Source organism: Crocodylus siamensis, chromosome 4, assembly GCF_052110815.1.
Source record: "Crocodylus siamensis isolate JL-2025a chromosome 4, ASM5211081v1, whole genome shotgun sequence".
NCBI classification, from domain to species: domain Eukaryota; kingdom Metazoa; phylum Chordata; order Crocodylia; family Crocodylidae; genus Crocodylus; species Crocodylus siamensis.
The window spans coordinates 164,963,522-165,084,203 of NC_143398.1; the positions used below are offsets into that span (position 1 = coordinate 164,963,522).

At 44.7% G+C, this 120,682-nt stretch overlaps 1 protein-coding gene across 2 annotated transcripts; it reads left to right on the forward strand.

Annotated features, from left to right (window-relative positions):
- Positions 1 to 2,845: 2,845 nt before the first annotated feature.
- FAM117B (family with sequence similarity 117 member B) lies at positions 2,846 to 84,307 on the forward strand. Of its 2 annotated transcripts, XM_090044769.1 has the most exons (8): positions 2,846 to 3,560; positions 34,318 to 34,469; positions 49,912 to 50,004; positions 50,517 to 50,630; positions 56,851 to 56,991; positions 59,449 to 59,674; positions 63,451 to 63,571; positions 76,986 to 84,307. In XM_090044769.1, the coding sequence occupies exons 1-8, from the start codon at positions 2,987 to 2,989 to the stop codon at positions 77,302 to 77,304; spliced, it is 1,740 nt and encodes a 579-aa protein (XP_089900895.1). In that variant the 5' UTR covers positions 2,846 to 2,986; the 3' UTR covers positions 77,305 to 84,307. The 2 variants fall into 2 exon arrangements, with proteins under 2 accessions (XP_089900895.1, XP_089900896.1); XM_090044770.1 differs by lacking the exon at positions 49,912 to 50,004.
- Positions 84,308 to 120,682: the final 36,375 nt, after the last annotated feature.

Genomic DNA, 120,682 nt, shown 5'->3' on the forward strand with positions numbered 1-120,682 from the left:
GCCCAAGGAATTCAAGGAAATATTTGAGTTTAGATTAGAACTCTAAGGTTTCCTAGACTCCATCCTCCTCTCAAGAGTAAAACATACTGTCCGGAATGTAAAGTGGTCAAGGTAGCTTTACTGCAAGAATCTTGACTAATAAATTTCCTGACTTGTGTGTGTGCTATTTCTTAACCTTATATTTTGCATTAACATGACTCACCTTTAACATCAAGCACTAGAGGAAGGTAGTAAATAGCAGAGAAAATTGTTAGTTTGTTTTAATGCAGCCATCCCCCTTTGTTGATGATCTTTGTTTCCATCTCATAAGGCTTAAGGACATCCACTGAGTAATCCTGGCAGTCTGTGCCAAAGAATATCATCTATGGAATACACTGAAGATCAGATAGTGTACTCCAGTTAAAATGATGTGTATGTAAATTGTGCTTGTTATCAGACTTCCCCACATTACTTTGTATGCAGAAATTCTGCATAAATGATTAAATCCTAAGCATTTTCTGACTTTATTCATGCTCATCTGTCTGGATACCTGGCATAAGCACAAATTGACTTAAATGTGTGGGGTGTTTTTTCACCTGTTTCTAAAAAAATGTCTGTGTATAATCTTGTAATTAGATGTTAAAAAAATATACAAGGAAAATAATTCTTACTAACTAAATGTTCCCAACTTGACACTAATACAGTAGAAGACTGGGCCTTACATGGTAATAGCAAATGCATCATTAATCACTGTATGAAATAAAGCATTAATTTTACAGTTGTATATTATTCAATAAATAGGTCATCACAATGATGATACCAAATTGCAACATCCAATTTACAAGCCATTACTTAAGAGTGTTGTGGGTATTGAAAGTCATCTTCAGTAGTGAAGGAAGAGTAAATTGCCAGTTGTGGTGAAGGAAGGTAGTAAGAAGGACTTTTAAATTTCTTTATGTCTTGAAGCTGTTAAGGGCCTTTTCCTTGTATCACAAATATATGATTTATGGTCTACTAGATGGCTTCATTTCCTCTACTGTAAAAACAGAGGTTTACAGTTTGAGCCAACTAAAGATTCTACTTACACATTTCAGTGAGGGGATATGACTAGCAATGTAGAAGATAACAATAAACCTGCATCAATAGGGAGAAAGGTTTTAAGTGTAGCTAGGACCTCCCCCGTCTCTGTTGCCAAACAAGGAGAGTAACTATGTACATAGCTGGTGACACTTCCCTTTATTTATTGAATTTGGTTAAAAAATAATTGGATGGTTCTGCGGATGGTGATGGGCTTCTTGTGAAAGGTGCTTTGGCAGTTTGGCATCAGTTCAAAGAGCTGGCTTCAGTTCTTTTAGTTTCTTTTTTCCAGTTTCCTGTATGACTGAAAGCCCAGATTATTCGGGGCATATAGGTGTCCAAAACCTTGTTGGGAGTTAAATGTTAAATACTTTTTGAGGATCTGGGCTGTCAGGGGTAGATTGGGGGGTAACACCAGTGCACTTGCACCCCTGCTTTGATTCTGGATCCACCCAAAATTTAAAACCAACTGCCTCACAGCGACAGCAGCGTTTGAAGTCAAGGAGTTCTGAGGGAGTCTGTTGACTTTAAGGCTCATCATAATTTACCAGATCCCTTCCAAACTCTTCATTCCAAAGATGTTAACAACCCTCTCTCTTTTTTTTAATGGTCTTAGTATTCCACCAATCAGGCTATCCTTTGTTCTGCAGTTCTGCCGTCTGTTAGCTGCTCCTGGTAATGAAGCTCCTATTTCACAGCCTGCAAATTGGTTTTAACTCATTCCAGTAAAACTCTTTGTTTGTTTGTGCTTCAATCTTATACTGAATGATACAGCCCGAGGCCCCTATTGCAGGGGTTCTCAACCTTTTTTGTTCCAGGACCCATATGCAAATATCAATGGCCAGTCCTGACACAGTGCCCCTCACTCCTGACCCGCTGCCCCCCACTCCCAGTGTGTGGGGCAGGACCCCCCCAGCAGCCCCTCACAGGTTGGACCTCTGCAAGGTGAAAGCCATGGTTTCCCACATTTTTCTCCTTGAAAGGAGAATCCATTTTTTAAATGTATTTGCAGCCCTTTTATGTGTTTGTGCAACCCACTTTTAGGTGGTGACCCACGGGTTGACAAATGCTGCCCTAGCGTACTGGTACAGCTTCCAGTCTCTTTCTAACTGGAGACAATTGTGTGTTGTGTGGGACCCCTCGCTGCACCTCCCCCTGAACCCGCTTTCCAAAGCCCTTGATGTGCCCACGTGGGCCCAGGTGGGCCTCCGGGTGTCTCAGTGCGGGCCCTCCTGTCTGCCTCTGCTCCAGTTTCTCCTCCGGGCACGAGGGCCGGGCCCCCGACCTACGGGAGGAAGTTGGAAGGAACAAAACACAGGGCAAACGCTGCGTGAGTCGTGGGCTGCAAAAACACAACTGCGGCTTCTCCTACGGAACCAAAGCTGTGAGGGAGCAAGCGTGTGCGGGGGAGATCGTAGGGGAAAGCCTGGGTGCGAGTCCGCGCGCGCCGCTGACACGCGTGTCCAGGGCGGGGGCAGCCCCGCAGCGCTCGATGCCGGGGGTATGAGCCCCAGTGGGGAGCCTGGCGGCCCCCGCCCTGAGCGGAACCAGCCCCTCCGCGTGTGTCCACCTGTCGGACTGAGCCCCGCGGGGGCGGGACTGCCAGGGCCGCTGAAAGGGGGTGACAGGGCCCCACCTCCCCTCCCCTCCCCCTGACGCGCGCGGGGCCGCTTTAAGAACCCCCTCCTCCCCACGCGGCTGCTCAGGAGTGCGCGCCGCAGCCAATCGGGGCGCGGCGGTGGCGGGAGCGGGGCTGAGGCGTGTCCAATGGGAGGCGGCGGGGGGCGGGGCGGACGGCCGGGGCACTATTGTTGATGAGGCGCACGGAGCAGTCGGCTCGGCCGCGGGTAGCGCGAGGGGTGTCTGGCGCCTGACTCGGCGGGGAACAGCGCCGCGCGCCGGGCTCCTTTTCCCCGCGCCGGTGCGAGCCATGTCCCACCCGCGCGTGAGGCGCAACGGCTCCCCCACCCCGCCCGCCGGCCTGGGGGGAGGGGGCGCCGCCGGGGCCGCCGCTCCTACCCCCGCCGCGGCCGCTGGCGGCCCGGGGGGAGCCAGCAGCCGCCTGCAGCCCATGAGGGCCACAGTGCCCTTTCAGCTCAAGCCGCAGCAGCACGGCAGCCCCACGCGGAGCGGTGGCGGCGGGGCAGGGAGTCTCCCACGCGCGGCGCCCGCCTCGCGCAGCGCCAGCCCCACGCGCGCGGCGCCCGCCAACGGCACCAGCGCGCGCGCCGGCCCGGCCGTGGCCACGCAGACGCCGGGGGGAGGTGGCGGCGGCTCCGCCCCCGCCCCGTCCTCGCGCGGCAGCCCTACACGCGCGGGGTCCAGGGGCAGCCCCCCGCGTCCGCCCGCCCCGCCGCTGACTTCGTCGCCCTGCGCCTCGCCCGGGCCGCCGCCTGAGGGGAGCGGCGCCGCCGGCCGCGTCCGCCAGCGCCAGAGGCGGCGCTCGCCGGAGCCAGCGCGGAGCTCCCCGGAAAGGAAGAGTCCCAGCTCCCCAGGGGCCCGAGGTGAGCGCTGGGGGGGTCTGTGAGCCTCGGTCTAGGCTGGGGGGAAGGGTCTAGAGGAGCTAAGGGGAGGCCACGTGCAGGCTCCCTTCCCCTGCCCCCAACGGTCACCTGTCTGTGGGCAAAGGGGTTTTGTGTAGAAGGGCAGTGTGACCTGGGCATGGCTACTCACCTACCTGCGGGCAAAGGGGTTTTGAGTGGGGGCCCATTTCCTCTCCTAGGTTTGCTCCCTCTTACGAGAACCACAGGGTGAGGCGGACGTGGCAGCTGCTCCCGAAAGAGTTCTTTACGCTTTTCTCCTTGTAGTATTTCCAGCCTAGAAAGCAAAAGGCATAGGCAGAGGACCCAGGTGATGGTCAGCCTCTGCATGGAACGTGATCTTGGGAGCTGCAGGACCTGCGAGCAGCCTGGATGCCACAGCTTCCCTTGAGGCCCTGCTACGTGTGGTGTATTACGCAATTCACTGGTGAAGCACGCAATAAAAGTAGACCGGTCACACGTGTGATTTATTGTGCACTGAACTGGTGAATCGCGCAATAAACTTAGGTTGGTCACACATGAAGTAAGGCCAGCCACTGTGCAAAGTAATTGCCATGCATTGTGCTGAATTAACAAGCTATGGAAGCAGTAAATATAGATCAGCCACACGTATGAAGTAATTATTTTGTAATGAGCTGGTGAACTGCGCAGTAAGTTTAGACCGGCTGCACACGCAAAGTAATTATCACCTGATAAAAATGATTATGCAGCTATAAAAAGAGGCGAGCAGCTATAAAGTTAATGCTTGAAAATGTGTAACAGCTCTGCAGCTGGTTTCTATCTAGCTTTAATTTGAACATGTAGCAGGGCCCTTACGTGGCCCCAAAGTTCCTTGGTTGTCCTGTAGCAGTATCCGTGTCTGGTCCAGGAGGAGGTGGCTTGCACTTCTGGGTATTGTCATTTTTTTTCCCCCCAGATATGTCTCATGCCCTCCCATTAACTATGGCCAGAATTATGTGCACCTGAAGGAGTATAATAAAGTTCATAGTGTAATGAAGACAGGAAGTATAGTGGGAATGATGTGCACTGTGCTGTTATTGGTATACTGTGTTTGCAAAATTAAAATGTATTTACCAAATGACATTAAAACTTGAGGGGTAAGTGGTAACCAAAAGAAGAAATTACAAGCTTGCATGTGCAGCTTATTTTGTCTTGAAGTAAAAGCTTGCTTGAAATTGTATGAGCAACACTTTCCTGCAACGTTGTAAAGTGTGTGACTTCAAGGCAGCAAATTTGGCTGCTAAAATTACTTTCTCATAATATTAGCTGCACTGATACACATCAAATTGTGTAACATGTTTTGTTTAATTCTAAAACCAGAGCTGTTTTGATTAGTCTTTCTACTCTGGCTTCTCTTTCTCCTGATACTGGCTTTCTTGTCACTTTCTGCTATAAATATACAGTTTCTAGGGTCGGAAGGGACCTGAGCAGATCATCTAGTCTGACCCCCTGCAATGGCAGGAAAGAATACTGGGGTCAAATGACCCCAGCAAGATGTTCATCTAACCTCCTCTTAAACACCCCCAGGGTAGGAGCCTGCACCACTTCTCTTGGAAGTTGGTTCCAGACCCTAGCCGCCCTGACTGTGAAGTAGCGCCTCCTGATATCTAACCTAAACCTACCCTCTGCCAGCTTGTGACCGTTGTTCCTGGTCACTCCTGGCGGTGCTCGGGGGAACAGTGACTTCCCCAATGCCTGCTGATCCCTCCTGACTAATTTATAACAGGCCACAAGATCCCCCCTCAGCCTTCTCTTTTGGAGGCTGAACTGGTTCAGGTCCTGCAGCCTCTCCTCATAGGACCTGCCCTGTTGTCCCCTGATCATACGAGTGGCCCTCCTCTGGACCCTCTCCATGCTGTCAACATCCCTCTTGAAGTGTGGCGCCCAGAACTGAACGCAGTACTCCAACTGCGGCCTGACCAGTGCCGCATAGAAGGGGAGGATCACCTCTTTGGACCTGCTCGAGATGCATCTGTGGATGCATGCCAAGGTGCGGTTGGCCTTCCTAACTGCCTCCCCACACTGGTGGCCTATGTTCATCTTGGAGTCAGTGATGACCCCCGGTTCCTTTTCTGCCTCCGTGCTGATAAGAGGGGAGTTCCCTAACCTGTAGGTATGGTGCCGGTTGTTCCTCCCGAGGTGCATCACCTTGCGCTTGTCTGTGTTGAAACCCATGGTATTCTTGTCTGCCCACCCTTGTAACCTGTCGAGGTCTGATTGTAGCCTGTTGCATCCTTCCAGTGTGCCCACGTCCCCCCACATCTTAGTGTCATCAACAAATTTGAACAGGGTGCTTTTTACCCCCTCATCCAAATCACTGATGAAGATGTTGAACAGTGCGGGCCTGAGGACCGAGCCCTGCAGAACCCCACTGCCCACATCCTTCCAGGTTGAGAAAGACCCATCCACTACCACCCTCTGGGTGCGGCCCTCCAGCCAGTTGGCAACCAATTTGACTATGTGGGTGTCTATACCACAGCCCCCCAGTTTCTTAATGAGAACGGGGTGAGAGACAGTGTCAAAAGCCTTCCGGAAGTCCAGGAAGACTATATCCACTGCTACCCCTGCATCTAATGATCTGGTGATCTGATCGTAAAAGGCCACCAGGTTGGTCTAACAGGACCTGCCACTGATGAACCCATGTTGGTTGCCCCTAAGCATGCAGTCTCCTGCTGGCCCCTCCTGGATGTGTGTCAGCATAATTTTCTCGAACAGCTTGCCTAGGATCGAGGTGAGACTAACCGGCCTATAGTTTCCCAGGTCCTCCTTCCTGCCTTTTTTGAAGATGGGGACCACGTTGGCCCTCTTCCAGTCCTCCGGTACCTCACCAGAGTACCACGAGTGCTCGTAAAGCCATGCCAGGGGACTTGCAATGACCTCAGCCTGTTCCTTTAGAACTCTAAGGTGGGGATCATCCGGGCCGGCTGACTTGAATATGTCCAACCCCTCCAGAAGCTCCCTAACTAAATCCTTGCTAACCCGTGGCCCAGGTGTGCCTCCCCCAGGGCCCGAGGGGGGCCCAGCAGGGAGGTAGCTGTTCTGGTCCCTACTTAGGAAGACGGAGGCAAAGAAATCGTTAAACATGTTAGCTTTGCTGTCTGGTGTGATGACCAAGTTTCCCAACGCATCCTGCAAGGGCCCCACATTACCCGGGACCTTCTTTTTCCCCCCCTACGTATTTAAAAAAGGACTTCTTATTGTCCTTAATCTGGGAAGCTAGTCCCAGTTCCATCTCTGCCTTGGCCTTCCTAACTACCCCCCTACATCCCCGAGTGACTACAGAATAGTCCTCCCTGGTGATGACCCCTTCTTTCCTCTTTTTATCAAGAAGACATTCCCGGATGCTTTTGGCGAGCCACGGAGGCTTGTGTGCTCTCCTGCTCCCTTTGATCCTCGTTGGGATTACCTTCCTTTGGGCTTGGAGGATCGTCTCCTTAAGAAGCGACCACTCTCCTTGGACACCTGGCTCCCCTCCCCTCCGGGACCTCAGCGCTTCTCCAACTGTCCTCCTTAGCTCGTTGAAGTTTGCCCTCCTAAAATCTAGGGCCGCTGCCTTACTGTAGGCCTTTGCCACCTTGTGCTGGATGGTGAATTCCAGCAGGCAATGATCGCTGTCGCCCAGGTGGTTGAGCACCCACAGTCTCCTCACCAGGTCATCACCCGTGGCCAGCACTAGGTCCAACAAGGCGTCTCCCCTGGTGGGGCTGTGTACCTCCTGGGTTAGATGGAGGTCCTGCACTCTGGCCAAGAACCTACGGGAGTGTTCAGACCTGGCTGACTCTTCTTCCCAGCAGATGTTTGGGAAGTTCAGGTCCCCCATGACTTCCACATCCTTAGCCTTCGCTACCTCTGTGAGCTGACCCAAGAATTCCTGGTCAAGCTCTTCTCCCTGGTTGGGAGGTCTGTAGTAGACTCCCACTGTTAAGTTTCTTTCCCCTCGACTGCCTTGTACTCTAACCCAAAGCACTTCAGAGTGCCCCTCCCCTGACTCCTTGCTAATTGAGGAGGATGTGTATTCCTCCTTAATATAGAGTGCCACGCCCCCAACTCTCTTTCCTATCCTGTCCCTCCTGTACAGCCTATAGCCCTTGACATTCACCGCCCAATCATGCGTTGTGTCCCACCACGTTCCCGTAATCCCCACTATGTCCGGGCTGGTGTCAGCCAGCAGGAGGTGAGTTCCTCCTGCTTGTTACCCATACTACGAGCGTTTGTGTAGAGGCATTTGAGGCCTCCTGTGGATGTGTGTACTGACCCCCTAGTCTGAGCGTTACCCTGGCCCCTATCTCTTACCTGTTTATTCGCTTCACTCGTTGGGCTGGGCTGGGCTTATCTTATAGTTAGAGTTCAGTTCTTGCTTTTCTTTGTATGTGAAGGCAGAGGTCCCAAGTTGGTCCTTAGCCAAAATCAACTGCCATGGTTCTTGGGATACCTTGTGTACGGCTTCTTGACAGTGGAAATCAAGCTATAATCTCCAATTAAATTTGTCAGCTTAATTGAAGTATAAAAGAACAGTGCCAAAAATGTAACCATATGACTCCTTTGTTACCTGTTCCTTCCTCTGTTTTGATCTCAGGCCTTCCAGAAGTTGGTAGCAAGCTTTGTTCGAGTTCCTAGGTCTGTTGTATTGAGAGAGACATTTGTCTTTTTTCAGACAATGTTGAAGGTTAGTTATGAGTGATGCAGAACTTCTAAAAATAATTATTTAGAGGAACAGCCTCTTCCCTGCCAGAAGCATTACAGGCCATATATATCTATGGGTAGACTGATGAAATCATTTGTGAGAGATAAGCAGTGCAAGAGAACACTGTTGAGAGATCTTTTAGGTCAAAGCAAACTTCCCTTTCTTTTCCTTTCTGTAGGACTTGCTCTGCTAGTGCTGAAACTACATCAGTATTTTGAAATTTGGATATCCAAAATTAATCACTTTAAAGCCATATTTAGATGCCTAACACTTTGTAGATCAACCTGAGTGCTGACTACTCAATCCCTGTAAAATGTGGGTCACTTCTTTAGTTAGATAATTGACCCATGGATTTTTTGAGGTGGCTTTAAGAGAAGATACTAGTCTTATTTCTTCTTATTCCCCATCCTTTACATGGCACCTGGAAGCCTTCAGGTAAATTTGCTCTACACAGATTTATCAAGGAAATATAATGTACTCAGTTTAAGTGGGACTGGAAAACTGCTATGCATTTAATGAAGGTAATGCTTATTGAGTACACAGGTTCTCTGACATCTGGGAAGAGAAACAGCAGTAACATCTGTAGCAAGGCAGGATAAAAAGGATTAATTTATTTATACTGTAGATATGTAAAATCTTAAAGTAGAGGTGTCAAAGATATGGTGCATGGGCTGGATGCTGCATACTTCCTAGGTGGCTGATCTGAGGTGCATGCTGCACGTGGTGCCCTGCCACAACAGCTCTGGGGCTGCTGGTTCAGATTGGACCCACCTGCTGGAGCCAGCATGAAGGGCCAGTCTGACATGGGCAACTCATGCAGCATGTACTGTGTGCTGGTTTCACGTAAGTTTCTGACTGGTGCCAGTGTATAGTGCGTGCAGAGGTGGTCCAGGGTGTGCACTGTATGAGCTGCTGGCTTTGGTGCTTATGTCTGTAGATCTGATCTGGCTTGCAGGCTGGCCCCACACCCCTTTACTAGCCCATAGCCTACAAGGCCAAATGAGTTGACACCCCTGTCTTAAGGGATTCTTCTTCACAGAGGTTTGCATTTATCTCATGTAAATCACTAATATACTACTTTTTAGTAGACCTTAAAGCTGATATAAAAATGTTTTAATTCTAGAAACTGTTAAAAGCAATGATTTAATTTCTTTTACCTCCCTTACACTGAATTTCAGTTTTTAGTTCTAATGCCTAATCTGGCCAGGAGAGTGAGATACAAGATTGTTTTTGGACTTGGTGTCTTGAGTGGAAGTTTGTGGAGGTCTGTCTTGGGATATTAGATCAGAACAAACTAATTTCTGATCTATCTTCAAATCATCCTTTAGAAAACCAACAGCCTGTTCGACTGTCTTGTCAATCTAGCTTCTTAGTTTATGTAAGAATTGAGGTCTAGAAAGAAACAGATATGTTGGTCGCTAAGGCTGTAACTAGACATCTTATTTGACACGGGACTGATTGTCCAGGGTTTGATCCAGACGGAAACAGGCAGGCATACATCAGTCACCCTTCCAAGCTGCATTGCTGCTTTTCCACTAGAGAGGAGCATATGGCCCATGTAGCTTCTCCGAAGAAAAAGTGCAATAATTTTGCAGGTGAACATACAGCCATGTCTGGGGGTGGTGCGTAATACTAGCACACTTTTATTACACATATTTCAAAGGGACTTGAAGTAGGACTGTGTACTTCTATGTCTGTAGGATCCTGGAATAAATGCTGTATCTGTTTACAGGCTAGGGGCTCAATTCTGTTCCATCTATTAATTGCACAACTAGACTGGCATCTAAGTCAGGTGGAAAGTAGAGTAGTTTTCCAGGAACTTGAGCCGGATAGATGAGAAGCACATTTGGGGAAATCAGACAGAAGGTAAGGTAGGATAGCACCTTAGAGACTGACTGGTTTAGAGGGGCACAAGCTTTCATCAGCAACAGCCTACTTTGTCGTGTACATCTGACAAAGTAGGTTGTTGCCTACAAAAGCTCGTACCTCTCTGAACCTGTCAGTCTCTAATGTGCCACCCTGTCTTACCTTCAGCCTGACTTAAGTGTGCTTCTCATCTGTCCTGCTTGAGTTCCTGGAAAACTGATGGCTGGGTCCTTTTTGCTGCCTTTTTGCTGATTCAGTCTTAAGGGTACTATGTTGGCATGTTACAAAAGTAGGTGCATTAATGGGTTTTCTGGACTTGAACATAGTGGAATAGAATAAGACTTAAATGCCTAAGCCCATTGAGATGTCTAATAAGTGGAATAAAATCTGTCTCTAACTGTCTGTAAACATACGCCTATAGAGAGAAGCTATGTTTTCTATTATGTATGTGGAAATACTTTGTAAAATAACATGCATTTAAATAAGCCTAGGAATCAAAGTATTCTAGACCTTGTTCGTTTTGTCCTGGAAATCTTAGTTTGTTTATATTATTTTTACTGTTGATGCTGAATAGTGTCTTTGTTAGATATGTGTTCAGTTGTTAAAATTGGTTGAATTACCTTTTTTCTCTTGTAATTTTGGATGAAATTTGGAGTAGTAGCAACCATGAATACATGGAAGAGTGGTTTAGCTAATGAAATTAGACCAACGAATACATGTAGACCATTACACAAAGATGTTCAAAACTTGTTGCTCAGTATTAATTTCAGCTTTCCTGGTTTTGGATCAGTTAAGGGAGGCTTTAACAAATAAAACTACAACCGCAAGTTGGGAGATTAAAATAAGCCTTGAGGTTAGACCAAATAACTTCTAAATTTAGATGCTGATACCATAACTTTGTAGAATTTAGGCTTAGTTTTATGTTAAAGGTTTTATCTCTCTAGCAAATAGCTGAAGAGAAATTTCAAATGGGGAGTTGGCAGGAAGTGGGAGTTGGCTTGACTCGGATTTAAATTACCAGGCTGGTTGAAAAACTAAGATGTGGCTAAAGATCTTTCAACTTCAGCATGGGGATTTTGAACCGAGTTAGAACTTAAATGACCGGTTAGTAACAGTCCCTTAATCTTCACTCTTTTTGCTTCTTGGTGTTAATTTTTTTTTCCTTTGTTCCAATTTGACTGTAGCCTAAGTGCTGGCATTTTACTTTGGGGTGGGGGAGAGCCCCTCACATATTTGTCACTTGCCTTTGACTAACTATTCCTTCTTTGTCTGTTCAGGAAGTTTTGTTTGGCAGTGCAAGGAAAAACATAATGGAAGCATTTAACAGTTGAAAGCTGAGGCGTAACTGCACGTCTGGGGCAGCCACGTGGTGCTTGGGGCAGTGCTGGCTCCTGCCATGCCAATTGTGGCAGCATGATCAACCACCACTGCAGCAGAGGCTGCTTTTGTGTCCCTTCCTCCCCTCCAAAAAGGCAGGCACTCAGAGTTGCTGCCCCAGTTGCCGCATCCTCAGTTATACTGCTAGTTGGAAGGGAGGGAGATTCAGCAAGGAGGTGCCAAGTGGCCAGTTTGAGGCTTTTGTTGTTGTATGTTACTTTAGGAAAGTACAAGTAAAGGTTAAGAAATGATTCTGCATTGAGGGTTGGAAAATGTTTTTGTACGTAACGGAGTGAATGGTACCACAGGCACTTATTTCTGATGTACAGAAAGAAATAGGAGGCAAACCTATTGAAACTTTCTAAATTAAGGTAAAACTGTAGACGTCTATTTTAGGTTTTTGGAAGGCATTATATGTATACACTTTGCTATGTGACGTGTAAGCAATTCATCATACAGTTAATGTGGAACATCTTTGTGTGTGGTTTGTATTGCGCTTTTAATTTGTGCATGTGGGGAGCCACTCCGTGGTGCTGAGTTGCCCCTGAGGCCTTTGCATTGCTATCAAGGAGCCTGATATTTGGGGAGCTGCCCTTTGACTTCAGGCTCCCTGCATATACAGCCAGCTGCAGAGGCACCCTTTGAACTTTCAAGGACATGGAGAGCCATTCTCCAATCTCAGGCTCCCCACTTAATGACAAGATGAAAAGGTGCCATGGAAAGTGTGGCTTTGGGGACTGGTTCCCAATGTTGTGCTTCCTGCAGTGTCTCTTAAAAGTGCCATTGTGTGGGGAGCCCATGATTCAGGTCTTGGATTCTGCACGTTGGTAAACATACAATGGGATCTGACAGATTCTGTCCTGGATCCCCAAAATCGCACATTTTGCCATAAGCATCTGGTATGGCAGGACTCGTCATTCTGGAGATCTGGGACAAAATTAATGTCTGTAAGGGGCCATAGACAACTAAGCCAGGAAAAAAAGACTTACTGAAGAAGAAAGAAGAGGGAAAAGAAAAAGACTCAGTGCAAACAATTAATTGAAGTATCTAAATCGCACAGTTTGATATTTTCTAACTTACCCTCCAAGCAGATATCACAGTAATTAAAGTAAGATATAGTCTAGTATGTTTTTGCATTGTGTTGGAAATGCAGCTTCTTTTAGATAGTGGAGAAGAATCTATTCTTGATTTGCTGCATATTAACAGGGGGGAATTGATTGAGAATCTGGATGTGGAAAGCCACTGAGGTGGCAGCAATTTACAAAGTGAATGAATTCATGATTTTAAGAGAAGGAATGAGAACAGCAGAACAGAAACACTGGACTGCAGAAAAGCAGACTAATTAACTCAAGGAACTGGTAGGCAGGATCCCAAGGGGGAAGTCAAAGGGGAGAAAGTAGTCCAGGCAAGTTGGTTGTATCTTAAGCAATTAGGAATTGTTTAGAAATAGCACATTCTTCATCTCTTTTGGGGTTTGGACTTCAAATATCATTTAAGGGTGCCTTCTACCTGTAGGATTCCATGACCGTAAGGCCACAAGAGCATGCTATTCCAATGGGTAGGAGGGGCAGCAGGAGAGCTTGGTTTAACAGTGAAGAGGCAAGAATGTACTTCATTGGAAAGCTTTTCTAAGTCGGTTTCAACCATGCAGTTGGTTCAACAAAAAGTATCACCCACAAAAATCTTTGCCTCTTGCATATTTCTTAAACCATTGTGGCTACAATATTACTTCTATGCTGTGTAACAGTAAGTTCCCTCAGTGACTTTAAACTTAGAAAAGAATCTCACAAAAAGAAACTTAGCTGTGTTTTATTAAGAATGAGTATAAGAGTATAGTATGGGCATGAAATAACAAAATTGTGAGGTCCAAGGCACAAATTGAGATTACAGCTAGTAAAAGGCATAAAAGTCAACAGAAAGCAGTCTGTAAGTATGCTAGAAATAAAAGACAACCAAGAATGGTTTTATTACACTTGACTAAATGGTGGGGGAAAGCTAGTAATTGATGATGTGATTCATATTCTAGTGTTTAGTGCTTTTTATTTCAGCCTTCACACACACAAGGCTAACTGTAACATGACAAGCACAACTAGCAGCAGGGGGGGAAGCTTAGAGTAGGGGAAAACAGATTCAAGTTCCTTTAGATCAGGGGCGTCCAAATTTACCCTGAGCTCCAGTTTGGATCCAGACCACAGGAGCTCCTCCCAGAGCAGATCTGTAGGGCCAGCAGGAACTGACTAGTGGGTCTGCATTAGGGCAGCAGCATAGGCCCAGAACCAGATTGCAGCTGGGGCTCCATTTGGGTGGTGGTGGACGACTGGGGACCTACTGATTAATGACTATATCTACCAGGATCCATGGAACCTGACTTCTCTGGCAGGCCACATTTTCCCCTCTCCCCAACTTCTGGTAGCCGGCTGGACTACTGGTGGGCTGGATGGAAATATTCCGTAGGCTGTATATTTGCCACCCCTGATTGGAAAACATCCAGATTATCTCAATCAGCAGGGCCAGATGAGCAACATGCTAGAGTACTTGGGTATCGGCTAAGGTAGTTTGAGTCGGTAGTAATTGTCTTTTGGAGCATATGGTCGTGTAAGAGCCTAGAACACTGGAAGAGGGCAAATAAAAACGCCCTGCTTTATTTAAAAAACTAAACTAAACAACCAAACCCCCCCCCCCCAAAAAAAAACAAACAAACCCAACAACAACCAAGGGGTAGAGGACAAGAATACCCAAGGAATTAGACTTGTGGGTGTGAACTGCAGTACCATATTTCACAGTGTATAGGTTGCTCAGTATATAAGCCGACCCTATTTTTCTGATCCAAAAAGGTAGGAATTTCATAGATCTTGTGTATAAGTCCACCTAACTTTTTTAAAATCAGAAATATGGGGTTGGCTTATACTGGCCCCTGTGTGCCCTCACTGCGTGCTGGGTACTCAAGTGCCACTCGTAGGGAGTGGGGATAGGGTCAGCTGGTGCAGTCCCATCCCCTGCAAACAGCACTGCCTGGACTGCACCAGTCAAGTGCTGAGCCTGGCACCACTTGCAGGGGATGGGACTGCGCCAGCCAAGAACCAATCCTGGCCCCGTCTGCTGCAAACAGCATTACCAAGCCCTGTCCTGTCCCCTGCGAAGAATGCTGGACTCCGCCCTCAGTTGGTGTTGCCCAGGCAGCACTGCTCACAGGGGATGGGGACAGGGCCGGGCTCAGCACTTGGCTGGTGTGGGTGGTCAGGTGGTGCAGCCTGGGCAGCATTGCTTGCAGGGAATGAGGCTGTGCCAGCTGAGTGCCCAGCCTGGTGCCACTTGCAGGGGATGGGGATGGGGATGGGCTCAGTTGACGCACACCATTCCCTGCAGGTGGTGCTGCCTGAGTCACACCAGCTAAGCGCTGGGACCAGTGCTGTTTGTAGGGGATGGTGATATAGTGTATAAGTACATTGAATTTGAAGAGTTAAAAATTGGGTTTCAAAGCTCAACTTATACACCGTGAAATATGGTACCTGGGTAGATACTGGAGCATATCACCAAGGAATTTTATTTTTAGCCATCTAGAGAATAACAAGATAAGAACAGTCGATGTGGATTTGTTAAGAGCAAGTCATGACTATGGATCCTGGTTTTCTGTGATCAAAAATTGCAAATGCTTTGATTTTTAAAAACCCCAAAATCTATGATTTAAAATTAAAGGCCCCCCAGCCCTGGTCATGCCCCTTGCCCCACAGCCCCTGCCCCTCTGAAGGGGGCCCACAGCTGCCAGGGCCATTGACCAGGGATCCATGTCCACAGCTCCCTGCCTCCAACAGAAGGCAGCCGCAGCAGGAACATGGAGCCGCCTCCCCCACTGCTGCCTGCCTGCTGCTGACTCGGGTAGGGGCGAGGCTGGCTCCTGGAGGCCGCACATACTCCTGGGGGACAAGAGTGACCCACACCCCAAGATCTGTGTGGGGGGCTGGCTGCAGGCTCAAGCTCCTGCCCTGATTCCTGCCCTCCCCTGGAGCCACTGTAGCCCTGCAGGCAAGAGTCGGCACTACTGGGAACAGTAGGGCTGCGCTGGCATTTTTGGCCCCGTCCCCCACCTGCACTGAGCCTCCTGCTGCTCTGACTGATGGAGCCCCATGCCACTTCCCTCAGTGCAGCCCCACATGCAGGAGGCGCATCGCTGGGGCAGCACTGAGTAAGCAGCTGCTAGGAGACCCATGCCTAGTTCCTCTGTCTCCAGCCACACCAGGTCACAGGGAGGGGAGCAGGGCAGCAGGGATCTACTGCTCTGTTTCCCTGCCCTGTGACCCTATGCAGCTGGGGATACAGGAGCCACGTGGGGATCTCCTAGCAGCTGCTAGCTCTGTGCTGCCCCGGCGATGCGCCTCCTGCATGTGGGGGGCAGCACTGAGGGAAGCAGCGCAGGGCTCTGCCACTCAGTGCAGTAGGGGGACAAGGAGATCCCGGTGCAGCCCCATTGTTCCAGCTGTGCCAGATCTTGCTTGTGGGACTACAGCAGCCCTGCGGGAGGGAATCAGAGTGGGTGCTCAAATCCACAGTCTGCCTCCCACTCAGATCTGGGGGTGCAGGTCCCCCCGCCCCCTGAGACTGAACAACATGAGTGCCCCGCTGGTTCCACATCTCCCTGCTCCTGGCTGGCACTTCCATGTCCAGCTTCCCTTGAGGGCTGCTACAGCCACTTCAGTTTTGCATCTCCGGCTGCAAACGGAGAGATATGGAGCCAGCCAGGCACTCCGTGTATTTCCCTAACACCTCGCCACTTGTGGCCAGAGTACTTGACTGGGAGCACGTGGAACTGGAGCGGCTCTAGCAGCCCTTAAGGGAAGCTGCACACGGAGGCGCTGGCCGGGCACTTGTGTATTTTCCCCTAACACTTCCCTGCTGCCTCAGCCCTCGGGTAGCTTCCACCCCAGCCCTGACCTGCAACCCCCCAGCCCTCTGCAAACCCCACTTGCCAGTTCACAGGCTTTAGGAGGAAAGAGTGGCAAGGCCTAGGTCAGGCTCAGAGTAAAAGCCACTGCCCTTCCCCCCTCCCCTTCCCCTGGGCAGGGTTAGGGTATTCCCAGCCTTTTTGCAAACAGCTCTTGCAGGCTGGAACTCTATCTGCCTACAGAGCTTTTTGCAAAAACAGGAAATCCACATTTTTTTTGTCTGATAAAACCAGGAAATCTGTTTTCCTTGGGAAATGGAAAACCCAGATCCCTGGTCATGACTAACCAACCTGTAATATAACCTTAATATAATTTGCATTTAGCAAATCTACAATCCTCTGACTGTTACACACAGCTCCAACAACTGTGCCAGAGAAATTCAGAGTAACTTACAAATCATCTTTTTCTTCTGAAGTAGGTTAGATGAGTATCAACTCAAGAAGGAAATTGCCACATGCTACAAGAACTTAAAAGGGAAAAATCTAGTCATCTTCCCAAACATTATACAATATATACAAAGAGACTACTAAAGATTTTCTACAACATCCATCCAACATAAAAAGAAGGTTTGGAACCAGTTACTCCAGGAACAACTTTCCCAACCACAAAACAACCATCAGAGAAACAACACCAACACTGTACAGTATTCCAACATCAAACTTGGTGAAACTGCAAGAAGCAACCAATCCTCCAATACCATCAATCGCTCCATGTACACACTTACCAAAACCGGAAAAACTGTCTTCTCTGAAGGTCAAAACTTCTGTTTGGAAAAATACCCTAATAAAATATTTCAGTGTGGCAAACTAGAAGAATTCATTTGACACCTCAACCTCAAGGAATATTTCCACAACCAAAGTGAATCCACTTCCAACAACACTTTTTATCCTTTGACAACATTGAGGAAAAGATCAACTCCCAAAACATTTAAAAAAAATCAGATTGGACACCCTCAGAGTGGACAAAATTCTAACCATGACTGCTATATTGACTGCTTCAGGGAAAGAATGAACCATGAAATAACACCACACACCACCATAACAACCTCTCCCTCTCGGAGAGAGAAGGGCCATAGAATCTCTAAGATTTAACCACCAAATAGTAATAAAACCAGCAGAAAAAGGAGGAGATATAGTTATCCTTAACCATGAAGACTACATAAAAGAAGCTAACAGACAACTCTCTGTCACCACTTGGTACAAAAAACTAGGGGACGATCCTACTCCCCTTTTTACTTTAAAACTCACAACTACCATCAAATCACTTCCATTTGAGCTACAAGAAAAACAAATAAACTTGATCCTTGCACTACCTAACCCAGGGACTTTTTACATGCTACCTAAAATCTACAAACAAGGGAACCCTGGCAAACATGTCATATCCAACCATATCTGGGGAACCCTAACTTAGGAAATATCAGGCTTCATCAAATCCATCCTAAAACCTCTTGTTACCCACACAGTGAGTTTTGTCTAAGATGCAACAGGTGTTCTACAAAAACTTAGGTAGCCTTCCCAGCAACACCTTCCTAGTTGTCATGCGCGTTAACAGCTTGTATACCAACATACCACACCAGGATAGCATTCAGGCCTGCCTTACATACCTACAAGAGCAAGATAACAACTCAGAGTACAGATCTAAAGATATTACTGAACTTATACACGTCATCTTCACACACAATAACTTCACTTTCAATAACCAACACTTCCTCCAGGTCATGGGCACAGCTGTGGGTACCAAAATGGCCCCACAATATGCCAACCTTTTTATGAGCCACGTGGAAGAAGAATTCCTCAAGAACTGTACCATCAAACCTTTGCTATACTTAAGATATATTGATGACCTCTCCGGCGTTTAGACTGAAAACCTGCAATCTTTGATAGATTTTGATCTGAAATTCAACAGTAATCACTCCCTCCATCAGACTGTCTCTTCAATACTCCAGCATCCATTTCCTTTTTAGACGCTATGATTACTACCCAGAATGATAAAATACAGACCACCATATACAAGAAACCCATGAACCAATATGCATATCTGCACAGTGCAGATATGCAATATACAGCCAAGCCCTCTGGTACCACTGAATTTGCACTGAGGAGAACACCCATGATCATCACCTCACCGATCTCAAAAGGGCTTTCACTCAACCAGGACACTCCTCCAGAGAGATGGATTACACTTTTGAAAGACTCACCCAGATACCACATGAAGAATTGCTGCAGTTTAGAAAGAAAACCCTCATGAATCATTGCACACCACTAGTTATGACATAATATCCCTCTCTGGAGCCTATGCAGAAAATCCTCAAATAATTGCAACCCATACTAGAAGAAGACCAACCCAATTAGAGATCTTCCCAGAACAACCTATTTTGGCTTTTTTAAACAAGCAGCAAACCTTGCCAACCTCAACACCAGAAGCAAACTTCCTAGGGCCCAAAACACACCGAATGGATCCAGACCATGCCATGACAAGAAATGTAAAACCTGCTGACATATCTCTACCATCCCTACAATAACTATATCCCCACAACAGAACCATCAGCATTCCTGGATCTTAGACCTGCACCTCCAGAAATGCACTAAATGCCCTGATGGAATATACGTAGGAGAAACCAGCAACTGTATACCAGAATGAACTTAGTCTTTATTTACTGGACACTGTAAATTCAGGAAAACATCTGTCTCTGCCAGCCATAAAGATTATCCACTGAGGCCACCCACTGCGTTTGGGAAACAGTTGGGCTATCGTTTCTGCAGGGCAGTGTATCCTCTGGATTGTTGGGTGAGATTATTGTACTGAATGTTTTTCTCTCTCTGAATATAGAAACTGCTAAGATAATTGTCCCAGGGAGAAACAGGGGGAGGCCTTGGAACACCCTCCCACCCTGCAGTGGGACCTGAGGTGGGGCTGATCCCCCTAAAGGAGAAAGAGAAAAGTCATGAAGGCAGGGCATACTTAACTTTTGTAGGAAAAACAGAGCCAGATGAGCTATGACGAGACAAACCGCCTGCGCGCACTTCATCAGCCACTTTTTATTGCTGGCTGGTAACAGCACCAGCTGATGACATCATTAAGAATCACTGCCCAGTTGATTTAAAAGCTGGTGGTGGGGAAATGGAGGGGAGGGCAGTATCACCATCAGGGACAGACAGGTGGTGTCGGTAGCCCAAGAAGTATACTGGCAGGGACTTGATGGAGGAGTCCAGGATTTATTGAATGAAGTACTATGCTGGCCCAGTGGGGTAGGCTGGGGTAGAGAACAGTGTCAAGGCACCTTGGAGTCAAAGACACTGGACCCATAAGTGGGGCGGGCAGAAGCCCCCATACCCCAACTGTTTCTTTTCTTTCTTCTTAAATTTTGAGTTTCACAGGGCCCTGAAGCAGGGAGAAGGGGCCAAGGACAATCTCCACAGACCAGGAGTAGCCAGGTTGACACAGCAGATGGCAGTATAGCAAGGGAAGACCTGGCATTTTGACCAGGATGGTCTAATGCCCTGTGGGCGGCTCATACTGGAAAAAGCTGAGTGATGAGCGAGGAGAAGAGGAAGCAGGCAAAGACATCAGAAGGGCAGGCTGGCAGTCCAACAGCTGACTGTCCTGAGGGTTGGCACATGGCTGGGGTATAGGGGAGGTGGAGCCCCAGGAACACCTGCTAAGTGCAGTGCCCGGGCTGCAAGGAGTGACGAGAAAGTGCCCCAACACTGAAGGAAAAGACCAAGTCATGGCAGGAAAGTGTTGGGGCCTCCTTCAGGGTGAACAGGACCCAATGTCAATGCTGCCAGAACGCACCCTGTGGCCGGTGCTGGGTGCATGCTCCAAGGGGGCAAGAGAGCACCTCCACGAGGCCAGACGGGAGCAATAAGATTTGTTGTACTGATAAAGTTAGACTTTGATTTTAGGACAATGACCCGTCTGTGTTCACATTTCACGTTCCATTTGAGGGTTTATTATGCTTTAATGAACCCTCTGCACTATCTGATAGACAGTGGTGCTAATGTTAGTGTCTAATGTTAGGATCACCATCCATCAGATAATACTACCGGTTCATTAAAGCATAGTTAACCCTTAAATGGAGCATGAAATAAGAACCCAGCTCAGTGTCCTAAAATCAAAGTCTCACTTTATCAGTGCAACAAATATTATTTTAGCAGTTTCTATATTCAGAGAGAGAAAAACATTCAGAAATAATCTCACCTAACAACCCAGAGGATACACTGCCCTGCAGAAATAATGCCCCATCATTTCCCAAACTTAGTGGGTGGCATCAGCGGATAATCTTTATGGCTGGTACAGATGGATGTTTTCCTGAATTTGATGAGACACACTTAACCTTTCTTGCTATCCCCTTTTTATGCTTTTCTTCAACTTCACTCCTCTGACTCTTTGCTTTCGGATTGGTCACTCTGCGATCAGCAGGCTGTCCATATTGTTTCCTGTCAGTATATTCCTTTGTTCACCATCATGAGCACACCTCTTAATTTGGTCTTTTTCTGGTGTCTTAACTTTGGGTATTGTCCATTGGTCTCCCTTACTACCTTTTCATTAACATGTCCAACCATTTCATCCCTCTGATTCAGCTGGTTAGTACCAAGGTCAGTTCATCTGAGCTAGGAACAAGGCCATTTCTGTGTTATGTTAGAAGAACTTCTCACGGTGATAGAAAAGAAAAGATGCAATAATAAATATGAGCACTATGAGCTCTGCAAAAACAACTCAAGGCCAGCTGATTAAGCAAAATAAAGTTCAGGTAATGAGGCTATACAGAACTTAAGCAAAGATTAAATAAGATTGAATATAGAAGAAAAGTTTAAACAAAACTGTAACTCACCACTCTGTAACCAGGTGTCCTTTAAAGCATAAAAGCAGCTACCCTAACGGTAAGATATTTCCTAGTTCTAACAACTTATTCCTTGGTTGGCAGCAATTTGGGTGAAAGTGGAAGCCAAATGCAACTACTGTATTTCCTCAATTTCAAGATGAGGTTTCCCCTTCCTCCCCCCCCATTCAACAAAGGGAAAACAAAGCCTTGTCTTGAAGTGAAAATGCAGTAGTTGCAGTCAATAGAGGCAGCAAGAATCCGCTGGGTGAGGCACAGGGCAGTGCGGGACCTGGCAGTGGGGTAGGGGCAAGGTGCAGGGTGGAGGGCTGGAGAGAAGAGCTGTGGCTTCTCATGATGCCAAATGTCTGGCCCTGTGGGCCTGATGACATAGCTCTGTGCTCCAGATATGGCTACAGGACTCCCCACAGGGCAAGAAGTGTGGTGGGATGAGCTGCTGCCACTTGTCCCACCACAAAATTTTCCAGCCCTCGGGGGAACCCTGCAGGCTGGATGGCACAGCTCCACAGGCCATACTTGGCCCCTGGGCCAGATCTTTGAAATCCCCTGTTCTGGAGCATTTGGCACTTTAACTGGAAACTTGTATGATACCACCAACCAGCTGTATGCTTTTTCTTCAGATCTTGATCATGTAGTCCAATGATTCTCAACCTTTTTTCCTGGAGGGCCAGATGGGCAGTGTCTGTCCAACCATGGGCCAGATGGTGGTTCTGATTCAGTGCCTGGGGCCAGCACAGTGGGCACCATCTGGCTATGCATGTGGGGCGGGGGGCAACATGGCCTGAGCCCAGTCGCACCTGAGTGAAAGGGGGCATCGCCTGACTCTGTGGAGAAAGGAGGGTATGACCTGGCCCTAACTCATCCCTGTGGGGGAAATGGGGGAGGGGAAGAGGGCACAAACTTAACTCTGAATGGGTACGTAGGGTTTGGAAACTTGGCAGGGGGGGAAGGGAGTGACACGTTACTAGCCACTGCTCGCCCACCAACCAATTTCCTGACCTGTCGGGAGCCCTGTGGGCCAGACATAGTAGCTCTACAGGCTGCGTTTTGCCCATGGGTCAGAGGTTAAGCACCTCATTGAAGAAGAGGCGCTCTGGAGGCAGCAACCACAGGTACTTTTTCACAATATGTGCCCACTAGAGTGCACTTTCCTACAAAGTCTAGAATGGAGCTCAAAATGCAGTATGTTATCAGTCCCCAGCTTCAGTATATATCTGTAAAACCCATTGGGAGAGTGTCCCACTCTCTCTAGTGCTGCTCCACAGAGGATTAAATATATTATTCCAATCACTTATTCATTAGGTGATGTGAGAGATCTTCACTGCTGATGAACCATGTGGGTGTAGTATATGATAGAACTTCCACATCATCAGGAAAGTACATGGTAAAAATTGCATTAAAAGCACAAGTGTATGTGCTCAGCAATTAAGCGAAGCCAGAATTAAGATAGCCTGTACAATTTAACTTTCTCCCTTTGTGCATATGCCACTGGTTCTCCACCAGGGTGTTGTGGCACCTTAGGATGCCTTGAGATCCTTTCAAGGGTGCTGTGGGATGTCAAGCAATTTTAGCACTGTTAGGTGTATAAACATAATTCACAAGATAAACCTAGAGACTTAAAATTGTTTTTGACGTAAGGGATTCCTTTCTGACCTGTTGTGGTCTTTCTGAGTTCTTTTGCAACAAGAGAATGCGCTGTTATTTTTGTTTACTAAAAAAGTGTGAAAAGTAAGGTGGTTCCAATCCTTATTTACTGGACACTATTAAAACTTTGCTCTAAAGAGAGAGTAAGTTCTTAAAACAGGTGTGCTATGCTGCTCATTACTACAGTATTTGAGCACTTCTCAAATATGAATTTAGTTTTCACAAAACCCTGGAAAATGAAATTGGATTTGTGAACAACAGGTTGCACAAGCAGTATGTTCAAAAGTATACGTTAATTTTGGGTGCCCAACTTAGTACAGTTAAGACCATGTATTACCTAAAGCATATAGCATTATAAAGCACTTCCTGTGTTCAAAAGATGGGCTTGAGTACTACATGGGGAATAAGTGCAGAATATAGATAATATTTTTGTAGTAGCTGTATGGGGGAATTTCCTTACAGAGATAAGCATTAGGATTGTTGATGCCTCAGTGATTAATGGTCATTGAAATTGAGTGAGTCCATGTTTGCATCTCTAGTTACTAGTTTATTGGTTTTATTCCCTTTCTTTGCACTGTTTTTTAGTGCATGCTACTTGACAGTGATACTTAGATTGTTGAATTGGGTTTAAAAAGAAAAAAATGCAAATAAAGGAAGTAAATTTTAACTTTACTAAATGAGGTATGTGATTTCCTGTTTTCCAAGAGTTGGACTGCTTTAATTGAAATGAACTGCATTGGAGAGGTTTGATTTCAATGTAACTGATTTAAAAACTTGCATGATGAGGTTTGGTTTTTTTTGCATATTTTTATTGACTATGATGTGGTTTAAAGTTAGTTGGTATCTACTTCCAGAGACTTGTTAAGATGGAATTAACTTTTCTGTGTTGTAAAAAGATAAAAACAAGATGATGAATCTTAGAATACTTTAAACTTTGTGTAGTATTCATTTAAAGGAAAACAAGTGGTTTCATGTTTTGGTTTCAGAACTTTAAAGTTTCAGTAGCACTGCTTGTACTGATATGCAGGGTACATGGATTTTAAGAACCTAATTAATATGTTTCTTGTTCCATTACTCATTTTGCCTTTAAGTATTGTGGGGTTTTTTAGCTCTCAATACTTTTGTGAAAAATTCTTTGCAATTAGTTGGCTGGGAGATGGCCCTCTGTAAGAACCTCTTTATAGGGAGGGGAAAATGTTGAAGACATTGTAAAATGAAACTTCCTCCTAATGAAAGCAGGATGTTATGCTTTCTGAATAAATTATATAGGTGAATAATTTGTGCCTCCATACAAATTCATATCTCTTAGTCATAGTTGAAGGAATCAATATACATCTTTTTCTCTGTCACCGTTATTATCATGCAGAAAATAAAATGGAAAAGACTTGTGGTTATGTTGTTGTCTTGTCTCACCTCCCCATATAACACCAAGCTGTCAGGCTTCTCTGGATTAACTGTGTTTTAATGTGTTGTTCCAACATCCAATATTGATTTTAAAATTTACATTGATGGAGAAACTCTCATAATTAGGGACCTACTGAAATTGTGATTTCACAGAAAATATTAAATCTGGCATTGCCCACAAGTGGGCAATGTCTGCAAATCCACCGGTGGGGGGAATTACTGAATAAAATGCTGGTTCCCCAGAGGGAACCAGCAGTCCTCATGGTGCTGTGGCCCAGATGCATAGCCTGCCCGGGCTATGCATAGTGCTGGCACATGGGAGCCCAAGATGGCTGCTAGCTCTCCCTCCAGGTCCAGGGCTGCATGACAGACAGCCCTCTTAGCCAATCAGTGATGAGGGACAGGGCCTCTGCCACAATTAGTCTGTGAAAATGGCCAACCCTGTAATCTTCCCATGAAATCGGCCAGTCACTGCCTCCTTTTGGGTAGACATCTACTCATAATCCCGGGTAAATTGTTCAAGTGCTTAATTGCATTGTTTTAACAACAAAAAACCTCTTTTATTTTCTGAATTTGCCTAGCTTCAGCTTCTGACAAATTCCTCCTCCCTTCCCTCCTTCAAGTTTTTTTCCCCAAAATTGCTTCCCAGGTTAGTTTTTTTTCCTCTCAAATAAACATGGCATACGTTATTTGTTCCTAGACAAGTTGTCTTACATTTAGTTGAACTGAAACGCGCATATTTTTTTTACCCACTTCATCCAGGCAGTCCAGCTGGCTCTGTGTCAGTGACATGCTTTATTTATAATTTACAACTCATCTAGGCTCTACCAAACTCTCACTATTTTTGTTTTTTAGACGATGATGTTAATGCTAAATGGGGTAGAATAAAAAACAGTTCCTTCAAGACCTCACTTGAAAAGCACAGGTGTTTGACAGTGATCCTACATTTGTAATGATATTTTTGTCAGTTGTCCTTTTAACTGGCTTTCAATACATTTAATGTACGTCTTGTCGGTTTTGTATCATTGTAGTTTATTAGCTGTGGGATTGTACGGAATCAAGTCAAATGCATTACACAAGTATTTTCCATCAAGAGTGTTGCTTTATATGGGTATATTACATCAAGATTGACCGATACCAAGCAAACATGTAATCTGATCAGAAAAGTATAGCAACATTAGTATGACAAAGCTTTTTTTTTAAACTCATTATTTTACCTGAGTTTGATGATAGCACAAATTACCAATATGAGTTGTTTTACTCTGGCTTAGCCACAGTTCTGTGGGCATTCATGAACTGCTGGTAGGTTGGGGTTCATGGTAACCCACTCCTGGGCAACATCCTAATGCACTCTTCATTCAGAGTGCATCATAGGTGGCACCACCCAGATGATGAAGATCTAACAGTGCTAAAATTGTGGAGCCATGATTTATGATAAATTGAGGAAAGTCTGTTAATAGTCTTAGCAGATCCCCATTTTCCCCATTATGCAGTGGAGATGTGCACTGCTTTAGACATAACTTCTTGTTGTGGGAAAGCCAGAAGCTGAGAAATTTAAAAAAAAAAAAAACCTTTCAAAGGTACAACCTATTAATATACTAATTTTTCTGGTTGTGTGGATATTCTTAATGTGTCCATGCTTGACTAAGATGACTACAGAGCTTCATGTTATTTTCTTCTTCACTGTCTTTTATCTATTCCTGCTGTGAAAGAACTCTTCTCATGGAAGATTCTTGAGCTATTTAAGTACTACCTGGGTTGAAGCAAAGTAGTCCAGGACTGAACCATGCAGATCCAAGCCTGGAGGGCTGGATTGCTTATTAGTGCTGTGCAAAGCTTCGGTCGCTGATTCGATTGGGCCTGATTTGGCAGCCAGATCTCCAAATCTGAATTGAATCAGGAGACCCTTTAATCTCTCCAAATTGAATTGGAATCCTCTGAATTGATTTGGAGAGATTCAATGATTCGAACATAGACACTGCTTCAAATGTTTTTTTTCTACATACCCCTAGGTACCAGGCAGCTCGTGAATGCTGAGATGGTGGGGTGGATGGAGCATCCCACAGGAGCATGGGGGGCAGGGGTCCCAGGCGCGCTCAGCAGGGGACCCAGAAGTACTTCCGAGTCTGCTGCAGAGCGTGCGGGGCACCTACCGCCCGACTTAGTGACTAGTGCCTCCTGTATCTGGGAAAAAATCTGGGGGGGCACCTGGGGTCCCCCCGTGGCTGATTGTCCAGCCAGGGGAGCATGGGGGTGTGGTCCCCTGCGTGCTCAGCAGTGGATCAGAAATACTTTCGGTCCGCTGCTGAGCACACAGGGTCCCCCCCATGCTCCTGTAGGACACTCCATCTGCCCCACCATCTTAGCATTTACAAGCTGCGCCTGGTACCTTGAAGTATGTAGAAAAAACATTTAAAACTGTGTCTGTGGCTGAATAGGTGATTCTCTGTATTGGCATCAAATCTTCAGATTCAGCCGAGTTGAATCGGGGTAATGATCTGAATCAACAAATCAAATCACTGTGCCCTGCATCGGGCCAAATCCAAATCTAATGCAGCCCACTTTGCACACCCCTATTGCTTATGCAGTATGAAGAGCTGTCCAGGGACTTGGGGTAACCAAAGTATAAGTGAACTCAGTATAATCCCATATGATCTCAGGGCTCTACTCCCATACTTGAAGTTACCTCATGGGCTGACACTGTAGCCATTTCACATTAACCAGAGGGGACTAAGGTCAACAATCCTTCAAAGAGAAAAATAATGCTGTAACTAGCTAGTTTATTCAAAAGGAAAGCTCTACTCAGACTTACCTTTTCTATGGAATGAAGACACTTGCTCGCCCTGCTGTGGCTCTGTTCAACTTCTATCTGAATAGCAAAGCTTCACATTCTACAGGCTAGAAATTAGTTGCTGTCCGGTTCTATCTTTGGTAAGCAGATGCATGTTATATGCCCCCAAAACCTCTTAGGAATGGGTTACTTTTGTTTTGTATTTGTGCCTAACTGTATAGTTCTCCTTCCTTCTCCCCCTCCAAATGAACACTATGACTGTAAGTGGACATCTAATTTGAGGTGGTCTTGATTGTCCCAGGTTGTAACCAAGATCAAAACACTAGCAGCATGGCTGTTTGCATGCAACATTGCTGCCACTCTGCCAGTAAGTACCCAGAGGAGGTACACTTGCAGTTAATTGCAGGTCATTCAAGTTAATTTACAGACTATATGGTATTGTCCCTAGGGAAAAAATCTTAGTACCTCTTTTTAAAATCTCCCATACTTCACAGGTACTTGAAGCAGGACAGTGGACTCTTATGTCTGTAGGATCCCAGGACATAAAGTTTACTGATTCAGTTTCCATGTATGAATGTGATATTTCGTTTAGAATTGACTTTCTTATTTATTTTACTAAACCATAGTAAATTTTGGCCTTAAACACCTTAATTTCAGAGTTGTTTCTAAAATAAAAATCCCAAATGAATAACAGTGCATTTATGTTTAAAATGCACTTGTATTTTTAATATTTTTTTTAAATTCCTTCCTTCCTCTAATTTTGAAATCCAAAATGGAAAATTACTGATTAACTTTTACTCACAGTCCCTTTTTCTTTCTTAAGAAGTTACCCTAATTTTAGGACGGGGCCTTGAAATGAGTAATTGTACTGTGATTGGGTAGTACTGAAGGCGGTTGCATTCCTTGAGAGATTTATAGGTTGCCTGTTTGTATGTTCTTAAAATTCTCGGTGGGGCTGCTCTGCCTATTGTCTTTTTTTGAAAAGGTACTGTTTCACTTATTCCCAGTATCAAGACAGTGGGACCCATACACCAGTTTGTAATGTAGCCTGTTTTCACAGCTGGTTTAATATATGAAGAATTTAAGCTAAGGTGTTGCTATAAAACATGGACATGTTTCTTATTATCTACATGCATCAATCTACATGCTGCTTTCAAATTTAAAAATAATCCATTTGGGTATATATTAAAATGTAGCTCAAATTTTTTTGCAAGAAATCCAGATTATAACAAAATCCTATAGCAGAAACTGGTTTTTCCACTATTAAACCCAGTTACAGAGAACACCCTCTTTGAATTAACTTTTCTCTCTGCCCTGTGCAGGTCTGTTATAATGAGGTTGTATTGCATTTGTGGAAGCCTTATTAGAAAAATGGAGCTCCCTCACTCTCTTAAATTACCTTTAAGACTGTAAATCATTAAAAAAATTAGAGAGTGACAGAGTAATGGGTGCAGAACAGTAAACATGATTTCTTAACTACATGACTGCATTAGCTCTCATATATGACTGTAAGACTGTAAAAAATGGCAATTCCTGAATCCTTGTGTTGGTCGCTGAAACTGTGGTTCATTAATTGAACTTTCTATATTCTTGGTTTCATGAACCGTCTATGATGTATGCAAACCAATATGCAGTAATAGAAAATAATCGTGCAGAATCTAAAGCTGTAGAAAGGAATTGTACTGGCACTGTGATATACTTCATGCTAACAAAGCACAGACAGAGAGAAAGACACTTGAATACTTGTGTAACCTCCTTTATGCAGCTTTGTTGGGCTTTGTTTCATTTTTTAATAATTTAAGTCTAAGATGGGAGAAATTCCATGAAAAGTTAATTTATATTTATAATCTCACTTTTATGGCTTCTTGCTGCAAATGTGGCAGAGAAGTCACTTTGGTTTAATGCTTCAACAAAAATTTATTTTTCGTCAGTTTTGTAAAACTATTTTGGAAAGCATAAACATCAGGTATGTTACTACCAGTGGACAGTTTTGGGTTGCTAGGAATCTAAGAACCAAATGGTCTTTTCTTGAAAGCTGCTTCTATACTAGATAACAACTGGTATATATATATCTCCATCCAAAATTAGGGGCCATATCTTTTTCTGTTGTTTAAGATGGGGAGCTCTTAAATTCAGGTTTATTTAATGGAAACTACTGATTTGAAATGTATTTAGAAGGGATTTGAGAGTCTGGATATTGATTTTCCCCGCCCCCCCCCCCCAACGGGTTTGTTCTCAATAATTCATACATATTGTGCTTAAATATCCTTTCTTCTAGCCACAGTTTTAAATTTTTAGGGCAATTGAAGCAAGCCTGTAAAGCCAAAGTATCTTGTTTTAGGTCTTCTCTCTTGTTTCCCTTGTTTTGTTTCCTAAGCTGTAGTTAGAATTGGACACCTCATGGATGCCTTTGTCTTACTTGACTTGATGAAATGTGATGTGTGTTTCCCTGAGGAAATATTTCATGAGTTCTTCTGGTTGCAGCAGTGGGTCTAATTATAGATTTGTAAAATTTTCATTTAAAAACATGTAGGAATCTATATTTGTTCCTTTTAGACTTGTCTCATTAAGCATTTTAACTGTCTCAAAAATGTATACATGGAGAGAGACGGAACCTATTTCTGGAATGTTCTGCTCAAAAAAGAAATACTCATACATAATTGGAGACTAGTTTCTGAAAGACCATGACTGTAATGTTAAATCTATCTTCAAGGGGTTGAAGGGTTGATAGTTGTCAGAAGTATTAGTTTAAATAAGATAATTAGGCCAATTAAAAGAGACATAATGTTTAAGAGGCTTCTGTTTGCTGAAACAGCTCCATTGTTTTTCATCAGCACAGCTGTTGTAACTGTTATCTCCATGAAAGCAGATCTCTTGTTATGTAGGTCACATCAAGGGAAGCCAGCAGCTGAGCCCTTAGTTCAAGAACTGTGTAGGAAAACACTATAAAAACATTATAGATAATGTTTCTAATATGACACGTTGCAATAACCTGAGGAGTTAAATAGTACAATCTGCAATATCTACCAAGTTAGGAGTCAAAAATCTGATGGTGAAGTGTCTACTAAGAGCAGGTGTGAGTGACCGTTAAAAATATATTTGAATATTGTCTCCATTTTAAGTAACAGTTTAATAAACCTCAATCCTGAATGACTTCCCATTATTTTGGGAAAAATCTAGGTAAATGTGCAAAATATATTTTTTTAAACTCTGGTATGCCTCTCATATAAACACTTAGACTGTTTCCTATAGATTTAAAATAGTAAAAAAAATCTTGCCACTTTTAATGCATTCTGTGATAATCTAACTGTTCTGTGTGTATTTTATTGAGGGTTGAGTGATCGTAGTGGTCACAACTGCTTTTATTTTGAGGCAGGTACTTTACTAGTCAAGTAACATAGGGGTTACTACACAGGGTTGTTGATCTTTCTTTCTTTTTCCCTTCTGTATGCAAAAGGAATTTAAAAAAATACTTTGATTTTTACATAGACACAAGTATGGTAGCCATATATTAGTCATGCCCTTCAGGTCTCTGTGTGTGAAGGCTCTTGAGGATTGCTGACTAAAAAGGAAGGAACCAAACTGACTATCTGCCCCTCCTCTTCTCTCTACCCAGCATGTGTTGTGTGCTTGGTACCTCTGCTGGCCTCATTATTTTCAGCCTGGCGTGGTTTATCAATTGCAGGTATAGCAGTATTACCCCTGGAAGCTGGGAATGAACACCTAATGCAGGGGTGGGCAAAATGCGGCTTGCTGAGCCATTGTGTCCGGCCCACGGGGCCCCTAAAAATTTAGAAAATAAATATTAATCTACCCTGGGCTACCTGTCATGAAGCCCTCGATGGCTTGCCAAAACTCAGTAAGTGGCCCTCCATCCAAAATAATTGCCCACCCCTGACCTAATGTTTCCTCTCCCTGTGTTCCTTTCTTGTCTGAGCAGCACTGGAAGGTGCTTCCTTCCTGTCCTGCTAGAGGCAGTCATGACCTACCTGGGTGTGCTTTGCATCCTCTTCCAGCTCATTTGCCAGTTGGCAGACAATAGCATGGCAACACATGGCACCATGAAAAATGCCCTGGAATGGTGCTTCCTTGAGATGTGCTTCTGGCATTGCATGGCTCAAATCAGCATGCTGGAGGATGGTGCCATATAAGACGATAGGAATGGTGTTCTCTGAGGCCAACTATAAACTGTGTTCCTGTGCTTCTGGGTGAGGGAAATGAGCAGCCACTAACGGGAGTTCATAATCCTGGGGACATGAGATGATGAAGAGTTATAGCAGAACTTTAGGATAACATGTCAGCTTCTTGAAGGTCTGCATCAATCTGTCCCTGTCACTCAAGCAGCAAGCTCTCCACATGAGACGGTCCTCACTGTGGAGAAGCATATGGCCATTACTGTCTGCAAGCTAGTGGTCCGAACAGCTGCTAGTCCGTGGTCATCCACTTTGGCATGTGTAGTCCACTGTAGGACCAGTCACATGGGAAGTGTACCATGCCATCCGGAGAGTGCTGGCACCATGGTTTCTCCATCTTGCCAACTTTCAGGAGGTCATAGCCAGATTTTCCAGTGTAGCTGAACTGTATCTAAGTTATTGATGGCACCACACCATCATCCTATACCCTGCCACCACAGCTCAATAGAAACTCATATAGATGAAAGCAGAAGCACAGCTCAGAGCATGCAAACTGCAAAGGCTGCTTCTCCATTGTGCTGCAGGGCATTTTGAAGCAGTAGAGAGATGGATTGTCTGTATGACTATTGGGTGGCTGGGCAAGGTCAATAGGAACACCAGGGCATTCAGGAACTCTAGTCTGGGATCTTGATGATATGGGGGATTTTGCCTGGAGAGCTAGCAGCATCAAGATAGAGGGAGTAACTGTTCTATCGCTGATGCTTGGGGACCCAATGTACTCGCTTTTCCTTTGGCTCATGAAGTCTTACCCAGGGCATTTGGATGAAAGGAAGTAACTGCTTCACCACTGACTGGCTTACTATCAATGGCACATTGTGGAAGGGGTTGGGCAGGACAAGCCTGACCCTGGTGCAGCAGGCTGAGGGGGATAATCTTTGCCATGTTGGCATAGTATTAAGCCCTGAACTCCGGTAAAGGCCCAGCTATCATATTGGTTATATTACTCGTGGCTAGTGCCATCTATATGTATATCTACATGAAATCCACTTGGTAATCCAGTGCAGAGTGGTATTTTTACTTATTGCACTAGAAGCGGGACAGGTGCTTGGTAATTTGTGTTGATTTGCCTTCAGTGCTTTAGAGTAATATCCTGTTTGGCTTGTTTATAGCAGTGGTTCCCAACCTTTTTAGACTGAGGACTGGCAGCCAACCCTTTTTTATACTTGGTATAAAAAAGTGTTGGCTACCAGTCTTCAGTATGCTGGTCGCTTCTGGACTTTTGGTCCAGCAGCCAACTAGTCATGGCCCGGTACCAGATTGTGGCCCGGGGGTTGGGAACCTGTGATTTATAGCACTGAAACATCTGTCAGCTTCTCTCCTCTTTAAAGCTGATCTCTCCTTTTTCATCTAGTGCTTGAGTACTTCTCATTGCTGGATACCATCCATATTAGATATTCCATCCAGGTCTGTACTAAACCACTTCATTCACATCCTCTTTCTTCCTCTTTTTTTAAGGAGCCTGTCTCATAAGTGTGAATTTTAAGGAAGTAAATTATTTAAAAAATCATTATTTATTTCTTAACTTCCAACAAAAGGAATAGTTCAAGACCTGTCCTGGACCACAGACCTCAATGGGTTAATGAGGATATTTAAACTCAGAATTCCCACTCCAGGGGACAGCATTCCTCTTGTTCTCCAGGGAAATTACTGGGGCTTGTAACTAAAATGACACTTCTTCCTGAGGTTGTTTGTGGGGTGTCAGGATATTATCTCTTTTTCAGTTTGTCCAGAATCCTACAAGTGGTTGAGTTCCTCATGACCCCAAGGTAGAGTATTTTCACTGTCTCTGATTCTAGGATTCTTAAGCTAACTCAAGAGGATCCTTGCTGATCAATGCATATGTAGGCTCTTTTAGTCATTGGAATTATCAGTAGAGAGCAATAATTTGTTGCTTGTGTGCTTCTTGAGCAAGTGTACTGTGTCTGTATTTGTTAAAAATACCCTTACCAATCATAATTTCATCTATTAGGGATCACTGTGACACTCCTGAGGGGGTCTTGTGGCAAACTGGTTGAGAAATGTCTTGATTAGAAGGAACAGAAATATTTGGGTGTATGTCCCCTTACAAAAGGCAGAGTGCTGACCTAACTTGTGCATCAAAATACTCATTGTTCTTGCTTGATAGATACCGTTTTTTCAACACTACTACTCAGTTTGATGCCAAATCCAGCAAGTGTGAACGCACAGAAAATGGCAACTTTTTTTTTAAAAAACCACCCTGACTCCTCAATGTGGGAGGGTATTCCCTAATTGTAGAACCATGTTTAAGCGGGTTATGTTTTGAGCCTAATTTACCCTTTTTGATAGAGAACAATCTAAATATTGTATGCATTGAAATAACAATATGATATAGTAGTTGACATTTTGTCTTTTATATCTTTGAAATACCTTATTCTGCACTCTGATATACACGTATAAAAACCTACCAAAACCACACATGAAACATTATATCAAACTCAGTTGTAGTTGTCCATCAGAATGGTAGGTTTCTGCTTAGAAGTGTTGGAACTTCAGTTTGAGTATGGAAACAAATTATGTAATATCTGGCACATGGATTAAAAGCATGTATGTTAATAAATCCCACATTAAGTTGAAAAAATGTGAGCAAAGATTTGTATCACTACTCCAATCAAAAATGACACTTGGATAATTTAAGCATAATACAACTATATGCTATTCTAGAAAATGCCTATTGTGTCTTTTCAAATGCAGTATCCATCTAACATTATAGCTGTTTCTCAGCCTTTTTGGAGAACCATGAAAATTTAACTAGTAGCAGTTTATGCTCTTAAAGAAAAAAAAAAAGCTAAAATCTGAAATGGCTACAAGGGAAACCTCAAATCCCTATGTTAACAAACGTCTTGTGTTCTGCAACCAGTGCAGAACATTTTTAGTTTCTTAATAGTGTACTGAAGATAACAAATATATTTCATTTGTCCCTGATGCTCAGGTTTTCTTTCCATCTTTTTTTAAATTTAGTTGACAAATCACGACCACCCTCATCAAGCCCTTCTAGTATCATTCGTCGTACATCATCACTGGATACGCTTGCAGCACCCTACCTAGCTGGGCAGTGGCCTCGTGATAATCATGGACAAACTGTTCCATGTATGAGGGACAAAGCCACACAGGTAAGAGCTTCTTAAATATTGCATATTTATTTTCCAAACTTACTCGATCATAATTTCTCTTTATTTGCTAAGCCCTCCCCTACCCCCCGGTTCTATTTTCGTCCTTCCTTTCTTGGGGAAAGGGGCAGGAAGAGAACCTCTGTTTTTCTCTCTGTCCTTCAGCAGATAAATATTGATTATATTTTGTACCAATTTTTTTTATGCCTTGGGCATCATAGACAAGGTTCTGAGGCTCACATAAATATTGCATGACATTTTTATTGTGTAACTTCTGAATTTATAGCAGGAGTAGTTACTGACGCCTATACTTAGGTTACCACGAAACTTTCTATTATGAAGGATTCTTGGTAGGGGTGCACTGATAAAGATACTTTTGGCTGATACCGATGGCGAATTATTAACCAGCCTATTGGCTGATAGCTGGTATGCAGCCTGGCAGCTTGGAGAGCAGCATGCAGCCAGTAAGTGTGGAGGGAAGGAGTGTGTTGGGGGGGGCAGGAGGGGTACAGGTCAAGGACCCCATGGTGAGGGAGGGAGTGGGGCAAAGGCAGGTGCTGCCCAATCGGGGCACGGTGTGAGACAGGGCTGTAGGCAGCTCATCTGGGGAGGACCACCACCGCTGCACACACACCTAGGGGGAGGCATGGGGGGAAATGTGCCCCCCAGATTTTTGGGCAGGGTGAGGGCAGGAGAGGGGGGTGGCAGCACTGGGAGGGGAGGCTACAGGGTGGGCTACAGCCCCCTAAAATTCACTGTAGCCCCCTGGCCCAGCCCCCCGGCTGGGAAGAGGCTGGTGCAGCCCCTGGCCCTGAGCCTGCAGTGGGCAGCCTAGCCTCACCCCACGTGCAAATCTGGTGGGCAGGTGCTCCCCATGCCTCCCGTGGGGGTGTGTGCAGCAGCGGGGACTAACCCTCATACCCCCTGCACCCTTGAATGAGTTGCCAGTGGCTCTGTCTTGTGCCCTACCCCAGCCCCTGCCCCATTCCCTCCCTCTCACTGTGGGAGCCTCTATCTGCTCTCCTGCCCCCCACGCCCCTTCCCTTCCACAGACTTACTGGCCAGACATTGCTCTCCAAGCTGCTGTGCTGCATTCCTAGCTGCATGGATGTTGCCTCTGCATGCATGCACGCAGCATTTATTGGTGACATGATCAGCCATGTTGGCCAAAATAAGATAATTGCCAATAATGTCAATTTTACTTTTATTGGCGCTGATACAATACGGGCTGATATATTGGTGCACCTCTAATTCTTGCAACCTTTATTTTGAGAAGCATTGCTCCCTCTACTGGGTTTTTTTGTCTTTGTTTGTTTTGGCAACGGTTCTTTGACATTTAGTTAAGCAAACTCTTAGGCTATAAAAGTAAGTTTTAGTTATGCTAGAAATTCATGTTCTGATTTTAACTGAATTGTTGATCATGCAAATTACTCCTGTACTTTCTTACTCAGTCAAGTTTAGCAACTTCCCAAAAACAGTAAACTTTCTAAAAGAGCCAAGGGGTACTCTTCGTATAAAATCAGCACTTTGATGCTAGCATCTCATCCTCTTTTTTCTGAGAGCCAAACCTCCATGCAATGCCCTTGAGCTCCTAGGCTGGAGGAGAGAGGCAAGCAAGACTCCAACTGTAAATCCCTGCCCTGAAATATGATACCAGAAACAAGCCCTCTTGCCATTCCAAGGGTATGTGTAGATAATCAAGAAGTGATTGTAGCATTTGTAGGCATACCTGAGTTAATCTGTCTAACTCGAGTAACAATGTAGGTGAAGGTGTGGCAGCACCGGCTTCAGTGCACCCAGATTTGACTATGGATAGAATTTGTCTCTCATTAGTAAGATGTAGCAGAAAGTGTGTAATTGTAAAAGACTAATTTCCCAGATGTGCATTGGGGAACAGGGGGTTGCAAAAGAATAGTACAACCTGCAAACAAAAGAAGAGATGGGGAAGAACCTAAGGTTCACACCAGTTCCCAAAAGAGGAATTGTGACTGGTGCTTCTTAGCAAGAAGAATCAACAGGCCGGTCACCAGAGTTGATTTAGCGATGTTTTATCATTTGTAGGGGAAATCATGATTTCACAATTTGCATGCAAACGACGAGTTTGGGCAGGTTCTGTGAAAAAGGGTGGGCTCCACACTTTTAGCTAGTTCCCTGAAGGAAAAAAAAAAAAAAACTTTCCAAAAGTAACATTTTTGTCCTTGTTAAATTAAACATGGTTTAAGAACAAAGATTGGGTTTAAATTAAATGAAAAGGTTAAGACAGTTCAGCCAATAACATTTCAGTATGCAGATATAATAGGCAGCTGTGCTGGATGACTGGAGAGACTGCCCATGATGTCACAGTTTTGCATTCCAACAAAGAGGTGTTGTAAGGCAGCAGCAAGAGATTTGTGTCCTTGTGGTCACTGTGGTCCAGCCACACAGCCTGCTGGTTGAGGGGAGCTGCTGGCATGGCAAGATGGCTGCCACTCCTTGCCTATGATTGGCTGCAAGGGATGTCTGTCATATGGACAGTCAGCAGTGATGGGCAGAACCTTTGACGGGCAACCCTTGCAGCTAGTCAGTGGTGAGGGGCAGGGCCTGCCATGCTTTGCCCATGAAAATGGCTACCAGCCCCATGGTCTGTCTGCAGAATCAGCCAGCAGCTGCCTTGTGTTCAGTAGACCCCTAGTCATTTGCCAAGAGCAGGGATGCGAGATGTATACATGAGGCTAAATAAGATTTATCATAGAAGCATGGAAAAATCCACTGTGTGTATCAAGAGAAATGGCACTGTTTCTTACTGAAACAGATCAAGGAAAACTGACCCAGACTGGAAAGATACTAGAAGTGGAGACTGGTGACTTTTCTCTGGTAGAAGACTTTTAGTCCCTAGAGAGAGAGGATAAAAGCAAGACATGAAGATGAAAATGAATAGATAGCTTAAAGACTAGTGGTCTGAGGAAGCTTTCAGAATGTTTGCCATCTAGGAAGCATTCTTGATAAAGGAAATTGACCTGAGTTTTGGACTTAACTAATTTTCTTAGCTAAGGCTGACACAATTAAGAACTTTGAACTTTTAAAAGGGGGTTGGAGGAGAACCACATACTGTCAACATCTGTTTTTTGATACACAGGTGAAGGAAAACAGGGTGAACAGGGCTGAAGTAAAAGTTAAATGAACTACAAGGACAAAGTACTAATCTTAATGAGAAGTTAAGTCAGGCAATACAGGTACTGAAACGTCTAAACCTAATCTGCCTAGGAATTTTGATGAGGACAGAGAAACAGCTGAGAAGTTGGTATGTTAATGCAAGGATCCTGTGCAACAGGAAGATGGATGAACTAGAATTGCTGCTCCACATAATGAAACTGAATAATATAGGGTAACAGAAACATGGTAGAATAGCATAGTGGATATTGATATTGAAGGGTATGTCTTGCTTTTTAAGAAAAATAGAAAAAGGGGGAGCTGGTGAGCTTTGTATGCTCATAATAGAATAGGTTCTGAACAGTAAAATAATAGATGGAATCTTACCATGTTATGGTCTGATTTTTTTTTCCTGGGGAAGGATAGTTAGAGGTTGCCAGTGCTAAGGAACTGGTATAGAGGCTTCAGATTAGATTTTGATATGGGCAAAGTACTTGCAGTACAAAAGAGAAAGCGAAGGGTTCTGTGATGAAAGAATACTAATTTCCTGGAAATAGATTGGTGAACAAATAACAGAAAAAGCCCAGTCCATTCCTGTGTGTGATTTTTTTCTTCACTAAATAGCAATGGAATCAAGACCATAAATCATACCATAAATAGTAACTCTGCCCCATGTTAAAGCCCCCCATCTTCCTCCTCCTTCCCCCTCGCCTCCCCACCAGTGGAAGCAGCAGCTGGGAAGCAAGGGAACTCCTCACTCCCCAGCTGCCACTTCCTTTGGGACCGGGTCCTAGCTGCACACTGGCCTTTTAAAGGTTCAGAGTGCTGTGAGCCCTGCATCAGGGAGAGCTCCCAAGTGCTGAGCTCACAGATCCCTAGTTCTTTAAAAAGCAGGCATGTACCTATGACCCCAGGTGTAAATACTTAGATGCCTGTAAAAGTGCCCATGGAAGGTGCTTCTCATTCTGCAGCTGCACAAATGGCTTTAAACTGTCTTGCCCTGCAGCTTGCATGTAGGTTGCAAGGCAAGGCAGGAAATCTGATTATGTTGAGGGAGCTCTGCAGGTTCCCAAGGTGGGGCTCCCCAGTGCTGCCTATAGGATTTATTTAGAAGCCCAGCTCATTATATAGTAAGGGTTAAAATGAGGTAATTGTTTTGGGTGCTTTCAGAGTTCTTCCAGAATAATAATTTTCTTTCCATTTCTCATGCCGTAGAAAACATCTGTGATAGACAGTTATAATAAAAGAACTCATGCTCTTATTTTATTTTAAATTCTAGCTGATGCAGGCAGGATGATGCTGCATACTGAAAAAAGTAAAAAAACTAATAGTAGCAATTCATTAAAAATAGTGCAAGTATTGGGAGGGTGTGAGGGTCAAAATACTTTTAAAAGGAAAATCTGTTCCTGCATCTCAGTTTTTTGCTCAAAGTATTGTAGTGTAAATTGCTTTTTGTAAATACAGGAATAAAATTTAAATGAAGGATTCTGGCTTATGCAATTTTTCCTCTTGCTCATGGCAAGAAACTGGTTTTGGCTAACTTATATACATTTTCAGCATTTAAATGTGAGCGTCAAAACAAGTTTTAATCCAGTTAAAATAAATTAGACATGGTTTAAGTACAAAGATTAGGTTTAAATTAAATGAAAAGATTAAGACAGTTCAGCCAATAAAATTTCAGTATGCAGCTATAATAGCCAGCTGTGCTGGATGACTGGAGAGACTGCCCATGATGTCACAGTTTTGCATTCCAACAAAGAGGTGTTGTAAGGCAGCAGCAAGAGATTTAAAAAAAAAAGCCGGAGGGGAGGATTGGAGTATGCAAATGAAATAAATCGTGTGTAGTAGACTTTAGGGCAGCCTATCAAAAGCCTGCTATTGAGTGTTCTTTTCTGTTGCACAGCAACAAAGGAATAACAGTAAATTTGCAAGTGCATACATATGAGAACAATAAAAGATGAGCAACAATTATAGCTGGTCATCAGTATACAGTCTAGTTTTTAAATTGATACAGCATATCTAATGTTTATTACGCTAGAGGGAGAGGCCAGTGAATAATTGATTGCACAGCTAAGATATTTACGTTTATGTAAATGATGTATATTATATAAAGAATGACAGTATTAATACAAATGTATATACTGGATATCATAGGGGGAAGATAGATACGGGATATTATTAACAATAACATTCTGGAAGCTCTAGCCAAGATGAAACCTTTTTGTGCAAAGCATTTTAGAGGCTTAGAAAAGGTGACTTATGCCCCAGAAGTTTCCTATCTAGAAATCAGGTAAGTAGATATAAACAACAAGTTAAGCAATTTGTCAGGAATCAGAAATAAAGCATTGACAGATTTAGTTTCCCTGCTTCTCTCCTTTTTATTTAGCAGCTCTCTGTGTTGCAACAGGATTCCTGTACCATCATTGTTCATTCATTATCATCTGTTTTTTTTGCCCTGGGCCCAGTATTGCATAGATTTCATAGACATTCGGGCTGGAAGGGACCCCAGAGGATCATCAAGTCGAGCCTGCTGCCCGGGGCAGGAAGTCAGCAGGGGTCATAGGATCCCAGCAAGATAAACTTCCAAATGTCTCTTGAAGGCGTTCAAAGTGGGTGCTTGAACCACCTCCGGTGGCAATCTGTTCCAAGCCTTGGGGGCTCGGACAGTAAAGTTCTTCCTTATGTCCAGCCTAGATTGGTTGCGGTGGAGTTTGTGACCATTCAATCTTGTCATCTCTTGAGGCGCTCTGGTGAACAGACATTCCCCCAGGTTCTGGTGAACACCCCTAATAAACTTATAGGTGGCTATAGTTTCATAGTAGGTAGGGTGGGAAGGAACCTGAGCAGATCATCAAGTCCGACCCCTGCTATGGGCAGGAAAGAATGCTGGGTAATTATCAAGCCTCCTTTTGAAGACACCTAGGGTAGGAGCGAGCACCACTTCCCTTGGAAGTTGGTTCCAGCTTCTAGCCACCCTGACTGTGAAGTAGTGCCTCCTGATATCTAGCTTGAATCTACTGTCAGTCAACTTATGGCCATTATTCCTTGTTACTCCCGGTAGTGCTTGGGGGAACAGGGACTCTCCCATAGCCTGCTGGTCCCCCTTGGCCAGTTTGTAGATGGCCACCAGATCCCCTCTCAGCCTTCTCTTGTGGAGGCTGAACAGGTTCAGGTCCCATAGCCTGTGCTCATAGGGCCTGCCTTGCTGCCCCCGATCATGTGAATGGCCTTCCTCTGGACCCTCTTGATGCTATCCACATCCCTCTTGAAGTGTGGCACCCAGACCTGGACACAGTACTCCAGCTGTGGCCTGACCACTGTTGCATAGAGGGGGGGATCACCTCCTTGAACCTGCTTGTGATGCATCTGTGGATGCATGACAAGGTGCGATTAGCCTTCCTGACTGTGTCCCCACATTGGCGGCCCATGTTCATTTTGGAATCAATAATGACACCAAGATCCTTTTCTGCCTCTGTGCTGACTAGAAGGGAGTTCCCCAGCCTGTAGGTATGCTGCTGGTTCTTCCTCCCTAGGTGCAATACCTTGCACTTGTCGGTATTGAATCCCATCTTGTTCTCATCTGTTTACCCCTGTAACCTGTCTAGATCTAGTTGCAGCCTGTCCCTCTCCTCCAGCGTGCCCACTTCTCCCTATATTTTAGTGTCATCTGCAAATTTGAACAAGGTGCTTTTCACCTCCTCATTCAAGTTGCTGATGAAGATGCTGAACAGTGTGGGCCCAAGGGCCGAGCCCTAGGGGACCCCACTGCCCACATTCCTTCAGGTCAGATAAGACCCATCCACCACCACTCTCTGGATGTGGCCCTCCAGCCAATTTGCAACCCATCTGACTGTGTAGGCATCAACACCACAGTCACCTAATTTCTTAATGAGAATGGGGTGAGAGACAGTGTCAAAGGCCTTCCTAAAGTCCAGAAAGACTACATCCACTGCAACACCTGCGTCCAAGGATTTTGTGACCTGGTCACAGAAGGCCACTAGATTGGTTTGACAGGACCTGCCTCAAATGAGCCCATATTGGTTGCCCCTAAGCATGATCTCCCCTGCTGGTCCCTCACAGATGTGCTCCTGGATAATTTTCTCAAAGAGATTCTCCAGGACCAAGGTAAGACTAATGGGCCTGTAGTTTCCTGGGTCCTCATTGCTCCGTTTTTTGAAAATGGGGACCACATTGGCCCTTTTCCTGTCCCCCAGCATCTCGCCAGAGCACCACAAGTGCTCCTAAAGCTGTGCTGGGGTCCCGCAATGACCTCTGCTAATTCCGTCAACACTCTGGGGTGGAGATTGTCAGGACCTGCTGACTTGAACAAGTCTGTACCCACCAGAAGTTCTCTGACTAGGTCCTCACTGACCCTGGGCCTGGCAGTGCTTCCCCTGGGTTTGTTGGGGATCCCAATGTGGAGAGTGCTCCAGTCCCTGCTCAAAAAGATGGAGGCAAAGAAATTGTTAAAGAGGTTAGCTTTGTTGTCTGGTGTGACCATCAGATTTCCAAGCATATCCTGCAGAGGCCCTATGTTACCTTCTTTCTGCCCCCTATGTATTTAAAAAAGGACTTCTTGTTGTCCTTGATCTGGGTCGCTCGTCCCAGTTCCATCTCTGCCTTAGCCTTCCTAATCGCCCCCCTACAATCTCAGGCAGTGGAGGTATAATCCTCCTTTAGTGATGGCTCCTCCTTTCCATTGGGTGTATGCCTCCTTTTTAGCTTTGAGACATTTGTGGATGCTTTTGGTGAGCCATGGGGGCTTTTGAGCACTCCTGCCCCCTTTGATCCATGTGGGGATTGTCACTCTTTGGGCTTGGAGGATCGTCTCCTTAAGAAACGACCACTTTTCTTGGACTCCCAACTCCCTTCCCCTCCAGGACCTCAGTCTTCTTACCTCATTGAAATTTGCCCTTCTGAAATCTAGGGCTGTTGCCTTGCTGCAGGCCTTTGACACACTGCGCTGGATGGTGAATTCCAGTTGGCAATGATCGCTATCACTCAGGTGGTCTAGAACCCGCAGTCCGCTTACCAGGTCGCTGCTCATGGCCAGGATCAGGTCCAACAAGGCATTTCCCCTTGTGGGACCATGCACCTCCTGTGTTACATGAAGGTCCTGTAACTTGACTAGGAACCTACGTGAGTGGTCAGACCTGACTTGGCCACCAGATTGCCCCTGAGCCTGTGCTTTTCCAGGCTGAAGAGTCCCATGGCTCTCAGCCTCTTGTCATAAGGTCTGTTTTCCTGACCTCTGATCATGTTTTCCTGACCTCTGATTAGTAGGAAACATTTAGCCTAAAAAATGGGAAGGTCAAAATTCTCTTGAGTTTTATATGGGCTGTGCCATGGGGAGAGTATGAGAGAGAGTCCCTGTCCCTAGATAATTAGTCCCAGATAAGAAGGCCAGATCTTTAGATTCAGTCTAGGCCAGCCTCCCAACTGTGTAAACAAGTTGGTGACTCTGGTGCACATTCTACTTATCTCAGGAAGACAAATAATCAAGTTTCTGTGCTTTGGAAATGTGATGGAGGTGTGGCCTTTTATTTAGTGTCAAGGAGGGAGTTTGAAAGGAAAGAAAAGAACAGATTGGACAAGAAAGCTGGGGCTGGCATGAGAATCCTGAAGAATGGAGACTGGAACAAGGATCCAGGGACTGAGATGAGAGAAAGGAAAGGAATAGGCGGAGAACAGGTTGGAGATGTTAGGGCAGAAGTCCCTGAGGTAAGGGGGTGACCTGGAGGAAGCACAAGCAGGAAGGGAGCACCAAGGGATGCATTCTCATTTTTCCTTAAAGTAGAGCATTTAGCTAGTTACCTTGGTGGTTGTACACGAAACCACAGAGCCTGGGAAACGAGCAGGAAGAATTGGAATTCCTTGTACATTCATGGAACCATGACATGATTGGAATAACAGACGTGGGATAACTGACATGACTGGAGAACTGTCATGGATGAGTATAAATTGTTCAGGAAGGATGGGCAAGGATGAAGACAAGTTGCACTTTATGCGAAAGAGCTCTATGATTGCTCAGAGCTCCTGGATGAAACTGGAGATAGGCTGTTGACAGTCTCTGGGTTAGTGTCAGAGGAGAGGGCAACAAGGGTGATGTGGGTGTTTGCTATAGACCACCAGACCAGGAGGATGTGGTGGATGAGGCTTTCTTCAAATGGCTAGCACAAATTACCCAATCACAGACCCTGGTTCTCATGAAGAGCAATACTGGCAATCCAGGAAGTTTTTGGAGAGTGTTAGGGACAACTTCGGATGCAAAGGCTGGAGCAGCCAAATAGATTTCATAGATATTAGGCCTGGAAGGGACCTCGGAAGATAGAGTCCAGGCCCCTGCCCGAGGGGCAGGAAGTCAGCTGGGGTCATAGGATCCCAGCAAGATAAGCATCCAAATTTCTCTTGAAGGCATTCAATGTGGGTGCTTGAACCACCTCTGGTGGCAAGCTATTTCAGACCTGGGGGACTCGGACATAAAGAAATTCTTCTTATGTCCAGCCTGAAACTGTCTTGCAGGAGTTTATAACTGTTTGACCTTATCATCCCTTGGGGCGCTGTGGTGGATAATCCTTCCCCCAGATCCTGGTGAACACCCCTGATAAGCTTACAGGTGGCCATCAAGTCACCCCTGAGCCTGCGCTTTTCCAGGCTAAAGTGTCCCATAGCTCTCAGCCTCTCATCATAAGGTCTGTTATCCTGACCTCTGATCATGCACGTGGCTCTCCTCTGCACTCTCTCAAGCTTCTCCGCACCCTTTTTGAATTGCGGAGCCTGAAACTGGATGTAGTACTCCAGCTGCAGTCTCACCAAGGCTGAGTATGACAAGAGAATGACGTCCCGGGATTTACTTGAGAAGCATCTATGGATGCAAGCCAGCGTTTTGCTTACTTTAGCTGCAGCATCACATTGAAGGCTCATGTTCATCTTGTGGTCAATGATGAACCCCAAGTCCCTTTTATCCATAGTGCTAGCCAGCATAGCACTGCCGAGCCTATAAGGATGCTGCAGGTTTTTCCTCCCAAGGTGGAGAACCTTGTATTTTTTGGGGTTAAACACCATCAGGTTCTCATATGCTCATTTGCTGAGCCTGTCTAGGTCAGCCTGGATCACCCACCTGTCCTCAGGTATGGATGCTTTACCCCAGAGTTTGGTATTGCCTGCCAACTTGGCCAGCCCACTTCTGACTCCAGTGTTGACATCATTAATGTAGATGTTGAAGAATATAGGTCCAAGGACAGAGCCTTGAGGACCCCATTGGTCACAGGGCACCATGACGATTGACTTCTGTCAGCCACCACCCTCTGGGTCCGACCACGGAGCCAATTCCCCAGCCAGCAGATCGTGGTGGACCTGAGACCGTAGTTGGCCAGTTTTGCCAAGAAGTGATCGTGGGATACCAGATCGAAGGCTTTTTTGAAGTCAAGATATATGACATCACTTTCCTCTTCCTTGTTCAGGTGATAGGTCACCTGGTCGTAAAAGGAAATGAGATTGGTCAAACAAGAGCTACCCACAACACACCCATCCTGGGTATCCCTCAGGATATTGCCGTCAGCTAGTCTGTTAAGGATGGCCTCTTTGTTAATCTTTTCCAAGACCTTCCTGGGGATAGAGGTCAGTCTGATGGGCCTCTAGTTTGCCCGATCCACTCTCCTCCCTTTCTTGAAGATGGGTACAACATTGGCCTCCTTCCAGTCTTCAGGCACTGCACCAGAGCGCCAGTAGTTCTTGAAGATCTGTGCCAGGGGCTGGGCTATGATGCTAGCCAGCTCCTTGAATACCCTGGGGTGTAGATTGTCAGGGCCGGCTGACTTGAAGGTGTCCAGCCTCTCAAAGTGTTCCTTCACGAGGTCAGCATTAATGGAAGGCAGGGAATCTCCCTCACCTAGGCCCCCCTGTCCCATAATGGGCATGGGTGTCTCATGGGACTAATGAAAGACCGACGCAAAGTACCCATTTAATAGGTTGGCTTTTTCCTGGGTGTCAGTTGTCCCATCTGGTTTAGCAGGGGTCTAATATTTCCCTTGCTTTTCCACCCGCTCCCCACATATCTGAAAAAGGACTTTTTATTGTCCTTGATACTTGGAGCTAGTTGGAGTTTAGTTGCAGCCTTGGCTTTCCTGGTTCGCTCCCTGCAGGACCAGACCATTGTGGAATATTCCTCCTTGGAGGTGGATACCATCCTCCATCCTTTGTAGGCCTTTCTTTTTAGCTGCAGGAGGTCCACTAGTTCCCTAGAGAGCCACGGAGGCTGCTGTGTCCTTTTGCTGCCTTTCCTCCGAGACAATAGCCTGAGCTTGTGCATCGAGGATTGCTCCCTTGAGGAGCAACCACTCTTCCTGAATTCCCCTCCCCTTGGGGTCATCATCCCTTAGGGGCTCACTGCCAAGCCTCCTGAGCTTGTCAGAGTCAGCTTTCCTAAAGTCAAGGACTTCTTTATTGCTGACTAACTTGCCAGCTTTACAGCAGATGGTGAAGGTGATCAGCTCGTGGTCGCTGTCGCCCAGCTTCCCATCGATCATTAGGTCGCTGATTAGGTCTTCCCTGGTTGCCTGTACCAGGTTGAGCAGCACTTTACCTCTTGTTAGTCTGTAGACCTCTTGAGTAAGATAGAGGTTATCCACACACTAGAGGAAGTTTGCGACCACTCAGATTTAGCCGAGCACTCTTCCCAAGAGATGTCTCGGTAGCTGAAGTCTCCTGTGACAACCATGGTCCTGGAGCATGCGGCCTCAGCCATTCCTAGGTGAACTCCTGGTCAAGGTCTTGACTTTGGGTGGGAGGTCTGTAGTAGACTCCCACCGTTGTGTCCCCTGTGCCATGTTTCCCACAGATTTTAACCCACAGGGTCTCCAGTTGTCCACCCAGGTCACCAGTATCAGTTTGCAGGGACATGTAGCTCTCCTTGACAGAGGACACCCCCGTCACTTTTGTCTACTCGCTCTCTCCTGTACAGGGTATAGCTGTGTATACCTGTGGTCCAGTCATGGGTAGAGTCCCACCAGGTCTCTGTTATTTGTGAACTTGTCCTCCTGCTTATTCCCTAAGCTCCTGGCATTTGTGTACAGGCAGGCAAGTGTCCCCTTGGGGGGCCCTTGCCTTGCCTACAGATTGTTCCAGGGCTGGGGCAGGAGTGGGCTCCCTTAAGTGCCTAGGCCTGCTAGGTTTGCAAGGGTTGCTTAGCAGGCCAGCAGTGGGTCCCCCCCATCCCTAGCAGGCTTAGTTTAAAGCCCAGTGGAGTAGGTCAGCCAGTCTAGCTGAGAAGAGCCTCCTCCCCAGTGGAGAGAAGTTGAGGCCGTCCCTTCCCAGGAGCTCACTGCCTCTCTCGCCAAAGAGTGGACTGTGGTCATGGAAGCCAAAACCTTCCCAATGACACCAGCATCACAGTCTTTGGTTAACTACCTGGATCCTCCTCTCACTCCTCTCCACTGTCCTGGGGACAGTGCTTTTGACCTGCTGCTCACAGAAAGGAAAGAATTGGTGGGGAATGTAGTAGTGGATGGCAACTTGGGCAGCAGCGACCCTGAGATGATGGAGTTGAGAAATTTAGGTTGGATATTAGGAAAACCTTTCTCACTAGGAGTGTAGTAAAACATTGCAACCTGTTATCCAGCGAGGTTGTGGAATCTCATCCTTGGTGGTTTTTAAGACCTGGGTAGACAGAGTCTTAGCTGGGATGATATAGTTTATGAGGCTGGTCCTGCTTTGTCCAGGGCTGAATCAATTCAGTCTTTGGAGGCTAGTCTAAGCTAACAGTAAGTTTAGCAGGGCAGGAGTTTAGTTGGAACATGTAGGTTGTAGACTGTGGCTCTGCCCTGGCTCCAGACCATACTGTCACTGCTGTAAGGAGCTAGGGCAGAGCCATGACCCACTGCCTGCATGCTCCCACTTGGAACGTGCAGGCTGCAAATCATGTTTCTGCCCTGGCTCCGGGCCACACTGTCACTGCTGCAAGTCCTAGTCCAGCCCTGGAGCAGCTCCTTGCCCTGCTGTGCACCCTGCCAGTGCTGCTGGGGCCGGTCTCCAGGGAAACCCCAGCCCCACCCTGTCACAGTGGGACTTCTGCTGGGGTCTCCATGGAAACTGGCCCCAGCCATGCAGGCAGGGGCTGCTGGGAAATGGAGTCCACTGCCAGCCAGATCCAGCCAGTGGGCCAGACTTTGCCCCTGGTTTGTTCTCTCCAAAGCTCTGAAAGGCCAGTGGAAGGGGAGGAGTGGAGAACAACAATTGAGCAAAAACATTTCACTTGGGATACTTCATACTGTCTTTCCTCTTAGCAAACCTTGTTTGTGAGGAGAGGGATGCTACAACAAAACCATTTATTTTTATTTTTGTCACACTGCAGAACAAAACAAAATAACTTGCCCTGTTGGCTGTCTAGGGATAGATTCCTGATACAAAACACACAGAAACTGAACTCCCACATGCAAAGATAGAAAACTTCTCTTGTACATTTTCTTTGCAACAAAATCTTTCTCTTTCTCACACCATACCATTCTGGAAAAAAAGAGGACAGCGCAGGCCAGTTCATAAAGGCACTATGATGAATGCTCCCAGAAATGCACCTGAAGCATGCAATTATGCAAGTATTCAGTGTTGCAACAGGTAGCAAAGTTTGTACACAGAAGGGTACCTGGTTCACATGAACTGGGTGGGAGCCTACTGCTCTTTTCTCTCTTCCCTCCCGAGCAGTTCATGCTACTCATTACATGGCTGCATGGTAAGTGAATGAAGCGTCCCAAGCTGTTGTGTGGGCTTGGCAGCACCATATTGAAGATGCTCCATTTCCTCTCCTTACACCTTTGATCACAGGCTTAGACTTTGGAATCTGCAGTCTGGGGTGAAAGGACTATGGGAAAACAAGGGGGAAAATCCCTTAGTATGTATGTACTTCATATGTATGAACGCCCCCCTTTCATAGTGTTGGGGAAGGGATTTCTCCAGGTGATTACTAGCTAAGTTATGTCGGTGTGCAACCATCACTCAGCACAGAAAGGGCAACTGTAGAAACCGTTGTCTTTATATTAGATGGACACATGAGGGGCCACTGATCCCCATAGTGGATACAGTTCACTGAGAGAGCTTGAGACAGCAAAGCATGGTTGATGCTATTGGGAAGCAGCAAATGATGTTACATCTCCGTTTAACTTGCCTACCTTACTCTGACTCGCTATTTGCTTACCTCTTACAATTGGGAATATACAGAGCCCCTCAAAATGACAGGTTAATTGCTAGCAATCATTATTCTGTGATTTGTCTTTGTGCATGTTACTAATAGGCCACCTTCCTCTTTGCTTCAGAATTCTGTTCTGTATCCTTAGTCCTCTTTCTGAAAAGGAACTAAGGTAGTAAAGGGGTTTGTTTGCACCCTGATACAGGGTATTTTAGTTGATAATGCCTTGATGCAGGAATTCTCACCCTCCCAGGAGATTCAACTTTTCAACAGTATTCTGCAATCTGACACCAAACATACCGTATTAAATAATTATGCACAGTTACCTGTTTAAGAATAATTATTGGTAAATAACCTCTGTATATTCAGAATAAGTGTTGAATAGTGTTCAGCAAAATACTAAGGGCTGTGTACAGAACAATGAGGATAAAACAAGGCATTGAATAGCAGCTTCTTCAGTAAGTAATTACTATTCTGTCTTCTAAAGGAATAAGGGATTTGGTATAACAGTATTATGATACTTACTATATTACTGTATCATAATGTAATGCCCTGCAAGCATCCTGAATTAATTTTGCACTGACCTCTTTAATTAGGGCACTTCAAAATTTCCTAACTTTTGAAAGGCCACGATAGTTGTTTAATATTGTCCCATTAAATGTGTATTGTTGCCTATAGACAAGAATATTTGCTTATTCACTTAGCTCAACAGTACTGAAATTCTCTGTCCATCAGCACAGGTTCAAATTTAATACCTGGTGTATTAATCACTAAACTGAATGGACACTATACCATATGAACATAATAAATCAAATTATTTTCTTGTTTTAAATTAAAAACTATATGTATGTTAGAGTAATATTTAAGATGATAAGATTTTCCTACATATGAAATGGGAGGGAGGTCTGCTATGTAGACTAAAAGTTTCAAAATCTGTATTCAGTTGTTCAGACCTATATCCTCATTCTTGTTGGAATATCAGAGCTGGCACATAAGGTTTTTATTCAGTTATTTATGTTTTCTAGGAGTGTTTTGAATCTGGAAGATCATAATTTATTTCAGTCCTGTAATTTGTCTGTGACTCTCTAGGAAGAATAAGCAAGACCCTCTTTAATCAGTTTTGTAATCTCTCTGCAGACAGAGAGTGCCTGGGCTGAAGAATATTTAGAAAAGAAGAGAGGTTCTCACAAGCGTTCAGCATCATGGGGCAGCACAGACCAACTCAAGGAGGTCAGGAAAGCTATTGTTTGAAATATGTTGGGTCAAGCCTGTTTTCTGTATACATCATTGCCATTAGCTTTGAATAAGCACGGATGTTGAAGTGTCCTGATGTGCTGTGTAAAGTTTGGTGAGAGAGAAAATAGAAATACAGAATTACTAATCTTGTATTTTAAAATATACCTTGGGCCAGCTGTTATTTTTAATTTATAAGATCATGCTACAAACCACTAGTTATTAATGCCTGCAAGGGAAAGCAGCAAGAAAGTGCTAGAAGTTCCTGCAGATCTTGATTTTTAAAATGAGAACTAATATTTTAGTGTTGTGGTTCTATAGTTGTAGGTAACTGATTCAGCTTTACGCTAGCACACATTAGAAGATTCCCAATGTTACAGATGTATTCAAAGGAATTACCTTTCTTTTTTTTTTTTTAAATCGTCCATAAAGTGAACTTGATGCAGTTGTTTGTGCACCTTATGATGCAAAATATGCTAACTGAAGTCTAATACACTTTGCTTTGCCAGATTGCAAAATTGCGTCAACAACTGCAGAGAAGTAAGCACAGCAGCAGGCATCATAGGGATAAAGAAAGACAGTCTCCATTCCATGGTAACCATGCAGCCATTAATCAGTGCCAGGTAAGGCTATTCCTTTTTTGCTATTATGCAGCTTAATAATATTTTAAATCTGTGTGTTTTAGATCATGATTTTTAAAGAAACTTTGGATTGCTGTTGAATGAATTTATAAATGTTGAATGCACAGATCATTTTTCTTGTGAAAATGATGAACTGGGTGCTGAGTGCTTGCCCACCTGGAAAAAAGGAAGGGTTTTGAAATTAACACTGGCCTGAAAGGCATTCTGTTCACTTTGTGGTGAAAGAATGATGGTTTGTAAGGTAAGCAAGAAGAATAGTGAATTCACAGATGCAAATTACAGAGAAACCACATTTTTGTCTAAAATAATAGAGTAGGGTAAGGCAATACATTTACTTAATTGTTTTATTTTGTATCCCTAAACTTATCCTCTATTTTATGATTATGGAACAGTCTAGATCTTCCTCCTGGGCTCTTCTTTTTGTATGTCTCATTATCGTACTCTTGAGTTCCTATAGCAGGGGCAGGCAAAATGCAGCCTGTGGGCTGAATCCAACCCGCCAGGCACTTTGATCCGGCCCACGGCGTCCACCAGTGAATTGTACCCCGCCCAGCCTTTCTGCCTATGAGGGTGGGTGCGAGGTGCCCATGTATACATACGCCCCCCCAACATATACTATTGTGCCTCACTCCCACCCTCGGACAGAAGGGCCCAGCCAGGTCAGCACACAGCTTCCAGGTGGGGCTGCTGCTGTTGCAACTGCCAGGGACCTGCTTGGCTTCCTCAGCGATCTGCTCAGTCTGAGCAACAGATACAAAAGCAGTGGGGATGAGGGCAGAGCTGCAGCTGGGCAGGAGCACAGAGTGTGTGGTTGGGGCTGGCTGCAGCGTGGAGCCCATGCCCAGGTTGGTGGCTGCAGCACAGAGCTCAGGTGGGCAGGATATGGGTGTGGGGATCCACCCATACTTCTTCCCCCCCCCATGGTGTGCAGCCCCAGGAGGTGGTGGTAGCAGCAGCAGGTGATGGCGCTTATGCCCAGTTCAGGTGCCTGTGCCCAGCACGCAGCTCCAGCTAGTACGGCACATTGTAGCAAGGGGTGCAGCCCAGTCAGGCCATTTATCGCCAGTGCTCCCAACCATGCATGCACAGCTCCTGCACTTGTGCAGTACTGGGGGGGAAGCCCCATGGGCTGGAGCCAGCTGCCTTTCCTGCTCCCAGACCTGTGTGGTAGGAAGCAGAGAAGGCAGCCAGCTCCAGTATGTGGGGCTTCCTTCCCGTGGTGCATGAGTGCAGGAGCTGTGCATGCGTGGTAGGGAGGGCTGGCAAAAGAGACGGTCCAGTGGGGCTGAGCCCCTTGCTGCAATGTGTCATGCTGGCCAGAACCAGGTACCAGTGCCCTGATTGCCCCCGCCTGGTGTTGCATTGTGGGGACAGTGTGGAGGGTCCACCCTCACCACCTTCCCTCACCCCATAAATATCATACACCCCTACCCTGCCACCACATACCCCAACATACTGTATGCCCCCTAACACACAGCCACACCCCCTCAAACTCCCACCCTACGCACATGCACACTACATGATTAAGAATTTATTATTGAGTTCTTATGCAATCCTCCCTATATACAATATGCAAACACAAATCATGATGAAAGTATTTTTTGTAATAACGTCAAAATATATTACAGTAGGTGTTTTGACTTTTAGTGTATGATTTTTTTTTCTGGTTCTAAGATGGCAGCCCCCTCTCCCAAAAGGAGTATTTCCAGGGGACAAAGAGAGGGACTTCAGGTGACAAAGGTCAGGGTTAGGGGTGGGACTTCGTTCCCAAGCTGCCGACCAGGGGACAAGACTATCCAGGCAGACCTCGACAGCTCACCAAACCTCATTAAGCAGCCCTCTAGCCAAACTAATTACCTGCCCCTGTCCTATATTGAATTATCAAGAAAGCTTCACATATAATTTCTTCTTTGCTTCAGCTAAATAGATTTTTGTCATGACTATAAGGGCCCCTATTACTAAGTATCTCCCTGTATTTTCAATAATTTGCAATTTTATATTGTAATGATAAAATAGTAATATGTTTTGTTGAAAGGTCAAGCTACCAGTAGTGAATCTCCTATAAGATTTCATTCACACTGATTACTTTTGAATGTACATTTGCTGTCACTTGGTCAACCTACAACCTCTACAACTTACAAATGCCAGGTAAAAGTATAATAGGATCTGACGCACAATAAACACAATCACATGTATAGCATAGCCATCATACACATTCAAATTAAAGCAGGATAGAAATGGACTATAAAGTTATTAAACATTTTCCAGCTCTAATTTTATAGCAGATTGGACCTTTTTAAGGCATAATAGTTAATTTGCATGTGTAGCCAGTCTATATTAATTCTGCAATTAACTGGGCAATTGCATAATACATGTAACATGTAGAGGGGGCCTAAGTTGTAGCTAGTAATCTCTTTACAGTTTTAAGTGTTAGGTATTGTGCCTGAGAACATGAATTATACACACAAAAGTTTAAGACCACTTTAATTTATTCCTAATAGTTTCCTTTCTTTGGCAAACTAGAGTCTGGACCCAGTACATCAGTCAATAGGAGTAAGTCTCTAGCCCTTTCTATTGGAAGTCTACTGGTCTTGTTCTTTCCCCAGACTTCTTGTATGTGTGTTGTTTTTCAAAAAAAGAATAATATCCACTAAAATGATCAAAGGTGTCTAGGTCCCTTTATCTTCCCTAATAACATCTTAAGATGTTACTTGTTTCTCATTGCATTATTTTATCTTCATGGGTAGTTTATTTTCTGTAGCTATTAGGCCCTTGATATTTCTATGCTACAAGGAAAGCAAGAAGTAGCTTCTTCTGTTGAAGTTGGATCTCTTCATTACTCTTTAACATCTACTGCAAAGCTTTCTTTACCAATGTGTGTATTTATGTATTTTTTATATTCCTATTACAATAAATAGATGGAGGCAAGCCACAGGAAAGGCTTAGAAGAATTCCATCTATGGTACTACTTAATGCAAGAATACTGGTAGCTACTTTATGAGGTTTAGTGTACACTGTTTGCTGAAGCTGTCAAAAATGTTGACTTACTAACAATTGCCGGAAGGATTTCAGGGTTTAGCAGTTGCTTAGGTGATGTCAGTAAAACACCTGTCGTTGTTGTCCTTCCAGAAGACTGACAATGCAGGAATTTCCTATGAAAGGCTTTAAACTGTTTCAAGGAAGGTGGTAAATGTCTGTAAACCTGAATATGCTACTGCCTTTCTATTCATACTTCCCTAACAAATAATCTGTTGCATCACAGTATGAGAACAGATCTTTGGAGTTGAAAGTATTAGGGGACTGCAACAGATCTCTTGATCCTTTTCATTACTTTAAAGTCAAAGTTCCCCTTTTGCCCGTGACAGATGGGAGACTTATACATTTTCAAGAGTAGTACAATGGCTCTCAACAGTTTGGCATTTTCCATTGTTTTGTGGTTATTAATATGCTTAAAATGACAGTATTTGACAATTTCTTACCAACTCATTCTGGTAAATTTTGGGGGGCAGGGAAGAAAAAGTATTACACAAGAGCATTGATTGCCTGGAGCACAGACACTTGTCAGGGGAAGAAACTTTGGGGAAAGGGCACACATCTCCCAAATAACATGTAAATAATTGACTGGAGACATGAGTGAAGAAATGTTCGTGTTTAAACTAGAAGAAGGCTCTTGTCATCTATTCTGACTACTTCACTCTTCTGGGATTTTTCCCTTAAACATTCTGGGAAGAATAACCTCTTTTTTTTGAATGAGAGGATAAATTCTTTAATTTGCCTGGTTTTATACTGGGAGTCATTCAGATTCAGGGAGCTTTCTATAACTATGCAGGCTCATTGTCCATAAAGAAGATTAGCTCTCCGTAGTTGATGCGTGGAAAAGACCTTTCCAGCTTTCCTCCTAAAGAGTCTGCTGTTTCAAGCAGTCATCCCCACACTGATGTTATTTCAACACCTGAAAGCATTTTTCTTTATGGTAGGCAGAGTTTTAGGGAAAAGCATCTTGAAATCTACTTTAGTAGTGGGAAGTTGGCACCCAAGGCACAGGCTTACTAGCCATACTACATAATACTTATGTGCATGGTTTGACTTCTGCCTTACTAAAGCTAGGAACATTAAAGGCCATGGGGATGAACTGACTAACCAGTATGGAAAATGTTTTCAGTCAAACTATTAAAGTTTGCCGAAATTTATAAACAACTGAAAATAAGGTCTTGTAATGGAAAATGTCTGGCTGCTTTAAAAGATGGTGGTATGACTTGTTATGATTAGAATTGCATACATTTCACCAGAATTAACATAACGTGACTTTCTTGGCACTTAGGGTGGGGGGGGGGACGCAGATCGCGTGCATTTTGGAAATGATCTCTAAAAAACAAACAAACAAGTCTCTTAATTAACCTCAGTAACTACCTGAGTATGAATTTTAAGATAGTATGTATATCAATTCTTTTCTTGTCTCTGCCTATATGTCTGTTCTCATTTGAGTTCATGGTGTCTTAATTGTGTTTTTCTTGCCATTTCCTTTGTCTTCTGTTGTTCAAATTAAAACTTGCTTCACAGAAAACTCTAGGCTGGGGCCTACCCTTCATCTCTTAATCAGGTGCCCTCCCATTCGGCCAGAAATGTTTGTTGTAAAATGAACTGCTTTTATGAAAACTTTCTAGCAGGTCTCTAAAATTTCCATGAATTGTCCTGAATTTGTACAGAATAAGTTTTTTATGAGATGCCAAATATCGCTCTATATTTTCAGTAATTTGCAATTTTATATTGCGATGATGAAATAGTAATATGTTTTGTTGAAAAGTCAAGCTACCAGAAGTGAATCTCCTATAAGATTTAATTCACACTGATTACTTTTGAATGTACATTTGCTTTCGCTTGCTCAACCTACATTGCCTTTTGTTAGGGAAAACCAAAACTGCATATATTGTTATTAGGAGTGTTCTTCCACTATTACTTCATGAATGAATTGAAAAGGCTAGATAATCAGACATTAACCTTCCAAAAATGTGAATTTTTGAGGTCTGAAAAGAGACTTTAAATGGGCATTTTATGTTTTCGTAGCGTAGATGCAGTGTAGTTGGAAGTGGAATTTTTATATAACTCAGTCTGAATGTTTTCGGAACATATTTGACACACATTTTTGTGATTTAAAATGGATTTTGGTTTCCTTCATAGATTTCATAGACTTTTAGGTTGGAAGGGACCCCGGAGGATCATCAAGTCCAGCCTCCTGCCTCAGGGGCAGGAAGTCAGCAGGGATCATAAGATCCCAGCATCCAAATGTGCCTTGAAGGTGTTCAAAGTAGGTACTTGAACCACCTTCAGCAGCAGTCTATTCCAAACTCTGGGGGCTCAGACCATGAAGAAGTTCTTTCTATACCCAGCCTGAACTGAATTTTGTTTATTTGGAGATGATGAGAGAGATCCTGCACACTTTTCATAATGGATCTGAATGGATCTCTGTTTTAGGGGACAAGAAAGTAAAAAAAGAAGCCGATGCAGCAAACCCTTATTCCCTGAACACCAAGCTTTGTTTTGGGGGTCTCTCTTTGTTCTTGCATGCAGGGAAAGTTTTTAGCTGAGGAGGATGCTTATATCCATAGTTATGTAGCTATCATGCAGAAAAAGCCTAAATGAATAGGTGAGCACAGTAGTCAGAGACTATTCCAATTAGAACCAAACATGGTTCCTATCAGTTTTGTATAATACAGGCTTTTAATGCTGCATAAACACTTAAGAAACAAAGTAGCTAAGTCCAAAATAGGTCTCCTCTAATAAAAGAGGTAGAGTTCCTGTGAGGTTAATCTTGAATGTTTGTATTTAGCCTTCCCATTTTGCAAAACAACATGGAACCTAGAGGTAGATTGGATATAGGAGTCAAGTAATGACTTCTGAAGCTAGAGTGCCTCCAAAAAAAAAGTTTCTTTAGTTTTTTTGCCTATTACAAATAAACCATGAAATCATTTTGGAATGTCTGGGTTTTCATATAAAAAGATGTTTGCCTTAATGCAGCTATTTTAAGTTGATGATAATTATTATTAACAAATGACCTCTGGCAGGTTAAACATTTTTTTTGTTTTTGTTTTTCCCAGCAGAAATTTTTATCCTTTTAACTGTAGTATCAGCTATCGTTTTAAGCATTTTACAAGATGGTGCTATAAATCTACAATGTTTTCTCACTTCCTCTATGGTTTTCCAGGCTCCCATCCCAAAGAGTGCGCTTGTCCCTGTGATACCCATCACCAAATCAGCAGGCTCCCGATTCCGAAACAGCATAGAGGGCCTAAACCAGGAGATTGAGATAATAATTAAGGAGACCGACAAAGAAGAACAGCTTATTGTAAGTATCAGTTGTCCCCAATATTCTTCAAAATATAAGGTTGGTTGGTTGATGATTTTTTTGGGGGGAGGGGTTGTTTTGGGTTTGGGTTTTTTTTAAAGAAATTTTGGTTCTGCTTCAGTCTTCCACAACTGAAGGAGTACAAAAGATTTTTAGGGCTGCACCAATAAAGATTTTCTTGGCCAATACCGATAGCCAATTATTAAACAGCCATAGTGTTCAATACCAATAACCAATTTACAGGAGTGCAGCTGGGCAGCATGGAGAGCAGCTCCATGCAGGTAAGTCTGTGGAGGGGAAGGGGTTTTGGGGGCATAGATCAAGGTCCCCACAGTGAGGGAGGGAGTTGGGGCAGGGAGCACTGCCCAGCCAGGGTAGTGAATGGGACCTCTGAGGCCAGGGTGGGGAGTGGGATGAAGCCACAGGCAGCTCATCCAGAGGATCAAGCGCCACTGCCACCATTTTTAAGTGTGGGGACACTTTTAACTGGAGGAGAGAGCATGGTGAGGGTGCATGCAGGCTGTCCACTGCAGCTTTGAGGCTCTCTGCTCTTCTGTCTTTGTCCCAGGAGCCCCACACCAGCTGTACACCCTTTGGCCACCTGGCAGTGTGGGGCACAACTTGCCATCCCTACTGTTGCCAGGCAGGCAGGAGGCACGTGGATGTCATGGGGTTCCTGGGGGGAAAGGCAGCAAAGTGGAGAGCCCTGAGCCCACAGCCAGCAGCCCACATCCACTCTGTGCACAAATCTGAGAAGGCACATGCTCCCCCTGATGCCTTAGGGGTGTGCTAGGCAGTGGGGAGCCCTTCCCCCATGCCCCCTGGACAAGCCACCCGCAGCTCCATCTCACTCCCCACCCCGGCCCTGGGTCCCATTTACCATTCTGGGGCATGGAGGAGAGAAGAGGTGTAGTTGTGAGGGGTACAAATCAAGGCCCAAGGGAGGGAGGAGTGCCCCCTGCCCCACTCCCCTCCCCTCCCTCCCTCAGGCCTCAATCTGTCCCCCAGCAGTACCCCTTTCCCTCCACAGACTTAACTGCAGAGCGCTGCTCTCCACACTGCCCAGCTGAGTTCCTTGCCACATGCATGCATGCAGCTGCGAACATGCACACAGCATCCATGGGTTCTGGCCAGAAGACATATTATAGAATCATAGAACCAGAAGAGACCTGTAAGATTATCAAGTTCAGTCTGCTGCCATGGGCAGGAAATTATTGGGCTCAGATGAGCTCAACAAGGATGAATACCTCCAAGGATGGTGACTGCACCACCTCAGCTGGCAGTGTGTTCCGGATTCTGGTGACCCTTTCAGCGAAGAATTTTTTTCTTACATCCAGCCTGAATTTACCTTCTGTTAGATTATGTCTATTGGTCCTTGTCCTCCCTTGAGGTGCCTTCCTGAAGAGTTGCTCCCCCAGAGTCTGATGCTCACCCCTGACGTACTTGTAGGCAGCTATCAAGTCACCTCTCGTCCTTCTCTTACTCACACTGAACAGGCCCAGTCTCCAGGGTCTTTCCTCATAGGGCCTATCCTCCATGCCTCTAATCATGTGGGTGGCCCTTCTTTGTACCGTCTCAAGCCTATCCACATGCTTCTTGAAGTGTGCCTAGAACTGGACACAGTACTCCAGCTGTGGTCTTACCAGTGCCAAATAGGGAGGAGCACCTTCCTGGATCTATTGGCAACACATTTATAGTTTCATAGTTGGTAGGGTCAGAAGGGACTTGAGCAGATCATCAAGTCCGACCCCCTGCCACGGCAGAAAAGAGTACTGGGGTCAAACGACCCCAGTGAGTTGTTCGTCCAGCCTCCTCTTAAAGACCCCCCAGGGTAGGAGCCAGCACCACTTCTCTTGGAATAACGCTAGCCTATGCACACCAGAGTTTTATTATATTTATCAGTGAACATTATTGGCTACACTGGCCAAAAAAAGCCAATAACAAATTAAAAATTATGTTAATTTTCCTTTTATTGGTGCTGATACAATTTGCAACCAGTATAAATCGGTGCACCTCTAAAGATTTTCCTGAAGCATGAAGGGGGAAGGTAAAAGATTTAAAAGGATGTTTGCAACTTCTGCAGTTGTAGAAGACTGTTAATTATTGATAAACTTGACAATTAGTACAGTAAATCAATAAAGAAGAAACATTTCCTACCTTTTATGTTGGAGAATTGCTTTAAATGTACCTCTCTGGTCTCCCCACACCTCTTCCTTCAAAACTCTAGAAATTTCTTACATGAATTTGTTTTCAGCAAGTTTGATTTAACAGCAACAAGAAAGGACCTGTTCATATTTAGTAGGTTATGATTTTAGGAATTGTCTACTCTCCTGAAGTATTTTGGTGGAGTCTGACATGTATCTAATTTTCTTCAGGTTTATACTCTGCTGGACAAAATTTAAGAAACTGCTTAAGATATGAAGTAGAGGCCTGATGAATATGTTCTGTTTATAACAGCCACAAGATATTCCAGATGGACATCGTGCTCCACCTCCAGTGGTCCAGCGCAGCAGTAGTACTCGCAGCATTGATACCCAAACACCTGGTGGTGCAGATCGGAGCAGTAACAACAGCAGCCGTTCACAGTCTGTGTCCCCCACCTCATTCCTCACCATCTCGAATGAAGGTAGTGAAGAGAGCCCATGTTCTGCAGATGACCTTCTTGCTGACTCCAGAGATAAAGGTGTGGCATAAAAGGGTTCTGCTTTTACAATATTTTAAATATGAAGCATATAGTATTCAGGACTTCCTTGCAGTGCATTGTGTTCAGGATGGATATTTTTCAGGATGGACTGTGTGTAGTATACATTACCTCCCTCAGTATAGTGACTGGAAGGAAAGAGGGAGATCTTTCTATTTTCCATGTCCCTAAGTATGTTCAGATGTGCTCTGTGTGTGTATGTACGTACAGATACCATTGTCTGCAGTAGGAAAAATTCTGATAGAGCTTGCAGCATTACTTAGTTTCTAGAGAATTCAAGAACAATGAATACTAAGCTTCCGTTTTTGAGATGGGCTCTACCTCTGCAGACTGAGGTGCATATCATCACTGTGGGCCGTATCTTTAACACCCCTGCTTTAGGTGGAGTTTCTGGAACATGACAGCTCTGTTTGATCAACAGCTCCTCTTAGAACCCGTTTTCTTTTCTTTTGGTTTTGTACTGAAGTACATTCTTTCCTCCTCCTGCTCCATCTCTGTTTTTATTAAGCAAAAGGTAGGGTATGGTGGCACCTTAGGATGAAGTAGGTTTTTGCCTACAAAAGCTCATGCCTCTCTGAACCAATTAGTTTCTAATGGCGCTTTACACATGGTCTGGGGGTGGGAAAGGCGGTGCTTTAATTAGTGGCTCCGAGAACCGCTCTAAAGTGCCACTGCATCTTATGTATCAATGTCTCCGCACTTAAAAAATGGCAGTGGGGGTGCTTGAACTAAAGCTCCTTTGAGCTTTAATTCAAGTACCACCACCACCATTTTTAAAGTGCGGGGGTGCTGATACACAAGATACAAAAAGCTGGAGCACTGTAATTGCCACGCTCCAGCAGACTTAGTTGAGTCTACTTCTATGCACTGAATTCCAGTGGATCAGACCAGCCTCTGCGTTTATGTATAGGTGCCTGAGATAACACTGCCCTATTTTTTGCCTGACTTCAGAGAAACAGGGCTAAGTGCTTCTCATCGTTAGTGAAGAAATCTGAGGCTCCTTCAGCCAGGTGAAACTCCATTTCCCTCTTACTTCTTCCTGGCCTCCTCTTTGACTGCCAAAACAGTTTCCTCCGTATCCTGTTTTTTAAGCTGTGTCACTCCTTTAATTTTCCCCATGGATGGGGAAGCTAAATACCATTTTTTGCCTAAGGGAGATTCATATCCCGTGGAGTGTGCTATTTGTACGTTGTTCACTTCCCTAGTTGGGGCAGATGGATGAGGCCAAGCTCCAGGTTTACCTTTGGGGTTAGCTGCTGGTCCTGGAGTGCAAAACTCAGGTGGGTATAGACCTTCCATAAGTATGAGTTTCTTCTCTTATCATTGGTGGCAGAGAAGTCTTCAAATGAGTGTAGACGCAGGAATGATTGAAGCAAGAGTTACCCATCTTGAGAGTTTAAAGTCTGTCATCTATCTCAGATTTTGCAGTCCTACATGGATCCCAACAAAAATTGGCAGCATCCAAGACCATGCACTTGTTCTGCAGTCAACCTTTTTCATACTTAAGAAGCACAAGGATAAGCATGTGAGATGCTATGCTCTACAGTTTCTTTTTCAGCTGTGTGTCATGCGTCTGACACTTCAACATCAAATTCCACAGTGGCATCAGTGCTGGCTGCTCCATAAGGAAATTGCGCCTCTTAGTACGTTCCTGCTTTGTTCTGTCCACCCATCTCAGTACCTCTGCAAGTGCCACTGTTTCATGATTGTGAATGACATAAAAATCCACCCAGAACTTGAATTTCTGCAAGGATGATATCAACTGTAGATCCTTCAGGCCTGCACTTTCTGATTCTAATCAGTTTGAGGGCCTTTTAACACCACCAGTTGAGGTCTTCTCAGCTGTCCATTTTTCTTTGACTAACTCAGGATGTAGTGGTTACAAGAGCAGAGAGAGCTTCCAAGTACATTTATATCTCTCTTCCAAGGCCATGAAACACCTGAGGAGAAGCACTGGACCTCTGAGCTGCCTCCTTATGTCCCCTGACTTCCAGCTTTGTGGTCTCATGTGCCTTTTTCCTGCCTTTTTCCCATGTGCCTATCTTACCCAAGGTTTCCCACTTGGTAGGGGTGATTCCAGGGACAGATCTTGACACTAAGATAAGGTATCCTGTAATTATCTGCATGTACCCAGTTAAGGTAGTTCTTATTGCTGAGACAAGATTTCTTTTTGGCAGATGCCTTCCCTGCCAGCACATGTGGAAAGATTAACGGACATTATCTGGTCCTTACTAGGAGTGCCATTTTTCTGTACTTGTCTACACCTTCCTTTCTGGTGGTTGCTGTGACCAATGAAAGGTATGTAGAAGTTCCATAACACCCCAAAAAGACAAGGAGCCAAAGAGACTGAATTCCTGTAGAGAAAGCAGTATTGCTCTGGTAGCGTGCAGTTCAGTTGCCAGCTACCAAGCACTGTTGGCCTGCTGGTGTCTACTATCCTTTACCCCAAATCTTTTACAAGACATGGGGGCAGCAGTCACTGCCCTACCTGTAAAAGGATACTTGGTGACCGGAACTTCTATTCAGGCTGCTGTGTATACATCTTCTTGGACTGTGGTCATATCTGCCTTCACAAGATACTCCTCTTGCCTTCTGAGCTCTGGTTTTTGTAGGGGAGGTAGAAAACCTCCCTAAACCAGAAAAAGTTTTTGCACACCCTCAAAGAGAAAGCATAAATACCATCCATGCCCCTAGCTAGAGGTAGCCTCAGCAGTCATATCCTGCTTCATCCTTCACATACCATACTTCAGAGGACCCAAGGATGTGCCAGCATAATCATGAGAGGAAGTAGTCTACTACTGCAGCCCCTTTTACTCTGCATCCCTTGGGAAACGAGCAGAATCTTCAGGATGGTTGAAAGATGCATTCTTCTACCTGTGGATCCATCACTCCTTTTCCATTTTGACAGTCCTTTGCCCCTTTTCTAGCAGTTATGGACCCACATCCCAATAGACCAATGGGTCTTAAATACTGTTAGAGCTTATTACACCATTGGGTTCAACATAGTGCTTATGCCCATCTCCCTTTAGGGGAAGACCTTCCTTATGATGATTTTGCTTTGAGAGTTAAGTCTCCTGCCAGCTAGGCTCAGGAGGCCCCAGCTAGGCTCAGTAGTATTTCTCTAACACAGCAGAGACAATTTTACTGAGGTTCTTGGCCCTAGAAAGAAAGGGAGGACAATATCCTATCTTGGACTTTGTAAACCTAAGCTCCTTCAACTTCATGCTCTCAAACTCCAAATGCATTAGCCACTGTTATTTAGTCTTTGTAACCGGGGCACTAGCCATTTGGACAGCCCTGCCTTACTTCAACAAACAAAGAGATGCAAGATATTTTCTTCTTATCTCCTCCCTCTGTCCCAGGCAGACAGAAGATTCATCTCTGGTACTGTTCCATCTGTAACCAGATAACTCTAGGTTAGTATTTATTAACATAATGCTCTGAGACCTATCTCCCCATGAAGTGGGCGTTGCTTTGGGATTGCTCACAATGGGACATGCACATGGACAAGTAGTCAAAGGCAAAGGAGAAATCACAGGAATGGGGTATTCTCTTGGGTTCCGAAAATGATTTTGAGAGATGAGGTGGGGCAGCTAGTTTTAAGATGAGCAGGTGTAAGGTGGGAGGGAGGGGGGGAAACACTTCATTTAACTTCCTGATGTTGATAATGAAGCATTTAGATTTTGGGGGCAGAAGGAGAAGGAGTGTTTTGAAATATGGATTAGTTTAATGACTTAACTGGATTCTCCACTTAACAGAGAATGGGAATAATTCTCCCCTACCCAAATATGCTACCTCACCGAAACCCAACAACAGCTACATGTTCAAACGTGAACCTCCTGAGGGATGTGAGAAGGTTAAAGTCTTTGAGGAAAGCTTGTAAGTATCTCTTCATTTGATAAGAAATAAAAATAAACAGGCTGATTTGAAATCAGTATACAGGAAAATGTGGCTAATTAAACACTCCAAAGGATAATGAAGTGCCTGACTGACAAAATATTAGTAGTTAGTCCTTTTCAGCTGTTCTTCAGAGAGATTTTGCGTGCCATAAGGATACACTAAAGAATGATTTTTTGATGTTTATAATGAAAAAAATACAAAAGCTCCAAGTATAAATTGTATACTCTGACTTGCTATATGAGAATTGGAAAATTATGTAGATAAATGGTTAATGTAAAGCTTCTAATACAAAACATCAGAATGCATGCTGTACAAGAATTACATGATTCATCAGTAATCCCTCACAGTTGAGGATGATTGTCTTCCATGATTGCTTTATTATTGGGTCCAAAGATTACTGATGAGGCTGATCTGGGATCAACAGACTCTGTTGCAGTTGTGATACATGTTTCCATGCAGGGTGGGTGGCTCTGGATTGTTGATTTGGTCTGTGACACGTTTCTGTCACTCCCACATGACCATTGGAGGAGTGGGGCTGAGCAGCCTCTATTTTAACTTGGGCCCTCAGGGCTGAGCCAGCAGTCTGCTGCTGGCAGCCGGAAGAACACCACCCAGCTGAGCAGCTATTCAGAACATCCATGGAGGTAAGGGCAGGACCTATGGGGATGATAGGAAGGTCCTGGTCCTGGGGCAATGACTGAAAACTATACCTTGATGGGGAAGGATGGCCTGGTGGGGCTTCCCATAGTGGGGCAGTTCCTCAGAAATGCCAGGACAGTTGCCTCCCCAGTGAAAGGTGAGTAGGGGTGCTTTACAACCCCAGCGCCCGCTACCCAGTGGGTAATTTTAGAGCAGGGACAGACAATGGGGCGAGGCACATCTGCAGACACCTGAGCCTGTGGGGTGTAAGACCTTGAGCCCCAGAGAGGGGGCATAGAGTTGGCCTCAGTGAGGGGGCAGAAGAGGGCCCCGGTGAGGGGCCAGGAGTGTGTAGAGAGGCCTGCCAGAGTAGGGTGCATGGTGACACCTGAAGGGCTGTGCATGAGGAGTGTAGAGTAGGGTCTGCACAAGCAGGTCTGAAGGGCTGCACCAGGGAGTATATAGAGTAGAGTTGTTTGGGAAACCCAATGGGCTACACATGGACCAGCCCCCACAAATGAGGACATGAGCAAGTTGCCCAGAGAGGGGCTAGTGGCTGAGTTCAGCACAGTGTGAAGTATAAGGCCGGTGGTCACAGGGTCTGAAGGGCTGTGTGTGGGCCAGCCAGAGTGGAAGTAGGAAAACCTGAAGGGCCATGTAGAGAAAGGCACAAGGGGGGCTTGAAGGAGCTGCACAGATCTGTGGTGAGTTGGGAGTGGCCCACTGAGAGCGGGCAGTGTGAATGAGGCCAAGTGAGGGGGGGGCAGAGTGTGAGAGTAGAATGCTAGATGCCCAGCAGAGGCAGAGTTTAGCCTGGCCTTGGGCCAGGGTTGTTACCAATTTGCAATACCATATGTGGGCCACAGTGTAGGGCAGGTTGGAGCTGTGTATAATGCCCCAAGCATCAGGGCATTAAAAGGGCAGCCTCCGGCATATTTATGGCAAACTTATTAAACGGCAAGTTGTGGCAGGCAAGACATGACAGACTGCTCTAGACGGGTAGGCAGGCCAGTGTTCGACTGATGTAGTAATGGGACCCTGTAACACACATTTTCTTGTAGGTCTTGAAAAGCTGTCAGTGATGGCCCGAAGGTCTGCTTCTAAACAAACATACACTACAGCATCATCACTATACTGGAGCTCGATAATTCAGTTCAGAGTGGTCTTGGAGTCAGCTGTTTACCATCCATTCAGTAATTTAGCTCCACTGCAGCTGGAAGCTTGTTGGTGGTAAGATGTAGCATTGCAGTAAATACGTTGAGAAGAGTGGTGGAGTGATTTCATAGATTTCATAGACATTTGGGCTGAAAGAGACCCCGGAGGATCATCGAGTCCAGCCCCCTGCCCCAGGGGCAGGAAGTCAGCAGGGATCATAGGATCCCAGCAAGATAGGCATCCAAATGTGTCTTGAAGGCGTTCAAAGTGGGTGCTTGATCCGCCTCCGGTAACAGTCTATTCCAGACCTTGGGGACTCAGGCAGTGAAGAAGTTCTTTCTTATGTCCAGCCTGAATTGGTCACAGTGGAGTTCATGACCGTTCAATCTTGTCATCCCTTGATGGGCTCTGGTGAACAGATGTTCCCCCAGATCCTGATGAGCACCCCTCATAAACTTATAGGTGGCTACCAGATCACCCCTGAGCCTGCGCTTTTCCAGGCTGAATAGCCGCATTGCTCTCAGCCTCTCATCATAAGGTCTGTTTTCCTGACCTCTGATCATGTGCGTGGCTCTCCTCTGCACCCTCTCAAGCTTCTCCACATCCTTTTTGAATTGTGGAGCCCAAAACTCAATGCAGTACTCCAGCTGCAGCTTCACCAAGGCCGAGTACAGCAGGAGAATGACATCCTGGGATCTGCTTGAGAAGCATCTATGGATGCAAGCCAGCGTTTTGGTCGCTTTACTAGCCGCAGCATCACACTGAAGGCTCATGTTCGTCTTGTGGTCAACCATGACCCCCAAGTCCCTTTCATCTGTAGTGCTAACCAGTGTAGCACTACCGAGCCTATAAGCATGGTGCAGGTTTTTCCTCCCAAGGTGGAGAACCTTGCATTTTTCGGTGTTGTACGCTATCATGTTCTCGTCCGCCATTTCATGCGTCTGTCCAGATCCGCCTAGATCACTCTCCTGTCCTCAGGTGTGGATGCTTTACTCCAGAGTTTGGTGTCATTGGCGAACTTGGCCAGTCTGCTTCTGACACCACCAGTGTCAACAGCCTGGATGAAGATGTTAAACAGTATAGGCCCTAAGACAGAGCCTTGTGGGACCCCACTGGTCACAGCACATCAAAACGATTGGCTCTCATCGACCACCACCCTCTGGGTCCTATTGCAGAGCCAGTTCCCCAGCCAGCAGTGGTGACGTCAAGGCTGCAGTTAGCCAGTTAACCAAGAGGTGATCATGGGATACCAGATTGAAGGCTTTTTTGAAATCAAGGTATACAAAGTTGATCTCTTCCCCCTTGTCCAGGTGATAAGTCACCTGGTTATAAAAGGAAATGAGATTGGTCAAGCAAGACCTACCTGCAACAAACCCATGCTGGGTATCCCTCAGGATATTGCCTTCAGCTAGTCTGTTAAGGGTGGCCTCCTTGATAATCTTTTCCAAGACCTTCCCTAGGATAGAGGTCAGTCTGATGGGCCTGTAGTTTGCTGGATCTGCTTTCCTCCCTTTCTTGAAGATAGGCACGACATTGGCGCCCTTCCAGTCATCAGGCACTTCACCAGAGTGCCAAGAACTCTCAAAGATCCGTGTCAGGGGCTGAGCTATGATGCTCGCCAGCTCCCTGAGTACCCTTGGGTATAACCCATCAGGGCCGGCTGACTTGAAAGTATCCAGCCTGTCAAGGTGTTCCTTCATGAGGTCAGCTTTGATGGAGGGTAAGGAATCTCCCTCACCTGGGCCTCCCTGACCTATAATGGGGGCCGTCCCATGGAACTGGTAAAAAACTGATGTAAAGTACCCATAATAGTAAGTTTGTTTTTTTCCTGGGTATCAGTTGCCCCATCTGGTTCAGCAGGGGTCCAATGTTGCCCTTTCTCTTCCTCCAGCTCCCCACATATCTAAAAAAGGACTTTTTATTGTCCTTGATATTTGTAGCTAGCTGGAGTTCCATCACAGCTTTGGCTTTCCTGGTTTGCTCTCTGCAGGTCTGGACCAGAGCAGAGTCTTTCTCCTTGGTGGCGGTTCCAGTCCTCCATCCTTTGTAGGTCTTCCTTTTAAGACGCAGGAGGTCCGCCAGTTCCCTGGAGAGCCAAGGGAGCTGCTGTACCCTTTTGCTGCCTTTCCTCTGAGACGGGATGGACTTTGCTTGCGCATCCAGGAGGAGCAACCACTCGTCCTGAACTCCCCTCTCCATTGGGTTGTGGCCTTTTAGGGCCTCTCTGACAAGACTTCTTAGCTTGTCGAAGTCAGCTTTCCTGAAGTCGAGGACTTCTGTATTACTGACCGACTTGCCAGCTTTATGGCAGATGGTGAAGCTGATCAGCTCGTGGTCGCTGTCACCCAGCTTCCCTTTGATTGTTAGGTTGCTGATTAGGTCATCCCCGGTGGCCAGTACAAGGTCTAGCAGTGCTTTACTTGATGAAGCAGCCTTGCTTAATTCCTGTCTCGACTTCAAAGGGATCTGTGAGACCCATATTGAGAAACACTGCTCGCATACCATCATGGAGCAGGCAAAAAATGGTAATGAATTTCTGAGGGCATCCATACTTCAGAAAGATCCTCCACAGCACTTCTTGATTGATGGTCTATGTCTTTTGTGAGGTCAAAGAAGGCTATATAGAGAGGTTTTATGTTGTTTCTGGCTTTTTTTCTGCAGCTGATGAGCAGTAAAGATTGTATCAGTTGTGCCGCTTGATGTCTTAAATCAGGGGTGGTCAATTATTTCAGCTGGAGGGCCGCTTAATGAGTTTTGGTGAGCTGTTGAGGGCCACAAGAGTAGCCCTGCCCCTTGACAGGTGCCCCACCCTGTGGTCGCCATCTTAGGACCCTGGCCTTTGCCACTGGAAGTACTTCTTTTGGGAGGGGAGAGTTGTCATCTTGGAACCAGAAAAAAACCAGATCATATATTAAAAGTCAAGCAGCTCCTGTAACATTTAAATTTGAATAAAAAAATACTTTTGTCATTTGTGTTTGCATCCTGTATATAGAGATGATTGCATAATACCTCAAAAGTAGTTTTACTCTTGTATATTGTGTGGGGGGTTGGGGTGTGGTTGGGAACGATATTTGGGGGAGTGGGGTTTGTGAGGTGGGGTGGCTGTGGGGGGCATAGGCTATGTTGAGGGATGTATATGTGGTGTGGGGATATGGGGACACACCCACACACTCCCCCTCCATGGCACGCAGCCCCTGCTGCTGGCAGCAGTAGCAGGTGCTCGGGGCACTCATGGCTTGTGCAGTTGCTACTGCCCAGCAGCACACAGCTCTGGCTAGTGCTGCATGTGGCAGCAAGGAACGCAGCCATGCTGGCCTGTCTCTCTCGCATGAGGTTTCCTGTGGCACATGTGCAACTAATGGCACTCGCGTGCCACTGGGAGGAAGCCCTGTGCAATGGAGCTGGCCGCCTTCCCTACCCCCTGCCAATCATGTCCCAGGACTCCACTGCAAGTGGAGGGGAGCCCTGCTCCCTGGCAGAGTCCCAGGACCTGCTTTGCATGGGGCAAGGAAGGCAGCCAGCTCCATCGTGTGGGACTCTTACCCCTGGTGGTGCACTAGTGCTGGGAGTTGCATGTGTGCTATGGGAAGTTCCACACAACAGAAGTGCCCCAGCCTGGCTTAGCTCCTTGCTGCTACGTGCGGCACTGGCCAGAGCCGCAGACTGCCCAGTGACAGTGCCTGCATGGGCCACAATTTCCTGCTGCTGCTGCCATCAGTGGAAGGGGCTGTGTGCCATGGAGGGAAAGGAAGGAAGTTTGGGGGGGGTCCCCATACCCCCCTACTGTCCTTCACATCCATGCTCCCACAGTCCCCCTGGGCGTGGGCTCTGCACTCCCACTAACCCCAGCCCCACACTGTGCATTCCTGCTCAGTTGCAGCTCCTGCACCCCTGTTGCTTTCCTACCTGCTGCCTGGAGTGAGCACTGCAGCAGGGAGACTAAGACGAGCCACAGGATACTGCGGAAGCTGAGCAGGTTCCCCTGCAGCTGCAGGAGTGGCAGCAGCAGCCCTGCCTGGAAGCTGCATTTTGGCTGACCCAGGCCCTTCCATGCATAAGGATGGGAGAGCAGCATGCGGGCTGGGCAGGGTACAATTAGTTGTGGGCACCCGCGAGTCAGATGAAATTGCCTGGCGGGCTGAATCTAGCCCACAGACCATATTTTGCCCGCCTCTGCCCAAACGTACATTGAGATTCCGGGAGGAACTCTTCAGCAAGTGGAAAAAGGGGAGATGGTTATGGGGGTTCTGACAATGATCTTTCCTGTGGTGGACAGCAAGGTAAGCCCTCTTTAATTTCCACTGTTGAACCTGTCTCCCTCCTTGAAGGTTGTCTCAGTCATGGTGTGCCTAAGATCATCCAGATCCTTAAGATGAGGGCATGGAACTGTGATGTGAGCTCCTCCTCCCACTGCTTGAAGATTTTGATGGGGATTCCATCTGCTTCAGATGTCTTGTCATTCTTCATCTGCTTGATGGCTTTCCTCAGCCCATCAAGGGTTGGAGGGTTTCCAAGATCATCTCTGACTCGATGTTGCAGGGTGGAATTGAGATTACTCATCAGTGGCAGAGCTTCAGTTGAGAGAGTCTTCAAAATCCTCTTTCCAACAGGTGTTGATGGCTCCCCTTTCCTATTTCAGGTCTTCTTCATCCTTGGGTCTCAAGTGGGTTGGTCCCCAAGTGCTCAGACCATAGATAGCTTTGGAGGCATGAAAAACCTGCATATTGTGAAAGTCTGTGAGATGTTAAATTTCCTTCGCCATGTCTTCCTGCCATCTGTTCTTCATATTGTGGTTCCTCTTTTGGACCTCTTCTTTGGCTTGTTGATGATTTAGTTTCTTTTGCTTGGAATGCATATCATTCTGCCAAGGACAAAAGGCCTTGCACTTGCAGTCAATCAACTCTTGGATCTTCTGATCATTCTCATCAAACCTGTCTTTTGTGATAGAGAATGCAAGTGTCTCTTTACAGGCTGATGACTGTGGACTTGAAGGCACCACAAGCACTGCCAACTTTCTCCCATTGTTGATTTGTAATTTGCCAGTTTTTTGTTGAGGCACTGGTGAAAGAGGTGTCATTTGATTGGGGCCTTGAGTCCTTCAAGGTCAATTTTTCATCAGCATTGCATCTGCCACAGCTGTCATTTGGGAGCTGGTTTAAGTGACATAACCAAGCAAATGGGTTGATGATCAGTCCAGCAATCATCAGGTTCTAGCATAGGTCATATGATGGGACAACTTTGTGATCCTGGGCATGAAAATGACTTAGTTAATAAAGTGCCCATGGTTAAATCGTGGGTGTTGCCATGATGTCTTGTGCCTGTTTTCCTAGCAGACCAGGGTGTGGCTGATGGATGAGTCCATGTTCCCCTCATTTGGTCAAGAGAGTGTTTATTAGAGTTGACGATTCCCGCTTCTACCTTGCTGGTGGCTCTGTTCCAGAAGTTTGAGTCCTTTCTAACTTCGGTATTGAAATCACCAAGCAGAATAAGTCTGTCTCCCTCTGGAACATCAGAGAGGACTGGGTCAAGGTTGGCATAAAATTCCTCCTTGGTTTCATCAGCAGCAGCATAAAGATGGCTAATCATCCAGAGCAAATTCCATTGTGTTTTAGTATTTATGTACATTTCAGAGTGACACTTGAACAGGTAATGAATTAGCCAGAATTGTTTGACAGTACATCAATACTGTGTTGCCGAAGTTATCAAGCCATGATGGTGGCATGGTGCTCTGGGCATAGACTATTAGGATTATCCATGCGGGTCCTCATGTTCTAGGTCCCAGATGGTGTATTTTCATTGATTTCAACCACAGTAAAGGTGATCCCACTGGACATGGTTATCCAGTCAGGAAAAGGGTAGGTAGACTCTGTTTAGGGAATCTTTTCTAGCCCCTTCCCTATGTAGGTTGAACACAGCGGATCTTGAAGAGGACAGTCACAATTATCATTGCTGACTCGCACTAGATGGCCTTCTTGTAACTGCCTTCATGGCAATTTATGACTAAAATAGCTTCCAGACAACTCCCCGCTCTTTTATTTTTTTACTTATTTTTTAAATGTTTTAAATAAGTAAAAAATAAAAAAAATAAATTTAAAAAAAAATATTAAAAAGCCATTCAAAGTAACCCAACCTTTTATTTTGCACTCTGGTACTCATTATCATACTAGAAGATAATTCTGCATAATTAAATGGTTGACTTTTTTGTCGTGTTGAGCCAAGATAAACTGAAGCATATCCAATGTTTTGTAATAATTATCTGCCTTGAGAGGTACTATGGATAATATCTTTTAAGATGACTAATTATCTAGAGCAAATTCCATTGTGGTTTTGTATTTATGTACATTTCAAAATGACACTTGAACAGGTAACGAATTAGCCAGAATTGTTTTTTGTGAACATTCAGCGCACTTACTAATAGTGATGAATTTTCTCAGTGTCTAATTAATCTGATCTCACTGTATTTCCACCTCCCCTTTTTGTTTTCTCCTAAACCTTATTCTCACTCAAGGGTGTTTCTCTTCCATTCTTCCAGTATAAAGAGGATTTTTTGTACCTTGAAAAGACCCAGCCCCTTAAGAAATCAAATAGGTTATTCATAATTTAAGTCATGCTTATAAAGAGGATTGTTATAGAAAGGATTGTTTATTAAGCAATTTTTCAAAGCGGGGGGTGTGTGTGTGTACGTACACTGACGTGTGTACACACACACACACTCCGTTCACTCCTTTATAATACATTTGAACTTATCTCAAAGAAAATAATGGTTGAATGATATAATGTAGTTTCACAAGCCACAGTCTGTTTCTAGGAAGGGTCCTGATAATCATAATAGAACACTCGCTCAAGTCTGTCTTTCTACAGGTTCAGAATGTACTGCTGTCTTTGTTTTTGTACCTGTTATTTCTATGTTCATGTGTATGACACTGCTAAAAAGACTGGAAGGATGAGACCAGCTCTTTCCAAAATAATGGAGAATGAGGTATTTAGAATGGTTTTTTACGTGCAACAGTGCTATCCAACCCACTGCATTTAATTAAACCTTAAATGTCTTTCATATAGTGACTATGTTCAGTTTAAAAAAAGAAAGAGGGAGACAGGTGAACAATAATGTCATTTGACAAAATCTGAGATGAAAACTTTTGACCACATGTGTAATAAATGCACCAATTTCCTCTGTCTTGTAACTTCATTGATTAAGAAGAATTTTTAAATCAAAGATTAATTTTAAGCTTTTCTCTACCACTGTTTCTTAGCTGTGATCAACTGACACATGATTATATATCTTTTGCATTTGGTACTTTCCTATAACTTCAAAAGCACCTTAGCTCAGAAGAGAATATTTGTATCAAGATTGTCTAGATGCATAGAAGTTCTAGCACCATAAGATGCAGGTTTATTTTCTTTAAATCTTGGGATATTAGCCCTTTGGTGCTGGCAATCTGTAATTTATAGAATTTCCAACACTTTGATTGTAATAAGTTGTAAAAGGTGCTTTGAGGCAGAGATATTTAGTGTTGTTCTTATTAAATTAGAGTTGGTACAGCTGATTCCACTGAGGACTTGGTTACTAATGTAAAAAGTTTGCTTTAGGAGCCTGGATTTTCTAAAGATTGATTGCTTCTTTGTTAGTACTTATGGTTTTAATAACTGAACTAAGTGTTTAAATTGAAAGGAAACATTGAGACCCAAGTATTTAGGAAAGTGAAGCTGTCTTCTGGTACATGGGAAGTAGGAGAAAAACCTATGTGAAATAATCTATACTCTGCCATGGAAAATATGTCTGTTACAAATAAAATAATAGCATACCCTTGTAGCAGGTATCTGCATACATAATACTCTGCCTTGTGTTTGCAAATGAGGGTGTGTGCAACATTTGCTGTTTTGATTTCTTGGCAGTTGACTGAACAATCTTCCCTTAGGGAGTGTGAGTATTCTGTAAATTACTTTAAAAATGGATATATTGTTTGGTATGCTTACTGATGTTTTAAATGATCAAGTAATATGATATAGCAATCATTGTTCCCATCAGGAAATGATAAACCCTAATAAAGTGGTGTGAAAGATATATTGTGGTGCTTCTTGGCACCAGAAGGTTGGTAAAACTGGTTTTATGTACATGCATCTTTGTCTACAAAAATGAGAATCTGACTTAGAGTTTAATTTCTCTTAGATTTTTTTTCTGTCGCATCTCATAACTTTTGTAAAAATACATGCCCTTTTCATCTTGAGGCTTACTAGAACTCTTACAGAGTAAATATACAACAGCTAATTAAAATTTGTTTAGAATGTAACAATATTGTTAACTTACATGGTGATGGGAACATCTCAGATGGGTGTAAGTCATGGGTATAAGGAGGCTTGTTCTTCAGTTATATTACGGTGGACTGTAATCTCATCCTCCAAGTATAATCAAGCTTAGGCAGCACCTGGACTACTACTGCCCAAGAAAATTCATGTGCCTACAGGAAAAGGAATGATGTAGAATCCAGTGGAGTCTGTGGAAGCCTTTTGTTTCATTGACTTTGATAACCTTTGGACTGGTCCTGCACAGTTGGAGATTTCCTTAGTGAAGCAAATGACACTTCATTGAAATGCCCATATTTTATAGTAGTGCAAGAAGACAGGAAAATCCCTCTCTAGAGAAAAATACCTGATTTAGTGCTGTTTTGTCTAAATATAAACACTAGACTATGATACAAGATCTGAAGCTCAACATAGAGTCTGAAAGTCAGTTATGGTCATGGGCACAGGTTATATTGGTAGTGTTACAAGTGCTTTTTTAGTCTGAAATCAAGGAAAGGTAGGGCAAGGTGGCATCTTAGAGACTGGTTCAGAGAGGCATGAGCAGCCTACTTCGCAGATGCTATGAATGGACTTGCAGAAAGAAAGGGTTTTGAGTAGAGAGGAACTTAAGTATAAAGAAAGGGACAGGAGTAGGGCGCACTGTTGAGAGAAGCAAAAAGTGGTTTGAATAGATCCAGTAGGCATAAACAAGGCAGTTACCACACTGGGGCAGCATAAAGATAAACACCTGAAGTGAACAGCTAGTCCATGTAACTAGACTAACTGTAGTCTCTGAGACTGTTTAACACAGTCTGGTCTGCGGTAATTTCTTTTCCGCAACTTCATATTCAAGTTGGGCTTTAAAGTTTTTGTTTAAGGACAGTCACTCTGAGGTCAGTGGTAGAATGTCCAGGGAGTGTAAAGTATTCTGCCTTGGGTTTTTGTGTGTTTCTAGAATTGATGTCTGTCTAAAAGCAGGTAATTGTATATGATAGACAGTGTTTTCGTTTGAATTGATATCTCTTATTAGACCAATTTGGAGGTGGGTTGATGTTTCCAGCAAATTTTTGGATAACACAGTATCCTTTTTCAAGCTAAGCCAAGTGCAGAAGGGGGTGACTCCCCTGTGTATACTGGAGTATCTGTCAGTATTTTGTTGTGGCACTTCAGAGTGGGATCCGAGATCCCTCGGATCTGCTGCCTGTTCCCTGCTCCCCACGTAAATAGGGAAATCAGAGTGCCCAGTGACTCTACCCATTCCCCTTCCCTCTCTCCTGGGAAGTAGGGGGTTGGTGGCAGGAGGGAAAGAGTGGAACAATGTGGGATGCTGGGGGACTAAGGGATTTTGTTATGCTGTGGTACAGATGCATTGTACGGACATTATATTTGATACTACAGAGAAGCTGTAGTTCAGCAGTATTTCTGATTTGTTTCTCCTTTTTCTGTATTAGTGTCACAAATTAGGGATTTGTTGGTATCTTGCATGATTTCTTGAGTTCATTTTGCTAGTAATGTATGTATAGTTTCTATGTAAAGGTGTCATCAGATAGTATTTAGCCTTATCATTCTTGTGTTTATATGCCTTGTGGTATTTGATGTGTGTATATATATATATATATATATTTTTTTTTTTATATACTAGGGCCAGAATTGCAGAATATGATATTGATTTCAAGTATTAAACAATGAGTTCATTTATACTATGAGTTTATTTGGCACCTAGGATAGCTGAAAAACAGAATGCATCTCAAAGACATACCTTGGTTGCACCCAGGGTCAGGCACATCTGTCTGACTTACGTTGCACTTCTATAGTGCTGCGGCTGTCCATGGCTGCTTCTCTCTGGGTTGTGCAGCATTAGCAACACTAAATATTCTCTACATTAAATTCTGTACTAAGTTATGCTCATGGTGTCTTGGTCATTTGAGTCTTTGCGTTTTGGGAACAGGAGGCCTGTAATTACACCTCTCTTCCTGCTGCTTACAACAGTAATTTTGTGAGTGGGACAGTATACTCCTAGCACACTCCCATTGTCTGTTTTGAAGGCGTTTACAAAGTGCCTGGCAGCAGTAGCATCGTTCCTCAGGAAACTGAACATGAATTTACCCTGGCTAGAGTCAGAGTTGTCTGATCAGCTGGTGGCAGATAACATTCATTTCATTCTCTGTTTATTTGGCAGTCTAGGTCACATGGAAACGGGGGGAAAAAATCTGTACCAATTCAGTCACAGTAAATAGAATTAATAGTGAACTGTATACCCATGTTAGTCCAAATTCAACAAAAGGTGAATTAGGACTTGGCTTTGAAATAGCCTTTTAACTCTTGAGTAATTGGCATTCTGTATGTTGTTGTGAAGGTATGGATGTGTTACTGATATCACATATTACTAACATTAATACATTTGTTACGTCTGTCCGTACCCTACAAGTGTTGATATTTTTTCACAATGTGTACTGGTCACATTTTTTCAGAAAGATGCCGGCTTTTGTCTTGAGTTGAATCTAATTGAGGATGGTAAAAAGATAGTATTCAGCATTCTTGGCTTTTACCATTTGTTTTTTTTTGGGTTTTTTTAACTGATAAATTCCCTGATTTTTTTATTTTTTTTTTTACGTCATTCAGTTATTACTGACTTACACCTGTTTTCCAGGTCAAATCCCTGTTAACCGGCACAAGTGGGGTTAACACTTGTGCCGATTAGCAGGGACTTGAACTGGAAAATACATGGTGCCAGTAAGCTGAAAGTGCCACTGTGTTGGTTACCTGAGATATAGGTTTCTGGCCAGACACTGGGGGGTGGGGAGGGCGGCAGTGGTGGCTGCATAGAGTGGGGTGTGAGGGGGTGGCAGTGGCCACATGGAGGCTGGGAGATGGTGGCTGGAACTGCTGCAACCCCCCCCCCCCCCCCCCAAACCCATTTCCTGCACCCACTGACAGCTCGCCCTGCTCTCCTCCCTGCTGCAGCCCTGGGAGTGGCTGGTGGGCTGTGCTATCCCCCTGCCCCCCCCTTCCCTAGTCCCAGCCTTCCTCCCTCACTGCCATTTCCCCCCCCTTTAAACAGATTTCCTCGCCCCCACCACTTTTCTTCCTCTTACCCTGATTTTCATCCCTGTTTTTATGTTTCAAAGATAAACTCCAAAAATTCCCGGATTTCTTTTTTTAAATAAAAACTGAAAATGTGGAACATTAAAAGATAGGGGTGATCCTGCCTTGAGCAGGGGGTTGAAGTAGATGACTTCTTGAGGTACCTCCAGCCCTTCTTTTCTGTGACTTTGATTGTTCAGTGTTGGTTATAAACCTTTTTCATTTTTTCTAGGCCAAAGCCATTGCACGAAATTCCAGCCTTCTACTGTCCCGACAAGAACAAAGTGAATTTCATTCCCAAAAGCGGCTCTGCTTTCTGCCTTGTTAGTATCCTCAAGCCACTCCTTCCTACACAGGATCTTACACTCAAGGGCACTACTCATAGCCTGACTGTCTCCTCTGGCATGACATCCAGCTTGCTACAGCCCATTTCTGTGGCCTCTCTATCTGCAAATGCAGATCAAGACCGGATCTCCCGTGGAACAAGTACAGTAACACCACAAACATCTATCCTCCAGCAGTCAGGACATACTGAGGAAGCCGAGGGATAAGTTTCTATTCTCTTGGCATTGTTCTGGAAAGACCTCTGGGAAAAGCTTGATCACGCTGTTTGCATCGTTTTAATGGTTTATGACGTTGTTGTAGTCAGACTGTTGTACTGCTGTTCTTATCAACATGACTTTGTTGGTAGCTTGCTGAAGTATCCAGGAAGAAGCAGCAGCTGAAGCACTGCCGTACTATGCTTATGAAAGCTCAAATTCAGTTTTTTGCCTGCATTTTTTAAACATTGGTAAAACAGATACCATCAGTAATTCTTTGCCCTTGGAAGGACAAATTATTGTGATACTTTGTGTCCTTATTAGACTTTTCCATTATAAAAAATCTTAAGACTGAGCAGCTGACCTGAGTCTGTTGTGATCTGCAACTAAATGGCTTGCAAGACCCATCTTTTGTACAAAAAAAGTATTTTATAACAACAAAAGTTTGCCTTTTCTGATGCATATAGCAGGTAGCAAGATGTCTAAAAGACACTTCCCTGACCACTGTTTCCCTTTTTTGGGGAGGAGGGCTTGGTTTTCTCAGCTCTTCCAGCTGCTGGGACCAAAGGATTATTGACATACTTCAGTCTCAGTCATATGTGATCTTCTTCAACAGCCCACTCCCCATAAATAAATAAAAACAAATGCGTTTGAGTATTTCAAAATGAAAAGAAATCAAAAAGCTGCATATTATGTGCTGTTGGAGGTTTGTGCTTTGGAAAACCCCAATACTCTTGAAACCCCTCCCTATCTAAAATTTAATTACATAGCTGGAAAAGACATTTCAAAGCATTTGTTTCAATAGTGTAATTTATCCACAGATGTTGTTGGTTTTTTTTTTTTAAATATGTATTTATTTAGGGGAAGGAGTGGAACATTTCCCCTGCACTTCTTCCTCCTTCAAAAATCCTGTCATTTGCCTCTTGGAAACTCATTTGTCATTCAGTCTGAATCATTAATCACTTTTGGGGGGGAAAAATCATTCTGCGTAGATCATCACTGTACTATAGCTCCTAACCACATGATATTGAAATGTCTGTGCATGGTTTTCTCCTCCTTGTCATGGTGCTGTTTGTGCATCTGTTGAGGATAATAGTTTGTCATGCATGGTATCTGACACCATATCCACAGCAACAGATATTCCCTTTCGACTAGTAACTTAGTCTAGGATGTTAACCAGATTTCTTGACAACTGGTTCTGGTCTGCAGCTGTTTACATTTTCTTGTACACCTACATGGTTCTTTTACAGTTACAATAAAAAATGAAAATGAGGCGGGGGGGGTGCTCGTTTCACACGACTCATTCAGGGCTTACAGAGAGGCTTGCAGATATTGAAAGTGCACTTCTTGAGTTTGAAGAAATATAGTGCAAACAACTGCAACTGCTTAATTACCAAAGTAGTTCCTGGTTATAAAACCAATTGACAAGAATGCTATTGGGAGGCGCAAAGGTTCAATTCTTTCAATTTAAGTGTGGTAACATTTAGACTCTGGGTCCAAATATTCACCTACTGTACTTGAGCAGCTTTCATTGACAGCATTTGATTAATACATGGATTTGCTGCATAATCAGGCCCCTGTCTAATTACGTTTTTTTAAGAACCATATCACAAGTGTGATCATTTTGTTTCTTCTGCAACATACTATGAATTGGTTACAGAAACTTGAATTAGGAAAATGTGTGTGTATCTTTGCAGTTAAGTTACCTTGTACTTTTATGGCGTTGGTCCCATAAATCCCATAAACAACTGATAATAGCAATAAATGTACTAACTAAGGAAAGATAAATTGCACCAGCCTACACATGTTCTGTATTCATGATATAATGAGCCCCTTCTTAAACTTTGCTTGATAGCCCAGCAAATAAAAACCACCGTGGACCTTTACTGAAACGTGCTTGTTAGACCTGTTAAATTAATGAGTAGAGGAACAAATCCTGCTCACTTTATTCATTCTCATTGGAATCAATGGTATTACTTATTTATGGGAATATGAGGACTGGTTTTGAACTAACAGATGGGGTCTGTACCTACAAAGCTGGGATAGAAGGAATTGATAAAAATAAGTGACTAGTGCATCAAAGCTGTATTTTACTAGCAGTGTTTTCTTAATCATGATTTCTCTGGACACACAAAGAAATCTCCTAAAATATTTAAGAATGTTGATGGACACTGAAGTTCAAGATAAATTGTTGTAGTAATGTCAGAGTTAGGACAATATCTGGTACTATTCTGACTTCTTGGAAGACAGGAACACTCAAGCCAAAGGGACTTACTTGTATGATATTCAAACCAGTTTTTAATCCCATAGCAGTAGCAGGTAAGAGCTTCTACTATTAATGCTGCACAGCCTTATCAGGAGATCTTAACCAGATAGTTAATTACCAAAGGACTAAAGTCAGCATATGATAAGCCTTTATTACAGTCATGGTAGTTATTCGGTCTATGTCCAGCTGCTTCCTAATGTCCTTTGTTCAGCAGTGAGTGGCTATTGCAAAATAAATTGTTTCTGCATTGTTAGAATTGTCTTTAGTGCCCACTAGTGTACTAATTTAACATTTCTCTTTTTAAGATAGATTAATGCCCTATAAGAAATGTGCACTGGATAAATAGTGAGCTGCTCCAGTAGGAAATGTGAGGTTTTCAACTCTTTATAAAAATCATAAATGGAATTCAGGATTTTCATAGATTTTTTCTGGACTGCATTCATTGTATGGGTAGTTCTGTTTTACCATGGAGCTACAGGAATGACTCAGAATTTTGGGTATTGACACATACAATTTCACTTATATCTATGGATACTGATATAGTCTGTTACAATGCAATGTTATCTCTGCAATATTTCATAGTAATACAAGTGGCTCCAGTTTTTAATCCTGTTTCATTCAGGGATGAATTTAGGTCAGTTTAGCTAATTTGTATCACTCCATGCTGAACTGCTGCAAGGTCCTGAGAAGCAGCTCCCGTCTCCCCTTTTAAAGCAGCTAATTTGTATGTTTGTCCGTACCCCAGATCAGGGCTATCCAACTGGCAGTCTTGGGGGAGAGGCTGCATGCCACTGGCACCACTCAAATAGTGACAAGTGGTTCTGGGCTGAAGGGCTGCCCCAGCAGCACTGAAGATGGGTATCTCCTCCCTAGATAGTAAGTAATGCCTTTTGCATAAAAAAAGAAAAGGAACAAAAATGTGGAAATGTCTTGTGCCAGAGCACAATTATCTGGTGAAGCTTTTAGGTCATTTTCAGGACCTTGATCTCAGAATAGTGTGTGGAAGATTTTACATTTTTCAGAAATGTATTCTTTTGTCCTATATATTGCTAAAGTGATTTGACCTAAAGGGGTCAAATTAATCTAATGGTACTTTAATCCCTCAGTAGTATATAGGCCAAACAATCTTTTTGATTTCTCTGATATTTTAATAAAACAGCCACTTACGTGGCTGTATAACTTGGTATACCTAGCACTTGATTTTCTGGAGCATAGTGCATTCTCAACCACAACTGCAAGGCAATAGGTAGCTGAGTGCTTAGCATTACTAAAAAACCCAGGTCCTTGGGCATCTTGGGTTGGGTGCCCCAAAATTATCAATGTAAATTCTGTAGAGTAAATGAGGTTTAAGGCCATTGTATTAATAATGTAGCCACAAGCTGGCAACTGAAACTATTAGAAGACTTTACTTTCCCTCCCTTATTTGAAAAACTCAACAATATGCTTTTCTCTTTTAAATTTCATTTACTGTTGGATCTTCACCTGTTTGTGATATCACAAGAAACTGATGTCATGGAGAAAAAAGAATGACAGAACCTCTTAGAGCTGAACTTCTTGAAGAGAAACTTTTATGTAACATGCTTGGTAAGAAGGGGGGGAAAGAAATAGTGGAGATACTGAATGCCATGGAAACAAAATTGTTTCTAAATTTTTAAGGTTCTTGTAAATCAACAGGATCTCTTAAAGAACATATTTATTCTCAGGGCAATTTTTGGTTTATTATGAACTATAGTTACTGGAAATCAAATTTTGAAGTTGCTGTTGAGTACTGCAGAAGTCAAGTTCAGTAGGAAAAAAAAGAGTTGGGTGTTTACATGACTGATCACTGGAACCATGGCTGGAAGGGACCTTGAGAGGTCATCTGATCTGTTCTTTTGCCTCACAGCAGCATGGTAAATCATTCTTGACAAGTATTTGTTTTAAGCATTTCTTAAAAACAGTCCAGTTACGATTCAACACCCCCTGCCCCCTTGACAATCTATTCCAATACCAAGAGATTTTCCTAATATCCAACCTAAGTCTCTCATCTTGCAGTTTAAGCCAATTAAACTTCTTGTCTTAGCTTGATGGAGAAAAGTTTTATTTTCCTCTTTACAGTAACTTTCACGTATTATGTTTTTCTCAGATACAGCTTGCACCTTTTGCCAAAAAAGCTGCTGGAAATAGGGGAACACTCTTATAGTGGAAATATGGTAACACTTTCTGCTGTTTAAGCTTCGGTTGGGCAAAAGTAACTCTGCACAGAATTCACAGGGAGCAGAACAGTAAGTAGTTTTGGCTCCCTTGCTACTGCTACTTGGTTACTTACTACAAAGAAAGATTCCCTGTGTCCCCCCCCCACCACCATTCTACCTTTCAGAAACAAGGTACATGTCTTATTCAGGGTATGTTGTACATGAGAAAATACGGTATTTGAACAAACTGTGTTTCAGTTTAGAGAAGATTGAAATGAGACATAGATCTTCAATCTAGGTAATTTTTCCTAGATCTCTAGACACTTTTGTTGCTCTCCTGTAGGCTCTTCCATTTGGTCCCACCTCTCTCCTGTCCAAAACTGGAAAGTTGTCCAGGTGAGATTTTACAAGTGCTGAGTAGAATGAAAGGATTACCTCTTGTGTCTTGTATGCAATGCTTTATATGCCCGAGTATAGTGTTTTCACAACAGAATTACATTATTGACTTTGCTTTCAGCTTGTGATGTACTACAGCTCCTAGATTCTCCCCTCCAGAACTACTGGCTAGACAGTCCTTATGGTGAGATTAACATCATGCAGTGTGTGCATGCACATAAAAACTCGGGCTGAATTTAAGACCTAATATAAGCGAAGTGGTACTTAAAGCTTGTCAGTTTTGACTGCAGTTTACCAAAGTGTTAACACTTTTAGGACACATTTTGAATCGAGGAATGTTGTGGTGGTGTGTTTGTGGGATTTTTTTTTTTTTAAGGGAGCACTGATTAAAAATTAAAAATTGAAGTGATAGGGGCAGTCATGAATGGTATCTATTATCCTTTCCTAGCTTTGAGGTCTCATTTGTTTTGCCAGTGGTGTCCTGTATTTAACAGAATATAATGGTAATGCCAAAGTTCCTTACAAGAGCATCCTCTTTACTGTCTCCTGACCATTTCTGAAACACAGGTCCATCTTCGTTGCAGCAGTTCACTGCCGTGGTGTCAAGAAGGAGCATATTGCTATTCTGGTTAATTTCCTTTTACTGAAATTGCATAGCTCTTTGTTTTGGGGCTTTTCCTCTAACTCTTATGGACTGATGTAAGATCTGTGTCTACAAGACTTCTTTTTTTCCTGAACAAACTTTCAGATCTATTATTGACATCCTGACCTGATTCCCACATTTTCAATAATAATCTCCAAAGCAGAGCTTTGTGTGTTCCTTCATTTATCCTTTGCTCTCAATTTATCACTGCTCACAAAGGACCTGACTCATGGGCACCTAATACTTTGTAACTGGCAAGGCTCCATCCTGTCCCTCTGGTGTTACAGTCAAGGTGCTATACCGGTTGCAGTTACTGGTGTTGAGGGCCTTGGGCCCAAAGCTGATCAGTGCATATTAAAACAAAACTTACTTGCTCCTGTGAAATTCAACTTAGGGCTCATGTGTCTCAGCCTAAATAGGTAAAAAGTACTTTGTGCCAGCCATGTTTCTTTATAGTTAAAGTGTTCTCATGAGTTTATGGCCACAATTTTCAAAACTCCAACATAGGCACCTAGAATCAGGCCACATTTCAATTGTGTTGTATGTCTACAGCACTCATTGTCTTGGGATTTTGTGAGCGCACAGCAACCCTGACAATAACAGATTTCTGTTACTTAAGTGCCTAGATAGACAGGAGACTTGGATATGCTTTCTGACAACGTTGGCTTGCATCTACTGTTCAGAGGGAGAATTTTACCTGTATTATATGCAATACATCTATCCTATTTCCAGACTTTGAATTTGAACAATGTGCTTTCAAATGCAAATAAAATTTTGTTACTGAGTTCTTGGACTCATTGCTTGTCTGTAGACATGGTTTTGTGAGAGTCTCCCATTCTGCTTTGGGATTTATGGTTAGCTCAGCACTAAGTGAGCAGCTGATTTGCCATTTACGAGAACAGCAGATTAATTCATCTAATAAAACTGGAAGTGAGCTTTTCCAATCAGATCTGCAAAGAAAATTTCTCTTGCAAATGTGTTGCTTTGAAGAGTCTTTTTTGGCATTTTGACCAAACTACAGGTTAGTTTAGTGATCATTAAACAGGAATATTGTTTTCATTTCCCACTTCATGAACTGCTTTGCTTTTATTAAATATGCAAATTTTGAGGATATTGGTGTAGAGCTGCCTGGAACTGCCCCTTCATTTTATTTTTTATGAGAGTTGGCTGATGTCTTTTCCCCTGTTACACTGTGATAATTTGTGGAGATGTTATTGTATATATTGTACTGATAGGTTACATTGTTGCATGTGAGGCTATTTTCTGTAAGTGAGAGAACCTCTAGGGACGTTATGCAGAAAGGTCTTGGTTCTGACTTACACTGTTGTAAATCTGGGGTAACCTGGTTGACTTCAGTGGAGTTCCAGGTTTACACCAGTCTTTGATATGTGTACTTATGCCAATACTACTTTGCACAACCTTGTTTTTGAATCTGAATTCTGATTTGTGAACTATTTCCACTGAAAACACTGAAAATTTTAGAGGCAGCAATAGTGGAATGGGGGCTTTGCCTAAAATAAAAAGTCATCACTTCCAGTTAATGGGTTTTGTTGTCATTTGTTTCTTGGTAGTGGAGAGTTTTGTGTGCTGTGGTGACTTGGACATTTGCTTCACTAATTTTCTGAATGCTGGTAAGTATTTAATTTTAATAAAAACTTAACTAACCTTTTGTAGGGAGAATTGGACAGGGAGGAAGATGTCATTACTTTCCCTTCCAAAAAAAAAAAAGGAAAGAGGGCTTATTTTTATGTTCATGAGTAAGGAAAAAAGAGAAAGGGGCACTCCATTTCTATCACCTGGCAGCATATACATGTGTTTGCAAACAGCTGCACTGTACTGTGTCCACCAGATTTTGCCCCCAGTCTGCCTGCAGACTGTGCTTCTTTCACTGTGGTGTGCAACAGCTGCTGTCCAGTGTTAGCCAGGCTCCTCCTTGATGTCTTTGGTGCTGCATCCTTCACATAGTGCTATGTATTTTAGTGTCAACCCTTCTTTATTCCAGGGTGAGATGTTGAGACGGGTCAGAAAATTGCTGCCCTGAAAAGCTTCTATTCTGGGGATGCTTATTATGCTTTCAGTAACTTCTTGTTTCTGCATTCAAAACTTCCTGCAGTATGTGGAGTTTGAGGCTCTGACCCAATTCCTGGTGGCGATAAGTAAAATTCTCCACAGCGCTGGCAGAATTGGTATGTCAGTTTAGATTTTAAGGTTTTAAGGTAAAAGTGCATGTTAAGCTTAGAAGAATGGGGCACTCAAGTGCTACTATGGTGCAACCCAGGGATGTGCTGACAACTGGGGGAACTCAGCCACACTCAGAAACCCTTGGTGTGCAGCATAATCAACCATATATATTCCTTTCAGTAGTCTGCTTATTCCTGTTTGAAGGATGTGGGATGCTGCTTAACAAGAGAGGCTCACAGCACAAGTACCTTGAACCCACAAGGTGGGAATTAATATACAGTGGCTCATCAAACTGAGCCTGGTATCAAGTAAGAAGCCCCTCATTTCTTTATTAATATGTGGCTGACATGCACATAACCAAAAATATCAGTAACTGTTTCACTCTGCTGTCTGCTATTCAATCCCTTGGTCACTGTTGGTACAAGATGAGCAACTAATTTGGCTTCTGGTTCAATGTGAGCTTGCTTTTTCTTAGCCAATAGAAGAGTGCGTTTTTCTTTACAATTGACACAAACCTGTATGGCTTAAAAAGTGTGGTGAAAATGTTTGAGTCCTGGGGTAGTCTGGTTATTGCAGAGACAGTACTCTCGGATCTTTTCCTATTTAGTCTCCAATTTTTCTCTGCCATGGTAAAATCTGTGCAGGTCAGCAAGATGTTAGTTCCTTAATCAGAGTTTCCACTGGACTATAGTCAGTGTGGTGCTTTGCTCTGGCAGCTCCTGCAGCCAACTTGGTTTCAAATATACTGACACCTGCCTTTCCTTTGGATTCAAATAGAAAGGCCGAGAGGGGGACATTGATGTGTGGGCAGCTCAGTGTCTCCATATACCCTGCCCAGTCTTTTGTACCCTGGAGAGGTCACTCCAACTTCACTTTATTTTCAAGAGAGGGTTATGTTCAACAAGCTGATGTCTCAACATAATTCTGTTCTCCCATGAGAGACAGATGTTGTCACTACCGCCATTGCCACCTCCTCGTCCTACTACCATTGTAGTAAAGGTTTTGTCCTGCTCTGCATGGCACTTGCAAGAAATGGTAGGGAAGATTGTCCATGAGGCTTTTAAAAACATATTTGATATTTGTATTTTTTTCTCAACGTTTATCAATGGTCTGTGGATGTTCTTGGATAGTCCTAGTCTTTCTTCTAGTACAAATAACATTGCAAATTTTTGATTAGATATAAGTAGGGACCTATTCAACTCGTGGTGAGACGAAGCCATTTTCACAGCTTGCAGCACAAAGGGCTGATTTCACAGGCATTTCCCAGCAGCCCTGCCTTTGTTGCTGATTGGCAGAAAGGCCCTGCCGTCACTGTGGACAGTGAGTACAGGGATTGCCACGTTATTTAAATATTGCAGTAAAAATTGAGAGATTCTAAAACAGCTTATTATATGAATTATATGCTGGGGAGGGCTGAGGGAAAGGGTTGATTCTTGTAGGAAATTGTGGCTGATGGACTATTTCCTGGGTACCATAAATACCTTTGGTTGTCATAGTTCCTGGAAAACTAGGAATTAAGTAGGTCCCTAGATATAGGAGTCTTCAATAAACAACAAAAGCAAGGAAATGTGACCATATTGTCAAGTTGTTTACAGTCTGCATGTAAGAGATTTTCTATAAAACCATCAAACTGAGTAGCAGAGGCTTTAAACCACCATTAAGTTCTTAACCATAGCAACATACCAATGCCATAATTCCCTAAATCTGTACTAATCCTTCTCCAGTCTCCCCTACTTTGAAAGGAATTGGGCATATGAGGAAAAATCATGCCCCAACCTCCCCCCCATTTTAAGCTGTTAATCTGTTTTCATTGTAATTGTATCTACTCACATTGTGTCTGCTACCCAGTTCATTTTGTCTATGAAATATTAAAATACAGAAACACCCTTGCTTATTCCAATTGGTAAAAAAAAATACAAAAACAAAAATATAGTTAGTTAAACTTGAGTTTATTGCATGAAAAATATCTAGTTTCATGACTTAAAGGAAACTGGCCATTTTTCCAGTTACTGTGATGCAAATAATCTAATTGCACAGGATTTACTCCTATATTCCACTGAACTGACATCATTCTGGCATTTTACCTCTTTTGGGAATTTCTCAGTTCATAAGAAGTGCTCTCTCTGGGATACCAGTTCCTGAGGCTTACTGATGTCCTGATGCACTTACAGCAGGATATATATTCTCTTACTCTATTTAAATAGTTATAACTAATGTTTACTGTCACTTGGGGTTAGGGGTGGGGGAGGGTTTGGCTGATGAAAAAGGCGGGGCAGGGGAGGAAGCTAAAGGAATTTTCTCAGGTCAAGCCAGTATCTGAATTATCTGCAACTTACTCGTCTGTATTATACTTTTGCCCCTTTGTACATATTAGTTTATTATCTGAGTTCAGGTACCCATATTTCTTCTATGCCCCTGGTTCTCAACCTTTAGATTAAAGCCTCCTTTGGAAAATGCCAGCTCTTAATTTTCACTTTTTTTTTTACTACAAAGAAAATAATAGAGCAATTCTGTTGCAAAGAACTCAGGAAGACCACACCAGGGCAGAAAGTTTTTGGACTCGTGTTTAAAATGTGTAGGTTTATCATGTAAATCATGTTTGTACACCTAACAGCACTAACATCATGTGGCACCCTTGGAAGGATCTCAGGGCACTCCAGGGTGTCGTGTCACCCTGGTTGAGAATCACTCTTCTATCCCATTGTGAGGCACCTTTGTAGTTTATTTCAGTGGTCTTGGATGTTTCCAGTGACTACTGTTTTAGTCCTCATTTACATCCCTTGTACTGTATGTTGCCTGAGAATACAACAGAAGACTTGTTTAAGCTGGGCTTTTCAGTGTGTTTAGTTTTTAGGCATCATGTTGCTGGTTTACCCTTCTGTGTTAATTATGGTTAAACCAAGTGCTATGTACTGACAGTTCTCAGCATTTGAAGTGCAGATAGTTGTAAAACAGTAGTGACATTCAAACTTTCCAACTCTGTCTTGCCCCTAATACTGGAGGCAATGGAACTGTTCTATTTTACTACAGGACATACCTGAGGAATACTAAAAATACCATTTACTATGCTGATTGTTAGCTGTACAAGAGAACAGACAAACTTTTAAGTGCAGCCACTGTTACAGGGCTTGGTAAAAGATATGCATGTTGTTAAATAAAAAGTAACTGCATGATGCCTCACTTGCTGTACTGCATCAACTTGGAGCCCAAATCATGTCTTTTTTCCTTTGATTTCATTAGTCAGCCGGAGGATGAGAGAGAGATGTACTTGCTTTTGGTATTGCTGAGCAGAGAGGTGGGGAAGGTTTGGGGTTTTTTGTTTTTGTTTGTTTTTTCCTTGTGATAAAGGAGTTTTCCAACTCCTTTCCATAATTCTTAGTTTTAGATCACGCCAACAGACCCAATAGCGAAGGGTTTCATTGACAGCCCATTTTCTTCAGTAGCTGAAAAATATTCAGGCCATTACTGTGTAGCCTAAGCCTTATTGTGAAGTGTTGTCTTTATATACTGTCACAATACAGCCCTTCTCCCAGGCAGAACTGCCACATACAAATAAACCTTGTTGTCTTGTTACTGAGTGAAGGCTACGCCCTAGTTCCACCACCTAAAACTACTTCCCATATCCCGAGTGCAGTGGCTATTGCTGCACCTGGTCTGCCAGTAGAGTGCTAGGATTTCAAAGAGTTTATTTCTGGGCTACTCCCCATTCCCACATCCACATTTTCATCAGTGCAGTGTAGTAAATCACAAAATCTTGCATGACTCCAATAAAGTATTTACAGATAGCCATCTTAAAAACCAAAACCATGAATTCTTATCTAATTGTGCAGTGTAGAGCAAGCAGCAAGTGCTTCACAGAAGGCATATGAACATGGGTGACTTGTGCCTCCCGAGTCTTGGGGGGGCACCACCAGCTGATCACTGAGCCAGTGGCAAAACTGGAAGTCTGCTTCTAGGGGCTGCATAGCCCATCTCAGGCCCCCTACGCATCACCAGTACATATCAATATAATGACGTACCTGTCTCAGCATATCAATATAATAATATACCTGTCGGGCATAACACTTTTATGTCTCAGTGAAACTGCTTATGTAAAGTACTTCAATATTAGCCTGAAAGCTAACACTTGGAAGCAAAGTGGAGCTTTGGTTCCAGGCTCATGCTTAGGCTGACAAGTACTAGTAGGAAAGTTCATTAGTTCCTAATCTTTGGTGCTTGTTAGCAAATAAGTGCAACTGACTTGTTAGTTTTTCTTTATATAGAGCATCCGAATTATGTTCTTGTTGGATGTCTGTGCTACCGGAGCAAGTAACTGTTTGAACAAGGTGGTGAAGGACATTTCTCAGTTTGGTGTGGGAGCCTGTAGAGAGTTCTCCCCCATCACCAGGCAGTAGGCCAGTAGACTAGTTGCTCTGTGTTTGTGATCCGGAGCAGTAAGTACCATGCCAGAATTTGGGAGGTTTAGTGCTGATGACATAGGAGGTAAGAATCCCTGTTCTCTCATAGAGAGTTAGAACTACTCGCTGTGGATCATGGGGGTGGTTATGCCATAATGAACAGCCCTCTGTGACTACAGGTTAGATGTTATGGATTCCTAGGGAATCTCGTTGAGAAGATCATCATGGAGCACATCTGCGATGGACCAGCCTCAAGGATGATGCTCAAGGGCAACCAGCACAGTTTCATTAGGGGTAGGTCATGTCAGACCAACCTGATTGCCTTTTATGATCAGGTCATAAAAGCATTGGATGCAGGTGTTGCCGTGGATACAGTCTTTCTAGACTTCAGCAAGGCCTTTGACACCGTCTCCTACCCCATCCTCATTAAAAGATTGGGCGACTGTGGCATTGATGCCTACACAGTCAGATGGATTGCAGATTGGCTGAAGGGTCATACTCAGAGGGTGGTGGTAGATGGGTCATATTTGACCTGGGGAGAAGTGGACAGTGGAGTCCCCCAGGGCTCGGTCCTTGGGCCCACACTGTTCAATTTCTTTATCAGTGATTTGGACGACGGGGTGAAAAGCAACCTGTTTAAATTGGCTGATGATACCAAAATTTGGGGTGAGGTGAGCATGCTAGTAGGGAGGAAAAGACTGCAGCAAGACCTGGATAGATTGTAGGGGTGGGCTAACAAAAACAGGATGCGCTTCAACACTGACAAGCGCAGGGTGCTGCACTTGGGCAGTAGTAACCAGCAGCACACTTATAAGATGGGAAACTCCCTTCTTGGGAGCACAGAGGCAGAAAGGGATCTTGGCGTCACTATTGACTCCAAAATGAACATGGGCTGACAATGTGAGGTCACGGTTGGCAGGGCTAACCAGACCTTGTCGTGCATCCACAGGTGCATCTCAAGTAGGGCCAAGGAGGTGATCCTCCCCCTCTACATGACACTGGTCAGGCCACAGCTGGAGTACTGCATCCAGTTCTGTGCGACCCACTTCAGGAGGGATGTAGGCAACATTGAGAGGGTCCAGAGGAGGGCCACCTGCATGATCCGGGGACAACAGGGCAGAACCTACAATGAGAGACTGCGAAACCTGAACCTGTTCAGCCTTCACAAGAGAAGTCTGAGGGGGGACATGGTGACCATCTATTAACTCACTAGGACCAAAAGGGTTTGGGAGAGACCCTGTTTCTCCTAGCGCCCCCTGGCATAACAAGGAATAACGGCCACAAGTTGTTGGAGAGTAGGTTTAGATTAGACATGTGTAAGAACTACTTCATGGTCAGGGTGGCTAGGATCTGGAACCAACTTCCAAGGGAAGTGGTGCTGGCTCCTACTCTGGGGGTTTTTAAGAGGAGGCTTGAGACCTACCTAGCTGGAGTCATTTGAGCCCAGTTTTTCTCTTGCCCAGGCAGGGGGTCGGACTTGAAGATCTACAAGGTCCCTTCTGACCCTACTTCTATGATTCTGTGATTAAGGTAGGATCTACTAACATGATGATTCCCTTTTAATTTAAAACTGTGAGTAGTCTTGCCCCACAGAAGTACCTGGCTTCAGCTGCAGCCTAACGCTACCAAACTGGGATGGGGACATTTATACCATTGCACCTGAAGCACACTTCTTCCATTCACCTAATTCTGGTAAAGGATGTATCATTTGGTGTGTCAACCTGAAGAAAACTTGTTGAATCACAGTAAACAATTTGAAGCAATCTGAAAAGCATGCATACAGTCTGAGGTTAAAAGGTGAATACTTATCCAACAAGATTAAATTTACATTCACATACTGAAGTTAGAGAAAGCAACCTTCCCTATGCAGGAGTGAGTTGCCTTACACATGTTGCAGGAATATGCTACTGGTGCTCACCTATAAGTGTTTAAATTGGTCCCACAAAACAGTTGAAATAGTCCCTTGAGTAACACTTGTTCTCTCTTTAACAAACTACTTAATCTATAGAACTAGAAAATGAAAAACACTTGTTCCTATCTCCACAGGAGAGTACCTGGAAAATTCTTCCACAGCCTAGGTCATAGTTAATTTCTGTAACTAATGAATAAAACTCCCAAATATTTATGGGAATAGCTACTCTAACCGCACAGACTATGAACCAAATTCTGCACTGACCTACCACTTCTATAAACCCTCCAAAATAATTGCCACTATTGCAAATCAAGGCAGAATTTGAGCTGTACTTTCTGATGAAAAGACAAACTAAATGGGCGGTTTTGCCCTTGATAGATGCTTTTGTTGTTCTGACAATACAAAATGGCTATAGAGTGAGTATAACCAGCTATGTGTTTAAATTTAGTGGGACTCGATGGCTCCACAGAGCTGGTGCAGTGACAATAACATGGTTTGGCCTGTCGAAAGCAGATGCAACTAAAGTGCCTCTGTGTCTGGCTGACCCTTGTTTTAAAAACCTGTGGAGACACAGACAGCTAATGCTGTTTAATATTGTGATAAAAGCCAAAGGGCTGGCTGCCACCAGAATTGGCAAGTAAGGGTGATACCATAAAATCACTGCTATTTGCTATCTGTTAGTCCTAACCCACCTACAGAGTAACCAGATTGATGCCATATTTTACCAGGGGACATCCATAATGTGCGTATCTGCTGTCTAGCCCACGTGCACATAATTACCCCTAGCTTGGATCCTGTTGCAGGCAAAATTTTTGCCCCATTGGAATGGTATATTGTGCGACATTAGCAGGTCAGTATGAGGGTATAGGCTAAAATCTAAGCTTTGTTTATATTCAGGCTTATAGTCAATCCACTTGGCAATATGAATGTAGCTTAAACCATTTTGTTGATTTACACCTTGGTATCTTCACAGTTCTTCTTGCATGTTCCAATATATGGACAAAAATCTCCCACTATTGATAGCAGGAAAAATTACAGGACCTGAGCTTACTGCAGGTGCAAAGACCATAGATAGAAACCTGGAAATCCTAGTAGCTCACACGAGGAGTACAGCACCAGGAGGATGCAGCAGGTAGAAAAGCAATGAATGTAGCTTTATGATGTAGCCACTCAGATCTGAGGTAGCCAAATCCAAGCGCTCATCACCAAAGTTAATTCTGCTATGAAGATATAAACAGCTTTGTTGAATATACAAGGAGGAACAGAATCCAACGCTCTGTGAAACAGCACTAATTCCATTGCAATGAAAAGCAACCTCATTTGCATAGACTTTATAGTCCAGGGAAAATTTGTTTTTAACTACAAACTGTTTGTCTGTCGTCTTGTGGATTTTGTAAACTGTTTGGACCATTAATAAATTGTACATAAAAAGTATGTAATTATTAAATGGTAAGTGCTGTCATTATATTCAAATATACCCTACTTCCCTCTTGGTCTCTGGCATACAGCATGGTAAGTGTAAAGAACAAGTGAGACATGCATGCCCGTGAAACCAAGCAGGGTTTGGAACATGTCGTCATACTAGTTGCTGTATAAGCTCACAGCTCTCCATGCTACTGTGAAGGCTTCTACATCTGCTGACATCAAGGGACGAGTTGATATAATCAGTAAACAACTAAAATTATGACCATGAGCTTACAATGCTTGCTTTACAAGGCTAACACCCAAATTCCAGTCACATTTTGAAAGTGGTTTCAAAATGTGGCATTAGCTTATGTTAGCTGATATTAATATGTTGCTCAGAGCATTGGTAGAAGCAATTACCAATGAATTGTGAAATAAAATACAGAAGGATATTGCAAACACATCTACAGACTAAAATTATTCTCCTGCTTCTAGTTTAATTGCTCAGAGTTGAGAGAAGTGAGTGTCAATTCTTCCAGAGATCACTATTTGCTCACTAACGAAATATTGTGTTTGAAATAATGAGGCAAAAATGTAAAGTATGAAATATTCTTTTGAAGAAGCCTAGCTAGTTCTCTGTGAAATAACTTACCTGTTGGTTGTATCTTTGGAGTACTGTGTGAAGGGACTGGTTGGTTACCTAGCAGGAATGGAGGAGACTGCATAAATACTGACTAAGATATCCAGCCTTAAAGAAAAAAAGTATTTAATGGATGGCATCACATGCTGAAGATAGTGTAAACTAGAGGTGCACCGATACATCAGTTCATATCGTGTCAACACTGATAAAAGCATTATCAGCACTCAGCTTTTTTTGGATGATGTGACCAATTAATTTCGCTGATAAATGCTGCATGTATGTGCGTAGCCCAGCAGCTTGGAAAGCAGCATCTGGCTGGTAAGTCTGTGGAGGGAAAAGAGGCATGGAGGAGCAGATTGAGGGCCCCACAGAGAGGGAGGGGCAGGGGCAAGCACTGCCCAGCTGGGGTGGGACATGAGATGGAGCCACGAGCGGCTTGTCTGGGGGCACGGGGAGTGGAGGGGCAGCTCCCACATCTGGCACACCCTGGGGGAGGCACAGAGGGGCACATGCCCCCTAGATCTGTGCAGGGTGAAGGCAGGCTGCCAGCGTGGGCTGTAGTCAAGGGTGGCAGTGGCGGGGGTTGGGCTGGGGCTGTGTTCGGAGTGGGCAGTGGCAGTGCTGGAAGGGGGGCTATGGGGTGGGCTACAGCCACCCCCAAATTCTCAGTAGCCCCCCCAAACCTCTACTCCCAGCACTGTGCCCTGCTGGGAAGAACCTAGTGCTGTCCCCAACCCCAGCCCACAGCAGAGCCCTGCCCTCAACCCACATAGATCCAGAGGGCACATGCCCTCATGCCTCTTCCAGGTTGTGCCAGTGGTGGGAGCTGCCCCCTACCTCCCATCCCTGGATGAGCCACTTGAGGCTCTGCCCTGCACCCCACCTCACCCTGGCTGGCCAGCCCCTGCCCTTGCCCCAGTCCCTACTCTCACCACAAGGGCCTCGATCTGCCCCTCCCATCCCTTCCCTCCCCCTCCCCCTTTACCAGCCAGATACTGCTCTCCAAGCTGCTGGGCTGCATATCTGCAATCAGGTTGGTATCAATCAATATGGCTTGTTAATAATTGGTCATCAGTATTGGCCCAAAAATTCTTTACCAGTGCACCCCTATGTAAAACAATTCTGGAGCGCTAGCACAGAACATGGGACATCTTGTGATAAACTAAACTGGCTAAGAACTGACTAATCAGTTTCTGGGTTTTTTGCATTGAAAAGCCCAAAGAAATAACCACCTACAACATCCTAAATTTATGAATTGTAATCTTATCTACTTTTCAATATGGTGCTGGATATCTAGTTGTCCCACAAATGTAAACATCTATAATGAGATCTTTAATACTGTCAGAAGCATACATAGTTCTGCTATTTCTGTTCTTGGTTAAACTGGTGTGATTCCATAAAGATTTAAACAACACCAGATATACACTTGCCTAACTGTGAGCAGAATGTAGCCCAATATGTTAATGCCATTATTCTAAAAGATTTATGGGAAGTTACTCCAGAATAACTGGGACTCAACTGCTTTCAATGCAAAGTCCATATCTGATTTCTTTCACTGCATTTTAAAAATCTACAAAAAATCCTAGGAATATTCTTAAAGCAAGTAACATAAAATTGACAGGTTGTTCCTCTGTTTTTGTGCATTCAAAAGTACTCTTTATACACAAGATTAAAAATTAAGCCATGATCTTCAAACCTTGCTCAGATAACCCTTATTCATGCAAGCAATCTCATAAATGAATAGCCCTTGTGAAGTTAAAGGGAAGACTTAGTCCTATATGAAATGTTTCTACTCCTGGATGAATGTATTTTGACTATATTAAAAAAAGGCAAATAGGTAAGTGCATTGTATTTAGGAAAAAAGCAAATATTTGCCATGGAGCAAGACAATAACTTTACCATATAAGCACACATTTTCTATGCCTGTCCTAGCTAATACTCTGGGCTTCATCAAAGAAGCACTTGCACAGTAAAAACATCCCCAACCTACGTTGCAATACCATTACTGTAATACTGAGCTCATTTTAGTAGCTAATATTTAGTTAACTTTGGACCCAGTCCTTCTGCAATAGAAGCCTTGTTACGGACTTCAAATAGAAGCAAACATATAACTTAAAACTATCAATAGCTGAATATTTTGCAGATACTTACTTCTGAAGCTACTATTGGTGCGAAGGAGTTGGGAAGACGGGAATTCGGATGAACCAGCCAGAAATTCTGATTCTGTGAGTGGCTTTACAGAAGACAGACTAATAGGAGTCCATACATATGGACTTTCCTGGATTTTCTCTCCAGCACCTGAAGACCTGGGACTCGGTAAGTTGTTCAAGAACAACATCTCTTTTCTCCAAATCCTCTCCTTCTAAAGAATGTATCAGAAGAGTGTCATGGGGGCACTCAGGTGCCCTGTTCCTAAGAAGGGAGAAGGCCAGCTGCCAATCTCCAGGGGCAGCTCAGGTACCGGTTGCTGGGGCAACCGGGTTGGTCATGTGACCAGAAGGGGGCAGGGCCAGGCCTTTATAAACAGCCCAGGCCGAAGCCTAGCAGGCAGTTCTGTTCTGGCAGCCTGAGGTCTGCAGGACAGCTGAGCAGAGCAGAACTGATTGTTGCAGCCTGACTACCCAAGCGGCTACAGCATGGTGAGGGTGGAGAGGACCCTGACTGGGAGGCCTTTGTGAGAGAGCCAGGTGGGCTTAGATCTTATGTTATAGCCAGGAGGCTTATTGTTGTGTTTCAGCCGTTTGGCTTATGGTTCTGTTTAGTTACTGTTAAACCGGAGGACCGGGTGAGGCTGTAAGGGTGCGAGGAGGACTCACGGGAGCTCCCCAGTAATCTGGGGGTTCCTGGTGCCCAGTGGGGCACAGTGAGCGGTGCCAGGTGGGCACAGCTGTTTGTGCCGGTGTTGATCCCGGCCCTGTGGGGCAATACGCGGAGAAGCCCCAGTAAGGCGAAAGACCCTGACGGTGTTCCAGGGGGCCAGGCACAGCCACGGCCACCTGAGCCCCAACCGGGGGTAGGACTGGAAAAGGGTCCCTGAGGGGCTCCACAGTGGTGGGGACTCCGAAGGGCCGAAGGAGCCAGGTAAGGCTTAGGCCGCCTGAGCCCCATTGGGACTTGATAGAAACCCCAGCAGGGGTGCGGACGGGAAAGGGTCCTGGAGGGGCTCCACAGTAGTGGGGACCCCAAAGGGTCAAAGGGGCCAGGTAAGGCTCAAGCTGCCTGAGCCCAACTGGCAAGAGTACGGTCAGTAAGCCCGAGAGGGCTAATAGATATAGGGGTGCTGGTGGCGTGACAAGCCCAGGGGTGCCAGACAAGGGGCGCTGGTGGCGTGACAAGCCCAGGGGTGCCAGACAAGGGGCGCAGAAAAGGAAAAGGACCTGATAACGTCTGGAAAAGCAGCGAGGCTTGGGGCGTGCTAAAGGGGAGGTAGGAGGCACGCGTAGCCTATAGGGCTGGGGGTGCACCAGGTCACCCCATACGGAACGGGGAATAGTACAAGCATAGGACAGTGTCCAGGGCGATAAGTGGCAGCCTCCCTTATAGAACCATATACCAACAAGACGTGGTGGATGAGAAAAGAGGGTGCTGGATCGCCCTAATTGGGCACGGCAGGGGGCGCTAGTGGGATCGCGGCCGCTCCTGCGCCCCTCTCCGTGACAAAGAGTACCTGAACCCAAAGGGGAAAAAAAAATGAATTTTTTTAGAGAAAAAGCTACAGGTTTCAGAAAGGGTGCTGACAGATGTACAGCTTCCTACTATAACTCATAGTGCTTTGCAGGAAGTGCCATGAGTTACAGCATTCCCCCAACCCAACAGCATTTGCTGTTGGATCCAGGGGGTTGGGAGATCGAGCTCGAGTTTGGAGAGGCTGCATGTCTGCAGCCACTCTCCCCTAGCCCTGCCTTCTCTCTCCAAGCTCTGGGGCTGTCTTCAGAATGGGAGGGAGAGAAGGGAAGGGAGGGAATTCCATCTGGGCATAGGTGATGCATGGGAGGGAATAGGGAGGCACATGCCCCCCTTCCCCCCCCGACAGCACTGGTGCCCCCCCTGAAATTGGCTCTGCCAGTGGCACATTGGTGGCAGAAGTACTGGCTCTTCAGTGGTCGCCAGCTGGCCCCCATACACACTTCTGGTCATGCCCTGCTGGTGCCCCCCCCAGACTTGGGAGGCACCAGTTGCCCATGATCTGGGGTTTGCCCAGCCTGCACCAGAGGGTGGGGCTGATGATTTTTTTGTAGTCCCCTGCCCCCACCTTGGGGACTCCAACAAACCCCTCCCTTCCAGCTCAGCTGGAACTCCCTCCCTTCCCTTCTCCCCCTCCCATTCTGAAGACAGCACCAGGCACAGGGTTGAGTGTATCAACCCAGTCCAGCTCCCAGCACATGCTGACAGGAGTTAATGAAGGCACTCCACTGTGGAGCACCTTCATCTGAACCCTCATGTAATGGTTGAGAATGTCATGGTATTGGGCATTTTTAAAGCACTCTGCAGCTATGCTGTCTTATGTAAGAGCACAGTAAATTACAGGTCATAGTATCCCCATTTTAGTAGCATGTTGATAGATCCACTCTATAATGCTGCTTTAAACAGCTGTTATTGAGAACAGCATTGGGCCTAAAATATCAAATGATATTGCACAGAGAACAGAAGTGTTGTGATCCTCCTTTAGGCCTCAGTTCCATAAACAAGCTTTTTGTTTTCTACATTTGTTACTGATCAAATTGCAGAATCAAGGTCTAATTTGCTAACAGACTGATTGGCAATTGCAAGATACAAATAAAACTTAATTTTTTTTAAGGTGACAACTTTCAGTAACAATCTTCAAAATGTATGTGAATCTTGAAAATATAGTAACTACTCTTTTTTATATCAATGGATGCATTTATTTTAAATGTGATCAACTGAATCATTATATAGTTATTGGAATAGTAGTGTATCACACTTTTTGACCATTTTCACCAAATGCTTAAAGTTTTCTGCATGCATTTCTTCCTATAATTCATTTTAAGATTATGTATAGCTCAACAGTGGGTTTGAGTAATTAAAATTGTATTACAGGGAAGGGGAAGAGCTTCTGTGTTTGTTCCAGCTTTCCAGATTAAAGGAAGCAGCATCTCATCTCTCTGGGCAATAGAAATATAGGATCCAGGGGAAGGAGGGATGTTCAAGAGAAAAAGACAGACAATGGCATGTCATTCTTAAAAGCATGACAAGTAGTCCTCTAGGAAAGTTGCTGCTGCTAAGAAACAAGTGCTCTTCATTCCCTGAAGGATTACTAGGATTTTAATTTGTAAACCTTGTCTGATACTCAAGTCCACTTTTCTAAAATGAAATTTATTTTCTGTTCACAAAGGGTCTCTTGTTTGTGGAAAGACCTTGGAATTGAGTCCTTGGTCAGCCTCTAATTTGCACTGAGACTTGCACTGATGTACAGTGAATTCTGATGTTTTTGTTATTGCCTAGTTGGTTGTTTTTGCTAGGTCTCCCTGAAATAGCTCTCTTTTTTGGTTATGACTAAGTGTCTACCCAGCTCAAGAAGGTAGCCAGCTGATTTGGCAAGAAGATCATAGAGCTGGCTGCCATTTTCACAGGCTGATTGCTATAGGACCCCTCACACCTCTAGCTGAGGGGCCTCAGTGGTCCCAGTCTTCACCACTGATTGATTAGAAGGGCTGTCCATCGTACGGCTCCACCCCTTGCTGCTGATTGATTGTGAGGGTTGTCTGTCATGTAGCCCCTCCCCTCACCAGCGATTGGTGGGGAGGGTTGGGTCAGCCTCTCAGCCAATCAGAGGGATGGGGGTAGCAGCCATCTTGGGTTTCCCTTCATGCCAGCAGCCCCTTCCCCCTGGCAAGCTGCATGGCCAGGCCACAGCTTCATGAGTACTGCTGGATCCCTATGGGGAGTCAATATTTTATTTTCAGTTAGTTGTTTTTTCCCCACAAATTTCATAGGCATGACCTGACTTCACAGGCAATGCCACATTTCACAATTTCCATAAAATCGTGATTTCAATAGATCCGTAGTTATGACTAACCTAGAAAATGTAATCTGTAAGTAATAACCTCTTACCATTCACTTTTCTTTCTAGATGATAGCTAAATACCATATTTCTTCATATACCACATGCCCCCATAAAAGACATGCCTCTTGTTTTGGGAAGGCAGAATGAAGATGAAAAATGTTCCCTGCCACAGCATGGGCTCATCTTGCCTGAATGTCGGTTGTGTTCTTGGGGGGTGAAATCCACTCAGCAGCATCACTTACCCTCTCCTTGCAGCTCCACGGCTAAGGGTTTAATTAGCAGCAGCTGTGACAGAATTTGGTGCAAGTGGGATGCAAATAAACAGGGATTTCAACAACGTTGATCCAAGTGCATATTGCTTGAGTTACTTTACTGTTAGCGTATGTCCATTTGGAGAATGGGCCACTTATCCTTTGTTTTTTATTTCTAGCTTTTGATCTATGGCAGAACTTTACTTTTCTTCCTGAGGCTACTTATTTCTTTTAATTTTCTCTGCCCAGAAACTTTACTAGCAATGAAGTAGGTGACTGCTACGTAGCTGCTTCATTTGTCAATTCATCTGTCAAATAATTGCAGTGTGATGTATTCAGGCAAGAAAGTCCATTTTCTTTAGTAATCTTCATACTTCTCTCTCTTTCCCTCTCCCCCTCTACATGCAGGGGAAAACTATGGTTTACATTATTTAAGCCAAAGCTATCCAACTAGTGGCCCATAGGCTGCATGTGGTTGCTGAGGATTTTGTAGCCCCAAGCTCCCACCTGGTTGCCCACCACTATTCTGGCAGCTTAGGTGGCTGGAGTGACCAGGCTCCTCCTTCCTCCCTTGCCCTTTGCTTCCTTCCTCTGCTCCTGGCGGCAGAGCAAGTGGGGCTGGGTTGCTGGAGAGTGCTGTATGCATGTCAGAGTGATATCTGGGCTGCTCGCACTGCAAAAAAAGGAGCCATGCCCGTGTGGCTGAGTGGGCCCATGCTGTCAACAAAGCAGGAAGAGGCAGGCTGCACATGTGGTGAGGGGAGCTGGTCTGCCTAGGCTGTGTGCATGGCTGAGGGGAGCCAGTCTACCCACATGGTGGGGAGGGTTCTGGGGATCTGCAGTTTGTGTGGTGTGTGGCCTCTGTCATGCAGAAGCTTACCTAATGTGTTTCTTTTGGTGTAAGATTGTTTTGTCCTAAGTCGTATTAGTTACAGGGGAGGAATTTGGTTTTATATAAAAAATTTTAACTGAGTACATCCTGATGCTGCATGTCTATTGTGTCTTTAGACAGCTTCCTAAGGCTGATCTCAACAGCCCACTGTGGGGAGCTAATCTGTCTGTAAGAGAGTCTCCTCACAAAAATATAGACATGACAAATGTCAAATATCTCCTTTTTTAAAGATGGATGGTTGCAGATAATTTTCTTAGTTTACTGAGATTTGTTACCCTTTTCTGTTCTGAAAAGCTGAGATTAACCAAGCTAGTTCATCTGCAAACTATATTTCCTTGCTGCTACTGGAATAAATCCAGAAACAAAAATAATCCAAAGATGAGAATACGCTGCCAGAAGGGCTGAAAATTGAATCCAGCAGCCTAGGTGAAATTCCCCAAGAAGAGAGAGAGAGTGTAGGAATCTAATTAATGACTATTTATTTAAAAAAAAAAAAAAAAAAAAGTGAATTTGTAAAATTTAGACAAGGAATAGTCATCTATAGAGTGTGATGTAGTTTAAAGTTATTCGAACATAAAAATCACTCTAATCTGAACAGTGTTCCTTATAATGACACTAACGTTTAATTTCTAGACTCCATTGTTTGTAATATCCTCTTGAAGTAAGAATATATTTTCCATTCCTGTCAATTTTTTCCTTTTTTGTTTGGCAAACATGGATATTTTTCCTATACTATATATGGAGTGAAAAACACTATTTTTGTTGGCTTGTGAAAATGGTGGCTTCCGCTCTAGTAAGAGTAGCAGATTTATTTTTATAGATGTACCAGTATGTAATCTACACGGTTATTTAGCAGAAATGGTTTAGCTAGATCTTAAAAAGATATAGTTTAGGCCTTCTGGTTCAGTTTTAGAGGCGGTTTTATATAATCAAAAATAAACTCCTTTGTATCTGTAACCATGGAATGAACTACGTAACCATGGTTTAGTGTTTAGTGCTTTTGGCTCCCTTATTTTCCCTCTAATCCATCTCCAATGGGACTACTACTAACATTCCAGCCCTCTAAGCAGGTTTCTGACATCTGCCATTAAAAAAAATGAAGTTTGTTCTTAGTTTTATTCCCAAGTGTAATCTGGTAAAAGAGAGGGCCAAATTCTTCTCTTTTAACACTTCTATATTATTTTAACCCTATTTACTTCTCCTGATTTACAGCAGTGTGAGAGGAAAACCAAGCCCAGAGTCTGCAAGCCAGAACTGGTAATAGTTGGTTACGGACACATGACAGTTTTAAGGTCTGAAAACATTGTAATCTCTCCTTTTATACCTCTTCCTCCTTTCCTTGTTGTGAGTATGTATCAGAATCTGACAGGGCCATACTGTGAGCGTTTCTGTTATGGCCTCAAACTTATGACCTCTGAGCTATCAACTGTGTGCCTTAGTGCCCACACCAACCCCAGCCCCTAGCTTTATATCAATGGTGAGGTGGTCAATTATCTATAGTATTTATCCACAATTGTACCAAGAAATGATACCAGACCTTAAATTCAAAACATCCTGACATTAAAATGGTATTTCACACAACTTCAAAGGAATTGAAAATGAAATAATATTAAGTCTTTGCTATATATGGTAATTAATGCAGTTAGAGTGGTCAGTATTAATAACACATTTTGCGAGAAGCATGGATTCTTCACAGGATATCTTTTACTGAACTAACTGCATAGTTGGGATAGAATTAGACAAGCTTTTGGATGCAAGACATTCTTCTGAAGGTCTCAATTTAAAATTTTAAAATTTAATCATTTTAAAATTTCAGTTTTTCTAAAACACATTTTTAAAGATGTTGGACAAGCAAAAATGATCATAGGAAAGTGGGGCTGGAAGAGACTTCATGAGGACTAGTCCAGTGCTCTGCTCAAGGCAGAATCATTCTTGACTAAACCATCCCAGCCAAATGTCTGTCCTACCTGCTATTGAAAATTTCCTGGGATGGACATCCCACAACTTCTCAAGGTAGTATGATGAAGATGCATGGCAAAATGAGAAGCTCTTGTTAATGGTGCAACACATTTTCCACAAGAATTTTCAGCCATTAGACCTGCATTCTGATAGATCCAGTAGCCCTTCCTTAGGCCTAATGGGCAGAGCCTTCTTTATCTTCCTTATCTCCACCCTTCCCCAAATGCCCAATTAACGTGTATCCAACAATGCCCCTACATGTGGAGGAGGATTTAACTTGTGCCCCAAAGTATTGATGCAAAGTTGTCTTAAAACTTTCATTCATTTACTATTTTCATGTACTGTAGTCATAATGTTTCCCAACTCTAACCATTTGGGCTGAAATTATCCACATTAGGTCTCTGCCAGAAGCTGAATCATTTTGAAAAGTTTCTGTAACACTAGTTCAATCATTTCCAAAAACAAGATTAGAGAAAAATGCATCGTTTTGCCCACATTAAATGTTTTTCTTATACTTGTTTTGTTGTGAAGCTTTAATGAACATATGTTTTGAAGCAATAGCTTAATATGTGGAAGGAAGTGGTTCTAGCATTGAGGATGTGCCTCTTGTTGTTCGTATGGAAAACAGGCCCAAATCTGACAGTCATAAACCTTTGGAAAATTTGTTTAATGTGTTCAGAAAAGACTTGCTGGGGTTTGGCAGCTATATAGCACTTTATTTGCAATTGCTGCTTGGTGTAGGAACTAAATGCAGGTGTTTGTCAACCAGAGTGCTCTAGGATCCTTTTAAGGGTGCCACAGGGTGCAAGGCAATGTTAGCACTGTTAGGTGTGCAAGCACCTACACATGGTTCACAAGATAAACCCAGAGACTTCAAGTAGGAATCGGTGTCAAAAGCATTCTGCCCTGTTGTGGTCTTTCTAAGTTCTTTGCAGTGGAAGAATTGCTCTATTATTTTTCTGTAATCAAAGAACAAGTGAAAGTTAAGAGCTGGCATTTTCTGAGCAGGGGCTGAAGTCTAAGAAGGGGGGCCTTGCAGTCTATGGCACAGGCCTCATCTACCCACTTCAGTATACCCACATCAAATCTGTAAATGCAGCAATGAAGCTGCTGAGACAGGTGCTCCTTGTGATATAACTGATAAAGAAATCAAGAGTATGTTTAAGAGCAGCCACCGGAGTATCCCTCAGTATGGCTCCACCACTGTTTCTTTGAGTTGGGCACATGTTAGCAGGATGCACAGGGTATGCTTAAAAGAAATTTTCCTTCAGAGAACTGGGTACAGCATAGAAATACTGTCAATGCTTCCCTTGCAGACTAGAAAGCAGGAAGCCACTTCGTTCACATACACACATGACAAGAAATCAATCTGGACTCCTGTCGGGAAGGCTGAAACAGGAAACTGGCCAAGTAAGGAGACTAAGAACTGGAATCAGTTGGGTGAGTGTGAGAGGAAAGGATTAGGACTGGCCGGGCAAGGAGACTGGGAGCTGGTGTGAAGGGGAGAGAAAAGAGGGCAGCTGAACAGGATATTGGATAAGGAGCTGAGGGAAGACTGGGATTTGAAAACCAGTAAGAGAGGAGAAGGAAAATAGGATTTGTACTGTGGATCAAGGCAGGAAGGGAATCCATATGTAGAGGTTAGAGGAGAAAAACCAGGATTGCCTGGGCAAGGGGACTGAAATGAGGATGAAAAGTTGGGAGGAGAGTCAGGCTGAAGGCAACAGAGTAGAGGAGTCAAGCTTTCAGAAACAGGCAGAAGGAACCACATTCCCCTTTAGATTTTGGAACAGAATCAAAATATGAATGCCATTGTCAGCAAGTAATGGTGAAATCCACTGACAAAGTATTTGTTCATTCCCCCGTGAGTGGCTCATACACATAAGCTAAATACAGACATTCAAAAAGCTTGAGCCTGATATAATTCAATCTTTGCAGGCTAGTCTAACCTGTGTAGACTGGATGTCCAGCAGGGCTGGGGGGGGCAGAGAATGGGGGCCCCCACACCTGTCTTAGGGCCCTGGAGGTGCAGGTGAGGGAGCTCCAGGAGGAGGTTAGCAGGTTGAGGGGAATCAGGGAGGCAGAGGATGAAATTGATGGGTATTTTCGCTCCCTCCAGGACCATGTATCCAAGGAAGAAGCACCCGAGGAGGTGCCCTCTGCAGCAGAGTGGCAGATGGTCCCCTCCAGAACCAGGACTGCTTGCAGCAGAGCAGTGCCAGTTCCTCCAGTCCAGCTGGAGAACAGGTATGAGGCCCTGGCGACACTGCAGGAGAAGGAAGGAGAGAAGGAAATCTCAAGAGAGGAGGCAACTCCACACTCTGAACAGGGTGAAGGAGCTGGAGGAAGAAACGTTGAGTGATCGTCATAGGCCACTCCATCCTGAGAAGTACAGAGGGTCCCATCTGTCACTGGGACCCCTCGACACACGAGGTCTACTGACTGCCCGGAGCAAAGATTCAGGAAGTGATGGGGATGATCCAGGCCATTATCTGGCCCACCAATTACTACCCTATGGTCCTAATCTATGTGGGTACTAATGATGTGGCCAGGAGAAGCCCTGATCACCTGATGATGGACTACCACGCTCTGGGGAGCATGCTGAAGGAGATAGGAGCACAGGTGGTATTCTTTTCTGTCCTACCAGTGAGCGGATGTGGAAGACGACACAAGACCTGCATCAGAGAGGTCAACTTGTGGCTTCGGGAATGGTATCTCGAGGCGGGCTTCAGCTTCCTAGACAACGACCCACACATCATGACGAGAGACATGCTCGGGTGAGATGAGCTTCACCTTTCCCCCAAAAGTAAGCATGTGTTCTCTTCTAGGTTGCAGATCTCCTCCGGTGGGCTTTAAATTAGGCTCGTCAGGGGAAGGGAAAGATGAGGGCAGAGGAAGCCTTGGAACACTAAACCAAGTGTCACCCACAAGAACAGCCCAGCTTAGACTGATGACGAGCAGAACAAATACCCAGGTAAGCAACAGGAGTCTGAGTAGTACTGAGATTAGGGGGCCAATGCATGCATCTTCAGGAGGCCTCAAATGCCTCTACATGAACTCTCGTAGTATGGGGAACAAGCAGAAGGAACTCGCCCCCTGCTAGCAAACACCAACCCAGAAGTGGGGCTTGCCGAAATGTGGTGGGACCCAACACATGACTGGGCGGTGAATATCAAGGGCTATAGGCTGTACAGGGAGGAGAGGTGGGGGTGTGGTACTCTAAGTCAAGGAGAAATACACATCCTCAACGAGTGGCACTGGGTTAGAGAACTGGGTTAGAATACAAGGAAGCCGAGGGGAAAGGGACTTAACAGTGGGAGTCTACTATGGACCACACAACCAAGGGGAAGAGCTAGACTGGGAATTCTTAAGTCAGCTCACGGAGGTAGTTAGGTCAAAGGACGTGGTCACCATGGGTGACCTGAACTTTCCAGACATATGCTGGAAAGAGCAGTCAGCCAGGTCTGACCACTCACGTAGGTTCTTGGCCAGAGTACAGGACCTCCATCTAACCCAGGAGGTGCACAGCCCCACCAGGGGAGACGCCTTGTTGGATCTGGTCCTAGCCACAGGCGACAACCTGGTGAGGGGGCTGCAGGTGCTTGACCACCTGGGTGACAGCGATCAGCGCCTGCTGGAATTCACCATCCAGCACAAGGTGGCAAAGCCCTGCAGCAAGGCAGCAGCCCTGGACTTCAGGAGGGCAGACTTCCAATGAGGTAAGGAGAATAGTTGGGGAGGCACTGAGGTCCCGGAGGGGAGGGGAGCCAGGTGTCCAGGAAGAGTGGTCGTTCCTTAAGGAGACGATCCTCCAAGCCCAAAGGGAGGTAATCCCAATGTGGATCAAAGGGAACAAGAGGGCGCAAAAGCCCCCATGGCTCACTAAAAGCATATGAGAATGTCTCCCAGCTAAAAGGGAGGTGTACACCCAATGGAAGTGAGGGGCCATCACCAGGGAGGACTATACTGTGGTTGCTTGGGGATGCAGGGGGGCAGTCAGGAAGGCCAAGGCAGAGATGGAACTGGGTCTAGCTACCCGGATCAAGGACAACAAGAAGTCTTTTTTTTAAATACATAGCGGTTAAAAAGAAGGTACTGGGTAATGCAGGGCCTCTGCAAGTCACTTTAGGAAATCTGGTCATCACACCAGATAGCAAAACTAACCTATTTAACAGTTTCTTTGCCTCCATTTTTCTGAGCAGGGATCGGGTCACTCCCCACTCCCACCAGGACCCCTGTAGGTCCCAGAGGAGGCACACCCAGGCCTAGGGTCAGTGAGGACCTAGTTAGGGAACTTCTGGAAGGACTGGATGTATTTAAATCAGCTGGTCCTGACTATCTCCACCCCAGAGTGCTGAGGGAATTGGCAGAGGTCAATGTGGGACCCTTGGCATGGCTTTACGAGCACTCGTGGTGCTCTGGTGTGGTACCAGAGGACTGGAAAAGGGTCAATGTGGTTCCCATTGTCAAAAAAAGGGAGGAAGGAGGACCCAGGAAACTATAGGCCAGTCAGTCTTACCTCGGTTCTGGGTAAGCTTTTTGAGAGACTTATCCTGATGCTTGTCCGTGAGGGGTCAGCAGGGGAGGTTATGCTTAGGGGCAACCAACACAGGTTCATTAGTGGCAGGTCCTGTCAGACCAACCTGGTAGCTTTCTAAGACCAGGTCATGAAATCCTTAGACGCAGGCGTAGCAGTGGACATAGTCTTTCTGGACTTTAGGAAGGCCTTCGACTCTGTCTCTCACCCCATTCCCATTAAAAAACTAGGGGACTGTGGTGTCAACACTATGCAGTCAGATGGGTTGCAAACTGGCTAGAGGGCTGTACCCAGAGAGTGGTGGTGGATGGGTCATTTTTGATCTGGAGGGATGTGGGCAATGGGATCCCCCAGGGCTCAGTCCTCAGGCCTGCACTATTCAACATTTTCATCAGTGACTTGGACGAGGGGGTAAAAATTCAAATTCACAGACAACACTAAGATGTGGGAAGAAGTGGGCATGCTAAATGGAAGGAATAGGCTGCAATCAGACCTAGACAGGTTACAGGGGTGGGCAGATGAGAACAGGATGCGTTTCAACACTGACAAGTACAAGGTGCTGGACCTGGGGAGAACGAACCAGCAGCATACCTGCAGGCTGGGAAACTCCCTTCTTGTCAGTACAGAGGCAGAAAAGGATCTTGGAGTCATTACTGAAGCCAAAATAAACATGGGCCGACAGTGTGAGGAGCAACCGTACCTTGTCATGCATCCACAGATGCATCTCAAGCAGATCCAAGGAGGTGATTCTCCCCCTCTATGCGGCACTGATCAGGCCACAGCTGGAGTATGAGTCCAGTTCTGGGCACCGCACAAGGAGAGGCTGTGGGACCTGAACCTGTTCAGCCTCCACAAGAGAAGGCTGAGGGGGCATCTAGTGGCCTGCTACAAACCAGTCGGGGGACCAGCAGGCACTGGGGGAATCCCTGTTTCCCCGAGCACTACTAGGAGTGACTAGAAATAATGGTCACAAGCTGGCAGAGGGTAGATTCAGGCTAGCTATCAGGAGGCGCTACTTCATGGTCAGGGCGGCTAGGATTTGGAACCAACTTCCAAGAGAAGTGGTGGCTGGCTCCTGCCCTGGGGGTCTTTAAAAAGATGGTCAACACTGCTGGTGGCATCTGCGAGTGATTGCCAACCACCGGTTGGTGCTCGTCACTCCCCCTACCTCCACCCCTGCTGATACCACCATAGCTGCCTGAGGGAGCTCCCTGCCACCATGCCCCTGCCCCTGCCCCTGCTGCTGCCTGTGCGCGGTTGCCATACCCTCCCAGCCTCCAGGAGCATGTGGCATTCATTGTGCTATAGCAAGCCCTCTTTTCCCTTCAGCAGTAGCCACAAGGCTGGAGGGAAACTAAGCTGGGGGCATATGAGCAGCCCCTGGCACACCACCGAGTATGATTAGGGAGGGGTTTAAAGTGCCACCCTAGCCTGCAGGGACCCCATCTGGGGTAAATCTGGAGGGGGAAAGAGAAGCAGCCCTTTCCAGGTTTCTCCCCAAGGTGGTGGGGGGTATGGCCAGACACTGGCCTGGGCAACGCCTCAGGCAAAGGGGGGACAGGGCGCTCTCAGACACAGGGATCCCAGCCTGGGTCTGCTGGGCTTTCTCCCCTGCTCAACATTTGTGTGGTGGGGAACGTGGCCAGAAACCACCAGGGCAGCAGCCTCAGGGAAAGGGAGAGGGATTAAAATCCCCATCTCCCGTCTCCCCTGCTGGCATGGGGACCACAGCCAGGGTCTGCTTGACTTTCTGCCCCACTGGCTGCTTGCAAAGCAGGGGGTGTGGCCAGAGCCAAACCAGGCAGTGCCTCATTACTGTTCCGTAATCCCTCTCACAACTTGCAGGGGGCCGCTCGGGAATTACCCATCTGCCGATGATGTGGTATAAATGTGTTGCATTTCTTGGTGCTTGCTGGCTTCCCAGAACAGAAGATGGGAGCAGCTTGTTGGGACACAAGGGTGACTCCATGCCCTGGGGTTCTGCTCTAAACAGATCCCTCTGCTGCTTTGGCAGCTGCTTGTCTGTGCCAGCTTTGTTTGTGCAGCCAGGAGACTTGGAGTGGTAGGGGCCAGTGCTGCCAGCTCACAGACTGGGGTCCCATGTGGGTGGCAGAGGGGTTTAATCCCCTTCCCTCCCCCTAAGCTGCTGGCCCACACCCCAACCCCCTCCACTCCAGTGGGGAAGAATCTGCCAGGGGCTCCTCTGCCCCTGTCAGCACACTAAGCTGTGCCAGCTGGGTTTCTCACCCCTACCCCCTTGTCATCACTGCTCAGGCTAGGGAGCAGAGGGGCAGAGCCAACCCAGTTCTGCTCAAGCAGACAGCACAGCCCAGCCCAATACAGGGCTGCAAAGCATGCAGGAATGTTGGGGGGACTCTGATTTAACTCGAACCAGGGAGGGGTCAGGGACAGAAGTTCCATAAATTGGTTTGACCTAAATCAGTTAAGTCTGATACTACATTCAACCAGGTTTATGTTAAACCAGTTTAGGCCATTGTGAAACTGGTTTATGTGCACTGAACTTCTATTGTTACAGGTTTAAACCAGTTTCTGATCACTTAAACTGGTTTATGTGTAACTTCTGTTCCCTAGCCATAGAGGATGACATCCTACTAGTGAAGTCATTTAACTCGCATGGCAGAGAGCTGTGCTGTGGATCAAAATTTTTCAATTCTGCTAATGATTCGTGTATCTCATTTTGATCACAGATGATGAAATTTGGGGGATTTGATTTCTTTTCTACATTCATTTCAAAGCATGGTTCATCATCACATGGAGTGTGTCAAACAATGTCTTGGGGAGTCATGTAATTAAAGGCCATATCATAATGCTTTTGCACAAGGATGCTGAATGAGGGTTGATTAATCTTTACTTCAGGTAACTCAGAACCAAATGCTTGACTTTGCAACCTTATACTTCTTTTTATATAGTTTTTGTAGATATAAATATGTAACAAGTTAGATTGGAACTATAAAAAGGAACAATGTTATTTTATGAGGTAATGTTTTCATTGGCATAATTTTAAGGTGACTACATTACTTGCTGAATCACCAAATCAACTTAGGCAGACTATATAAATCTACCTGTGTGTGTACGTACATACACATATAGTGTGTGTATCTATGTATAGATATCTGTGTGTGCGCATGTGTGCATATGTATGTGTAGCGTAGCCACAAGGCTCGAGGGAAACTGTGACCTATGAGCTCATAGGAAGTTTAAATGTAGTTCTTGAAGGAAGGGTAGTTAAATAAGACATTCTTGTTCTTTCCATCTGTTCGTATATTATTTGGGGGGGGTGTTATTTTCTTCAATTCTTGTCTATTATTTATTGTAACAAAAGTCACCTAACAAATAATAATTAGTATTTGACTTGGAGCACTGTGTGCAGACTGCTCACTTGGGCATAGGCATCTTGAAACAATTGTGCCCTGAAGTTCTTGTCCATGACAGGATTTACAATTGTGCCTATAAGTGTTAGGGAATTTGTCCATCCCTGTCAAAGGATGGACAGGGATTGACTCTGAAGGTGCCACCCAACTCTTGTTAGGCATTAAATGGTCATATGTCAGATGTTGGGAACTTACAGCCAGCGGGCTGGATCTAGCCTACAGAATTTTTGGATTGGCTTATGAATGTGGGGCTTTAGCAACCTTTGGGCAGGAGGGGTCATCTTCTGTGGGTACTGTCCTCATGCTGTTATGGGGATGAACATAGCTGCAGGTGCTCTCCGCATGCCACCATGACGAAAAGTCCTGGCTGCGGATTCTTTCACTGAGACACCACAGAGATGAGCAACATGGGTGACAGGGTCTTAGCACCTGCCTTCCTCCCACTCTGGGTGAGTCATTCTGGCCCACAGCTAGAAAAGGTTGCCAATGTCTACCCTATGTTATTTCTGAATGCAGTAATACTTGTCACTTAACATTTCCACATGTTGCAAACTCCGAAGTTCATAAAATAGAATAAACATAAGCTACTAAAAAGAAACATAACAAACCTCCAGGAGCAGAAGGGATGTGTTCATATAATAGTAACTTGGAATTCCTGTTGTTCACAATATAAATATAAATGTAAATGTCATACAATATAATGAGTATTGTGCTCTTGGCAACCCACTTGAGACAAGTGGATGAAGGGATCTGGTCCGGATAGTAAGGTATACATTTCTTCACAGTAGCAGCAGTAGAGTAGGAAATGCCTTCAACTTGCAGTTAACTAAGAATGGCCAAATAAAGCTTGTATAGATAACAGTATATATAGTTTAACACTACCCTTTTCAGTTGTTCTTAGCCTTGCCAAATTCTAACCTTTCAGGATGAGACATGACAAATGTGGTCTCTCTTGCTGGACACTGCTGCCGCTGTTATCACCTGACCCATGGGGCAGAGGGAGCTCCAGATTCACTCTTGCCCCCATTTAGCCACAGGCTGCAGGGACCAGCTATGTGGGGAGCCAGGCTTAGCAGGGGAGAGAGGTGGTGGCATGCAAGAGAAGATATTGGAAGGAGGAACCTGTGCACTGCCATTGCTGTTCTGAACTGAGCCTGGCATCCCCCCACAGATGCTCTCTGCAGCCCATGACTGGAATAGTGTTGGAGTAGCTCCGGGCCTCCTCCTGTGCTTGTGTCAACCAGGGACTGTGATGGCAGCAGGGTGTGGGTTCCCCTTCCCAGTGCCTGCTCCCAGCCAGTGGATATACCCCTGGGGGAGTAGCAGGGAGCAGATGCAGGAAGAGGAAACCCGCTGCTGCTGCTGTTCCCTACTGAGCCCAGAACACCGCACAACACAGCCCACAGATGGAGCAGCACAGGAGTGGCTTTGGATCTCTCCTTGTGCCTAGGTCAGCTGGGGAATGCCTACACTGCTGCACCCTTCCCCTGAATCTGCTCCTGGTTGTCCCTAACTTGGACAAATGTCTTGGTGGCCTAATAAAGTAATGTTTTGACAAGGTCCGTGTGTTTTAAAAATATCTTTCATGAAGATAACTAAGTTAGTAAGGACTGGATTTTTTAATAATGATATCCCACCATCTCTTGTCACTACATCCGTGCATAACAGTGAAATTTTAGAGTACACAAAAATCTGTGAAAAAACTCTCATCTAATATGCGCATATGCAGTCTGTGAGAGTGAAGTCAGTGAGAATCCTGGCTTTAGAATCATAGAAAATGAGGGGTGGAAGGGACCTCAGAAGGTCATCTAGTCCAACCCCCTGCTCAAGGCAGGACTTGGCATATGGCAGTGTCTGGCAAATCATTCTACATTTTTAAATTAACTTTATTATTTTATTTTCATAGATTTTAGGGTCAGAAGGGATCTATTAGATCATTGAATCTGACCCCCTTCCCTGGGCAGGACAGAGTTCTGGGTTCAGATGATGGTGATTTACCTTCTGGGCCTACAGACATTAGCAAAGAACTAGGCTTGGAAAGAAAGAGTAGCACAGGAGCCTGCAGAAAAGATAAATCTGGTTTTAAAATCAATCAAGTGCAACAAGGAGGGTCTCAAGTCCTGTAAAAACACATGGCTGATCTTGGGTTAAACAGCTCAGTGCCACGTTTAGAAATCAACCAGAGCTTCATTTTATTTTTAAAAACTTGGAAAATTCTATTAAGACACTATTTTAAAGAAATTTAAGAATGAAATTCCAGATTAATTTTATACCAGCAACACTGAACTGCTCACATGCAAGCTATGATTTTTTTTGACCTGATGAGAAATTTTCCAATAGAATGTTTCTCCATTGGACAACACTGATTCTTTAAAACAAGCATTTGTCAGCAGTGTGTGGATATCAACCAATCTTTTGAAGGAAACCAAGGAAGTTTACAATGGACACTCCCTTGATTTTCTTACTAGATTGCCTACCCACTACATCCCTTTTTCTTACTTTTGTACAACCCAAATCTTCAGATTCCTGGGGAGCCAAACTTTCTGAACTGCCAGGTTCCTGGTTCATTGACAATCTGCCTAGAAGGGCATTTGGAAGTTGGGGTTTCCTATGCTTCTGAATTACCCAGCTACTGAGCAAGTCTGCCCGTGCTACCCAGCACCCCACCTGTTTGAGTTGCTCTTGAGCTGAGGCCCCAGGATCCTCTGCTCCTTGGGCTGCTGAGGGGCTGGGAACCTGGGATCTTTGACTCCCCATCAACTCATTTGAAAGGTTGCTTTGGGCCTCCCAGGTGCCTACCTGGCAAGGTGCTATGGATCCTAGGAGTAAATTTTGTTTTGGAAACATCAAAATGAAATGTTCTGGCATTTTACTTTTACAGTATTTTTCCAAGGTTTTGGCTTTGCGCCCCAGTTTGGCCTGAAAATTTTTCTAGACCAATATTTTCTGTGAAAGTGAGTCTTGCTTTCCTGGCCAGATCTACTTCTGTACGTATGCCCTTGGCTTTATCTAATGTATGTATTGGATGTTACAATATGGATAAGACAAAGTTAGATAGTGAATGGAACAGGTGCTATGGGTCAACTTGTTTTCAACTTTTCCACTCAGTGTAGGCTCCTGTAACTGAGGACTTGTCTAGGGAAGAATTGAAGGCACAGTTTTACCGTATATTATTTAGCATGTTCAAGCTAATATACAATGCATGATTTCTTCAATGTGCTTTTAAAGCAGTCAAGTTAAGCTGTTGAGTATATTGAGTATGTATTAAAGGCAGCATGCACTATTCATACTAGATTTTTAAGGTCTGCTTGAACAGCAGCATTAAGGCGTGATTATAATATTATAGATGGATATACCTGTCTTTGTTTTCCACATTGTGGAACTGCCTTGGAACCTTATGGACCTTGGGACACTAGGGTCTTGAATCTAAGAGTCTGTGAATGCAACCTTGTATTTATAAGCACCTAATTTAACCCAAGGAAAAAGCATATTAAAAAACTGAAAACCTTTTGTTGGGCAAAACAGAGGCTCTTCCCAGTAGCATCCATTATTTTGCCAGCTTGAGTTGCATCATGCTCTGCTTGAAACTTAAGAAGGAGCCCTAGCTCATTTTCCTCCTCAGATATAGCTATAAAAGGAAATAATAGCATAATAAAATGCGAGACACTTTTAACATATTTACTTATTTTAAAAATAGCTCTCAGGGGCTGGGAGAGCAAGCACATTGTTCAATGTGATAAGATGCATAAAAAGACCTTTAAGTTTTGACAACATTTACAGTTGTTATGTGTAGGAAGAGGGAGGAATTAATTTTAAAATAAAACATACAAATATCCAAGTCAGACTTCCAACTTGTTTTGTTTTTAAAAGGTGGCAAAGCAGTTTTAGGCTCTGGGTTTGGCAAGAGAAGTGGGCAAGAGTTATAGAAGCATTCTACTGTGATGTGAAATTTTAGTTTTGGTTTATGGTATTTATTAGGCCTGTGCAAAGCGGCTAGTATTCACTTTGGATTTGGATTTGGCTGATTCAGTGGACAGTGAATTCAATTCGATGATTTGAATCACTGTCCCAAAAATCTATTTGGCTGAATCTGATTCAGAGATTCGGTCACCGCCAATTCAGCTGAATCTCCAAATCAAACAGGCCCTATCCCCCTCCCACTCTCCTAGGCCTGTCAATGGCTGCTCCACCTTGTCCCAGCATTCCGGGTCTTTATAAAAAAAAAAAAGCCTCGCACTCACTGGCTCCTGCCAGGTGGGGGGGGCAATCCCTGCTGCCCCTCACTGTCCTGTGCTGTGGGGGGGGGGCTCTGCCACAAGCCCCCAAAAGCTCTGACCACTACTGCAGCAACTGGTGAGTGTTGGGGCTGGGCGGGGCAGCCATTTATTGGGCTGGGAGAGTGGTTCAGGGATAGGGGCTCATGGCAGAGCCCCCCAAGCAGTGGGGATCACTTTCCTACCTGGCAGGCACCAGTGAGTGCAGGGCTTTTTTTAAAAAAAAAAACACCTTGCACTCACCAGCTGCTGCCAGGCAGGAGGGCTGTCACTGGTAGGTGTTGTATGGCTTTGGCCCCTTTTTTGGTTGGCACCTTCCTCCCTAATGACGTCGGGGTGAGGCCATACCCTAGGGCCACCTAGATGGTTCTCAGCGCTGCTCCTACTTGTCTGCCATGACTTTGATGTTGATAGATGGGGGAGGCAGTTCCCTGTCGGTGGTCCCAGAGAGGTTGTAGCCCTGGGTCTTTCTTCGTGAGGCTCCAAACTTCCCCTTTACCCCACCCTTACCACATCCATGGCCTGGGAGAGCTCAGCCCCCCCTGTACCTTTCCCCGGGGTGATCTCTTTTCACCCATGAGGCCCTCCCCGAGTGGGGTCGGGTTTGTTCGGACATCAATCGCTCCTGGATTGATCTTTAATCTTTAGGCCAACCTGCCGACAACTAAACACGCCCCAGCCTAGGGTAACCATAACTCAAAAGGTCCTTCACTCTCAGAGAAGGCATTGGGTATCTACAGATGAAGTACAGAGGACTCCAGCTCCCAGGACCCTTCTGCCTCCCCAGGATGGGGGAGAGACTTCTCATTAGTCCCTCCGCTTACTCTTTCCAGGGGCCTGCAGGTTAGGAGTTAATTATTCCTGTTGCCACCATCTGGTGGGAGTTGCCCCTTCCCCTTCCAGGCTCTGGGCCAGTTGCCACCTGCTCCTCTTTTTTCACCTGGCTGCCTGCTGGGTCTTGGTGTCACTCACTGCCCTTCCCCACCGGGATACCTCGCCACTCCCATGGAGCCTGGTCTTCGCCCACAACTGTGGGGATGACCTTCCTCTCCCTGCCATGCCCCTCTGGCCAACTCCGGCTCCTCGAGCCCAGACCTGGGATTTTCCCAGCCAGGCTGCCCTGCCAGATGCTGGGGCTGCTTGCCCCAGTCTGCTGCTCCTACCTGGCTCCATCACCTGTAACTCCTTGCCGGCGTCCTGCTCCTCCCCACCGGCGCTCTGCTTCTTTCCACTCAGCTCTGCTGCACGAGGTTCCTCACCGGCATCCTGGTTCTCCCCGCTGGCATCCTGCTGTTTCCCACTCAGCTCCACCATCTGTCTCACATCGGCAGCCTCCATCTCTCTCTCCTGGCAGCTCGGTGTCTCCCCAGCTCCCTTTTGAGCAGCCTGCACTGCTCTCAGGCTCTGCCCCTGAGGTTCACCAATCCACAGATTCAGCAGCTGCAGAGCTGATGAGCCTGCATCGGCATCTTCTCCCAGCTGCTGCTCATCCCAGCCCCTGTAGTAAGTATCAGAGCTTGTCTGGTGGGGTCCTGGGACATGCTGGGAGGGGGGTTTCTGTCTTCCCTCCCACAGGGGTAATCCCCGTTGTCCCCCACTGCCCTGTCCTGCATGGGGGGCTCTGCCATGAGCCCCCATCCCCTGCCTGCTCTCCCAGTCCCAGCAATGGTTGCCCTGCCTGGCCTCAGCGTTCCCATGCTTAAACACCCCCCCCGACCTCCCCTTATTGTGTCCCATGCCTCGCAGATGGCATCCAAAACAAGTTCTTAACCTTTGATCCAAACTTGGTCTCACCATATCTGAAAACTTACCACGGTCTCAGCCTCTGACCCAACTGCAGCCTTTGGACTTACCTTCGCCTAACTGCTGCCTTCCTGGGCCTTCCACATATGCCCCCTCTCTAGGGACACTCTGCATCTCTGGCCCCTCATTGGGGACTCTGGGGTCTTGCACCCCCATGGGACTCAGTTGTCCAGAGATGTGCCTGGCCCCTGTGCCTGTCCCTTGGTTTGGGTAACCCACCATGATGTGGGGGCAGGGGTTTTAAGGAGCCTCTACCTGCCTTTCACCAGGGAGGCAATTGTCTTGGCATTTCTGGGGAGCTCCCCTGCTATGGGTAGCCCCACCAAACCATCCTTCCCCAGCAGGGTGTAGTTTTCAGTCATACCCAGGACCAGTGCTGGTCTACCTACCTTGATCTTATCCCTACTGTGCAATAAGTTGTTCCTGGACTGCTCTCTCAACTGTACCTTGGTTTCAGCCTCCTTCATTTCAGCCTACTTTCTCGCTGAGCCTTTCTTCCCCTTGCCAGTGATGTCCCCCTACATTGAAGTGGCCTTCAGCCTCCTTAGGCTCTGGCCCTGCCTCCAGGCCAGTTGGGATGCCAAATAGTTCATCATAACCCATGCCTGCCCCTTGTGTTGGGCTTAATTGCCCTTCAGCCTTCCAGCCCTGGCCCTCTTGCATTGATGAGTCAGGGTTTGTTGCTGTCAGCCCCGCAGTAGCTGACCTTCTTAAACAACAGGTGTCCCCTTCTGGGCCCCATCATAAAGCCTTATCACACTGGGCTTTCTTAGAGCCCCAGAGATCTTAATAACACAGCTCTACTCTCAATTGAACTCTCTTGAGCCCCAAGCCTCACTCCTGCCTGTTCTAAATCAGGGGCTTGCCAAGCCCCTGTGTAGTCCTGCAAACAATAAGCCCCTTCCCAGGCTTGGCCTTGCCCTCTTTAGGGCCTTCTCTCTGGGGCTTGGGAACCTCAGTGGGCCCCTTGGAACCCCCTTCTCCACAGTTTCTCCCTAGACCTCCAGATGTACCTGGGAACAGTAAATCTTAAGCTGGAGATGTTACCATAGTAGTGTCCCAACAGCAACTGCCAGCTCTGCCTGCCAGGGCCTTCTCTTATGCCGTGGCCCTACAGCTTAGGCCCAATCAGACAGCCGGCTGGGTGTCTTTTGACTGTCTGATTGCCTCTGCAGTCACCTGCAGGCTGCTACTCATTCTGCTCCAGCCCTTAGTGGCAGGTACTGAAGGTGCACTGCCACATACTCCAAATATATTTAGTATTAATGAGTTCAGTCAAGAAACCTACAGTGGGCATGTCTACATATGCAATTAATGCATCTGAATTTTCTATTAAGAAAATTCATAAGCATTAAACTGGGTCCCCACATGCATCTGAATGTGTGCCCATTGGGAACACAACTGCAGCATCCAGGGGAAGCTCCGAGCTCCTTTGGGTGCCAGCTTCAGGCTGGCAGGGGGCACAGGGGCTGGTCCCAATCTCTGGGTGGGGGGGATGGGGAAGAGCTGTCCCGGCTGCCAGGCAGCTCTTTCTCAGCCATGTGGAGATTGAGAGCCATCCTGATTTCCACATGGCTGGGAGGCAGCCCCCCACCAAGCCGGGACAGCTCTCCCAGCCACATGGAGATCAGGATGAGAAGGAATTTGCTCCTGGTCAGCATCTACATGTGTGCTTCAGCGCATTCGTTTAATGAACTAATTTCTAGTACCTGTGTCTACAGGAAATGGTGCATTAGACTAATCTACTGCCCAGTAATTGCTGCGCATGTGAAAGCACTTTTTTTTTTACTAAGCATTAGATTAGTCTTGTGTAATCGCGTGCAGTCTTGTGGGTTCGTTTGTGAGACTAACTATTTCATTATAAAAAACAATTTTTAAAACATGCTAATGAGTTGTTACAGGTTGCATAGTTGCATGATTTTAACAATGAATTAAAACATTCAAAAGGTTTTAAAAAAAAAAAAAGAGAGCTGTGATGGTTATTACACCAAACTAAAATATATTTTTCACTGTGTACCACTGAGTCTCTGTTGGTATTTCTCAAAAGTATTTACAAAAGCTGTATAGGTCCCCTGAATAGAGTGAAAACCCTTTGAAAAGAAATGTTAGTATATTAATTTATGGCAGTAGTAATATAACTCCTAAACCGGGGGTCAGCAAAGATTTTGGGCAGAGTGCCAAGCTACCTACAGCCTTGACTTGTAAGATGGTGTGCCAAGGCAGATGGCAGGGGAGCCACAAGGGGCCCGATCCTTGTTGTGACAAGCTAGCTCTGACCCCTTCTCTGCTGTCTGCTCTGGGGTGCACATGCCAAGCAAAATGCTTTTGTGTGCTACAGGCAGACGAGGTTCTTTGGATAAATCCGATATCTTTTCTTAGACCAACTAAATAGTTGGACTTTTTTTTCTTACCAAGCTTTCCAGTTTAAAAACCTTTGGCAGGCTGAGGGAGCACCTGCAGTTTGTGTGCTACACTGTGGCAACTGTGCCAGGGGTTGCCAACCCCAGTCTAAACTATAAAATGCCTTTCCATTAAGTCAGGGGTCAGATATCTACAGCCTGCAAGCCAGACATGGATCTCAAGGAGACTGGATTCCTGCAGCAGCACAGGAAATCATCAACATGCAGCTTAACTAGTTTGTTCCCTGCCCTGTGCCTGCTGCCAGTCCCCTCCATGACACTCCCCTTTGCAGCTCTTACACCCTTGTGGCAGCTGATGTTTATACTGGCTACTGAATTTGCTTTTTCAGATGGGAATCTGCAGTACTTCATTATGTGTGTAAGCAGAGGAGACAGCAGGAAGCTGAGGTGCTGAAGTGGGGGCCACTGCAGGAGGGATTGGTGGCTCCCAGTTGCAGGTAGGTCACAAGCGCCAACCTGCTGTTTGTGACTTCCATTAGTAATTATTAATATTGGTAAATCCTTTCCAAAGTCTGTAGACCAAACTCAACCGTGGTATAATCAAAATAAGTGCATCTGCCTACAATGGGCTGCATCTGACCCATTTAGAAATAAACAATGAGTAAGGATTACTTAATACCAGTCATGGGAAAAGTTTATGAAAAATGTAACTAGTTAAAGTTAAAAGTTAGCCACCTTTAAAATTAACTTGAGTTAAGTTAAAAGGTAAATATTTCCACTTTCAAGCAGTTAAAAGTTAAGTTAAAAAGAAAGTAACTAGTTAAAAGTTAAGTTGATTTGTGAGAAATGCAGGAAACTCTCACTTGGCATCATTTTTCATTTTCAAATGCAATGAGTAGGTTTCTTTTCCATAAGCCCACAGAAGCACACTGATTTACTCAGAACTCACTCTGCTTTACCTGAAAACAATGTTATACATGTCATACAGTTTTCAGAATAACAATTTACCAATACCTATGTAATATTAGGTCCTTCTCGCCCTCTCCATGTGAAGTACTTTGTAAAAGTCATAGTTTCATAGTTGGTAGGGTTGGAAGGTTGGGTCAGACCTGAGCAGGTCATCAAGTCTGACCCCCTGCCGTAGTAGGAAAAAGTACAGGGGGCAAATGACCCCAGCAAGGTGTTCGCCTAGCCTCCTCTTAAAGACCCCCAGGGTAGGAGCCAGCACCACTTTGTTTGGAAGTTGGTTCCAGATCCTAGCCGCCCTGACAGTGCAGTAGCACCTCCTGATGTCTAGTCTGAATCTACCCTCTGCCAGCTTGTGACCGTTATTTCTTGTCACTCCTGGTAGTGCTCGGGGAAACAGGGACTCCCCCAGTGCCTGCTGGTCCCCTCTGACTAGTTTGTAACAGGCCACTAGATCCCCCTCAGCCTTCTCTTGTGGAGGCTAAACAGGTTCAGGTCCCATAGCCTCTCCTCATAGGGTCTGCCCCGCTGCCCCCTCATCATGCGGTGGCCCTCCTCTGGACCCACTCCATGTTGTTCACAGACCTCCTGAAGTGCAGCGCCCAGAACTGGACACAGTACTCCAGCTGCAGCCTCACCAGTGTCGCATAGAGGGGGAGGATCACCTCCTTGTACCTGCTTGAGATGCATCTGTGGATGCATGACAAGGTGTGGTTGGTCTTCCTGACGGCATCCCCACACTGTCGGCCCATGTTCATCTTGGCATCAATAGTGATTCCAAGATCCTTTTCTGCCTCTGCCCTGATGAAAAGGGAGTTCCCCAGCCTGTAGGTATGGTGCTGGTTCTTCTTCCCCAGGTGCAGTAACTTGCACTTGTCAGTGTTGAAACACATCCTATTCTCATCCGTCCACCCCTGT

What these genes read in the sequence shown, in the direction of transcription:
- FAM117B (XM_090044769.1), top strand. Translation starts at nt 2,987, where the DNA reads ATGTCCCACCCGCGCGTGAGGCGCAACGGCTCCCCCACCCCGCCCGCC. An exon ending in CAGCTCCCCAGGGGCCCGAG is followed by an intron (nt 3,561 to 34,317) that starts GTGAGCGCTGGG and finishes TTTTAAATTTAG; the next exon opens with TTGACAAATCACGACCACCC. An exon ending in ACAAAGAAGAACAGCTTATT is followed by an intron (nt 56,992 to 59,448) that starts GTAAGTATCAGT and finishes TGTTTATAACAG; the next exon opens with CCACAAGATATTCCAGATGG.